The sequence below is a fragment of the Musca autumnalis genome, unplaced genomic scaffold (assembly GCF_047663935.1).
Source record: "Musca autumnalis isolate F117 unplaced genomic scaffold, ASM4766393v1 scaffold_2, whole genome shotgun sequence".
Lineage (NCBI taxonomy): Eukaryota > Metazoa > Arthropoda > Insecta > Diptera > Muscidae > Musca > Musca autumnalis.
In genome coordinates this window covers 44,641,416-44,785,594 of record NW_027411755.1, presented here as the reverse complement: position 1 = coordinate 44,785,594, position 144,179 = coordinate 44,641,416, and the positions used below count along the sequence as shown (strand labels likewise).

At 36.9% G+C, this 144,179-nt stretch overlaps 1 protein-coding gene across 1 annotated transcript; it reads right to left on the bottom strand.

Moving 5' to 3' along the window:
• Positions 1-101,585: 101,585 nt before the first annotated feature.
• Positions 101,586-103,289, bottom strand: LOC141392234 (uncharacterized). The gene has a single exon (XM_073965186.1). The coding sequence runs from the start codon at positions 103,287-103,289 to the stop codon at positions 101,586-101,588; it is 1,704 nt and encodes a 567-aa protein (XP_073821287.1).
• Between the last annotated feature and the right edge of the window lie 40,890 nt (positions 103,290-144,179).

Sequence of the window (144,179 nt, the reverse complement as noted above, 5' to 3'; positions counted from 1 at the left end):
AACATGGGAAAGCTAATTGGCCTAGCTTCAGTGAGTTCACTAATCACCGCTTCAGAGATCTGGCCAACCCTTCTGATGTTTGGATAGCAGAGAAAACGTTCCGAGACATTATCACTGCTGCATTCGCTCAATATATACCTGCCGATCGAATACCCGGATTGAGACCAAATTTCCCATAAGAGACGGCGGAATTAGCAAACGAAGCCGATGAGCTTTTTCGAGCCAACCCCAATGACCCCAGAGTATGAAATTTACAGGTAACTCGGTAAGCATAAGCGGAAGAAAAAAAACATGACCTTAGCCACGTGTGGCGGCGTTACACTGACTGGACCGAAGAAGCGTACAAGTTATTTTAATCGCCAGGATTGACTGGGCGAGGAAAAGGTTTCTACGTCGAATTATATATCATCCTGCAGAGGACGAACCACCATAATTTACAAATGATGATGCTGAAAATATCATAAGGTTTTACTTCTCCCCAGCTATCCATTTGCCGATTATCAGCATGGGTTCCGTAAGCATAGCCTTAATTTATATGTTTAATATTCCCTTGTGATAAAGTGGAGGAGGAGCACTTGCTTTTCCCTTGGCGCAGAACATCTCCCGATCATCGTCAACGTAAACATACCACCCCATTTTATAATGTGACTGCTCCTGTACATAGATCCGGCCGTTTAAGGAATTCTGAACTGGGAGTTGTAGGCAAAGCCAAATCAATGAAATCAAGACTTACCCATACACATATAGAATCTGTTACAAGAACTTTATAACTGATAAAAAATTTCCAGGACATCGTCACTGCCCCAGTCGCTCACTTCATACCTATGGTCGAATACCTGAAATCAGAATAATTTCCCAGTCAGAGATTGAATACATAAGACTCAGAGAACTCACATTTGAAGTCGAAAGGCCACTAGCCGAACATAAGCGGAAAAGTCACTAGACCACTTAGAGCAATGTAACATTGATACATAATTAAATAAACTGTGGGCAAATTACTCTCGAATCCGAGGAAGAAGGGTCATAGAACGCATGCTACTTTCAACGGCATGACAGTGGCAAAACCGAAGAGGTGCGTAAAGCACCATGAAAGTGATAGGTTGACGAGGAGCGTGCTACGCCGTATAAGAGCCCGCCGAAATCATCCAAATGAAGCCAAACCAAATCATCCAAATCGCTGTGCCCACACTGCATCTCAGTTGCTTGAGCAACTGCATGAACCCGGGTATGAATATTTACCAAGTACCTTCAATCTATCATTAGCTATCCTGTCTGGTTTCCAGGCTTCAGGTACAGCCTGGAAAGTTAGCGAGTGGTCCCGCTACTGAAATGGTGAATTGTACAGGCCGATCTTCTTCAAAGCTTTTAGATGCACTACTCCTCCCCATAATGAGAATCAGATTTCCAGTTTCGCAACATCAGCAAGGATTCCGAAAATATACAGCCCCACAAGAGTTACACGCCATATCCATTCATATCAGTCAATGATTGAACCAAAGCAGGTCGGGCGAAGGAACAGTTATGATGGCTCTTGAACTATCGTAGGCTAAACAGTTCGAGGATATAGAAAAGACGTCCCTCCAGCAATGCTTTTTGTAACCTTGTGTAATCAAATATATGTGTAGATGCCAGTCGTTTGTAGAATTCAGAAAAAGGAAGAACCGTAGAGTGATACAGGGAGGGGTGATGTCTTCGGAACCGTTTGAAATTGTACACCATCCAAATGCTATAAAGATTGTAGTGTATGCCGATGATTCTACGATCTTGGCGTCGGGTCCTATCGTTGATGCCATACGTTACATAGTTTATTTAGTGCAGCTCTTCCATCTGGGGAATATGAAAATATCCGTAGCTAAGTCCACTACCCCATTGTTCACCACATGGAAGGCTACAATGAGGCTACCCCTGAACAAACTGGTGGACGCTGTACTTATTCCGACAACTAACACCCAAAATATTGGGTGTAACGTTCGATAGCATATTTAAGTAATCCACTTTTTTTGCGTCAAGATCAGAAGAAGGAAGTAGGCAGAAGTAGGTTCTCAAGTCGCTGGCCGTTCCATATGAAATTTGTCGGTATAGGTCCACGCCTTCTTACAGCCCCCATAGAACGACGCCATCCCTTTTTCGGTATTTTGAAGGCTAAATTTGATACTTAGTCTTCTTTTGGGGTATAAAACTTTCCCCAAGAAACTTGTCGGTACAGGTCCACGCCTTAGGATAGCCCCCATAGAACGGTACCTCGCGGTTTTCGGTGTTTTGAAGGTTGTGGCCTCAATATTCAACCGAAGTGGCTGAAGTTTGATATTTGGTCCTCATTTGGGGTATTAACTTTCCATCTGAAATTTGTTGGTATAGCTTCACGCCTTAGTATAGCCCTCATAAAACCGTACCTCCTATTTCCGGTATTTTGAAGGTTGTGGCCTCAATATTCTACCGAAGTGGCTTAAATTTGTACTTAGTCTTCGTTGGGGGTATAAAACGTTCACCCAGAAGTTTGTCGGTATACGTCCACGCCTTCATATAGCTCCCATAGAACGGTAACTCCCGATTTTCGGTATTTTGAAGGTTGTGGCCACAGCATCCCACCGAAATGGCTGAAATTTGGTGTTTATTCTTTGTTGCAGGTAAAAGCCTTTCTGACAGAAATTCGTCGGTATAGATCCACTTTTCGATATAGCCCACATAGAACGGTACCTCCCAATTTTCGTAATTCTGAAGGTTGTGACGTCAATATTCCACCGTAATGACTGAAATTTGTTATTTAGTCTTCTATGGGGTTTTAAAATATTCCAGAATAGAATTATCAGTATATGTCCGCGGGTTCGTATATCCCCGTAGAAGCGTACCTCTTGATTTTCGGTATTTTGAAGGCTTTACCGAAATATCGCAAATTTGGTACTTAGTCTTCTTTGAGTCTAAAAACTTTCCGTCAGAAATTTATAGGTATAGATCGACGTTTTGATTTAGCCCCCATAGAATGCTGCTTCCCGAATTTCGGTATTTTGAAGGTTAGCCACATTGTTTTACCCAACTTGCTGGAATTTGTTATTTAGTCTTCCTCATAAACGAAAGGAAACTAATTGTTCTTTCGAAAGGTTATTTTTTCTAAATTATTAATCAGATTTTAAATCTCACAATTCTCCATACGTTCCATATGATTATTTTTACCTTTACCCCTTAGTAAAAGAAACGAAATGAACAAATCTTAACAGCCGATACGTTTCAAACAGAAAGTTGCCTCCATTCGTGTAATGAGGGTAATAAATCATAACAAGCGCCCTATACCTGTAACATGTCATTAAACAAGCACGGAAACAACAACAAAAAAAGCACCACATATTACAAATGATGTGGGTGTTTTTCTTTTTTTCCCCGTTTGTGGCGTTTGTGTGTGCCTTATTGCTGGTATGGTATCTGGTTGTTGGTCGTAACTTCTTGTAAAGGCAAATAAATAAAGAAGAAAATTAAACAGCAGAAATGTAAATTATGGCATTTCCAATAAATTAACAAAAGCCGCCAGTTAGTACACAAAAAACACGCATACACACAATGAATGCACGGAACCGTTCCCCCAAAATGTGGTTCAATTTGCACTCACACAGTGAAAGAGAAGAAACGCCAACAATTACGACAGCAACAATTTACAATCGCCTGCAGATTGCAGTTTGCTTTGATGAAATGCCGACAACGTCAGTCGAGATATTCAACGCCAGTACCGAAAACTGAAATATTGAAGAGAGAATAATATATTACCTACTCATAAAACTAGAAAAGCAGAGTTCTATCAGGTATGTACAGAGGGCTGGCAACGAAGGAAGAAAGGATTTATGTGAGTTATTACATGTGAGGCACAGTGTTTCGAATTGGATCAACGGGACCATACAACTTAACTTCAGAAACGCTTTATAGCTCTCCTTTGGTGAAAAGCCCTATGCAATTTGTATTGGGTTTCCCACAATAATATGACTCGGCGAAGTGGGAAATATTCTTAATTGATAATATCCGACCTTGCAATCAACATTTTTGAAAAATAAAATATTCTCTTTTGAGTTCCTTATATTAATCACGATTAATGGTGTTGGAATTTCTGAATTTTACAATTCAAAAATTCTAATCACTGAACACTGTTACCAAAATAAATAGTGTATTCGCCACAAAAAAAGTAAAATCATTTCCAGTGTCAGAAGTAGTTTAATATTTGAATTTATATGAATTTATTTGTCTGTTCCTTCTCACATATATGAGGATGTCTTGCTTGATTATCTCTCCCACAACGCTATTGTATGGTCGATTGTATGGTCGATTTTACTTCTGTTGCCCGTCCAAATCGTTCACATGTTCTTATTTTTTTAAACAGTGCAACTATTTTGTCGGTATTTTTCTTTAGGTCTAAACTAATTATCACATTATTTCAAGCGTCATAAAACTAAAAACAAACATAAACAAATAAAAACATCACACAGACACTCACTCTATCATCACTAGACTACAAACGAAAGCGTATAAGGGCAACAAATTTCCTCCTTCACCAGCTTGTTTGCTTACATTCATCCCATCCTCGTCGTCCATGTGCCTGTCAAGCCATAAAAGTCTCTATTAAAATGTGTTAAAATATGGTGAATACATCCATTCGTACATAAATTCATCATATTTCAATGACTGCCATAAACTTTGTGCACATTATTATTCGAAAAAGAATAGATATGTTAATTGTCCTACAAGGACAGTAAAACGAAATTTTAATCATCATGGAAATTCTAAAATAGGGGACTCAATTGTAATATAATTTGATTTGAAGACCACATTTCACATTATAGCGGTAAACAACCTCTACGAGATTTTCTTTAACCAAATTTCTAAGCAAAATCCTGAAAACCAAAAATAAACCTAACAAGGAACAAGTAAGAACAGCGTTAAGTTCGGCCGGGTCGAACTTGTTATACCCTGCACCACGAGCTGAATTGAAGTAAAATGGAATAATTAGTTTCCTTTCGTGCATGAAGAAAACTTAATACTAAATTTCAGCAATCTCGGTAAAGCACCGTTCTGTGGGGGCTATTTCATAACGTCGATCAATACCGACACATTTATGTCGGAAAGTTTTTAGACTCAAAAAAGACTAATTACCAAATTTCCTATATTTCAGTAAGCGAATGTATCTAAAACTTAAAAATACCGTAAATCAAGAAGTACGCTTCTATAAGGAAGACTAAATAACCAATTTCAGTCATTTTGGTGGGATATTGACGTCACAACCTTCAGTATTACGAAAATAGGGAGGTACCGTTCCAAGGGGACTATATCGAAACATGGACATATACTAACGAATATTAGTCAGAAATGGGGGCAATATGAAGACGAAGACTAAATACCAAATTGCTGCCATTTTGGTGGAATATTGAAGCCACAACCTTCAAAATACCGAAAATCGGGAGGTACCTTTCCATGGGGGCTACATGAAGGCATGGACCTATACCGAAGAGTTTAAAGGGGAAGTTTGAGTACCCCCATCGAAGTCTACATACCAAATTTCAGCTATTTCGGAGGAATTTTGAGGCCACAACCTTCAAAATACCGAAAATCGGAGGTACCGTTGAATAAGGGCTATATGAAGGCGCGGACCTACACCGAAAAATTTAAAGAGGAAAGTTGAGTACCCCCAACGAAGTCTAAATACCAAATTTCAGCTATTTCGGAATAATATTTAGGCCACAACCTTCAAAATACCGAAAATCGGGAGGTACCGTTTTAAGGGGGCTACATGAAGGCGTGGGCCTATGCCGACAAATTTAAAGGTGGAGATTTTATAACCCCAACAAAGATTATATACCATATTTCTGCCATTTTGGTGAAATATTGAGGCTACAACCTTTAAAATACCGAAAATAAGGAGGTACCGTTCTACGGGGGCTATATGAAGTCGTGGACCTATGCTGACAAAATTCTGGGAGAAAGTTTTATACCCCCAACGTCTTCGTTCCAGTTCCAAATTTCAGTCATTTCGGTGTGATAATAAAGCTAAAGCCTTCAAAATACGGGTGGTACAGTTCTTTGGGGGCTATATCAAAACGTGGACCGATATAGCCCATTTGCAATACAAAACATCCTAGGTTTAACATAATTTTTTTACCAAATTACAAAGCTCTATCTTAAAAATTGCAAGCTGTATCTTTATATCAGCAGACGGATGGACGGACGGACAGGCGGACATAGTTATATCGACTTAGAATTTTACCCTGACTAAGAATATACATACTTTATAGGGTCTCCGATGAATATTTCGACAAATTTAATTAAACCCTCCATACTATATATGGTGGAGGGTATAAAAATGATCGTCACCCTGATAGGCAAAATTTTTAAATAAAACCCGCTTACACCTGAGAACTGTTTGCAGAGTTTGAGACTACAATGTTCATAGATGAGAATAATCCAAAAACAAGGAACAACCGTGGTCAAAATTTACATTTTTAGGTTTATTTTAGATTTCTATTGGAAACGACAAGTCATATCGAAATGGGATTGAAGAAAATATTATAGCGGCGAAAATCCTCTACAACATTTCCTTCAGTCCCATTTCGATAGGACTTGCCGTTTCCAAAATAAATCCTGCAAACCTAAAATAAACCTAAAAATGTAAACTTTGACCACGATTTACTTTAAAATCCCTCCAGCGATTTTTTATTGTTTTTGGATTTTTGTTGAAGGCCGTACCCATCTGTGCATTCTAATATTCCTTGCACAATTATTAAGTGCTATAATTATTGAATACTTCTTAAGATAATGAGCTCTCAAAAGATCTTTAAAACCACCTAGAAGTACTAATACGCAATCTTATTTTATCCCATACAAAGTCATCCGAATCAATTGCCACTTCCTTGAAGCGAGAGGTAAACCTAGTCATCGACAATATTATCCACTTCTCGTCACACCTATATAAAGCAAAAAAGTAAGAAAGGCGTTAAGTTCGGCCGGGCCGAACTTGTTATACCCTCCACCACGAGTTGTACTGAAGTAAAATGGTACAATTAGTTTCCCTTCGTTTATGACAATGTCGCTAACCTTCAACATACCGAAGTTCGGAGGTATATAAAAACGTCGATCTATACTGACAAATTTCCGGCGGAAAGTTTTAAGACTCAAAGAAGACTAAATACCAAATTTCCGGTAAGATAATGTGGCTGAAATCTAAAAATACAGAAAATGGGGGATATGGACAAACGCAGACTTATTTCTCTTCTGAAATATTTTATAACCCCATGGAAGACTAAATATTGACACCACAACCTTCAGAATTAAGAAAATCCGCAGGTACCGTTCTATGAGGGCTGTTTCGAAGCGTGCACCTCTACCGACGAATTTCAGTCGGAAAGGTTTTTACCTCCAACGTCGACTAAACACCAAATTTTAGTCATTTCGGTGGGTTCTTGTGGACACAACCTTAAAAATACCGAAAATCGGGAGGTTCCGTTATATGGGGGCTTCATTTAGCGTCGACCTGTAAGGACAAATTTCAGGTGGAAAGTTTTATACACCAACGAAGACTAAATATCAAATGTCAATAATTTCGGTGAAATATTGAACCCACAACCCTCAAAAATCGGGAGGTACGATTCTACAGGTGGAACGTTTTGTACCCCCAACGAAAACTAAATACCAAATTTCAGCCATTTCGGTGGAATATTGAGGCTACAAAATATCGAAAATTGGGATGTACCGTTATATGTGGGCTATTGAAGGCGAGGATTTATAACGACAAATTTGGAGGGGAAAGTTGAGCACCCCCAAGGAAGACTAAATATCAAATGTTAGCCATTTCGATGGATTACAGTGGCCATAACCTTCAAAATACCGAAAATCGGAAGGTACCGTTCTGTGGGGGCTATATTAAGGAGTGGACCTGTACTGACAAATTTCCGGGGAAAAGTTTTGTACCCCTTTCGAAGACTTAATACCAAATTTCAGCCATTTCGGAGCAATATTGAGGCCATAACCCTACAAATACCGAAAATCGGGAGGTACCGCTCTTTGGGGGCTACATGAAGGCTTGGACCTATATCCACAAATTTCATATGGTGGAAACTTTCAGCCATTTTGGCGGAATATTGAGGCCACTGCCTTCAAAGTACTGAAAATCGGAAGGTACCGTGGACTTAAATATTTCGATGTGTTACAAACGGAATGACAAATTTAATTATACCCTCCATATAATGGTGGAGGGTATAATAGAAGCCAGGAATAAATTCCTTAAAGATCTAGCTGGCACCTCCTGGTGTTGTGATAAGGAAACATTGGTAGCGCCGTACAAAGCAATACAAAAAGCAAAGCCCACCATCACCGGTAGCTTGAAACGTTGCGATGACTAAAAAAAACAGTTTGTCTATTACAGACCTATCTCGCCTGAGCTTGACCCTTATGGCCCATATATGGAATGGTAGCAGTATTTTGATAATTTCGTTTGGCCCAGACCACCTTGCTATCATCTTGTCCGCTAATAGACTACATAACCTCTGACAGCCGTACTTTTTTGAACTATGGGAAATTTGCAAGGATGCCAGCAAATGTCAGCAAGGATGCCAGCAAATGTGAATGGAACACTCTGATGTCCTTTCTGTAGCCATTAGCAAAGTTTCCTCCCCATTATGAAATGTCCCAGTTCCCCAAAACAGCATTACACGCCATATAGGTCGAGGACTCTTGTCCTTTCCAAAAACCTTCGATGACGACAACCATGTCAAGTTGTCGACAAAAAAGAAAAGGGATCCCTCCAGCCCTCATCCATTGGATGATCAAATATATGTATAGAAGCCAGTCGTTTGTGTAATTCCGAAATATGAAGTCGAAATCCATTGAATAAAACTGGGGGTTACCCTAGGTGGGGTAATAAATCGGAAACCGTTTAACAACTTCATGACTGACTTAGTACAGTTCTTCCTTCTGAAAAACGTGAAAATGTGCACCGCAAAATCTATTGCCACACTGTTCACCACTTGGAAGGCTAAAATGAGGCCCACTCTTAACGTATTGGTCGATGAATTTCTGACTGCGACCACTTACTACCCCAAGCTATTGACTGTAAATTTCGGTAGCATGTTTAATAAATTGTTTATGTCGCGCCCAAGCCATTGCTATTTACTTTAAGATCAGACGTAGGAACAAAGTCCTCAAGGACAAGGAAACCTTGTTAACCTCTCATAAAGCAAAAGATCGGTCTGTGTTAAGTTATGCGGCTTCAGTGAGGTATACAAATGTTAGTATTACAAATTGTAAAATTATTCAAACTTGCAAAAATGCCGGACCTCTTCCCTGCACCAGTGGACCATGAGGAGGCGAAAATTTTACCTTTGCATCAGCACAAGATGCTATCGATACAGTACGTACTTGGATGTTATCGTCATGAGCATTCCTGTCACAATCTCGTAGACTAACTTCCCCTGCCCAGACATGTCTGGAGAAATCTTCAATAGTATGAATGATCTAATACATAGTATAAATGGGACATTTGTCCCATAAGTTGGTTATTCCATCGTAGCATTTGTATTCCCGCTACTTTTTGTATACCGTGTTTCTAGCGGGATGATGAAAAAATCACACGAAATATCATTCCTCTAAACATCTTTTGGCGTTTTCTTCTCAATAAGGACCAGGTATCAGTTAGGCTTTGCGAGAATATTAATTTAGACATAGCTTGAAATACTTTTGAGAGAATACACCTGTGGAAGGCAGCTTCACAGGTAAATGTAGATATGCATCTCGTGAGTCTTCTTGAGGTGATCATGGTGGTGAATGTCAGGCGTAAAGTCGAATAAACTTTGACCGGTTTATTGCTGTTACCCTTATCGTGAGGTATAATTCATATTCGTCGTCGCTACTGGTTACCAATAGACACACACTATCGGTATATTTTACTATATTACATTTGGTCGAATTTTTCTTTCCTCCCGATACCAATCCCGTGGCCAGAATAGTCGTATATGCCGCATTGTTCTCTTCGGTAGCAGCACGACACTCCTTGTCATACCGTGGATGCCTTGGTGGAGGCCACTGATATGACAGTATGAATTTTGGGGCTATTTATATGTAGTGGACAATACTATGCCACTGGAACCTGAGTAAGTGGAGCGAAATCTTACTGAAATTGCGTTCAGGCTAATGCTGCATCTGCCTCCGTCCTATTAAAACCTAGGAAGTCTTTAAAAAACACTCTCAGTTCTGTCGCCACCAAATTGGATCCGAAGGTCCAGGCTTGTCCCGGTTTATACGGGTGTGGCTCTGAACGCAGTTTGCGTCAACCCTCGCATAGCCTACCTGCTTGCATAGATAACCATGGGACCGCAAAACGTAACCTCACAAAAACAAAACAACAAGCGAGACAAAAACAGAGAAGACGACGATCAACTTATTGCTCGTCTAAAACTAGAAGAAGAAGCTGCTTTCGTTTAACTCGGAAACAAGCTAAGCGCGATGAACTCGATAGTGAGTGACGCGAAAAATATCTTAAAACCCTCAGAGATAATCTCATGCAGGCGGTGGCCATATTCCAGCAGCTGAGGGAAAACAGGGAAGCAATTGCACTGAGCGAAATTGTGGGAGCAACGCACTAAAGCGTATAAGAGTACGTGATAACGCCAAAAAGCACTCAAAAAAGAACGCCATCAATTTCACCGGAGAAGGCAAAAGTGAACAAAAAGGTTCGCACATCTGAGCCTGAAATGAATAAAACGCCTGTAGAAAATAATGCTCAATGGACCACAGTAAAAGAAAGAAAAAAGATTAAAAAGTGCAATTAAAAATCTTTATTCGAAGTGCGTAAGCCTTAGTAGAAATGCCTGGAAACATTGCTGAGAAAATCCTAAAGAGTAGGTTTTTTGTTGTGAGCCTTATAGATTGTAGGATAAGGACCTAAATATTCGCCAAGCGGTCCTACAGATGCCAATCACATTGCACAAAACTGCCAAGGAAAAGATCGCAGTAAAATGTGCAGAAGATGTGGAATTGACGGACACAAAGCAAGTACTTGCCAAAAACAGCCGCGATGTGTCATTTGCCTAGAGGCCGGAGAGAAAAACATTACCAATTACATTTGAAGGGACACTTTGTACAAAAGGTTTTAAGATTATTTAAATAAATCTTGGCAGGGTTTGCCAAGCTCAAGACTTGATGATAAAGCAAGACGAAGAAAAAAATGTAGATATAGTATTAATAAGCGAGTAATACAGAGCTTGTGAATCAAATAAGCTGCACCAAGATAAGAAGGGCAATGCTGCTGTGTATATAAGGAATCCTCACCTGAATATACGCAAAGTAGAGGAAAATCATGACAACTTCGTCGTAGGTATACGAATTTACAGTTGCTATTTTTCTCCTAACATTGAGATGTCGGAATTCTTATCAGGCATAAATAAACTTATATTCCACATAAAAAGCCATGATACACAAGGGTACGGGGTTGAGGCGGCTTCAATAGCAAATTACACGAATGGTTCGGTAGAACAACGGACAGAAGATGATTAGTAGTCAGCGAAATTATAACATCTCTTGTGCTATATATTCTCAATAGAGAAAATACACCTATATTTGTGCGCGGTGAAGCAAACTCGATCATTGATATCACATTTGCCTCACTATAGATTGCAACCAAAACACGGCAGTGGTGTGTTTCGATCAGTTCCACATTCTTGCCGGTACATAACACAGTTGAATCAGATCGGTTTTCTGGAAAGCTTTTTTAAGTTGGATACATCTTGTGTTTTTAGATTTGGACTCAGCAGAGTGTTGGTTTGATGTGCCTTTGTCTATGCGCTCTCATCCAAAGTGGACATTAAGAGAGAGATTCCATGAATACTGCGGGATTTCTTGGCTAATTGATAATGGTTTCTTTTGAACTTTTCAACTACTTCAATTCAAGTATTTGGTATTTAGTGTTCGCTGGGAGTGCTGAACTTTCCCCCAGTTGCTATATTTGCACATTTGTATATAGCCCACATAGAACTATACCTCCCGTTTTCGGTATTTTGAAGGTTTTAGCCACATTATACATATAGAAAATCAACAGATAGAATAACACTATGCAACACTGAAAATGCAAACAATTTGGATTTTTTGAAAGTACATATTTAGACAACCAAAATCCTGGTTGGGTTTTGTCCTGTCAGATCCAGTTCAGATTTTATGGCCTCATCTAAACCAGGCTAAAACTACACTTTTTTGCATTTATCAGGCCTTTATCTCAGAAACAATTAGGAATTTGGCCTTGCTGTCTTTAGCAATATTGTAGCCCTAAGCTCGTAGAACTTATCTTTTGAAAACACCACATAGGAAAAACTCCATCTAGGGCATCAAAATCTATAAAATATAGAAAATTTTACATAATTGCTGAAATTCTGGTCAGTACTGGCTAAACTATTGGGAGTTGAACAAAGTAACCTTTTGCAAAAATCTTCCAAATAAAGTTCTCAACAATTCTTTAGAACATTCTGAAACTCTAAAATGCTTCATGTTGTTTCAGCGGTATTTTGCATAACATCTTTTACAACACGTATTTCAAACGCAGTTCACACCAACAGTTTATTCTCGCATTTCGGATTTCACTACATTATTGACATTTTTATTAAATCATCGTTGAAAAATGTACTGAAAACAACGGCATAGAGCATTTTACAACAATGTCATGTTCCAAAGAGTTGTATATCACATTCCGGGGAATATTTTTCCAAAAGAAAAAATTCAGAAAAAATTAACGGTTTTGGAGATACGGTGCGAAATGTATAAAAATTGTGAAATTTTTGCATATTTTTTGAAATTTGAGGCAATAAATATAGTCTTCCGAGCTCGTTATTTCTCCAAATATTTTATTCTTGTCCTTATCTACAAATTTGGTTCAGAGGTCAGAAGAAGATTCGCATTGGTTTCAGAGATATAGCCCCGAATTTCTTTAAAAACCCTATACTTAACCATATTTAAATGGGGTCATAAAATCCGAGCTGGATCTGACACAACAAAACCCAACTAGGGGTTTTTGTCCTTTGGGTCTGTACTTTAAAAAAATCCTCAGTTCGAATTGTTTGCACAAGATCACCTTAAAAATGTTGCACAGTGTAAGTATCGGCCATTTGCTACGTAGGTAGCGTAATGTCAGAAGATGGAGGTATTGATGGTGATATTAATTACCGACTTAGTAAAAGCGCACGACTGAATAAAATATGGCGAGGCACACAAATCTCACTGAAGACGAAACTTTATGGTAGCGAAACTTGAAAAACTACGACAAATGTGATCCATAAACAACAGACATACGTGAACAGATGCCTCCGTATAATATGTCGTATATTTTGGCCAAACCGAATCACAAATTCTGATCTGCGGATAATGGCAAGTGCGGAACCCATAATCCGCCAAATAACAAGAAGGAAGTGGAAATGGATAGACCATACTCTACGGAAGCCGCGGCATAGTATTGCTAGAATGGCCCTAGAATGGAACGGCCAAGGTAGCAGACGTCCTGGATGACCAAGAAATACTTGGCGAAGAACATTCTTGCAATAAATGGAAAAGCAAAATGGAAACTTTGAAAATTTAAAAAATATTTGTTACGATAAAGTAAGATGGAATTCTCTTGTAGAAGCCCTATTTTCTCAAGCGGAATAAATAAAGGAATAAAAAAGCCACATTATCGCATCGAAATTGTATACAACTTTTCAGAAATTTTGTTCGGTATATGTTACGTCTTCATACAGCCCCACAAGAAGGGTTGCACCGATTTTCGGTATTTTGAAGGTTGTGGCCTCAATATCCAACCGGAGTGAGTAACATTAGTTCGTACGTTAGTGTTAGGTGCGCTGAATTTTTCGCCAGAAATGTGTTACTATATTACCTATTTTTGATATAGCCCCCATAGAACGGTGCATTCAAATTTTCGGTATTTTCAAAGGTTTTTGACAAATTATCACACCGAAATGGCTTACATTTTATATTTAGTCGTCTTAATTGGGAGCATTAAACTTTCCATCAGAAATTTGTTGCTATAGGTCCACATTTTGATTTTCAGTATATAAAAGTCTTACACTCCTTATCACATCGAAATGGTTAAAATTTCGTATTTAGTCTTAATTGGGAATATTAAACGCAGTATTGATTGCTTCAATGCAATTCGTGCTGGAGGGTATAAAAATTCCGGCCCGGTCGACCTTAAAACGTGCTTTGCTTGCTTTATAGGCTGAATGTTCTTTTCTCATAGACTGAAAGAAGTTCACCAATGATTTCAAAACAATACAGGATAATACGCTGTGCCAGAGCAGTAAACAGAAGTCACTACATTTAAGTATTTACCAGGCTGCCAGAAAAAAATGAAATGAAAAATGTTTTGCAGTGAATGCGATTTTAGTGGTTGTTATTGTTAAAGAAAGTAAAAAAGAAAAGAATAAATTACTAATTCGGACATATTCTAGCGGATGTTTTCATTCTTATTACTTTTTTACATAAACAAACGGGTATTCTTAAATCAATAAATTTCAATAAGATATTATTTTATATCTCTTTTTCTGCTTTAAAGTCTTTGTATTAACTAAACACATTCATCATTAACACCCCGAGATGGTGATTGTGTATAGGAAATGCAGGCATTAAGACTTGTGAATTGATTGGATCACCACAAATTGTATATCGCCACTGCACAACAGCATTAAGTCATTCATGTGCAATGAATATTTTGATTGGTGTCTATCAGTCAATCAATCGACGATATTTTAACTCCCTCCTCCACCATTTACATCGTAAATGTAAAACTCACTGTAATTAATCACGCCAACACTTGAAACAAACGAACTGTCAATGAGCCTAATGAAACAAAATAAGATATAAAATTTAAGATTTAGTGATTCGTGATATACGAAGGCATTCAGTGCTCTCTCTCTCTCTCTCTGTGTAAACACAAAATGTTATAAATTCCAAGAGTTATTCAAGTGTAGTACCAAGAAACAGCTGTTAGGTTGATGTAAATTTTTTTCCTCAGAATTAATGCAAATGACAGAGTTCTCCTCCGCTCCACTTGCAATAATAAATGAACTGTTAATGGGTAACATGATGAGAGCCATTGCAGTATAAAGTTTTGCCCGATACAATCACAATATTTGGATGCATAAAGTTAACTGGAATTGTAGTACATTGCATTGCAATTGAAGTGTTGACTGATTCGACATACAAATGCAATTGTTTTTCATGGCTCAAGTGGCGATTTAAAATTAATGACATTTCAATGGTGATTACTGTCGGCTTATAAAGAGTTTCATTTTATGTGATTTTTGTCTTAAATGTTGTGAACAAATTTTCTCAAGTGTCTTTTTATGTAAAATTTATGAGATTATTCACTCTTTCGGTTTGGGAATAAACAAGAATGAAATAAACCTAACAATTGAAGGCCACCACTATAGGGAGGAATGGTTTTTTTGTTGCCAACACCATGCTTTTATAAATCTTTGACCATACGAAACGATGCAGAATTTAAATTGATATCAGAAAGCCGACCTTATTTGCATTTTCTTCATTTATTCGTTCAAATACTCTGATCATACCTTCAATTAGCTTCTGTGAAATCAATATTTCCTTTGCAATATTCCACATACATTTTACATTATAAACTTCAACTATTTCATTATCCAAAACAAATAGCGGAAAATTGCCCATTCATAAATCACAACATTGGCTTGAATATGATATTTACCTTGTAATACCACCGTTTCACAGAGATAATATAAATGTTTTTAAAAATATTAAAATGTAAACATAATTTCATATTTTCCATAAAAGATAAACATGTTCACATCCATTTTAAAAATGCCACTCACAGATATACGGTTGCTTGGCTAGCGGAATGGGACTGACCATGGCAGCATTTTCAATCGGACACAGATACTTGAATATGTTTTTAAATAACAACAAAATACCAATAGCTGCAAAGCACAACACATATCCTGTTGTGAGTAGAAACACGATTAGTGGTACTGATAATGGTAATAATGCTAATAATACTAGAATTAGTTCTCAACTGTTGTGATTTTGGTTTTGAATGGAAACATATTTTTGGTATAAACAGTCAGGAGTTTGTAACTAATAAACTTAATGGTTCATATAAGAAACATATTCGTGGCTTTTCCAGTAATAACTCATTTTATAATGCGTAGAGCTGATGGTGCAAAAATATTAAAAATCCTACTATCGAAAGGAATGATTTCCAAAATTAGAGGGTATAGTTGGTCCACTTCTTTTGGTACAGAGCTTAAAATATGGCAGCATGCATAAAATCGATTCTGCTACACGGTTGTGAAACCTGGTTCGTGTCTAACAGCATCACGCAGAACTACAGGTTATTCTGGCCCAACACCATAAGTAACATAGACTTAACACTTACCTGGAACCCATACAAAATCAGATTAAACTTAGGAAATTGATATGGATTGGAAACGTCTTAAGAAAAAATGTTCATAGCATATATAGAATCGCGTTTGAATGGAATGGCAATAAATCGAGAAAGTGGCTGCTTTGTGAAAGCCCTATGCTCCTATGAGGAGTAACAGAAAATATACATTGTGATCATGATTACAACGTTATAATTCTTTTTTGTCAATACTTCCTGAGATATGGGCCATGTAATATCCAAGTATTTAGTCCCACTCCTTCATTTAGGCCCTCTCCTTCATTCAATTAGGTTATAGGATGAGCAGCTGGCGTGCTATAGGCAGCCACTCTACTAAGTTACCAGCGCTTCTTTGTGCTCATCCTGAAGCGAGAGATAGGGGGAACACAGGAAACAGTATGAGGAGAGTGATAGAATAGACGAGGAAAGATGAAAAAAGAATAAGTTTACTTTGATAAATCCAGGATAACCCGCCCCATGTTCATGCCCATGCCCCATATCCAAGATAAATAAGAGAGAGATACAACCACATAAGTACAAGGCAGACTGGGTCTTTTGTTTGTCAGACTACAAAACTGGTAGATATTGTTTCAATATCTTCTACATCTTCACATAGCCTTAACTTGGTTGAACCCCACAAACTTGGCATAGATCTTAGGCAGTAATGACCAATTCTGATCTCTGACTTGCCACCCAAACCCGAAATACAGCCCTCCCTCCAGTCCTTAATTTAATTTTGTTGGAAATTTCCACTATTCGGATCAGCTTCAACACCCCTGCCTCATCCGAGTTGGGAGGTGGCTCCCATGTCACGATGCGCCTTAACTAACTTTAAATGGGGAGTTTTTACGGATTCTGAAACTACAATGTTCATAGATGAGAAAAATCGAAAAACAAAAACATCGCCCGGGGGATTTTCAAATAAATCACATTTTTAGGGCTTTTTAAGTTTTCACGATTTTGCTTCTAAACCGCAAGCCGTATCGAAATGGGATTGGAGAAAATGTTGTAGCAGTGAAATTTCTCTACAAGATTGACCTTAATGGTGTTTTCATAGGTATCACAATTTTTGCGATATAGAAGCTCAAATTGGGGCAATGTACTGACTGTATCGCCTCCTTGTAAAGGAATGTCATGTAGGGTGCACCTTAACTAACTTTAAGTGAAAACCGCTTGCACCTTGAAAGTTTTTGCGGATTCTGAAACAGCAATGTTCGTAGATGAAAAAATCCAAAAACAAGAAAAAATCGCAGGAGGGATTTTAAATAAATCGCGGGTCAATGGTCAGATTTTTAGTTTTATTTTATGTGTTCAGGATATTGCTTGGAAACGGCAAGCCCTATCGAAATGGAACTAATGAAAATGTTGTAGATAAATTTTACCGCTACAACATTTTCTTTAGTCGAAACGACTTCCAAGCAAAATCCTGAAAATCTAAAATAAACCTAAAAATGTAAACTTTGATCGTGATTCATTTAAAAATCCCTTCAGCGATTTTTTCTTGTTTTTGGATTTTTCTCATCTATGAACATTGCTGTTTCAGAATCCACAAAAACTTTCCAGGTTTAAGGAATTTTCACTTAAAGTTAGTTAAGGTGCATCCTACATGGCATTGCTTTTTAAGGAGTCGATACAGACAGTGCATTGTCCCAATTTGAACTTTTATATCTCAAAAATAGTAAAACCTACGAAAATACCATTAGTGCCAATCTTGTAGGGAAATTTCACTGCTACAAAACTTTATCTATCGGTTTTCAAGCAAAATCGTGAAAAACTAAAAAAGCCCTAAAAATGTGAACTTTGACCGCGATTTATTTGAAAATCCCTTCGGCGATTTTTTTGTTTTTTCGATTTTGTTTATCTATGAACATTGTAGCTTCAGAATCTGCAAAAACTTCCCATGTTTAAGCACCTTTCATTTAAAATTTGTTAAGGCGCACCGCGATGTTTTAGCTGCAAATCTGCTTGGGATCTCAGAAAACCGAGTGATTGTCCACCATCATCTTGGTACCTGGCTTTGTATCCTCGGAAGATCTGACACTCTTAACGTATCCCCGCTGCGAAGTGGTTGATGGTCCGTCAGTCAATCCGGGATCTGTCGACGTGGAAGCGATCCACGAACGAGTCCTCTGCAAATTGGAAGAACCTGAACATTTCCGCTCTTCGTTCCCCTACAGCTTTTGAAGCAACCGCAGATGAAGCAATTACACTGGATAAGGCCAGACCACGAAGCTGAGTTATGGTGTCCGCAAGGTACCCCAGATGCTTGAAACCCTCGTATCGTAGTCTTTAGGCGGGAGTCTACATCCATTCAGGGATCGAATTCCAAACAAGTAGTCTTGAAATCTGAAATCTTAAAGTTGAAATACAATCTTCTTTCGATCGAACGGAATTGCGCTTGCATGACGTTGCTTGGGTACCTGCCAAACAATTTTTGCAGTTCCACACTGCCCTCTTGTAGGCGTAGTTGCCTTTCCTCTGACTGGCCTTACTAGTCTTAGTTTACTTTTTTCCTACTCCACAACCAGAGCGTCCTGCCTGGTAGAGATGGGCCTATCGAGTTCTCGCTGACCAGCTTGATACTACCTAGACACTTGAGGAAGGCAACCCTCTGTTCGTTTAACAGGAAGACTATGGTATCCATCTCATAATCTGTGTTTCCTGTTGCTCAGGCGAAAACTTTCCTGACTTAGGCTATTTTATCTCCCTCATAAGAACAGATTTCTTCCTTATGAAAGCGAACAATTCCCTGATCTGGGTGCGAATTACGTGACTGACAGCGTCTATTGTTGGCGTAGATTTGTCGCCAAAGCCCGAACTTTTATCTTTTATTGCACAAAGTGCAGCCTTGTCCATGGCCATAGTAGTGGTCATCAACGAGGGTAATTATACCGTTCACCAAAATATCGAGTGTATAATTAAATTCGTCATTCATTGACAACTTATCTATATTGTTGAGACCCTTACAGGGTCTCCAGCAGAAACTTAATCATGCCATAACTCGGAAGTTCGATTCACGGCGCATCTGTCCTTCGGGATTCATAAAAACTCACCAAGGGCTTTCATCCCCAAAAGGAATTATCTCTGCCCCAGATTTTCTTCTCCATTTTGTGTCACAGTGTTATAAGTCGATATACATTGTATGTTACTCTGTCTGTTGAAATCAAGATGAAGCGCCAAATATTTAAGATATAGCTTTATAGTTTGGTACAGCAGTTTCTATTACTCCTAGGATGTTTGTGTATTGAAAATGAACTATATCGGCCCACGTTTTGATATAGCCCCCTCTAGATTTTCGATATTTAAAAGGTTGTTGCCTCAATGTCTCATCGAATTGACTGAAATTTGGTATTTAGTCTATGATCAGAGATTTGTAGGTACAGGTCCACGATTTCATGTAGGTCCCTCCCTATTTTTGAAAATGCCTGATTTTTCGAAATGACTGATATTTGGTATTTAGTATTCGATGGGGCCGTAAACCATTTATACAGAGAATTATATGCATAGGTCCACGTTATGGTATAGCCACCATAAAAGGTTACCTCCAGATTTTCGGACTTTGGACGTTTTTGCCACATTATTCAACAAAACTGAAAAATAAAATCATATATACTCTCCGTTGAAGATATTTAACATTCCTGCAGAGAATTGTCTGTATATGTATACGTTTTCATATACCCCGTTCTATTGCACATCCTGATTTTCGATATTTTAAAGGTTGTAGCTACATTATACAACATAAATAGCATAAATATGAGATTTTTTCCCGCAGAGAAATTTCAGTAAAGTCCACGTTGTGGTACGCATAAATGTAAAGGCATTTTAAAGATTTTTGCAAATATTATCCAACCAAAATAGCTGAAATTGGGTATGTAGTATTCGTTGGGGCTACAAAACTGGGTACAGGTCTAAGTTTTGATAGAAGGAATCGCCCTATTTAAGGTATTTTGAAGGTTTTAGCCTAATTATCACACCGAAATGACAGAATGGTATATAGAATTAGCTAGGGGTACAAAATATCCCTTGTAAATACAGAGTGTATAGATCCACGGTGATGTATAGTCCACCATATGGGTGTTCCTCCCGATTTAAGCTTTTTGAAGCTTTTGGTGACATTTTTCTACACAATTGGTTGCTAATTGTAATTTTATGTTCCCAGAACATAGAAACCCAACCCGCAAATAACGATGCACATTAGGGTTATGACTTTTTACAACCTCGTATCCCTGATGAATTTCTACACAATATTACACAAAATCTTAATTAAAAGGTGATTCGGTGAAAAATCCTCAAATCCTGATTTTAAAATTTGAATTTCTCAAAGTTGTGGGCAATTATTTGAACATGAACTTTCTAGAGTTTGGCAATCTTGTTCAATTGAACGATCCGGATCACTATCTCGCTCAATGGACACCGGTAATATCTTTCTTCGACATAACTCCATATACTGAATTTTACACGTTGGTTTTTATGATGTTACTCATTCGCCTTTCAATGAGGACAGTGATCTGGATCGTTCAATTGAACGAGATTGCCCAACTCTAGAGATTTAATTTCATATTTTAAAAAAATGTTTTTTATACCCTACGCCACACTGTGGTAAGAGGTGTTATGTCTTTGTTCATTTGTATGTAACATGAGTCGATTTATGCATGTCTGTCTGTCCATGTATTTTTCTGATCAAAGTACAGGTCGCATTTATTATCCGATTCAAATATAAAATGGGGAAGCAAGAAATACCCATAGTTCCATTTGGGGATATACATATAATCACTTTCTGAGTCGATTTATGCATGTCCGTCTGTCCGGCTGTCCGTCTGTCCATGCATTTTTCTGATTAAAGTTCAGGTCGCATTTACTCGTATTATCCGATTCAAATATAAAATGGGGAAGATAATTTTTTTTGGCCAAAGGACGAATGCTATTTATTTTGGAAAAAAATCGGTTCAGATTTGGATATAGTTCACCCGATTTGGGGTGTTTGTGGCATCAAACACGCAAATTCTGTCCGATTTCGATGAAATTTGAAACGTGTGACGGAATTTGGTCTAATTTGGATATAGCCCCTATATATATTTTCGCCCGATTGAGGTATTTGGTGCACCAAACACCCAAATTCTGTCCGATTTTAATGAAACGTGTTACGGAATTTGGTCTGGAAATAAGTTTGCCGAATTATATTGAAATCGGGTTATATTTGGATATAGCTCACATACATATTTTCGTCTGATTTGGGCTATGAAATTTGAAACGTGCTACGGAATTTGGTATAGAAATAAGTTTGCTAAATTATATTGAAATCGGTTCAGATTTGGATATCGCTCCCATATATATTTTCGACCGGACCGCTACGCATGTCCGATTTTGATGAATTTTGAATGAAGAATTTGGTTTAGAAATAAAATTGCAAAATTATACTGAAATCTGTTCAAATTTGGATAAAGCTCCCATATATTTTTTTCACCCGATTTGAATTATTTGGTGTACCAAACACGCAAATTCTGTCCGATTTTGATGAAATTTGGAACGCGTGAACGAATACGGTCTTGAAATAAGTTTGCGAACTTATATTGAAATCGGTTCTGATTTATATATAGCTCCATTATATTTTCGCCCGTTTTAATATATTTAATGCAACGATCACGCAATATGGGTATCTCCAATTTTAATTAATGGGACGTGTAATGTGGAATAAAGATAATGTAACAAAATTTAATTTAAATTGGTTATTAGTATGTTGAAATACTATTATGAAATACGGCAGATAGCGAGCGGTCTATACAAATACAAAAATGTTGCCTTATAGACTCGATCTTCCTGAAAATGTCAGAGTATATTACAACATCGACTGAAATTAAACTAGGATATATTAATTTGTGAAATTCCGCCGTGATCTGGAGATATAGCATCAGAATCAGAGATACCTCCAAAACAAAATAAGAGGGTGGTGTCAGCTGTCCTCTTTGAGCTGCTAATACCAAATATCATATATTTCAACCACTACAAAATATTGTCGTTTTGATGGAGGAAAGAGGTGAGACCTATGGTAACCCTTTGCCTCTCAACACCCTTTCTCACCGACAAACTGACAATTGCCGCAAGGATAATTGCCTAATATAAATATGGACTTACAACAATTATATGACAATAATTATGCAAACAAAAACACCAATGAATTAAAATCACTACAAAGGCTTCAAAATAAAGCGTTAAAAATTGTAGCAAATTTGCCAATTGTCTTTCTAACTGTTTTCATTGTACAACAACATTTTTCCATCAATTTTACCTATTCACGGAATCTACAAATTGCAGCTTCTAATACATATATAAAAGTATACATCACATGGGTTTCCACACGATTGAATTCAAAGTCAACCAAGTTCCTTTCAACACGCGCAATAATCAGCAGTTGAGAGTTCACGGAGACGACAAAGCAGAGAGTAGAATAATGTGGCAGTCATGAGTTTAATAACCTACCTAATGATATTAAATGTAGTCGAATGTCAATTAAAAAAAAAAAAATTATTAAAAGATTACATTGAATCCCAAATAGAAACTCTGTCTTCAACAATACTTCTGATATGTTTTTGCATATGAATAACGATATTTAATCAAAAAATTATAGTATTTTTGCCAACAAGCCTCTCTAATGCCTAATGGCGCTGAGGCGTTTATATAACTATGTTGTACGTTTTATAACGAAATTAATAATAATAATAATAAAAAATAAAAAAAAAAACAATTTACGGAACCACAATAGGTTGAAGTATCCACTTGGAAAACGAAAACGACGTAATCTCTTTGCATTCCCGAATAACTGATGACTAGACATCGGATTTTTGCATGTTTTTTATTTCTCATCCGATTGGACTCAAATTTTGGATCTAGGCGTTTTAAGGGTCAATTTTTCGATATTTGGGGTCATATCAAAAACATGCAAAAAATATGCAAAAAATATGCAAAATATATGCAAAAAATATGCAAAAAATATGCCAAAAAATATGCAAAATATGCAAAAAATATGCAAAATATGCAAAAAATATGCAAAATATGCAAAAAATATGCAAAATATGCAAAAAATATGCAAAATATGCAAAAAATATGCAGAATATGCAAAAAATATGCAAAATATGCAAACAGATTTTGGCCGAAAATCGTCATAAAAGTCGTAAAATTGCCATTTAAAGTTGGAAAAACATCAAAAAATTCATAACAGTGTTCCAAACTAAAACTGTTGACCGTTTAACGTCGATTTTTTTCAGCAGATTATTATGTTATTGACACCATTTACGACAGTGTGGTGTAGGGTATAAAAATATGGTATCGTAATACCATTTTTTTATTATTAAACTATGTAGAAATAGAATATTTGATAAAATATCAAACGTTCTATGTAAAATTCAATATTTTCTTTGTCATAATTTGTAGCATTGGGCTGGTTATTGTTCAAAGGGAACAAATCGATATCGAATTTTTTATGGCGGCACCCGCATAAAGTTTTTAGTTTGGTCAGATTTTAAGACTGTTAAAGTTTGAGCACAATTCGAATATGTTAACACGTGCCACTGGGGCCTCAAAGTTATGAAAATCTCAATTTTTTGGCTATTTAGCGACTTCGACGACCCATTTCTCTGGAATTAAAGTCCATTCTGTTCATAACATTTCTTGCTGAACAAAAACTACGTAAGTATTACTGAATTCGAGATAATAAAGCCAATGTCCCGAAACACGTGACTATGTACGCCTTTGTGCGAAAATGGAGTCTATAAAAACAAATAATTTTCTTCCTTTTTATCAATTTTTGGAATGAAAACAAATGTTTTTTACATTTTGTTCTAATTTAAATTTATTCAAGAGTCAGACATCATATGGTTTTTGAGCTATCTGGGTACAGCTGACTACTTAAAGAACGCTTTGCTATGTAGTTCGCAACTTTCAAGTTGTTTACCATCCTTTGCGCCTTCTGGAAATTCGGAGTTAATGTTTAATCTCTTGAACAACAAGAAGTCTCACATTTAATTACGACAAACTTTTTCTAGGAATTTCGGCTGTTGCTATTTTAGAAGTTTGAAACAATTAAGTATCACTTGCAATTATGCCTGGTAAACCTTTTTCTAGGAATTTTGGCAGTTGATTTGTTGTAAGTTTGGATCGAATATTTCTGAAGAAATGTTCATCTTTGCTTTGTTAAGATTTTTTGTCGCCTTTTGGCTCTTTACGGTGTCTTGCACCGTTGGATCAAACAATGTCAGGTCAACAAGTTCAGGACTAAGATTAATCATTTTGTTATTTTCTTCTCTGATATTTGTGTGTAAATGTTTTCATATTTCAATAGATTTTCAATGATTTCTACGTCTTGTTTTAATCTAAACGTATCGTAGAATCTGAAGAACCATTTGTCCAGAAAAGAATCAAGCGTGGCTTCAAGAAAATCGTAACTATGAAATTGTCATTGGTGCTGGACACCTATAAGGTGTCCTATAGGAACATTACTAGTATATTTTTGGCTACTGTAGAAACTATCGGAGAGGATCCCTACAAATATATGATCTCTAGAAGCTTTATCCGTGAGGAACGAGGCTATTTGCGTGCACTGGCATGAAAAACTATTACCAGGTATTCTCAAAATAGAGCAGAAAGATCGGGTTGGTGTTCTGGTATCATCTGGTATGGGGGTAAAGAACAACTCCTAGGCGTTCCTGAAACTGACAATAGCTCAGGGGAGAAACAAGACCTAGCAGTGTACAAATACCTTGAATAATGGGGTCTCACCATCTCGAGCAGATATTACGTCGAGAGCTTCTGTACCACCGTACAGATTTATTAGAAAAATTGTTGAGAGGGATTTTTGACTGCAAGCTTGGAAGCATATCCGGACATCAACCAAACATATTCAAGTGATTTCTATAAGAATAGTCTGCGATTGACAAATCCAAGCTCGAAGTAGGCGAGAATATTTTAAAACTGAATCACCTTGCGTTTAAATCGTTCGAGACTGGTTTAACGCCCCAGAATTTGATTTCTATTTTATTTATTTGGTATCCCACCCGACAACAACTGAGTATATTGGGTAAACATTATCAAGAGGTTGAAAAGAAGTAGAGACAATAGATTGAGTTTCATACAAAATATAGGGAAAACGATATCCAGAAATATTTTTTAGGTCCAAAACAAGACCTAAACAGCATTGAAGATATACTTAATACGAAAGGCATTCACAAACAAATATCAGATAATGGAAATAACAAAATGATAAATCATACATATGTGGTACCTAAGTCCTGAAGTTGGTGGCCTGGCATTTTGTTTGATCTGTTAGTGCAAAGCACCGTAAAGAACCAAAAGACGACAAAGATCTTAACAAAGCAAAGATAGAAATTTCTCCGGAAATATTCGATCCAAACTTACAAACTTACTTACCAAGCATAATTACATGTGAGACTTAATTGTTGTTCAAGAGATTAAACATTATCTCTGAATTTCTTGAAAAGATCTTGCAACTTGATCACAGAACATCAATTACCAGGAAGGGTAAAGGATGGTAAACAACTTGAAAATTGTGAGCGACATAGCAAGAAGTCGAGTTCATCACCAAGTTGTCATCTGTACCCAGATGGCTCCAAAACCACATTACGTCAGTCCTTTATGTAAATTTAAATATGTATGAACAAAATATAAGCGTTTGCCATTGAAGCCATAAATGAATGTACAATTGTCCGTCTTTGTAAAAACAAAATTGCATTTGAGAAAGGAAATTTGTGATGGATAGCGAAGCCATTCCACGGCCGATATTTCTGATGAGTCTCTACAAAAGGCGAAACATATCACATAATGGTGGTTGTGTGGGTTCGAATCTTCGGTTTTCCTTTTTCACTTGCAAACATCATCGGTCATTAAGTTCGACTCCAACGAGAAATTAATTAAAATTAAAATAGATCTTCGCCCTAATAGGCAACATTTTCAAATAAAGTAAAATATATTCGTTTTCATTCCCAAAAATTGATAATATAGGAAGAAAAAAGTTTTTTTTAATAGACTCCATTTTTGCCCTAAGGTCTTTTTCGGGACATTGGCTTCATTATCTCGAATTCAGTAATACTTACGTACATTGTTGTTCATCAGGAAATGTTAAGAACAGAATGGCCTTTAATTAAATGCATAATACGTGCAAATAGCTTTAACCGTTCCACATATACGGGTCGTCGAATTCGCCAAATAGCAAAAAAATCTAGATTTTCATAATTTCGAGGCCCCAGTAGCACGTGTTAACATATTCCAATTGTTCTCAAACTTTGGCAATCTTAATATCTAACAATACTAAAAGGTTAAGGCGGCTCCCCTGCTAAAAAAATCCGAGATCGATGTGGTCCTTTGAGTTAAAACCAGCCCAATGCTACAAATCAAGACAAAGAAAATATTGAATTTTACGTTTTATGGTTTTGATATTTTATCAAATTTTATATTTTTACATAGTTTAATAATAAAAAATGGTATTACGATACCATATTTTTATACCCTACTCCACACTGTCGTAAATGATCTCAATAACATAATAATCTGCTGAAAAAATCGACGTTAAATGCTCAACAGTCTTAGTTTTTGATGGTTTTTTCAACTTTAAATGATAATTTTACGACTTTTATGACGATTTTCGGTCAAAATCTGTTTGCATATTCTGCATATTTTTTGCATATTCTGCATATTTTTTGCATATTTTGCATATTTTTTGCATATTTTGCATATTTTTTGCATATTTTGCATATTTTTTGCATATTTTGTGCATATGCAAAATATGCAAATATGCAAAATAAATACAAAATATGACCCTGCCATTGAATTTAGTTTTCTTTGAAACGAATTTTGGTCCAATCAGAATCTTCGTATCTTTAATATTAAAAAATATGCAAATATGCAAAATCCGATGTCTACTGATGACATTAAAGAATATTATAATTAAAGTTCATCATATATGTTCATGTGTATGTATAATTAGTCTAAGTCGGGGTTGCGAAGCGCACCGGGTTCAACTAGTATTAAGATGTAAATCGTTCCGATTACATGTGCATCTTCTTTCACATTTAACTAGCTCATGCGCCGTTATATGTACCGGAAGCATAAAAGGTGTGCAATAAATCCATTGTTTTTCTCCTCCGAATAATAAGCCATGACTGAAGAGAACCTATGTAATTATTCCATTTTGTATAAATATTCCCTGTGGTGTATATATTCGTCGGAGACCCTATAAAGTATATGGGGATTTCTGAGTGAAATCGGACACTTTTTCAAGATGAGGTTGTTGATTTCCTTTATTTTTTGCTGCGGTGATGCTGCTCATTAGCAAAACATTTTAGTATATTTTCAGATTTTTTTGGACTAACCGCTCCAGAGATATCGCGCCTTGAAAAAGTCAAATTCTGTAAAAACTACATGCAAATAAATACTCATAACTTCTTCTTAAAAAATTCAGAAAAAATACTAATGGTCCGAATCCCATTACCACATAGGACTTAAAATTTTTGTAATTGAACGTAGTTTAATGCAAAAAAATTAAAGAAAATCGAAGGGGTCGAACATCTTAAAAAATTGATTTTAAATATTAAATCGCGGAAATAGCATCCAAGCCCACTGTGCAAATTTTTTTGCTATTTTTTATTTAACAGCTGATAAAACAGCAAAACATACAAAAAAAGATTTTTTCAAATTGGACCAATATTAAAGATGTTATGAGTATTTCTTTGCATGTAGTTTTTACAGAATTTGACTTTTTCAAGGCGCGATATCTCTGGAGCGGTTAGTCCAAAAAAATCTGAAAATATACTAAAATGTTTTGCTAATGAGCAGCATCACCGCAGCAAAAAATAAAGGAAATCAAAAACCTCATCTTGAAAAAGTGTCCGATTTCACTCAGAAATCCCCATATACATATATTATATGTATTGAAATCAAGATACAGCTCGCAATTTTAAAGATAGAGAGTCAAAATTTGGAACAGAAGATTTTATTACTTGCAGAATGGTTGGTATTGAAAATGGGATATATCGGTCCACGTTTTGATATAGACCCCATAGAACGGTACCTCCCGATTTTCGGTATTTTTAAGGTTTTAGCTTCATTATCCAACCAAAATGGCTGAAATTTGGTACGTAGTCTTCTTTAGGGGTACAAAACATTCCCCCAGAATTTTGTCGGTATCGGTCAACACCTTCATATAGCCCCCATAGAACGGTACCTCCCGATTTTCGGTATTATTAAGGTTTTAGCTTCATTATCCAACCAAAATGGCTGAAATTTGGTACTTAGTCTACGTTGGTGATATAAAACTTTCCCCCAGAACTTTGTCGGTATCGGTCCATGCCTTCATATAGCTCCCATAGAACGGTACCTCCCGATTTTCGGTATTTTGAACGTTGTGGCCTCAAAGGTACCTCCCGATTTTTCGTATTTTTGAAGGTTGTTTCTTCAATATTCCACCAAAATGGCTGAAATTTGGTATTTAGTCTTCAATGTGATATAAAACTGTTCGGCAGAAATATGTCTGCACAGGTCCACGCTTTCATATTGCCCCATTTCTGACTAAAATTCGTCGGTATAGGTCCACGTTTCGATATAGCCCCCATAGAACGGTACCTCCCGATTTTCGTAATACTGAAGATTGTGACGTCAATATCCCACCGAAATGGCTGAAATTCGTTATTTCGTCTTCCAAGAGTTAAAAAATATTCCAGAAGAGTATTATCAGTATAGGTTGGTGGAGGGTATAACAAGTTCGACCCGGCCGAACGCCGTTCTTACTTGTTAAAGAATATTTTTGCAAAGAACACCTGCTATTATTCGTGTAGTTTTTAAAGAATACTTCTCAAGGAACATCTGTCCATTATTCGTGTATTTTTAAGGACACTTTTCAAGGAACATCTGATTGGATTTTAGGATTTTTTTAAGAATATTTTTCAAGGAATATTTTACCGCGGCTGATGTTAATGCTGTACTTATTTTTTATTGCAATTGTTACCTCTTCTGGAACATCTTCTGGGATTGGATTTGTGGAAAACTGTTCACTGTATATGTATCTATTTCCAAATTACCTTCATCGTTTCTATAGGAGGATGTTCCTTTGGTAGAATTTTCACACTTATTTCTGGGATATGTGAATTAACCTTTATCTTACTATTCCCAATCATACTGTAGACGCCGCACATAGCATTACTTGCATCCTGCTTAACCTAAAAATTGATATTCGTAAAATTTCCTTCACTTCAATGGCGACCTCGAAAGTTCCCCAAATTGTAGTATCAATGTCATTAGTAGCTAATATTGAGTTCTAAATATAAATGATAATATTTGTAGTATTGATAAAATTAAGCCGGTTTACTTATTCAATTGGAATAGTATGTTCAATTTCAACGAAACAAAAACGATTGACTGATGTTCCTGAGCCACCTTAATATTATTTCAGAAAATATTGATTGCATAAAAATTATATTGTGTACTTTTATTTTAGACCATGCCACAAATCTCAACAGGATGCTCAAAATGCTATGGTATTTTTCACTAATGTGGGTAATATCTAAACATATTTTGTTTTTGTTTCCTAAATCTGAGTATGGCGCTTAGTGGCAGGTTATAATGCACAAATGAAGTCTATCGTTATATAATCATTGTTATTTTTATCTGACAATGTTTAAATACAATATTATGAATATTGAAAATGATAGTCATTGCATTGTTGTGTTTTGTTGTTCGGTTTATTTATGTTCTTAACTAATTTATGTACATGTACAACATACTGCATCCGGCAGTTATGCTAGTGAATTATGACAGCAGGAAGAATGTGTTAAAATTGCAAAACGGAAATTTAAATAACATGAAAATGGATAGGTTGGAAAAGGGAAGAGGAAATGGGAGAGAATAGTGATAATGGTTATACATACATTTTCTATATATTATATAGGAAAAGGAGAAATAGTATCAATATAGATAATCAATGGATTTCGTAGTAGAAAAGTTCATCCAGTAAAATATCAATAGGGTTTCCTCGAGTATACCAAAAGGTCCTGTCTTGCATATATATAAAACTCAGCATTATATAATTTCCTATAAAAAAGGATTCAGCTGACCAATTTAATTCGGTAAGAAGACATTTTAGAAATCTTGGCTTTCTAGAGGTAAACATAATATTTTACTCAGCTATTCGCTATAAAATGATATTGTATTCATTATTTATTCATAACGTCTTAACTACAACACCCATTAATTCTTACTACGTACATTGCAACATTAGCAAGTATCCGTTTACCATTTTTTGTTGTTGTTATTTGACAATCTACATGTATATATTTTTAATGGAAAAGAGAGAAAAAAACATAAATTTATGTTCATGTACGTATGTTTGTTGGTATTTGCCCCATATGCGATAAAGTAATTTGTTAAATGGAGTTTTAAATAATTGTTCACATTTATAATTTACACATATATTTGGGATCAAAATTTATGGCACTAACAAACCGAAAAACTGACTTGAACACAGTCTCCATTCTTGGAGTGTGGCATGACAAAGTTTTCGGCGATTTTTTGCTGGCTTCCTTCCCTGTGTTGAACAATGAACACTTTTTCCCCCGTTCGTTTTGAGGAGGGTTGATTGTCTGCTCATATTTCTTCGTTCCACCGTTTTGGTTGTGCGGAATACCGCGAGCGGTAGTATATTTTACTTTTTAACACTTTGTGCTGTTCCCTTTTATTTCTTTGCAGTTGGTTGTTTTTTTGTCAAGTCGAAAAATTTATGGCTTAAATAAAAGTGCGAATGGGTTCAATGCAGCTAAAATAAGTAAGTGCCTTCTATGTTTTTTGAAATGTCTGACAGTGTGTGTGTGGCAACATTTGTCTGGGCCATGACTTGCACACGATTAACTTGTTTTTTATGGTTTTTTGTCAGCAAAAATACTTTTTAAGGAAATTTATGTGTTCATATGTCTTAGTTTTCTTTTATTTTTTGGCCTGACATCCATTGAAAGAAGGAATGAGGTCATAGTTATAGTCGAAAATTGGCAAAAGAAGACATGTTGGAGAAAAAGTAATTCAAAAGAATACCGGCTAGATTTTCAAACCAATTTAAGTAACTTTATTGAGTCTCATAAAAGGATTTGGAAAACTATTGTATAAATACCCAGTAAAATCTTCGATGAAAAATCATGAGTTGAATCATGGGTGCAAGTGATCTGGCATGTCATCTTTTTGTCATTTTCTCTCATGAATTTTATATGAGCGTGACCCCCAAAAGATGACCTTCTTTTTTGGATCCTAAGTGTGTAATTTTAACCAATGCATTGACATGTCATTTTCACCAATGCTTTGGCATGTCATTTTAACCAATGCATTGACACATCATTTTCACCCATTCTTTGACATGTCATTTTAACCAATGCTTTGACATGTCATTTTCACCAACCCCTTGGCATGACATTTTCATGTCTTGTTTGGAAAATGTATATGCTCTATTGAAATATGGACAAACAAAACTCTTTATTAATTCAAACGAATTCACGAAGTAACTACAATTTATTGATCAGCAAAATGTTTACATCCAAAATTGCAATGTAATCACCACCGCTGCAACGCAAAATATTACTTCCTTCGTTCTCCGCAACTGATATTCTTTCATCTTACAAAAGGTTTTTCTATTATCTTCCCACCACCAGTTCAGATTTCGACGTGGACTCCAAATGCACTCCTTAAGTATTTTTATACCCTCCACCATATGGAGGGTATAATTATATTTGTCATTCCGTTTGTAACACATTCCGTTTGTAACACATCAGCATAAAATTCTATGTCTGTTTGACCTTGTCCGTCTGTCTGTTGAAATCAAGATACAGCTCGCAATTTTTAAGATAGAGAGTCAAAATTTGGTACAGAAGTTTTTATTACTTGCAGGATAGTTGGTATTGAAAATGGGATATATCGGTCCACGTTTTAATATAGCCCCCATAGAACGGTACCTCCCGATTTTCGGTATTTTTAAGGTTTTAGCTTCATTATCCTACCGAAATGGCTGAAATTTGGTACGTAGTCTTCTTTAGGGGTACAAAACTTTCCCCCAGAATTTTGTCGGTATCGGTCCACACCTTCATATAGCCCCCATAGAACGGTACCTCCCCATTTTCGGCATTTTTAAGGTACGTAGTCTTCTTTAGGGGTACAAAACTTTCCCCAGAATTTTGTCGGTATCGGTCCACACCTTCATATAGCCCACATATAACGGTACCTCCCGATTTTCTGTATTTTGAAGGTTTTAGCTTCATTATCCTACCAAAATGGCTGGAATTTGGTGGTATTCTTCTTTAGGGGTATAAAACTTTCCCCCATAAATTTGTCGATATCGGTCCACACCTTCATATAGCCCCCATAGAACGGTACCTCCCGATGTTCGGTATTTTTAGGGTTTTAGCTTCATTATCCTACCAAAATGGCTGAAATTTGGTACGTAGTCTTCTTTAGGGGTATAAAACTTTCCCCCATAATTTTGGCGGTATCGGTCCACGCCTTCATATAGCCCCATAGAACGGTGCCTCCTGATTTTCGGTATTTTGAAGGTTTTAGCTTAATTATCACACCTAAATGGCTGAAAATTGGTACTTAGTCTACGTTGGTGGTATAAAACTTTCCCCCAGAACTTTGTCGGTATCGGTCCATGCCCCCATAGAACGGTACCTCCCGATTTTCGGTATTTTGAACGTTGTTGCCTCAATATTCCACCGAAATGGCTGAAATTTGGTATTTAGACTTCGTTTTGGGTACTCAAACTTATCCTTTAAATTTGTCGGTATAGGTCCACGCCTTCATATAGCCCCCATGGAAAGGTACCTCCCGATTTTTCGTATTTTGAAGGTTGTGTCTTCAATATTCCACCAAAATGGCTGAAATTTGGTATTTAGTCTTCAATGTGATATAAAACTGTTCGCCAGAAATATGCCTGTACACGTCCACGCTTTCATATTTCCCCATTTCAGACTAAAATTCGTCGGTATAGGTCCACGTTTCGATATAGCCCCCATAGAACGGTACCTCCCGATTTTCGTAATACTGAGGATTGTCAAAATCCAACCGAAATGGCTGAAATTCGTTATTTCGTCTTCCAAGAGTTATAAAATATTCCAGAAGAGTATTATCAGTATAGGTCCACGTCTTCCTATATCCCCATAGAAGCGTACTTCTTGATTTTCGGTATTTTTGAAGTTTTAGCCACATTCTCTTACCGAAATATAGGAAATTTGGTATTTAGTCTTCTTTGAGCCTAAAAACTTTCCGTCAGAAATTTGTCGGTATAGATCGACGTTTTGACATCACATTGTTTTACCGAAATTGCTGAAATTTAGTATTAAGTCTTCTTCATACACGAAAGGAAACTAATTATTCCATTTTACTTCAGTACAACTTGTGGCGGAGGGTATAACAAGTTCGGCCCGGCCGAACTTAACGCCGTTCTTACTTGTTATTTCGTAAATTACTTTTATTTTATAATTTTGTTATTTTATAACAATATTTTGGAAATGTATACTCTTTTGTATAGTGACGAAAATATGTAGGGATCTACAACCCGGCTTGCTTTACGGATTACTAAGAACAAAATGTAACGAACGGGGAGGAGAGACTTTTTCTGGAATATACCATCTATGCTTAATTAATTTATTTTTAATTGTTTCTTTCCAAAAGTTGTTTCTTCTTTATTTTCAGATTCTTGTTCCTTTTCGTTTCGGATTTTTTTTTTTCAAATTCCAAGAAGCGGGATTTGATTAATTTCGTTCTATGTCAGATTTAGAACAGACAAGGGAACTTTTAAAATAGCAATGTGTGCAGTCCGATTCTATTTTTAGCTCGATGATTGGGTCTTCATTTTTATTGCAGACATTTCGAGCTTCATACAATACCAATTGTTTAGAAGTTTTAGTTGTCTGGTATGCAGGAAATGTAGGACATCACGACGACAGTTCTAACAACTTTGGTCTGTTCCAGATTCTTAAAGGTATCTGCTAATTTTTACTACGATGACAATTTTTCCTTTATGTTATCGGAAAAAATAGTAAAAATTAGTAGATTTTTGCTGTACTGGAACATACCAAAATGAAAATAAACAGGTGTGTAAATAAAAACACAAACATCATCTATATTGGATCGATGGAATGGGTACAAATGCTGATGAAAAGATCGGATCTTTCACGGCTTCCTTTGCATTGGTTCAAATCCTAATGAAAAGATCGGATGTTTCACGGCTTCCTTTGAACGAATGCAAAAGATGACATGAAATCACGTCATCGCAAAGAACCCCTTCCTTCAAATTTTGCTGGGTACTTTTTGAGCATCATTTTACCAATATTCGTTGATTTGTTAAAGAAAACATTACCAGGAACATCGGATCTGTTATCGCCGATTTTTTAAAAACTATTTTTCAAGGAATATCTGAAAAATTTTTTACCATTATTCTTAAATATTTTAAAGAACATTTTAAGAGGAAAATCTGACCATTATTATTCGCTTTTGTTTTAAATATTTTTCAATAAACATCTGACCATTGTTCCTTGATTTGTTAACGAATATTTTTGCAAAGAACACCTGCTATTAATCGTGTAGTTTATAAAGAATACTTCTCAAGGAACATCTGGCCATTATTCGTGCATTTTTAAGGAAAAATTTTCAAGGAACATCTGATAGGATTTTTGGATTTTTTTAAAGAATATTTTTCAAGTAAATTATGGTCAAATGTTAATTTACAGTTTTTTAAAGAATATTTCTCAAGGAACATCTGACCATTATTCGTGGATTTTTATAGAATAATTTTCACGGAACATCTTACCATTATTTGTGCATTATTTAAAAATTTTTTTCAAGGAACATCTGACACTTTTTTTTTTTATTTTTAAAAGAATATTTTCAAGGAACATTTGACCATTATTCGTGGATTTTTTTAAGAATATTTTTTAAGGAACATTTAATCATAATTTGCAGTTTTTGAAAGAATATTTCTCAAGGAACATGTGGTCATTATTCGTGGATTTTTTTAAGAATATTTTTTAAGGAACATTTAATCATAATTTGCAGTTTTTGAAAGAATATTTCTCAAGGAACATGTGGTCATTATTCGTGGATTTCTTAAAGAATATTTTTCAAGAAACTTTTGACCATTATTCGTGGATTTTTTTAAGGAGTATCTGACCATTATTTGTAGAGTTTTTAAAGAATAATTTTCAAGGAACTTCAGACCATTATTCGTGGATTTTTTTTAAAAAATATTTTTCAAGGACCATTATTCATAGATTTTTTAAAAAATATTTTTCAAGGAACTTCTGACAATTATTCGGGGATTTTTTAAAAAATATTTTTCAAGGAACTTCTGACAATTATTCGTGGATTTTTTAAAAAATATTTTTCATGGAACTTCTGACCATTATTCGTGAATTTTTCAAGGAGTATCTGACCATTATTCGTGGATTTCTTAAAGAATATTTTTCAAGGAACTTTTGGTCATTATTCGTGGATTTTTTAAGGAGTATCTGACCATTATTTGTGGTGTTTTTAAAGAATATTTTTCAAGGAACTACAGACCATTATTCGTGGATTTTTTAAAAAATATTTTTCAAGGAACTTCTGACCATTATTCGTTGATTTTTTAAAAAATATTTTTCAAGGAACTTCTGACCATTATTCGTGGATTTTTTAAAAAATATTTTTCATGGAACTTCTGACCATTATTCGTGAATTTTTCAAGGAGTATCTGACCATTATTCGTGGATTTCTTAAAGAATATTTTTCGAGGAAAATTTGACCATAATTTGCAGTTTTTTAAAGAATATTTCTCAAGGAACTTTTGACCATTATTCGTGAATTTTTAAGGGGTATTTGACCATTATTCTTGGAGTTTTTAAAAAATAATTTTCAAGGAACTACAGACCATTATTCGTCGATTTTTTAAAAAATATTTTTCAAGGAATTTCTGACCATTATACGTGGATTTTTTAAAAAATATTTTTCAAGGAATTTCTGACCATTATTCTTGGATTTTTTAAAAAATATTTGTCAAGGAGTATCTCGCCATTATTTGTGGATTTTTTAAAGAATATTTTTCAAGGAGTATCTTTTTGAAGAAACCTCTGACCATTATTCGTGGTTAAGGGGTATCTGACCATTATTCGTGGACTTTTTTAAATAATATTTTTCAATAAACTTCTGACCATTATTCGTGGATATATAGAATATTTTTATAGAATATCTTTATAGAATATTTTTCAAGGAACATTTCACAAGGATCATGTGACAATTATTCGTGCATTTTTAAAGATTATTTTTCAAGGAGCATCTGAACGTTCGTGGATTTTTTAAGAATATTTTTATGGAGTATCTGACCATTATTTGTGGATTTATTAAAGAACAGTTTTCAAGGAACATCTGACCATTATTTGTGAATTTTGTAAAGAATATTTTTTACGGAACTTCTGACCATTATTCGTGTATTTTTTAAAGAAAATTTTTTCACCGAGAATCTGACCATTATTCTTGAATTTTTTAAGAATATTTTTCAAGGAGTATCTGACCATTATTCGTGGATTTTTTATAGAATATGTTTTATGGAGTATCTGACCATTATTCGTGGATTTTTAAAGAATATTTTTCAAGAAACATCTGACCATTATTTTTTTTAACGAATATTTTTCAAGGAGTATCTGACCATTATTCGTGGATTTTTTATAGAATATTTTTCAAGAAACATCTGATCATTATTCTTTTAAACGAATATTTTTCAAGGAGTGTCCGATATTTATACCCTCAGCATTTATGCTAACGAGGGTATATAAACTTTCATACGGGCAAAATGTGCCTCATCGAAATAATGGCTTTAGACCCCAAGTATGTTTGGACGAAATGTGTTTCAGACAACTTGGAGTTCGACTGTCTGTCTGGCTGGTGCGCACGATAACTCTCGAATGGATCAACCGATTCAGTCCAAAATTTGGCTTTCGTAAGATGGGTTATATCGGTCCACTCCTTCCGGTACCTCTGCCACAAAAGTTCGAAAATGTTAGGAAAATTTGTGCGCACAATAACTCTTGAAGGGAGTAACCAATTTCGCCCATACTTTGTACATCGTGAAATTTCTACCAATGAGGTTCCAATATGGACTCAATCGGTCCACTCCTTCGGGTACCTCCCACACAAAATTTCGGAAAAGTTCAATTTAGGATCTGCTCTCGAATCGCTTTGTTTTTTGTTGTAACAACTTGTATTCACTGTCCGCCATACGACGGTACAATTTTCATCAAGGGCAAGTCCATACTTCCTCAGAAAATAGCCTGAAAGGTGCAAAAACACCTCTTACACCGTGTGTAGTGGTTGGAACGCAAGACAAATCACGAACGGATCTGCCAATTCGGTCCAAAATTTGGTAATATTCTGTCCAAAGATATTTTAAGTTCAAAGATAAACCATATCGGTCCACTCCTTCAGGTACACTCCCTCTTGAAGGGAGTGACCGATGTAATCCATACTCTGCACATCCTATTATATCTACCAGACATAGATCAGGTTCAAATATGGACTATATGTGTCTTCTCCTTCTGTTACCTCCCACACAAAATTTCGAATAAGTTCACTTTAAGACTATTTGCATTTGCTACCTCCATTACGACGGTACAGGTTATTTCAGGGGCAAGTCCATATTTCTTAGGAAAACAGCCTGAAAGGAGTAAAAAAACCCTATGCCACGATAACTCTCGAACTGTTCAACCGATTTGGTCCAACAGTTGGTCTTCGTCATATTATATCCAAACTTAGTTTCATGGGGCAATACCGGACCACAACCTCCGGTACTTCTCCCCCAATAAAATGTCACTAAATTACGATATCACTTGAATTGGTCTATCAATTTGGTCCAAACTGGTTCTCCTAATATTTCGTCAAAATTTAGTTTAACTTCTAAAATTGCCCATATCGGTCCTCCCTAAGGGTACCTCCCCCACAAAAGTTCAACATTTGTGTCTAAGTGCAGTTAATTCCTAATCCACATTTTTGTCGCCAAGTTCAAATGTCCAAAAAAGGGCCAACAAATTCTGAAGATACCCTAAATATATTCGATCTGCCCGTAGATGAAAGTTTCACTTCACATTGGCTGAGGTTATCTATCTGTCGGCAAAGCCGACTGACACTTTTTTACTTGTTTTAGAGAATATTTCAATGAACATCTGAAAATAATTCATGGAATACTTTTAGATCAATACTAGTGGATTTGAAAAAATACTTTTTTGAGGATTGAAAGGACTTAAACATGTCTATTTGTCATGCCGATGTTTATGACCCTTTCATACCATTTTCAACACCGCAAACAAAAAATTTTTTTTGTTCATCACTTGTGTCAATTTACGATAAACATGTTATGGCAAATTGTGATGTTCCAAAGAGATTTTACAACACTCAACTCATCAACACAATCAACTTCAACAACAATATATGCCCACTTGGCCAACCACTAGTGCAATTTCATCCACTCAATCTTTGGTGAACCGACTGACAACAAAGTAAATGGATAAACTGACTGAAAGACAAGCGGACAAGCAGATACTTAAAACAGAAAGAAAACCATCATCAGCCATCCCGCTGACTTCAAATTAATTAAATGCGCTTAGAAAGCAAGAAAATAATCTTTACTAACGATTTTTTATCATTAGCAAGTAAACAAGACAGTGAAACTCACACACTTGCACGCATGCACTCAAAGAAGGAAATTCTTAAGACCAACCGCCGCCGCCACCACTGCTGCATCACACAGCCAAAGTGAGTCAAAAGTCACTTTATACTTGTTTACAAATTAATTTAATTGATCAATCAAAGAGAGATCAAAAACGACTGCCAGTGGAGATCAAAGCGTTTCATCTATGCGCAATATTGTGTTGTGATGATGTTACATGCTGCTTTGCGCAGCTTCATGCTGCACAATACCCTCCTCCTGCATCATCATTCTCAAATGAAAAACCACTTGACTACAGAATGATGTAGTTGTTAATTTTTCTTTTTTGTGGCTGCTCCTCTATGTCTTGTCTTTGTGTTGGCAAACACCGGGTGATGGCCAAACATAAACAAATGAATGATGACTTCAAAAAGGGGGAATTGGATGAAGCATCACAGCACCCATGTTGAGTTAGTTTCAAATGAGCAACATTTATAACAAATGCAACAAATTAGATAGAAATAAGTTTCTTTTTATGCATATAAAAGGGGATCTAGAGGAGAGGGAGGCAATTAGCAAGGCAAGAGAAGGGATTATATATGGGCAATTCTAAATAAGACGGACCAAGAAGTGTCGGATTTGAATCTAAATTTTAAAAAGATTATCGGAATCGTTATATTGATTCATATAATATTTAAAAAGTTCCTTGGTCCTACAGACGTTTATATGTGACAGTTTCTAAAACGTGCACATTTACTTTTTCTCTCATAGTTTTGGATATAGTTATGTAATTAATATTACCCCAATTAGTATGAAATCGTTTAAAAATAAATATTAACTGTCAATATCTTTCGAAACATTGAAACTTTAAAACAAAAAACTCCATATTAGATTTCAATTCACACGCATTTCATGTCAAATCCTAAATCACACACAGCTACCTTGAATGTCAGTCACTCAACGCCACACACACATATGCATAAAAAAGAGCGACAGTAGTTTAAGCCGACAAATGATTGTTATAATAATTCACATTATTTCAAAGCAACAAAGGTTTGACAGACATCGGCAGACATACAAACGACATCACAACAACAACAAAAAAGTTAAATCTGTTGATTTGTGTGCTTTATCTCCTGGCATTTCAATTCCATTTAAAGCTCTTAAAGTTTTTTTCTTTCGTTTTTGTTTGGGAAGTGCTGTAAGGAACTTAAAAAAAAACACTGCCTATCTTAAAAGATACCAACCAAAAAGTACGAACAAAAACCAAATACAACAGCAAAACAACTGACATGACATGCCATCAAAATAACAACAGCCTCAATTTAAAACTGTCAGTTTATATGTCAGTATTAACTGTCAAAGTAAGCGTCATCTATTTAAGCTTGATAAACACGCACAACACAGCCGTAACACACACACACACGAAAATATTAAGGAGAATAAGAAACTGGAAAAAAGTATTGAATACAGTCGTCCGTAAAGAGGGACGGACAGACAACATTGCGAGAATTATGGACACTTAGGACAGGGTTTACGAGGAAAAGATTTTTTTGTTGAACAAATATTTATTTTTGAGATAGTTTTGCGGATAATAGGGCCAAAAGGATGATCATAATTAACTCTATCATTGTAAATTTTTTGGCTTGCCTTAACCAGTCTTGATTTGCTTATAACATATTATGGTAACTTATTTCTGGATGCTAAACTTGGTCCCATAGTTGAAATTTCACGAAGTTGTAATATAAACCAACGGCTTTTAAAGTTATGGTGGCAATTCCACCATAATTTCAGCATGAGTACTAAGGACTTAGTACTGCGAAACTTTGCATAAACTGCTCGAATATCTAGTTGAAGCCAATGTTTACCGCTTCATAACTCACGAATTGTGGTAATATATTATACAAATTAAATGCTTTTGGATAAAATGAAATTTTTTTAGACTTGGCAAAAACTATGGGCCTTAAAAGTTAATTTGCATAGAAGCTGTGGCTATATTTATGTTAAAAAATGGTTAAAGACCGGCTGAAGTCAACGTGTCTGATTTTTGTTTTCCCTCGATTTGTAATTAATCTACACATTTCACAATATTCCAGTCAAAGTAAATATAGAAGCCAGCGAAGGATCATCTCACCAATAAGGATCAACTCACCAATGTATAACTTTTCAAAATTTTATCTGCGTCTACCATTAAATGATGCTGACATTTTGAAGTCAGATTTCGATGATGGGCTATATCGGTCCACGTTTTGGTATAGCCCCCATATAACGGTACCCCCCGATTTACGGTATTTTGACGTTTTTAGCTACATTTTCAGACCGATTTGGCTATAATTTGACATTTAGGGTTCTTAAGTGTCAGCAAACATATATAACAAAACTTGTGGACATAGATAGGTCCACGTTTTGGTATAGCCACCATATAACGGTACCCCCCGATTTGCGGTATTTTGACGTTTTTAGCTACATTTTTTGACCGATTTAGCTATAATTTGAAATTTAGGGTTCTTAAGTATCAATAAACTTATATAACAAAAGTTGTGGACATAGGTCCACGTTTTGGTATAGCCCCCATATAACGGTACCCCCCGATATACGGTATTTTGACGTTTTTAGCTACATTATCAGACCGATGTAGCTATAATTTGACATTTAGGGTTCTTAAGTGTTAGTAAACTTATAAATTAGAAGTTGTGGACATAGGTCCACGTTTTGGTATAGCCCCCATATAACGGTACCCCCGATTTGCTGTATTTTGACGTTTTTAGCTACATTTTCAGACCGATGTAGCTATAATTTGACATTTGGGGTTCTTAAAAGTCAATAAACTTATATAACAAAAGTTGTGGACATAGGTCCACGTATTGGTATAGCCCCCATATAACGGTACCCCCCCGATTTACGGTATTTTGACGGGTTTAGCTACATTTTCAGACCGATTTAGCTATAATTTGACATTTGAAGTTCTTAAATGTCAATAAACTTATGTGAAAAAACTTGTGGACATAGGTCCACGTTTTGGTATAGCCCCCATATAACGGTACCCCCCGATTTACGGTATTTTGACGTTTTTAGCTACATTTTCAGACCGATATAGCTATAATTTGACATTTAGGGTTCTTAAGTGTAACTAAACTTATATAACAAAAGTTGTGGACCTAGGTCCAAGTTTTGGTATAGCCCCCATATAACGGTACCCCCGATTTACGCCATTTTCACGTTTTTATCTACATTTTCAGACCGATTTAGCTATCAATTGACATTTAGGGTTCTTAAATGCCAATAAACTTATATATGTAACTAGTGGACATAGGTCCATGTTTTGGAATAACCCCCATATAACGTTACCGCCCGATTTCAGGTATTTTGAGAATTTTACCAACAAGTTTTAACCGTATTATCTGTAATTTGAACATTTGACATTTGAAATTCTTAGTGATCACCACACCTCTTCACCAAAAATTGTCAAGAAAGCCCCCATATAACGGTACCTCCCGATTTTCAGTAATTTGATGATTTTAGCTACAATATTAAACCGAACAAGCAGTAATTTGACATTTGAAGTTCTTAGTGGTCACAACACCTCTCCATCAGAAATTGTCAACATAGGTCCATGTTCGGATATAGCTCCCATGTAACGGTACCTCCCAATTTTCAGTAATTTGGCAATTTTAGCTACAATTTTTAACAGAACTAACTGTAATTTGACATTTGAAGGTTGTAGTGGTCACCGCACATCTGCATCAACAGTTTTCAACATAGCCCCAATATAACGATACTTCCCTATTTTCGGTACTTTGAGGATTTTACTTAAAATGTTTAACCGAACGTAGGTCCATGTTTTGTATAGCCCCAAAACAAACCTCCCGATTCCTTACCTTAGCTTTATTTTTTGGACGAACTTTCTGTAATTTGAAATTTAAAAGTCAACAAAAATTCTGCAACAAAAATTGTTCATTTAAGTTCATATTTTTGTATAGCCCAGATACCTCCGAACTAGCTGTTAATGTCATTTGAAGTTCCCACGTTATGTACCGATTTTCGATATTTTGAGGATTCTAGCTAAATTTTTTAACCGAATTAGGAGTTATTTGACATTAAAGGCTCTAGCCCACCAAAACTTGTCAACAGTTAGATATAGGCACCATAAAAAAGGGCCTCCCGAATGAAGCATTTTATGTACATTATCTGACATTTTACATACTCACTTAAAGTTGGGGACAGGAATGAATATTTTATGGTGGAGGGTATGAAAAGTTCGGTCCGGCCGAACTTAATGCTTTTTTACTTGTTTTTTTTTAATTTTCTTCTAATTTCATTCCGCAAACAGGTTTTTCAAAAAAATCGTATATAGGATTATAGAACAGCTTCACAGAAACCTATATCCAAATACGAAAATTTTGTGCGAACAATTTTCTAAAAATCATATTTTTTTACAATTTTCACTCGATTAGTCGTACTTGATTGCAAGTTTTAGATTTTTACGTTCCGAATCAACATCGGAGACATTCCAAGGTATGCAATTCACCAAAAATTATTTTCGAAAATATCGCGCATTTTATTGCGTATTTTGCGGGCCGTTTCCACTGCAATGAAAAAAAACTAGGGCAGCATCTTCGTGTTTGCGGAAACAGAGATTTAAAACTTCACTGATAAGAGAGCTATATTAGCAATGTTTATTTACTTACTTACTTAGCTGGCTCATTACAAAACATATGTTCCATAAGCCGAACTAAGAAAAAATCTCCAATTCTCTGTTTGTTGCTTCGATTTTTGGAATACCGCGTCTTTCCATCTTTTTATCTACTTGTTCGCTCCATCGAAGCCTTGGCCTGCCAGTTCTGCGTGTACCACCATGTGGCCCCTATTTAAACACCTTTTTAGCGGGTTCATCATTGCTCATTCTTATGATATGGCCTAGTCAACGCAATCGTTGCATCTCGATACGTTTATCTATACTGTGGCCTAATTACGACATTCGATTCGATCGAGAATTTGCTTGAGAATGAAAAAATCAAACTATGAAAACCTATTCGCGCCACCAATTTTACATTTACTAAGGTATATGCATTAGCAATTTGTTACAACAAAGTCAAAAAGTTTTACAAAAATAAATCATTTTGTACAGTTTTCTAGCACAACTGCATTCCGAAATTATTACCCACCCAAAGTATTATTCAACGATTTCAACAAATATTTAAATTTTTTTCGTTAATAATATTGTTACTTAGTTTTTGCTTTAAAATAAACAAATTTTTTACTATCTACCTCCTTAATGTTCTTTGGAGAACACATAGGTTTTCATAGTTCTATTTTTTCACGAGCAAATTCTCGATCGAATCGAATATGGTGATTAGGCCCCTGATGTCGTTGTATAGCAGATACAGCTCGTGGGTCATACGACGTCGATATTCACCGTCAACGTAATTGGCCCATAGATCTATCGAAGAATTTTTCTCTCGAGCACCCCAAGCACTGCACCCCAAGCAAATGCCCAGGCTTTGGAACCATACGTTAAATAGCACAGGTAGTATCAGCGTTTTGTAAAGCGCTGTTTTTGTTTGACGAGATGTGGCCTTGTTTTTAAACTGCTTACTTAAGCCAAAGTAGCATTTGTTGGCCCACACAATTCTCCTCTTTATTTCATGTTGATGTTGTTTGTTGTGTTTATGGCGTTGCCGAGTTAGACGAAGTCTCTTACTACCTCAAAATTATAGAAACCAACTTCCACTGTTGGTCCTAGCTCTATGGACGCATTGCGCATCGACACCATCAACATTGTCTTTTCACCGTTTAGTGCCAGGCCCACTTTTGCTGATTCTCCTTCGACCTTCTTAAAGGTATCAGTTATTTCCTTTACTGATCGTCCCATGATGTCAATGTCATCAGCATAAGCAAGTAACATGTGGCTGTGCAATTTCTTTTGACATTTACATCTCGTATAACCATTTCCAGCAGAATGTTGAACAGGTCACACGAAAGTCCGTCTCCTTGTCTGAAACCTCTTTTAGTACTGAATTGTTCGGAGAGGTTCTCTCCTACTTTAACTGAGGACCTAATATCAGTTAAAGTCATCTTACAAAGCCGAAAGAACTTTGCGGTGATTACAAATCCAGACATGGCTTGGAATAAATTTGGGCGGTGGGGGCTGTCGAAGGTTGCCTTATAATCGACAAAAAGGTTATAGGTTTCTATCTGCATCTCTTGGGTCTTCTCCAGGATTTGCCGCAGGATAAATATCTGGTCATTGGTGGACTTGCCAGGTCTAAAGCCTCATTAGTATGGTCCAATTATTTCATAGGCTTTAGTCGTTCGATTAATATCCCTGACACTATCTTGTAGGCAATGGGGAGAAGACTTATGCCTCTATAGTTAGAGCATACAGTCTTGTCTCCTCTCTTGTGGACGGGACACATGATACTCTGGTTCCAATCGTCGGGTACGCGTTCTTCCTGCCAGATGGTGCTAACTAGCTGATGGTGCTAACTAGATGATGCTTAATCAGGCTCATTCCGTTGTCAGTTGTTTCACTGTGGAGACTGAATTTTCCGACTGTTGGGCCAAGAATATTCTCCTTTCCAATTTTGGCATTAAAATTGCCTAGAATAATTTTAATGTCACGGGCAGGACAACGGTCGAATTTTTCTTCTAAGTGCTCATAGAATATACATTGTTATATATTAGAATATATATTTGGAGCATGAGCGCAGATAAAGCTAATGTAAAAGAATTTTGCTTTTATTCGTATTGAAGAAAGTCTTTTATTCACTGGAGTGAAACTGGATACCAGATGTTTTAACTTCCGACTAACTACAAATCCGCAGCCACACTCATGTTTTGTTTCATGGCAGCTATAATACAGTGCGTCACCTTTAGGTGTTGTTGTGACGTTTTTCCCAATCCATCGTATTTCCTGTATAGCAGCCCCCATAGAGCGATAGCTCCCGATTTTCGGTATTTTAAAAAGTGATGCTCGTGTTTATTCTTAAAAGTACACTCCACGTCATTAGAATAGAACACCTAAATTTTTGTTAATGATAGCTTATTTAACCCGAAGCGTATGAATCTACGTTTTTAATCTTGTAGAGATTTAAAGTCGATAATGTTCAATATCAAACAGAAAAAACAAGTAAAAAAGTATCAGTCGGCTTTGCCGACAGAGATATACCCTCAGCCCATGTGAATTGAAACCCCTTATGGACATTTCAGTTGGTCATCGTAAAACTCTGGGATCAGTATGCCAGGAAGCATGGACTTGTCCACGGAAAACATAATATCGTTGTAAACAGGACACATCGAACAGCATCGGTATACATTTCCAAAGCATTTTCGAAGTGACCCTTAACTGCACTTAGACACAAATGTTGAACTTTTGTGGGGGAGGTATACTAGGGAGAGTACCGATATGGGTCATTTTATTAGTTTAACTAAATTTTGACAAAACTTTAGGAGATCCAAAGTTTGGACCAAATTGGTTGACCCGTTCAAGAGACATTTTAGTAACATGTTTTATATCGACACCTCCAAATAATAGTATGCTAAGTCTAAAAAGTGAGTTTTGCAGGAGAAGCTCTCAAAGTGTGGAAATTTTTTTGAACTTCAGTACTATGCTAAGTCAATATTTGTTTATAACTTCTGTTCGGATTGACCGATCATTACCAAAATTTGACAGAATTTAAGTTAAAGAACGTTCGACACCTCCAAATAATAGTTAGCTAATTCTGAACAGTGAGTTTTGCAGGACAAGCTCTAAAAGTTTGGAAATTTATTTGACCTTCAGTACTATGCTAAGTAAATATTTGTTTATAACTTCTGTTCGGATTGTCCGATTATTACCAAAATTTGACAGAAGTTAAGTTAAAGGACGTTAAATATAAAAATGTAAAGAACTTGAAAACATGCTAAGTCGGCTTAGCATACTATTGTTTGGAGGCGTCGATATGTTGAGGGGAATTATCGGAAGTTGTGGACTGGTACTGCCCATCTTCGAACTTAAACTGAAGTTTGCCCAAAATATGATGAGGCCAAATTTTGCACCAAATCGGTTGATCTATTCGAGAGTTATCGTGCTCTACACCCAATACATATGCCGCCATAGGGGTTTTTGCCTTTCGGGCAGTTTTCTTAAAAAAATATGGATTGCCCCTAAAAAAACTTTTACCGTCCTAATTGAGGCAGCGGATGAAAGTTGCTTCTACAAAAATCAAAGTGATTCGGAAGCAGGGCTTAAAGTGAACTTATCCGAAATTTTGTGTGGGAGGTACCCGAAGGAGTAAACAAATATACTCCATATTCGAACTTGATCTATATCTGGCAGATGTATTAGGATGTTCAAAGTATGGACCAAATCGGTCAATCCCTTCAAGAGTCATCGTGCGCACAAATTTTTCGAACATTTTTGAACTTTTGTGGGAGAGGTACCTGAAGGAGTGAACCGATATAGCTTTTCTTCGAACTTAAACTAAGTTTGAATAAAATATTACGAAGCCCAAACTTTGGACCGAGTCGGCAAATCCGTTCGAGAGTTATCTTGCGCTCCCACTACTACACACGGTGTCATAGGAGTTGTTTTTGCAACTTTCAGGCTATTTCCTCAGGTAGTGTGGACTTGCCCCTGATGAAACTTGTACCGTCGTATGGGGGGGGGCAGTGACTACAAATTGCTACAACAAAAATCGAAGCGATTCAAAACCAGCCCCTAAACTGAACTTTTCCGAACTTTTGTGTGGGATGTACCCGAAAGAGAGGACCGATTGAGTCCATATTGGAACCTCGTCTAAGCCTGGTAAAAAGTTCACGATGTGCAAAGTGTGGACAAGATCGGTTACTCTCTTCAAGAGTTATCGTGCGCACAAATTTTCCGAACATTTCCGAACTTTTGTGGGGGAGGTACCGGAAGGAGTGGACCGATAAAACCCATCTTCGAACTTAAACTAAGTTTGAACAAAATATTACGAAAACCAAATGGTGGACGGAATCGGTTGATCCGTTCGAGAGTATTCGAGCGCTCCAACCAACCAGCCAGACAGACGGACGGACGGAGGTTGTTTGTGTCATATTCTATCTTATTGTGAAGAAATATGACATAACTGCGCGACTCCTATTGATATTCCGTGATGTTTCAATTATCTGTCAAATTAAAACCTTTTACGCTGTTATTTCGATGTCCGCGGAGTTATTTATATTTTTTCTTGAAAAATGATTAGAAAGACCTGCTTTATCGACTGAAAGAAAATTCGGCGTTAATATCTCAAAAAAAAACAAAATGACTGTTCTATCCTGATGACCAAAAATAAATGCCTATTTTTCAGGGTACTATCGGAAAAATGAAAAGAAAATCATTTCGCGAAGAGCTAGAAACATAATTTTTTCTGTGTTTGATATGGAACATTATCGACTTTAAATCCCTACAAGATTAAAAAAGTAGATTCATTCGCTTCGTGATAAATAAGCTAACATTAAAAAAAATTAGGTGGTGTATTCTACTGACGTGTAGTGTATAAGCAAACCACACGTATTCTCTTTATTTTTGATTTGACATTGTTTAGCCATGGAAAGAGTACCCTTACCACTACTAATACACCAACAACTGGGTACCAATGTCTTAAAATTTTTAGCGACATTATCTTGGTAGAAATTGTATATAGCCACAAAAACGTTACATCCCGATTTGTTGGTATTTCAAAGGTTTAGCCTCTTTAGTCCCGGTGCACACTAGAGTGATTTAATTGAAAAATGTATATATAACATATATAAATACAATTTGTAGATCAGCATTCATACATCGAAGTACTTCCTCATTTGAGATGCGTTCAGTCCAACAAATTTTTAGCATGCGACGATAGTTCCACATTTCAAACGAATTAAGTCTTTTGATCTGATACCTTTATCGTCCAGGTTTCCGCTGAGTATTTGGTTGGGAGGCTTATGTCGTGGCTGGTAAGCCTTTTTTTGTTTAAGAAAAGAATTTCGTACTATTTCAATTCTGCATTTTATTTCTTTCGACATATCCCACTGACCATTAATCTAGATTCCTAGGTGTTTAAAAGTGTTTACTCTCTCTATTTCGGTATTATTTATTAATATGTGTACATTTGTTTCCTGCTCACAATCACAAAGGTAATCTTGAGCAAACAATTTGAGCTGAGATTTTTTTAGAAAGTACAGGCCCAAACGACAAAAAAGCCCAGTAGGGTTTGGTTGTGTCAGATCCAGCTTGGATTTTATGGCCCAATCTAAACATGGTTAAATATTGACTTTTTAAAGCAATTCTGGGCTATATCTCTGAAACCTATGTAAATCCTCATCTGACTTCTAAAGTAGATTTGTAAATAAGGGCAAGAATAAAATATTTGGGGAAATAATGAACTCAAAAAGCTACATTTATTGCCTCAAATTTTATAAAATATCGACAATTTCCATAATTTGTATATACTTCGCACCATATCTCCAAAACCGTTAATCTTTTCTTAATGTTTTCGCTGGAATGTAATACACAACTCGTCAGAGCATGTCATTGTTGTAAAATGCCTCTATCACATTGTTTTCTGTATATTTTTCAACGACGATTTAATAAATATGCCAATAATGGGGTGAAATCCGAGCATAAACTGTTAATGTGAACTGTGCTTGAAATACGTGTTGTAAAAGATATGATGCAAAATATCGCTGAACAGCATGAAGTAGGCATTTCAGAATGTTCTGAAGAATTTGCGAGAACTTTATTTGGACGATTTTTGCAAAAGGTTACTTGGTTCAAATCCCAATATTTTAGCTGATACAGACCAGAATTTCAGCAATTATGTAAAATGCTCTATATTTTTATCGATTTTGATGCCCTAGATGGAGTTTTTCTCATGTGGTCTGTTCAAAAGATAAATTCCACTAGTTTAGGGCTACAATCTTGCTAAAGACAGCAAGGCGAAATTTCTAATCATTTCTGGGATAAAGACCCGATAAATGCAAAAAACTATAGTTTTAGTCCGGTTTATATGATATTTATTTTTAAAATTAGGCATCTGTTCCTAGCACACTTAGGTCCACCACTCCTGCCACTGGCTGAGGATATATCCTCTTTAGTAAAGCAGACTGATAATTTTTTCTACTTGATCGAATAAAAAACAATTCTTAATCACTGTGCTCCGTTAAAAGAATCCTCAGTGTATTTTGTTATTTCACATGACGAAATCGCGCTTGTCAAAGAATCTTAATATAAATAAAGGCCGAAATCCTTCTAAAAGCCACTTTTTTCTTTTGTGTTTCTTTCATTTATGCTTTCGTCAGTGTGGAGTTGGGGATTTAAAGCTTAATTCGTGCTAAAGTAAAATTAAACCAGACAAACCCTTCAATGATGGAACTTGAAGGTGTTTGGCTGAACAAAACACTTAAATCTTTTTGTTATAGGAATGTGTAATTATCACATCATTATTATCTTGAAATATTTGATATGCATTAAAACGAAACACTTGAGGTCATAAAACAGGGTATGTCAATTTTATGTCATACTAATAACAGTGTGTGTCGACATGGATTTGGGCTTTCGACAGTTTTGATAACTTAATAATTAGAACAATGGATTGATAAATGTTGCCAATACATAGTTTAAAAGGGAGGTCTGAATGCTAAAAATGCTGAATGCTCTGAACAAACCCCATTTGGTATTTTCAACATCGTCCACTTCTAGATTCCTCTTTTATATCATTTTGGGAGGGGACATGAATCTCCCTATATTCTTCTTGCATTTCTTCCCAGGAAACCTCCTTGAATAACCAATAACATCCTTTTCAAATCTCAAATGGATTTTCTTAATTAAAACTAAGACATAAAATACATACATAACATAATATACAATACATACATAAATATAAACTCAATCATTTGGTTTCATCTCTCCTCGGTTATAAAAAATAAAACATAAATTATTCGAATATATTTCCTTAGTAAATCATTTTTATCAAACAAACGAAAAAGAAGAAAAATTACCTCAATACCCAACAGTGCACAGTTATCATGTTTAAGTCGAAATCATTTTTCAGATTTCTCTTTTTTTCTCTCATTTGTGGAGATTATAATTTATGGCCAGCAGTGGTAGTACAATTTCATTACAAATGCAATGTTTCATACAATCAACAGAACAACGAACCAACCGAACTTACTCTGACTATGGAAAAATATGCATTCAATATCCATAATATCCAAAGAGAAACAAACCAAATGAGCTTTGTATGTGTACAAACATACATACCTACATCCATACATATGCCTGATAACTAACCGGACATGACGAACAAAAGAAAACCATCAATTTTTCATTTTTCCTCCATCACTTCTGGCTTCCCCCCCCCCCCCCACACACACACACAAATCTAGTGCTTGATGATAGATGGGCTGGCACGGTGATTTTTCATCATTTCAAATGAGAAAAATATATAAAAACGGACATAAACTTGATGTATGAACAACAGATTTAAAGATTGTAATGATGTTGTTTTTGTTAAAGATTTATTAGAGAGCTAGAGAAAAAAACGAATAAGATGAAGGTAACAATATACGAAAATACAATTTTTATGAGAAACAAGAAAATTGATTTGTGTGTAAACAAAAAGGTGCATTGATGGGGTCATTATATGCTAGGGAGGGGGCCAGCATGTGCCACATGCCCCATGTTGGCACAAATAATCGTCTATAATTTGTTGAACAAACATTCAAGGCGTGATATTCAATTGTGTGAAATTTAACAAATATTGATTGAAATTTATTAGAGCGTATTCATTTTACCTTTCATAAGCTAAGATTGATATGTTCTATGGCTTTCAATTTGTATGTTATTGATGAATTGATGTAAAAGTCATATTTTGAAAATAACAACACGGGAATCTACCTTCGACTTTATGTTAGAACAAGCACTGCTCAGGTTTTGAGGCAAGGTGTGAGTTATGAAGGATAAGAGAAGCTATCCGGCTTGTAATGAAAGAAGCTAAATGAACTGCATTCTGCATTCATCAACAGTAGTGGTGGTCAGAACGGACGAGACTAAAAGTTTTGAAATAACAAGTATGTGAAGCGAAACTTTCACCAATGTGAAGCGAAACTTTCACCTACGGACGGACCGAATGTATTTAAGGTCCCTTCAGAATTTTGTGGCCCTTTTTGGACATTTGAACTTGCCGACAAAAATGTGGATTAGGAATTAACTGCACTAAGACACAAATGTTGAACCTTTGTGGGGAGGCACCCTTAGGAAGGACCGATATGGGCCATTTTAAAAGTTAAACTAAATTTTGACAAAATATTTGGAGATCCAAAGTTTGTCCAAATTGGTTGGCCTATTCAAGTGATATCGTCCTAACATTTTAGTGACATTTTTTTAAATATTGGGGAGAAGTACCGGAAGTTGTGGACCGGTATTGCCCAATGAAACTAAGTTTGGATATAATATGACGAAGACCAAATGAACGGAGTTATCGTGCTCACTGACAGCCACATATGGTGACATAGGGATTTTTTACACCTTTCGGTCTGTTTTCCTAAGAAATATGGACTTGCCCCTGAAAAAACTTTTTCCATTACGACGGAGGTAGCGAATGCAAATCGCTTCAACAAAAATCAAAGTGATTCGAGAGCAGGTCTTAAAGTGAACTTATCCGAAATATTTTGTGAGAGGTAACAGAAGGAGTAGACAAATATGGTCCATATTCGAACCTGTTCTATATCTGGTAGATATATTAGGATGTGCAAAGTATGGATTACATCGGTCACTCCGTTCAATAGTTATCGTGCGCACAAATTTTCCGAACATTTTCGAACTTTTGTGGGGGAGGTACCGGGAGGAGTGGACCGATATAACCCATCTTCGAACTTAAACTGAGTTTGGACAAAATATTGCGATAGCCAACTTTTGGACCAAATCGGTTCATCCGTTCGAGAGTTATCGTGCGCACCAGCCGGCCAGACAGAAAGACAGACGGACGGACATTGCTAAATCGACTCCAAATTGTCTGAAACACATTTCGTCCAAACATACTTGGGGTCTAAAACCATTATTTCGATGAGGCACATTTTGCCCGTATGAAAGTGTATATGAGGAAAAGTCAGAATTGTTTAATATTCCATTTAAAAAAAATTAAAATTTGTTTTTGACGCTACATGAACGAATTTTGGTGTATGATGCTATTCAAGATGCTATTCATTTTTGGATCCAAAGCATGTCATTTACACCAATGCTTTGACATGCTTTGTCATGTCATTTTCACCAACCCTTTGCAATGAGATTATCATTACGACGAGAGTTTTAACAACGTTAGTTGTGATTTCTAGTCTCCGACAACATCAAGCCTATTGTAAATAATTAATCTCATATATTTAAAAAATGTGTATAAATAAAAACACAAAATTCATCTCTATTGGATCGATGGAATGGGTTTAAATGCTGTTGAACAGATCGGATCTTTCACGACTTCCTTTGCATGGGTTCAAAAACTGATGATAAAATCGAATCTTTACGACTTCCTTTGCATTGGTTCAAATGCTAATGAAAAGATCGGAACTTTCACGACTTTGTTTGAACCAACACAAAAGATGCCATGCAAAGACCCTAGTTGTGGTTTGCTGTGTGAGATCCAACTTGGATTTTATATCCCCAACTAAACATGGTTAAATACTGATTTTTAAAGCAATTCGGGCCTGTATTTCTGAAATTAATGCAAATATTCTTTTGACCTCTGAAGCATAGTTGTAGATAAGGGCAGGAATATTTGGAGACATATTGAACTCGAAAAACTTAATGTATAGCCTTTAATTTTAGAATATACATATCTAAAATTTTCATAATATGTATGTATACATTCCGCACCATATTTCCAAACTGTCAATTTTTCTTGATATTTTCTTTTGGAAAAATATTCGCAGGAATGTAATACACAAAATCCTGAAGACCTGAGAAACATGAACTTCTATATCTCAAAAACGGTAAAACCTACGAAAATATTATGCAGATCACTCTTGTACAAAATTTTCACTGCAACAAAATTTTCTTTAGTCCCATTTTGATAGGACTTGAGGTGTCCAAGCAAAATCGTGAAAACCTAAAAAACCCAAAAATGTGAACTTTTGGATTTTTCTCACCTATGAACATAGCTGTTTCAAAATCCGCAAAAAACTTCCCAGGAGTAAGCGGTATTGTTTTATAAGGTAGCGATGCAGTCAATGCATTGTGCCAATTTGAACTTCTATATCTCAATAACGGTAGTACCTACGAAATTATCATGAAGGTCGATCTTGTAGAGAATTTTCATAGATACAACATTTTTGTTAGTTCCATTTCGATAGGACTTGCGGTTTCTACGAAAAATCGTGAACACATAAAAAACATCTAAAAATGCCAATCGCGATTTATTTAAAAAGCGCTCCGGCGATTTTTTGTTGTTGGATTTTTCTCATTTATGAACATTGTAGTTTTAGAATCCACAAAAACTTCCCAGGTGTAAGCACCTTTCATTTAAAGTTAATTAAGGCGCTGCGTGGTTATGACGTATAACATCGAAATTGGATCTGAAGAAGAAGACACAACTAGGGTCACTTTTAGTCTGTACTTTCATAAAATCCTCAGAATAAGTTGCTTGCACTATGGAATATTTTTCTTCTATCTACAGAACAATTGTCCCAATAACGTGGCTGACACTTTCTACCTACGTACTTAGATATTTTTCATACGCCACATGGTACAAATAGGAATTTCATATTATACGCCACCATAAACCGCAGTTGAGATACAAGCATATACTATTTATAGTCCAGTCAAAATAGACATGCGTATAAGGGGAAAATAGAAATATTACCACAAAGCTGAATTTTGGTGGAAAGCTAGGGTATAAATTAAACACCTGCACGGATACAACTGAATATATCAGTTCCGACATTTTTCAACATTGAGTGAGTATGGATATGTAGAATGTAGTTTCAGTTACAAGTTGATACTGATACTTTTTCAAACAGGTATGATATGAGTTGGTATAGACAGAAAAAAAGGAACATATTTGTTTATATCTGGTTTGTACAAACTGATATAAATGGATATTGGTGTGATACAATAAGTATTTATTGTATGTAGCCCAAACAAAATAGGAATTGAAATAGAAAAATTCCCACAGAGCTGAATTTTGGTGGAAATGTAGGATTTGTCATTACAAATGAGGTCCTAAAAATCTCTGTTGGTCCCATGCGTGCAAAGAAACTTATTCATGGCCATAGGTCATATTTTTGGGTTTTTTATATATCTCAAAAACTGTGAGCCTTACCAAAAAGTGACTAAAGCAAAAGACAACGAACGTAAAATTCTCTATAAGATATTTCGTTCCTAAAAGTCACATAATAGTGATATGCACATATAAAGCACCTATAACTTATTTGACCCGAAAGTCAGGATACAAAATCTGTTTAGACATGGTGCTACTGGACCGAGTACTACAAACCAAATCAAAAATGTGAATTTCGAATTTCTTCAGAATCATTCCATGGGCGAATAACAAATTCTGCATTATGAAAACCATTAGGAATAACAAAATCGTTTAATTTGTTATGGAGGGTATATTATGTTTGTCATTCTGTTTGTAACTCCTCGAAATAATAATTTAAGATCATATAAAGTGTATATGTTCTTTATCAGCCTGCTTCTACACCGATATAGCCCCATGACTGTACTTCTGTAGAAATTACTTTAATGTCCGAAGTATGTAGGTGGATAATACTTCTGTAAATGTTTTGTAGGTCCATTCAGCTTGGAACAACCCCTACCTCACGAAGTGACGCGTCGTTTTAAGGGCTTTTGAAGGTATTACTCTCTTAAGGTCAATCCCCGACCTGAACAACAACATTTTCGGCGGTGGTGGCCTGAGTATTTCAGCCATGAAAACTTATTTACAAGTTGTGTCGTAAGATACTCTGTTCGGGCTCGGACTTGATATGGAAGAAGTATCCCCTTTCCCTTCCATGAAAACTTATTTACAAGTTGTGTCGTTAGATACTCCGTTCGGACTCGGCGATAAAAGTAGGTCCCATATCATTGTGCCAATATGAATCGCTGTGCACTCATTGATATGGAAGAAGTATGCCTTCTCCCTTCCGGGATGTTGTAGGCACATATAATATGTAAGTATTTGTTTAAACTAACCATAGGAAAGCAAATATGTTACTCTCTCTATCTCGCTCTCTTTTTAATCAGTACCACACCAAATTAACACATTCGCGGACGTGAATGCTATAGCATTCATTTTCATGGTGACGTAGAATGACGTGAATGCTATAGCATTCACTTCCAAAGTCAATTTTTAGTCATTTACTTGTATACAATCGAATGTTTTTGTGATAAATGTACATAATAAGACTAATCTCATAAATATCCATAGTACAATAAATAAAAAAATTATAATAACATTAATAGTTAATTAATAAATAAAAAAACTAATTCCGAAATAAATTGGGTATCATGTTTGCACCTCTCTGAACGTGTTAAAAATGTAACAAGCTAACACTTCTCTGCGGGAAATAAATTGGTTTGAAGGTATATTAAACCTAGTTTTGAAATAACCACAAAAACGCTCCAATATAACAAAACTGTTTGCAATAAATATTTGGAATATAATAAAACTATTTTTGATAAATATTCGCGTTTTCATTATTAGGTCGGAAACTTTTCTGTAGCCCTCGTACATTCCACTCACTGAACCCAGAAAAACATTCGAATTGATGCGTTCAGTTATAACAGTTCATGGCTTTAATATTTATTTATCCCCTAAATAATAAAAATGTTTAAAAATGTTATTTTTTATGAAATTTTCCTTAGAAGTTATTCACATAAGCCTGTTACACCTATAGTATCTGTTGTACAACAGATACTTGAGAACGAAAAAACAAATAAAGTTCTCACTCGTTCATATACAACACAGAACTGTTTCTAACAGTTATGTTATTGTGAGTATACACAACCCAAACAATATCATAACTGTTACACTCATTCCCACATTTATATCATATTATATCTGTTATGTATATGATATATCTGTTTTGTTGATATAAACAGTTATACCATTGCACGTGTTTAGTATAAATCGACTAAGAAAGTAATTATATCCCCAAAAGGAACTATGAGTCTATTTTGATTCCTTATGCATGTTACATACAAATGCACAAAGACATAATACCCTTTACCACAGTGTGGTGTAGGGTATAATGATTGTTCTAGATAATAGTTTATTTTACTAAAGCTGGGTACACATTGTCAGTTTTGAATGACAGCTTTGTTCTTGCTTGCTAGTGTGGCCGTTCAGTTTTGTCATTCATCATGCAACCACAAAATGTTTTGTGGTTGCTGGACGGTTTGACAGTTATCGATAATTGCGAAATATCGACATTCAAAACTGACAATGTGTACCCAGCTTAAAGATTAAAAACGATTGGCAATTTTAGGGGTGAACAACTATGCTCTTGTTGTGCGATTTGGCAATGATCGGAAACGAATAATTTTGGAAATGATGTTTGGGAACAACGATTTTTTTAAGAACGGTGATCGCGAATTTAACTGGTGATCGGCAATGACGATAATTTATGGATTAATGATTAGTACATCATTCACGGGTTATATTCTAATACAAACTGATCTTGTCCATCAACCGAACCCCTGAACACGATGTATCTTGCCCAATACGCTTGTCCGTTTACTAATTTCGCATTAAATGATTTTTAATCTCGTCTTCCACTTGTACCTAGGTAATTAAAGTCTTTGAAAATAGCACGACACTACTGATCATACCATGGGTTCCTTGGTGAAGGCCTCTGGTATCAAAATATGGATTTTGCGGCTGTTTACATGGAGTGGACGATACTTTACCACTGAGTTGATATGTTGTTGGAACACGGAGTGTTTTGTTTAACCAATTGGACAAGGTGAGTGGATTATGATGTGCAATCTGTTGTGATCGCAGCTTTTCGCTGAGCAACTTCGTGTGCCTATGTACTTTATTTGCTACGTTTAATCGGATACGTACCTTTTCTGTCTCGGAAAAGAGCGTACATCAAGCACGCTCGTTGAATGTCTACCATCTATCACAACGTGATCAATTTAGTTTCTTCTTTTTTTATCTGGTGGCAGCCACATGCCCTTATTAATGTCGAGGTCCTGGTGCTACTACCTACCATGTTTTTTTCTGCTGAGAGCTCTATCAGACTCATTCCAACTAAATATATTTTTCTTTCCAACTTTGGCATTAAATAATTGTAATGACATGGGCAGGGCATATGTCATGTTTTATAAGCGCTCTTAATTTATATCTGGCCTGTTCGTCCTTGTCTTCGGTGGAAGCATGGGTATATATAAGGCTGATGTTAGATAACTAAGCTTTTATACCAATTGTAGCAAGCCATTCATCCAACGCGATGAAACTGTAATGTAAATTAATGTTTTAATTTCCGACTAACTACAAGTGCACAAAAAACTCGTGTTTTATATCATTTTGCCGGAAGTTAAAATGGAGGTGGAGAAGGGGTAGCGAAGGGAGAGTTTAAACTGGACCCAACCATCCGAGACTGGTAGCGAACCTGACACCGAATCCGATAGCAGACAAAAACAACACCAACTTTGTGGAGAAGCCCTTCAATGATGAGGTCCACAAGATGGTAGATGAGGTAAGCGAGAGCATATCTAAACACACGACAGAGAAAAAAGCATGGTGGACTGGAGCTCAGATACGGAAGTTTAAGAAGATCCAGGCGCTGCTAAATAAAGAACAGTGTGCCGCAAAAAAAAGATCAACACTCCCTCCACTTCCTCGGAAGCGGCGAAGAGGATCAGATCTCCAGAGGAACAAAATACCGCCTAGCCAACTAAGAAGAAAAAGAGCTTTCCACCCTGAAATGCCCCGAGCAAGCCTAATCAAAACCCACGCGAAGGAGACTGCCTAAAGAACCCTTCGACGCAGGGCGGAAGGAGTGCCCGGACATGAAGAAAGTGAGCGCGACCGAATAGCCAGGATCTTCTAGAAGAGGAAGTTGGCCACAGAAACTGGTACGGAGCCGCCAATACTTACGCCAAGGTAGCCAGGAAAAAATACAGGGATCGATGCGGTGATACCAGTAGAGGGTCCGGCAGAGTACCCAAATAACACCAGCAGGCCATCGAAAAATTGGTCGGCGCGAAAATTTTGGACCACATTTTAAAAAGTGGCCCAGTAAAGATTGTCAGCAGCGAGCTTAAGGGGGACCTCCTAGTATACCACTTAAGCCCGCACGAAAATCCGGCCGCCCTCGAGGAAGTAATCAACAGCGTGACAACTTCTTGGGAATGCGGCAAATTGAAGCTAGTGAGGAAGGACCAAATAACTCACCACACTAAAGCGACGGTATACACATGCTCGTGGTTTTTGATAAGCAGAATAAGACCTTGGATGTGAAGAGGTGGACAGTCTTCCTCTGGGAGGAGAAGGAGGATGACACTCTCCTTGTGGTATGAATTGACGACATCTCACTAGCCAGTCTATCGAAGACAAAGGGCAAGGCGTACTACATCTGTAATGCAGTCACCTTTAAGGTCGGAAGGGCACGAGTCGGGGAAGAAAAAGATTCCCAACAATATAGCCAGGAGGTTAATCCACCGAGCAACACTGTAGAGGGGCTCGAAGCCATCAGCGACTCCCAAGAAGCCTGCTTACTGGATGACTTATGATTGAGGTCATTCAGATAACCCTCCATCGGAGGGAAACGGCAACTCAATCCTTGATGGATAAAATAAACAAAGGTAACATACATATAGGTTTAATCCAGGAACCTTGAAGCGTAAAGAACAAGGTTTCCAGACTAAAACACATTAATAACCAACTTTTTTACGCTAACATAGGAAACCGACCGAGGACCTCCATAATGTGTCATTAATAGTTATGCTTTCTTTTCTCTCCAAAGTTGTTAACTTCGGACGCCACAATGTTGAAGCAAGGGAATGGTAATATAAACCTAGCGCTAATATACCTGCCTTTCGACTCGCCGACACTACCACCTTCGTCAGAGCTGCAGGAGCTGCTGAGAAAAATCAAGGAAACCGGTAACGAAGTACTATCAGGTAGTGATGCTAACGCACACCACATTTCGTGGGGTAGTACTAATACTAACTAGAGGGGTCAAGCCTTCCTAGAATATTTGAATACTAACGACCTGATAACCCTCAACATAGGAAATACACCAAACTTTGTTAACAGAATTAGGGAGGAAGTATTAGACATAACAATATGTTCAGAAAATCTAATAAACGAGGTACAGGAGTGGACGGTCTCAAAAGAACTCAGCCTTCGCGATGCTAAGAAATCAATTTCTGGGAAATAATATAATACAAGACATCAGGCAAATTTGGGCAAGCGAGTTCAGAATTTCTACAGAATTTCTAAACTGACAAATATATCTTCTAATAAATTAAACAAAATTTATCCTCCTTTAGGCCGCTATCAGACAATCTGCTTTTTCACATGTATGACATCAGCTGTTCTGTATATTAGTATACCCAAGGTGACAACATACTTGTGAAAAAGCAGATGGTCTGATGGCCGCCTTAGGCTTCCGAAATTAGAGCGCACAACAGACCTACTATGGCTTGTCTATACGAGCATGTGGCGAGTCCCAAAACGCCCCTCTTTTCAACCTATCCATATCATGCCAATTATAATACAGTAAGTACATCAAGCTAATGGAACTTCACATTGTTCTGATATGAATCATCTTTTCAAATAATTTGTTACCAGTCTTGTACAGTCATGTACATACTTTTCTTACTTTGCCAAATGTTTAGGTTAGTATAACAAACCTAGCTTAATTAACACCAAAAAATAATTCCGTTTCCTTTACAGTGCTAGCATAAATATTAAAAGTAATTTATTTCTTGGCAATAAACAAGTGAAGGGTACCAAGACGAATGATTACTTCTCTGACTGAGTAACTTCTTGTGGCGTACAATTAGAAAATAGAGGATGTTAGTAATGGAAACCGTTTTGAACATGCAATGTTATAAATTTTATTGATGTTTCTATTTTTCCAAAAAATCGAAATAACCGCAAAGTAGTTATTTTATTTTACGACTATATACCGAACTCACTCACTTAGCCTCACTTCAAGCACTTTCACCCGACAAAGCAATTTGAGGCAACTTTTGCCACAAAGGCAAAAGGATAAAACAGTATTTGTATAGAAGCTCGCTTGTTTATTTTTATGGTGTAAAGTACTGCAATTTTTTGCCTCCTCTCTCTCTCTCTCCACATCTTCTAAACAACAAATGGCACGGAACTAGAACATAAAAACTTAAAAACCGGAAGTAATTTGTAGCCCAACTGTAAATTCACTTCTGCTGCTTAAGTCAATACCAACATTTAGACTAAATACAATTTCTTTTAGTTTCGGTTTCTTCTATGTGTGAGGCACCATAAATGTCCGTTAGTCCGTTAGTGTTGCGAGTGTTTCAATTCCTTTTGAAATAACATTCGTCTTTGGCCACATTTCCGCAGAGCATTTAATAACCAACTGAAGTCAAGTTAAAACAAATTGAAGTTGTTATTTGAACTGTGTTTGTTCAACAACACATTTTAACTCTTTTCAAGACCTTGATTGTCGAATAACGAGGAACAACAACAACACAAAGCATGGCACAAAATATTTATTTGACATGACCGGAAATGAAGTGGAAAAATTGTGTAAATATCCTGTAATTGGTCTGCAAATGAAAAGGATATTCTTTCTTTAAAGGAACTGAAAATAAAAAAACAAATTCTGTACTAATGTGGGAAATGGGTAAAGGAATTATGACTCAAGAATAATAATACACCAAAGATTAAGATAAAAAGAGTAAAATTTTTCAAAACTATTTTGTAGGCAAATACAATTCCGAAGATTTTACCGGTGTATCTGCAGATGCTGCGATACATACGCTTAAGCCATCTTAAGCAAATTTGTGTTCGACGCAATTCTAAGTTTGTCCGAATTGACAGCACATGGATGTTTTAGGAACCTTTTTCAAGGCTCTGAAGGAGGCGTGGATGTTTTAAGAATCTTTTTCAAGGCTCTGAAGGAGGCGCGGATGTTTTAAGAATCTTTTTCAAGGCTCTGAAGGAGGCGTGGATGTTTTAAGAATCTTTTTCAAGGCTCTGCAGGAGGCGTGGATGTTTTAAGAATCTTTTTCAAGGCTCTGAAGGAGGCGTGGATGTTTTAAGAATCTTTTTCAAGGCTCTGAAGGAGGCGTGGGTGTTTTAAGAATCTTTTCCAAGGCTCTGAAGGAGGCGTGGATGTTTTAAGAATCTTTTTCAAGGCTCTGAAGGAGGCGTGGATGTTTTAAGAATCTTTTTCAAGGCTCTGAAGGAGGCGTGGATGTTTTAAGAATCTTTTTCAAGGCTCTGAAGGAGGCGTGGATGTTTTAAGAATCTTTTTCAAGGCTCTGAAGGAGGCGTGGATGTTTTAAGAATCTTTTTCAAGGCTCTGAAGGAGGCGTGGATGTTTTAAGAATCTTTTTCAAGGCTCTGAAGGAGGCGTGGATGTTTTAAGAATCTTTTTCAAGGCTCTGAAGGAGGCGTGGATGTTTTAAGAATCTTTTTCAAGGCTCTGAAGGAGGCGTGGATGTTTTAAGAATCTTTTTCAAGGCTCTGAAGGAGGCGTGGATGTTTTAAGAATCTTTTTCAAGGCTCTGAAGGAGGCGTGGATGTTTTAAGAATCTTTTTCAAGGCTCTGAAGGAGGCGTGGATGTTTTAAGAATCTTTTTCAAGGCTCTGAAGGAGGCGTGGATGTTTTAAGAATCTTTTTCAAGGCTCTGAAGGAGGCGTGGATGTTTTAAGAATCTTTTTCAAGGCTCTGAAGGAGGCGTGGATGTTTTAAGAATCTTTTTCAAGGCTCTGAAGGAGGCGTGGATGTTTTAAGAATCTTTTTCAAGGCTCTGAAGGAGGCGTGGATGTTTTAAGAATCTTTTTCAAGGCTCTGAAGGAGGCGTGGATGTTTTAAGAATCTTTTTCAAGGCTCTGAAGGAGGCGTGGATGTTTTAAGAATCTTTTTCAAGGCTCTGAAGGAGGCGTGGATGTTTTAAGAATCTTTTTCAAGGCTCTGAAGGAGGCGTGGATGTTTTAATAATCTTTTTCAAGGCTCTGAAGGAGGCGTGGATGTTTTAAGAATCTTTTTCAAGGCTCTGAAGGAGGCGTGGATGTTTTAAGAATCTTTTTCAAGGCTCTGAAGGAGGCGTGGATGTTTTACGAATCTTTTTCAAGGCTCTGAAGGAGGCGTGGATGTTTTAAGAATCTTTTTCAAGGCTCTGAAGGAGGCGTGGATGTTTTACGAATCTTTTTCAAGGCTCTGAAGGAGGCGTGGATGTTTTAAGAATCTTTTTCAAGGCTCTGAAGGAGGCGTGGATGTTTTACGAATCTTTTTCAAGGCTCTGAAGGAGGCGTGGATGTTTTAAGAATCTTTTTCAAGGCTCTGAAGGAGGCGTGGATGTTTTACGAATCTTTTTCAAGGCTCTGAAGGAGGCGTGGATGTTTTAAGAATCTTTTTCAAGGCTCTGAAGGAGGCGTGGATGTTTTACGAATCTTTTTCAAGGCTCTGAAGGAGGCGTGGATGTTTTAAGAATCTTTTTCAAGGCTCTGAAGGAGGCGTGGATGTTTTACGAATCTTTTTCAAGGCTCTGAAGGAGGCGTGGATGTTTTAAGAATCTTTTTCAAGGCTCTGATGTTTTAAGAATCTTTTTCAAGGCTCTGAAGGAGGCGTAAATGTTTTAAGAATCTTTTTCAAGGCTCTGAAGGAGGCGTGGATGTTTTAAGAATCTTTTTCAAGGCTCTGATGTTTTAAGAATCTTTTTCAAGGCTCTGAAGGAGGCGTAAATGTTTTAAGAATCTTTTTCAAGGCTCTGAAGGAGGCGTGGATGTTTTAAGAATCTTTTTCAAGGCTCTGATGTTTTAAGAATCTTTTTCAAGGCTCTGAAGGAGGCGTGGAGGATTTAAGAATCTTTTTCAAGGCTCTGAAGGAGGCGTGGATGTTTTAAGAATCTTTTTCAAGGATCTGAAGGAGGCGTGGATGTTTTAAGAATCTTTTTCAAGGCTCTGAAGGAGGCGTGGATGTTTTAAGAATCTTTTTCAAGGCTCTGAAGGAGGCGTGGATGTTTTAAGAACCTTTTTCAAGGCTCAGAAAGAGGCGTGGATGTTTTAAGAATCCTTTTCAAGGCTCTGAAGGAGGCGTGGATGTTTTAAGAATCTTTTTCAAGGCTCTGAAGGAGGCGTGGATGTTTTAAGAATCTTTTTTAAGGCTCTGAAGGAGGCGTGGATGTTTTAAGAGTCTTTTTCAAGGCTCTGAAGGAGGCGTGGATGTTTTAAGAATTTTTACAAGGCACTGAAGGAGCCTTCGATGTTTTAAGATTTTTTTTCAAGGCTCTGAAGGAGACGTGGATGTTTTAAGAATCTTTTTCAAGGCTTTGAAGGAGGCGTGGATGTTTAAAGAATTTTTACAAGGCACTGAAGGAGCCTTCGATGTTTTAAGATTTTTTTCAAGGCTTTGAAGGAGACGTGGATGTTTTAAGAATCTTTTTTAAGGCTCTGAAGAAGGCGTGGATGTTTTAAGAATCTTTTTTCAAGGCTCTGAAGGAGGCGTGGATGTTTTAAGAATCTTTTTTCAAGGCTCTGAAGGAGGCGTGGATGTTTTAAGAATCTTTTTTCAAGGCTCAGAAGGAGGCGTGGATGTTTTAAGAATCTTTTTTCAAGGCTCTGAAGGAGGCGTGGATGTTTTAAGAATCTTTTTTCAAGGCTCTGAAGGAGGCGTGGATGTTATAAGAATCTTTTTTCAAGGCTCTGAAGGAGGCGTGGATGTTTTAAGAATCTTTTTTCAAGGCTCTGAAGGAGGCGTGGATGTTTTAAGAATCTTTTTTCAAGGCTCTGAAGGAGGCGTGGATGTTTTAAGAATCTTTTTTCAAGGCTCTGAAGGAGGCGTGGATGTTTTAAGAATCTTTTTTCAAGGCTCTGAAGGAGGCGTGGATGTTTTAAGAATCTTTTTTCAAGGCTCTGAAGGAGGCGTGGATGTTTTAAGAATCTTTTTTCAAGGCTCTGAAGGAGGCGTGGATGTTTTAAGAATCTTTTTTCAAGGCTCTGAAGGAGGCGTGGATGTTTTAAGAATCTTTTTTCAAGGCTCTGAAGGAGGCGTGGATGTTTTAAGAATCTTTTTTCAAGGCTCTGAAGGAGGCGTGGATGTTTTAAGAATCTTTTTTCAAGGCTCTGAAGGAGGCGTGGATGTTTTAAGAATCTTTTTTCAAGGCTCTGAAGGAGGCGTGGATGTTTTAAGAATCTTTTTTCAAGGCTCTGAAGGAGGCGTGGATGTTTTAAGAATCTTTTTTCAAGGCTCTGAAGGAGGCGTGGATGTTTTAAGAATCTTTTTTCAAGGCTCTGAAGGAGGCGTGGATGTTTTAAGAATCTTTTTTCAAGGCTCTGAAGGAGGCGTGGATGTTTTAAGAATCTTTTTTCAAGGCTCTGAAGGAGGCGTGGATGTTTTAAGAATCTTTTTTCAAGGCTCTGAAGGAGGCGTGGATGTTTTAAGAATCTTTTTTCAAGGCTCTGAAGGAGGCGTGGATGTTTTAAGAATCTTTTTTCAAGGCTCTGAAGGAGGCGTGGATGTTTTAAGAATCTTTTTTCAAGGCTCTGAAGGAGGCGTGGATGTTTTAAGAATCTTTTTTCAAGGCTCTGAAGGAGGCGTGGATGTTTTAAGAATCTTTTTTCAAGGCTCTGAAGGAGGCGTGGATGTTTTAAGAATCTTTTTTCAAGGCTCTGAAGGAGGCGTGGATGATTTAAGAATCTTTTTTCAAGGCTCTGAAGGAGGCGTGGATGTTTTAAGAATCTTTTTTCAAGGCTCTGAAGGAGGCGTGGATGTTTTAAGAATCTTTTTTCAAGGCTCTGAAGGAGGCGTGGATGTTTTAAGAATCTTTTTTCAAGGCTCTGAAGGAGGCGTGGATGTTTTAAGAATCTTTTTTCAAGGCTCTGAAGGAGGCGTGGATGTTTTAAGAATCTTTTTTCAAGGCTCTGAAGGAGGCGTGGATGTTTTAAGAATCTTTTTTCAAGGCTCTGAAGGAGGCGTGGATGTTTTAAGAATCTTTTTTCAAGGCTCTGAAGGAGGCGTGGATGTTTTAAGAATCTTTTTTCAAGGCTCTGAAGGAGGCGTGGATGTTTTAAGAATCTTTTTTCAAGGCTCTGAAGGAGGCGTGGATGTTTTAAGAATCTTTTTTCAAGGCTCTGAAGGAGGCGTGGATGTTTTAAGAATCTTTTTTCAAGGCTCTGAAGGAGGCGTGGATGTTTTAAGAATCTTTTTTCAAGGCTCTGAAGGAGGCGTGGATGTTTTAAGAATCTTTTTTCAAGGCTCTGAAGGAGGCGTGGATGTTTTAAGAATCTTTTTTCAAGGCTCTGAAGGAGGCGTGGATGTTTTAAGAATCTTTTTTCAAGGCTCTGAAGGAGGCGTGGATGTTTTAAGAATCTTTTTTCAAGGCTCTGAAGGAGGCGTGGATGTTTTAAGAATCTTTTTTCAAGGCTCTGAAGGAGGCGTGGATGTTTTAAGAATCTTTTTTCAAGGCTCTGAAGGAGGCGTGGATGTTTTAAGAATCTTTTTTCAAGGCTCTGAAGGAGGCGTGGATGTTTTAAGAATCTTTTTTCAAGGCTCTGAAGGAGGCGTGGATGTTTTAAGAATCTTTTTTCAAGGCTCTGAAGGAGGCGTGGATGTTTTAAGAATCTTTTTTCAAGGCTCTGAAGGAGGCGTGGATGTTTTAAGAATCTTTTTTCAAGGCTCTGAAGGAGGCGTGGATGTTTTAAGAATCTTTTTTCAAGGCTCTGAAGGAGGCGTGGATGTTTTAAGAATCTTTTTTCAAGGCTCTGAAGGAGGCGTGGATGTTTTAAGAATCTTTTTTCAAGGCTCTGAAGGAGGCGTGGATGTTTTAAGAATCTTTTTTCAAGGCTCTGAAGGAGGCGTGGATGTTTTAAGAATCTTTTTTCAAGGCTCTGAAGGAGGCGTGGATGTTTTAAGAATCTTTTTTCAAGGCTCTGAAGGAGGCGTGGATGTTTTAAGAATCTTTTTTCAAGGCTCTGAAGGAGGCGTGGATGTTTTAAGAATCTTTTTTCAAGGCTCTGAAGGAGGCGTGGATGTTTTAAGAATCTTTTTTCAAGGCTCTGAAGGAGGCGTGGATGTTTTAAGAATCTTTTTTCAAGGCTCTGAAGGAGGCGTGGATGTTTTAAGAATCTTTTTTCAAGGCTCTGAAGGAGGCGTGGATGTTTTAAGAATCTTTTTTCAAGGCTCTGAAGGAGGCGTGGATGTTTTAAGAATCTTTTTTCAAGGCTCTGAAGGAGGAGTGGATGTTTTAAGAATCTTTTTTCAAGGCTCTGAAGGAGGCGTGGATGTTTTAAGAATCTTTTTTCAAGGCTCTGAAGGAGGCGTGGATGTTTTAAGAATCTTTTTTCAAGGCTCTGAAGGAGGCGTGGATGTTTTAAGAATCTTTTTTCAAGGCTCTGAAGGAGGCGTGGATGTTTTAAGAATCTTTTTTCAAGGCTCTGAAGGAGGCGTGGATGTTTTAAGAATCTTTTTTCAAGGCTCTGAAGGAGGCGTGGATGTTTTAAGAATCTTTTTTCAAGGCTCTGAAGGAGGCGTGGATGTTTTAAGAATCTTTTTTCAAGGCTCTGAAGGAGGCGTGGATGTTTTAAGAATCTTTTTTCAAGGCTCTGAAGGAGGCGTGGATGTTTTAAGAATCTTTTTTCAAGGCTCTGAAGGAGGCGTGGATGTTTTAAGAATCTTTTTTCAAGGCTCTGAAGGAGGCGTGGATGTTTTAAGAATCTTTTTTCAAGGCTCTGAAGGAGGCGTGGATGTTTTAAGAATCTTTTTTCAAGGCTCTGAAGGAGGCGTGGATGTTTTAAGAATCTTTTTTCAAGGCTCTGAAGGAGGCGTGGATGTTTTAAGAATCTTTTTTCAAGGCTCTGAAGGAGGCGTGGATGTTTTAAGAATCTTTTTTCAAGGCTCTGAAGGAGGCGTGGATGTTTTAAGAATCTTTTTTCAAGGCTCTGAAGGAGGCGTGGATGTTTTAAGAATCTTTTTTCAAGGCTCTGAAGGAGGCGTGGATGTTTTAAGAATCTTTTTTCAAGGCTCTGAAGGAGGCGTGGATGTTTTAAGAATCTTTTTTCAAGGCTCTGAAGGAGGCGTGGATGTTTAAAGAATCTTTTTTCAAGGCTCTGAAGGAGGCGTGGATGTTTTAAGAATCTTTTTTCAAGGCTCTGAAGGAGGCGTGGATGTTTTAAGAATCTTTTTTCAAGGCTCTGAAGGAGGCGTGGATGTTTTAAGAATCTTTTTTCAAGGCTCTGAAGGAGGCGTGGATGTTTTAAGAATCTTTTTTCAAGGCTCTGAAGGAGGCGTGGATGTTTTAAGAATCTTTTTTCAAGGCTCTGAAGGAGGCGTGGATGTTTTAAGAATCTTTTTTCGAGGCTCTGAAGGAGGCGTGGATGTTTTAAGAATCTTTTTTCAAGGCTCTGAAGGAGGCGTGGATGTTTTAAGAATCTTTTTTCAAGGCTCTGAAGGAGGCGTGGATGTTTTAAGAATCTTTTTTCAAGGCTCTGAAGGAGGCGTGGATGTTTTAAGAATCTTTTTTCAAGGCTCTGAAGGAGGCGTGGATGTTTTAAGAATCTTTTTTCAAGGCTCTGAAGGAGGCGTGGATGTTTTAAGAATCTTTTTTCAAGGCTCTGAAGGAGGCGTGGATGTTTTAAGAATCTTTTTTCAAGGCTCTGAAGGAGGCGTGGATGTTTTAAGAATCTTTTTTCAAGGCTCTGAAGGAGGCGTGGATGTTTTAAGAATCTTTTTTCAAGGCTCTGAAGGAGGCGTGGATGTTTTAAGAATCTTTTTTCAAGGCTCTGAAGGAGGCGTGGATGTTTTAAGAATCTTTTTTCAAGGCTCTGAAGGAGGAGTGGATGTTTTAAGAATCTTTTTTCAAGGCTCTGAAGGAGGCGTGGATGTTTTAAGAATCTTTTTTTAAGGCTCTGAAGGAGGCGTGGATGTTTTAAGAATCTTTTTTCAAGGCTCTGAAGGAGGCGTGGATGTTTTAAGAATCTTTTTTCAAGGCTCTGAAGGAGGCGTGGATGTTTTAAGAATCTTTTTTCAAGGCTCTGAAGGAGGCGTGGATGTTTTAAGAATCTTTTTTCAAGGCTCTGAAGGAGGCGTGGATGTTTTAAGAATCTTTTTTCGAGGCTCTGAAGGAGGCGTGGATGTTTTAAGAATCTTTTTTCAAGGCTCTGAAGGAGGCGTGGATGTTTTAAGAATCTTTTTTCAAGGCTCTGAAGGAGGCGTGGATGTTTTAAGAATCTTTTTTCAAGGCTCTGAAGGAGGCGTGGATGTTTTAAGAATCTTTTTTCAAGGCTCTGAAGGAGGCGTGGATGTTTTAAGAATCTTTTTTCAAGGCTCTGAAGGAGGCGTGGATGTTTTAAGAATCTTTTTTCAAGGCTCTGAAGGAGGCGTGGATGTTTTAAGAATCTTTTTTCAAGGCTCTGAAGGAGGCGTGGATGTTTTAAGAATCTTTTTTCAAGGCTCTGAAGGAGGCGTGGATGTTTTAAGAATCTTTTTTCAAGGCTCTGAAGGAGGCGTGGATGTTTTAAGAATCTTTTTTCAAGGCTCTGAAGGAGGCGTGGATGTTTTAAGAATCTTTTTTCAAGGCTCTGAAGGAGGCGTGGATGTTTTAAGAATCTTTTTTCGAGGCTCTGAAGGAGGCGTGGATGTTTTAAGAATCTTTTTTCAAGGCTCTGAAGGAGGCGTGGATGTTTTAAGAATCTTTTTTCAAGGCTCTGAAGGAGGCGTGGATGTTTTAAGAATCTTTTTTCAAGGCTCTGAAGGAGGCGTGGATGTTTTAAGAATCTTTTTTCAAGGCTCTGAAGGAGGCGTGGATGTTTTAAGAATCTTTTTTCAAGGCTCTGAAGGAGGCGTGGATGTTTTAAGAATCTTTTTTCAAGGCTCTGAAGGAGGCGTGGATGTTTTAAGAATCTTTTTTCAAGGCTCTGAAGGAGGCGTGGATGTTTTAAGAATCTTTTTTCAAGGCTCTGAAGGAGGCGTGGATGTTTTAAGAATCTTTTTTCAAGGCTCTGAAGGAGGCGTGGATGTTTTAAGAATCTTTTTTCAAGGCTCTGAAGGAGGCGTGGATGTTTTAAGAATCTTTTTTCAAGGCTCTGAAGGAGGCGTGGATGTTTTAAGAATCTTTTTTCAAGGCTCTGAAGGAGGAGTGGATGTTTTAAGAATCTTTTTTCAAGGCTCTGAAGGAGGCGTGCATGTTTTAAGAATCTTTTTTCAAGGCTCTGAAGGAGGCGTGGATGTTTTAAGAATCTTTTTTCAAGGCTCTGAAGGAGGCGTGGATGTTTTAAGAATCTTTTTTCAAGGCTCTGAAGGAGGCGTGGATGTTTTAAGAATCTTTTTTCAAGGCTCTGAAGGAGGCGTGGATGTTTTAAGAATCTTTTTTCAAGGCTCTGAAGGAGGCGTGGATGTTTTAAGAATCTTTTTTCAAGGCTCTGAAGGAGGCGTGGATGTTTTAAGAATCTTTTTTCAAGGCTCTGAAGGAGGCGTGGATGTTTTAAGAATCTTTTTTCAAGGCTCTGAAGGAGGCGTGGATGTTTTAAGAATCTTTTTTCAAGGCTCTGAAGGAGGCGTGGATGTTTTAAGAATCTTTTTTCAAGGCTCTGAAGGAGGCGTGGATGTTTTAAGAATCTTTTTTCGAGGCTCTGAAGGAGGCGTGGATGTTTTAAGAATCTTTTTTCAAGGCTCTGAAGGAGGCGTGGATGTTTTAAGAATCTTTTTTCAAGGCTCTGAAGGAGGCGTGGATGTTTTAAGAATCTTTTTTCAAGGCTCTGAAGGAGGCGTGGATGTTTTAAGAATCTTTTTTCAAGGCTCTGAAGGAGGCGTGGATGTTTTAAGAATCTTTTTTCAAGGCTCTGAAGGAGGCGTGGATGTTTTAAGAATCTTTTTTCAAGGCTCTGAAGGAGGCGTGGATGTTTTAAGAATCTTTTTTCAAGGCTCTGAAGGAGGCGTGGATGTTTTAAGAATCTTTTTTCGAGGCTCTGAAGGAGGCGTGGATGTTTTAAGAATCTTTTTTCAAGGCTCTGAAGGAGGCGTGGATGTTTTAAGAATCTTTTTTCAAGGCTCTGAAGGAGGCGTGGATGTTTTAAGAATCTTTTTTCAAGGCTCTGAAGGAGGCGTGGATGTTTTAAGAATCTTTTTTCAAGGCTCTGAAGGAGGCGTGGATGTTTTAAGAATCTTTTTTCAAGGCTCTGAAGGAGGCGTGGATGTTTTAAGAATCTTTTTTCAAGGCTCTGAAGGAGGCGTGGATGTTTTAAGAATCTTTTTTCAAGGCTCTGAAGGAGGCGTGGATGTTTTAAGAATCTTTTTTCAAGGCTCTGAAGGAGGCGTGGATGTTTTAAGAATCTTTTTTCAAGGCTCTGAAGGAGGCGTGGATGTTTTAAGAATCTTTTTTCAAGGCTCTGAAGGAGGCGTGGATGTTTTAAGAATCTTTTTTCAAGGCTCTGAAGGAGGCGTGGATGTTTTAAGAATCTTTTTTCGAGGCTCTGAAGGAGGCGTGGATGTTTTAAGAATCTTTTTTCAAGGCTCTGAAGGAGGCGTGGATGTTTTAAGAATCTTTTTTCAAGGCTCTGAAGGAGGCGTGGATGTTTTAAGAATCTTTTTTCAAGGCTCTGAAGGAGGCGTGGATGTTTTAAGAATCTTTTTTCAAGGCTCTGAAGGAGGCGTGGATGTTTTAAGAATCTTTTTTCAAGGCTCTGAAGGAGGCGTGGATGTTTTAAGAATCTTTTTTCAAGGCTCTGAAGGAGGCGTGGATGTTTTAAGAATCTTTTTTCAAGGCTCTGAAGGAGGCGTGGATGTTTTAAGAATCTTTTTTCAAGGCTCTGAAGGAGGCGTGGATGTTTTAAGAATCTTTTTTCAAGGCTCTGAAGGAGGCGTGGATGTTTTAAGAATCTTTTTTCAAGGCTCTGAAGGAGGCGTGGATGTTTTAAGAATCTTTTTTCAAGGCTCTGAAGGAGGCGTGGATGTTTTAAGAATCTTTTTTCAAGGCTCTGAAGGAGGCGTGGATGTTTTAAGAATCTTTTTTCAAGGCTCTGAAGGAGGCGTGGATGTTTTAAGAATCTTTTTTCAAGGCTCTGAAGGAGGCGTGGATGTTTTAAGAATCTTTTTTCAAGGCTCTGAAGGAGGCGTGGATGTTTTAAGAATCTTTTTTCAAGGCTCTGAAGGAGGCGTGGATGTTTTAAGAATCTTTTTTCAAGGCTCTGAAGGAGGCGTGGATGTTTTAAGAATCTTTTTTCAAGGCTCTGAAGGAGGCGTGGATGTTTTAAGAATCTTTTTTCAAGGCTCTGAAGGAGGCGTGGATGTTTTAAGAATCTTTTTTCAAGGCTCTGAAGGAGGCGTGGATGTTTTAAGAATCTTTTTTCAAGGCTCTGAAGGAGGCGTGGATGTTTTAAGAATCTTTTTTCGAGGCTCTGAAGGAGGCGTGGATGTTTTAAGAATCTTTTTTCAAGGCTCTGAAGGAGGCGTGGATGTTTTAAGAATCTTTTTTCAAGGCTCTGAAGGAGGCGTGGATGTTTTAAGAATCTTTTTTCAAGGCTCTGAAGGAGGCGTGGATGTTTTAAGAATCTTTTTTCAAGGCTCTGAAGGAGGCGTGGATGTTTTAAGAATCTTTTTTCAAGGCTCTGAAGGAGGCGTGGATGTTTTAAGAATCTTTTTTCAAGGCTCTGAAGGAGGCGTGGATGTTTTAAGAATCTTTTTTCAAGGCTCTGAAGGAGGCGTGGATGTTTTAAGAATCTTTTTTCAAGGCTCTGAAGGAGGCGTGGATGTTTTAAGAATCTTTTTTCAAGGCTCTGAAGGAGGCGTGGATGTTTTAAGAATCTTTTTTCAAGGCTCTGAAGGAGGCGTGGATGTTTTAAGAATCTTTTTTCAAGGCTCTGAAGGAGGCGTGAATGTTTTAAGAATCTTTTTTCAAGGCTCTGAAGGAGGCGTGGATGTTTTAAGAATCTTTTTTCAAGGCTCTGAAGGAGGCGTGGATGTTTTAAGAATCTTTTTTCAAGGCTCTGAAGGAGGCGTGGATGTTTTAAGAATCTTTTTTCAAGGCTCTGAAGGAGGCGTGGATGTTTTAAGAATCTTTTTTCAAGGCTCTGAAGGAGGCGTGGATGTTTTAAGAATCTTTTTTCAAGGCTCTGAAGGAGGCGTGGATGTTTTAAGAATCTTTTTTCAAGGCTCTGAAGGAGGCGTGGATGTTTTAAGAATCTTTTTTCAAGGCTCTGAAGGAGGCGTGGATGTTTTAAGAATCTTTTTTCAAGGCTCTGAAGGAGGCGTGGATGTTTTAAGAATCTTTTTTCAAGGCTCTGAAGGAGGCGTGGATGTTTTAAGAATCTTTTTTCAAGGCTCTGAAGGAGGCGTGGATGTTTTAAGAATCTTTTTTCAAGGCTCTGAAGGAGGCGTGGATGTTTTAAGAATCTTTTTTCAAGGCTCTGAAGGAGGCGTGGATGTTTTAAGAATCTTTTTTCGAGGCTCTGAAGGAGGCGTGGATGTTTTAAGAATCTTTTTTCAAGGCTCTGAAGGAGGCGTGGATGTTTTAAGAATCTTTTTTCAAGGCTCTGAAGGAGGCGTGGATGTTTTAAGAATCTTTTTTCAAGGCTCTGAAGGAGGCGTGGATGTTTTAAGAATCTTTTTTCAAGGCTCTGAAGGAGGCGTGGATGTTTTAAGAATCTTTTTTCAAGGCTCTGAAGGAGGCGTGGATGTTTTAAGAATCTTTTTTCAAGGCTCTGAAGGAGGCGTGGATGTTTTAAGAATCTTTTTTCAAGGCTCTGAAGGAGGCGTGAATGTTTTAAGAATCTTTTTTCAAGGCTCTGAAGGAGGCGTGGATGTTTTAAGAATCTTTTTTCAAGGCTCTGAAGGAGGCGTGGATGTTTTAAGAATCTTTTTTCAAGGCTCTGAAGGAGGCGTGGATGTTTTAAGAATCTTTTTTCAAGGCTCTGAAGGAGGCGTGGATGTTTTAAGAATCTTTTTTCAAGGCTCTGAAGGAGGCGTGGATGTTTTAAGAATCTTTTTTCAAGGCTCTGAAGGAGGCGTGGATGTTTTAAGAATCTTTTTTCAAGGCTCTGAAGGAGGCGTGGATGTTTTAAGAATCTTTTTTCAAGGCTCTGAAGGAGGCGTGGATGTTTTAAGAATCTTTTTTCAAGGCTCTGAAGGAGGCGTGGATGTTTTAAGAATCTTTTTTCAAGGCTCTGAAGGAGGCGTGGATGTTTTAAGAATCTTTTTTCAAGGCTCTGAAGGAGGCGTGGATGTTTTAAGAATCTTTTTTCAAGGCTCTGAAGGAGGCGTGGATGTTTTAAGAATCTTTTTTCAAGGCTCTGAAGGAGGCGTGGATGTTTTAAGAATCTTTTTTCGAGGCTCTGAAGGAGGCGTGGATGTTTTAAGAATCTTTTTTCAAGGCTCTGAAGGAGGCGTGGATGTTTTAAGAATCTTTTTTCAAGGCTCTGAAGGAGGCGTGGATGTTTTAAGAATCTTTTTTCAAGGCTCTGAAGGAGGCGTGGATGTTTTAAGAATCTTTTTTCAAGGCTCTGAAGGAGGCGTGGATGTTTTAAGAATCTTTTTTCAAGGCTCTGAAGGAGGCGTGGATGTTTTAAGAATCTTTTTTCAAGGCTCTGAAGGAGGCGTGGATGTTTTAAGAATCTTTTTTCAAGGCTCTGAAGGAGGCGTGGATGTTTTAAGAATCTTTTTTCAAGGCTCTGAAGGAGGCGTGGATGTTTTAAGAATCTTTTTTCAAGGCTCTGAAGGAGGCGTGGATGTTTTAAGAATCTTTTTTCAAGGCTCTGAAGGAGGCGTGGATGTTTTAAGAATCTTTTTTCAAGGCTCTGAAGGAGGCGTGGATGTTTTAAGAATCTTTTTTCAAGGCTCTGAAGGAGGCGTGGATGTTTTAAGAATCTTTTTTCAAGGCTCTGAAGGAGGCGTGGATGTTTTAAGAATCTTTTTTCAAGGCTCTGAAGGAGGCGTGGATGTTTTAAGAATCTTTTTTCAAGGCTCTGAAGGAGGCTTGGATGTTTTAAGAATCTTTTTTCAAGGCTCTGAAGGAGGCGTGGATGTTTTAAGAATCTTTTTTCAAGGCTCTGAAGGAGGCGTGGATGTTTTAAGAATCTTTTTTCAAGGCTCTGAAGGAGGCGTGGATGTTTTAAGAATCTTTTTTCAAGGCTCTGAAGGAGGCGTGGATGTTTTAAGAATCTTTTTTCAAGGCTCTGAAGGAGGCGTGGATGTTTTAAGAATCTTTTTTCAAGGCTCTGAAGGAGGCGTGGATGTTTTAAGAATCTTTTTTCAAGGCTCTGAAGGAGGCGTGGATGTTTTAAGAATCTTTTTTCAAGGCTCTGAAGGAGGCGTGGATGTTTTAAGAATCTTTTTTCAAGGCTCTGAAGGAGGCGTGGATGTTTTAAGAATCTTTTTTCAAGGCTCTGAAGGAGGCGTGGATGTTTTAAGAATCTTTTTTCAAGGCTCTGAAGGAGGCGTGGATGTTTTAAGAATCTTTTTTCAAGGCTCTGAAGGAGGCGTGGATGTTTTAAGAATCTTTTTTCAAGGCTCTGAAGGAGGCGTGGATGTTTTAAGAATCTTTTTTCAAGGCTCTGAAGGAGGCGTGGATGTTTTAAGAATCTTTTTTCAAGGCTCTGAAGGAGGCGTGGATGTTTTAAGAATCTTTTTTCAAGGCTCTGAAGGAGGCTTGGATGTTTTAAGAATCTTTTTTCAAGGCTCTGAAGGAGGCGTGGATGTTTTAAGAATCTTTTTTCAAGGCTCTGAAGGAGGCTTGGATGTTTTAAGAATCTTTTTTCAAGACTCTGAAGGAGGCGTGGATGTTTTAAGAATCTTTTTTCAAGGCTCTGAAGGAGGCGTGGATGTTTTAAGAATCTTTTTTCGAGGCTCTGAAGGAAGCGTGGATGTTTTAAGAATCTTTTTTCAAGGCTCTGAAGGAGGCGTGGAAGTTTTAAGAATCTTTTTTCAAGGCTCTGAAGGAGGCGTGGATGTTTTAAGAATCTTTTTTCAAGGCTCTGAAGGAGGCGTGGATGTTTTAAGAATCTTTTTTCAAGGCTCTGAAGGAGGCGTGGATGTTTTAAGAATCTTTTTTCAAGGCTCTGAAGGAGGCGTGGATGTTTTAAGAATCTTTTTTCAAGGCTCTGAAGGAGGCGTGGATGTTTTAAGAATCTTTTTTCAAGGCTCTGAAGGAGGCGTGGATGTTTTAAGAATCTTTTTTCAAGGCTCTGAAGGAGGCGTGGATGTTTTAAGAATCTTTTTTCAAGGCTCTGAAGGAGGCGTGGATGTTTTAAGAATCTTTTTTCAAGGCTCTGAAGGAGGCGTGGATGTTTTAAGAATCTTTTTTCAAGGCTCTGAAGGAGGCGTGGATGTTTTAAGAATCTTTTTTCAAGGCTCTGAAGGAGGCGTGGATGTTTTAAGAATCTTTTTTCAAGGCTCTGAAGGAGGCGTGGATGTTTTAAGAATCTTTTTTCAAGGCTCTGAAGGAGGCGTGGATGTTTTAAGAATCTTTTTTCAAGGCTCTGAAGGAGGCGTGGATGTTTTAAGAATCTTTTTTCAAGGCTCTGAAGGAGGCGTGGATGTTTTAAGAATCTTTTTTCAAGGCTCTGAAGGAGGCGTGGATGTTTTAAGAATCTTTTTTCAAGGCTCTGAAGGAGGCGTGGATGTTTTAAGAATCTTTTTTCAAGGCTCTGAAGGAGGCGTGGATGTTTTAAGAATCTTTTTTCAAGGCTCTGAAGGAGGCGTGGATGTTTTAAGAATCTTTTTTCAAGGCTCTGAAGGAGGCGTGGATGTTTTAAGAATCTTTTTTCAAGGCTCTGAAGGAGGCGTGGATGTTTTAAGAATCTTTTTTCAAGGCTCTGAAGGAGGCGTGGATGTTTTAAGAATCTTTTTTCAAGGCTCTGAAGGAGGCGTGGATGTTTTAAGAATCTTTTTTCAAGGCTCTGAAGGAGGCGTGGATGTTTTAAGAATCTTTTTTCAAGGCTCTGAAGGAGGCGTGGATGTTTTAAGAATCTTTTTTCAAGGCTCTGAAGGAGGCGTGGATGTTTTAAGAATCTTTTTTCAAGGCTCTGAAGGAGGCGTGGATGTTTTAAGAATCTTTTTTCAAGGCTCTGAAGGAGGCGTGGATGTTTTAAGAATCTTTTTTCAAGGCTCTGAAGGAGGCGTGGATGTTTTAAGAATCTTTTTTCAAGGCTCTGAAGGAGGCGTGGATGTTTTAAGAATCTTTTTTCAAGGCTCTGAAGGAGGCGTGGATGTTTTAAGAATCTTTTTTCAAGGCTCTGAAGGAGGCGTGGATGTTTTAAGAATCTTTTTTCAAGGCTCTGAAGGAGGCGTGGATGTTTTAAGAATCTTTTTTCAAGGCTCTGAAGGAGGCGTGGATGTTTTAAGAATCTTTTTTCAAGGCTCTGAAGGAGGCGTGGATGTTTTAAGAATCTTTTTTCAAGGCTCTGAAGGAGGCGTGGATGTTTTAAGAATCTTTTTTCAAGGCTCTGAAGGAGGCGTGGATGTTTTAAGAATCTTTTTTCAAGGCTCTGAAGGAGGCGTGGATGTTTTAAGAATCTTTTTTCAAGGCTCTGAAGGAGGCGTGGATGTTTTAAGAATCTTTTTTCAAGGCTCTGAAGGAGGCGTGGATGTTTTAAGAATCTTTTTTCAAGGCTCTGAAGGAGGCGTGGATGTTTTAAGAATCTTTTTTCAAGGCTCTGAAGGAGGCGTGGATGTTTTAAGAATCTTTTTTCAAGGCTCTGAAGGAGGCGTGGATGTTTTAAGAATCTTTTTTCAAGGCTCTGAAGGAGGCGTGGATGTTTTAAGAATCTTTTTTCAAGGCTCTGAAGGAGGCGTGGATGTTTTAAGAATCTTTTTTCAAGGCTCTGAAGGAGGCGTGGATGTTTTAAGAATCTTTTTTCAAGGCTCTGAAGGAGGCGTGGATGTTTTAAGAATCTTTTTTCAAGGCTCTGAAGGAGGCGTGGATGTTTTAAGAATCTTTTTTCAAGGCTCTGAAGGAGGCGTGGATGTTTTAAGAATCTTTTTTCAAGGCTCTGAAGGAGGCGTGGATGTTTTAAGAATCTTTTTTCAAGGCTCTGAAGGAGGCGTGGATGTTTTAAGAATCTTTTTTCAAGGCTCTGAAGGAGGCGTGGATGTTTTAAGAATCTTTTTTCAAGGCTCTGAAGGAGGCGTGGATGTTTTAAGAATCTTTTTTCAAGGCTCTGAAGGAGGCGTGGATGTTTTAAGAATCTTTTTTCAAGGCTCTGAAAGAGGCGTGGATGTTTTAAGAATCTTTTTTCAAGGCTCTGAAGGAGGAGTGGATGTTTTAAGAATCTTTTTTCAAGGCTCTGAAGGAGGCGTGGATGTTTTAAGAATCTTTTTTCAAGGCTCTGAAGGAGGCGTGGATGTTTTAAGAATCTTTTTTCAAGGCTCTGAAGGAGGCGTGGATGTTTTAAGAATCTTGTTTCAAGGCTCTGAAGGAGGCGTGGATGTTTTAAGAATCTTTTTTCAAGGCTCTGAAGGAGGCGTGGATGTTTTAAGAATCTTTTTTCAAGGCTCTGAAGGAGGCGTGGATGTTTTAAGAATCTTTTTTCAAGGCTCTGAAGGAGGCGTGGATGTTTTAAGAATCTTTTTTCAAGGCTCTGAAGGAGGCGTGGATGTTTTAAGAATCTTTTTTCAAGGCTCTGAAGGAGGCGTGGATGTTTTAAGAATCTTTTTTCAAGGCTCTGAAGGAGGCGTGGATGTTTTAAGAATCTTTTTTCAAGGCTCTGAAGGAGGCGTGGATGTTTTAAGAATTTTTTTTCAAGGCTCTGAAGGAGGCGTGGATGTTTTAAGAATCTTTTTTCAAGGCTCTGAAGGAGGCGTGGATGTTTTAAGAATCTTTTTTCAAGGCTCTGAAGGAGGCGTGGATGTTTTAAGAATCTTTTTTCAAGGCTCTGAAGGAGGCGTGGATGTTTTAAGAATCTTTTTTCAAGGCTCTGAAGGAGGCGTGGATGTTTTAAGAATCTTTTTTCAAGGCTCTGAAGGAGGCGTGGATGTTTTAAGAATCTTTTTTCAAGGCTCTGAAGGAGGCGTGGATGTTTTAAGAATCTTTTTTCAAGGCTCTGAAGGAGGCGTGGATGTTTTAAGAATCTTTTTTCAAGGCTCTGAAGGAGGCGTGGATGTTTTAAGAATCTTTTTTCAAGGCTCTGAAGGAGGCGTGGATGTTTTAAGAATCTTTTTTCAAGGCTCTGAAGGAGGCGTGGATGTTTTAAGAATCTTTTTTCAAGGCTCTGAAGGAGGCGTGGATGTTTTAAGAATCTTTTTTCAAGGCTCTGAAGGAGGCGTGGATGTTTTAAGAATCTTTTTTCAAGGCTCTGAAGGAGGCGTGGATGTTTTAAGAATCTTTTTTCAAGGCTCTGAAGGAGGCGTGGATGTTTTAAGAATCTTTTTTCAAGGCTCTGAAGGAGGCGTGGATGTTTTAAGAATCTTTTTTCAAGGCTCTGAAGGAGGCGTGGATGTTTTAAGAATCTTTTTTCAAGGCTCTGAAGGAGGCGTGGATGTTTTAAGAATCTTTTTTCAAGGCTCTGAAGGAGGCGTGGATGTTTTAAGAATCTTTTTTCAAGGCTCTGAAGGAGGCGTGGATGTTTTAAGAATCTTTTTTCAAGGCTCTGAAGGAGGCGTGGATGTTTTAAGAATCTTTTTTCAAGGCTCTGAAGGAGGCGTGGATGTTTTAAGAATCTTTTTTCAAGGCTCTGAAGGAGGCGTGGATGTTTTAAGAATCTTTTTTCAAGGCTCTGAAGGAGGCGTGGATGTTTTAAGAATCTTTTTTCAAGGCTCTGAAGGAGGCGTGGATGTTTTAAGAATCTTTTTTCAAGGCTCTGAAGGAGGCGTGGATGTTTTAAGAATCTTTTTTCAAGGCTCTGAAGGAGGCGTGGATGTTTTAAGAATCTTTTTTCAAGGCTCTGAAGGAGGCGTGGATGTTTTAAGAATCTTTTTTCAAGGCTCTGAAGGAGGCGTGGATGTTTTAAGAATCTTTTTTCAAGGCTCTGAAGGAGGCGTGGATGTTTTAAGAATCTTTTTTCAAGGCTCTGAAGGAGGCGTGGATGTTTTAAGAATCTTTTTTCAAGGCTCTGAAGGAGGCGTGGATGTTTTAAGAATCTTTTTTCAAGGCTCTGAAGGAGGCGTGGATGTTTTAAGAATCTTTTTTCAAGGCTCTGAAGGAGGCGTGGATGTTTTAAGAATCTTTTTTCAAGGCTCTGAAGGAGGCGTGGATGTTTTAAGAATCTTTTTTCAAGGCTCTGAAGGAGGCGTGGATGTTTTAAGAATCTTTTTTCAAGGCTCTGAAGGAGGCGTGGATGTTTTAAGAATCTTTTTTCAAGGCTCTGAAGGAGGCGTGGATGTTTTAAGAATCTTTTTTCAAGGCTCTGAAGGAGGCGTGGATGTTTTAAGAATCTTTTTTCAAGGCTCTGAAGGAGGCGTGGATGTTTTAAGAATCTTTTTTCAAGGCTCTGAAGGAGGCGTGGATGTTTTAAGAATCTTTTTTCAAGGCTCTGAAGGAGGCGTGGATGTTTTAAGAATCTTTTTTCAAGGCTCTGAAGGAGGCGTGGATGTTTTAAGAATCTTTTTTCAAGGCTCTGAAGGAGGCGTGGATGTTTTAAGAATCTTTTTTCAAGGCTCTGAAGGAGGCGTGGATGTTTTAAGAATCTTTTTTCAAGGCTCTGAAGGAGGCGTGGATGTTTTAAGAATCTTTTTTCAAGGCTCTGAAGGAGGCGTGGATGTTTTAAGAATCTTTTTTCAAGGCTCTGAAGGAGGCGTGGATGTTTTAAGAATCTTTTTTCAAGGCTCTGAAGGAGACGTGGATGTTTTAAGAATCTTTTTCAAGGCTCTGAAGGAGGCGTGGATGTTTTAAGAATCTTTTTTCAAGGCTCTGAAGGAGGCGTGGATGTTTTAAGAATCTTTTTTCAAGGCTCTGAAGGAGGCGTGGATGTTTTAAGAATCTTTTTTCAAGGCTCTGAAGGAGGCGTGGATGTTTTAAGAATCTTTTTTCAAGGCTCTGAAGGAGGCGTGGATGTTTTAAGAATCTTTTTTCAAGGCTCTGAAGGAGGCGTGGATGTTTTAAGAATCTTTTTTCAAGGCTCTGAAGGAGGCGTGGATGTTTTAAGAATCTTTTTTCAAGGCTCTGAAGGAGGCGTGGATGTTTTAAGAATCTTTTTTCAAGGCTCTGAAGGAGGCGTGGATGTTTTAAGAATCTTTTTTCAAGGCTCTGAAGGAGGCGTGGATGTTTTAAGAATCTTTTTTCGAGGCTCTGAAGGAAGCGTGGATGTTTTAAGAATCTTTTTTCAAGGCTCTGAAGGAGGCGTGGATATTTTAAGAATCTTTTTCAAGGCTCTGAAGGAGGCGTGGATATTTTAAGAATCTTTTTCAAGGGTCTGAAGGATATTTTAAGAATCTTTTTTCAAGGCTCTGAAGTAGGCGTGGATATTTTAAGAATTTTTTTCAAGGCTCTGAAGGACGCGTGGATGTTTTAAGAATCTTTTTTCGAGGCTCTGAAGGAGGCGTGGATGTTTTAAGAATCTTTTTTCAAGGCTCTGAAGGAGGCGTGGATGTTTTAAGAATCTTTTTTCAAGGCTCTGAAGGAGGCGTGGATGTTTTAAGAATCTTTTTTCAAGGCTCTGAAGGAGGCGTGGATATTTTAAGAATCTTTTTTCAAGGCTCTGAAGTAGGCGTGGATATTTTAAGAATCTTTTTTCAAGGCTCTGAAGGAGGCGTGGATATTTTAAGAATTTTTTTCAAGGCTCTGAAGGACGCGTGGATGTTTTAAGAATCTTTTTTCGAGGCTCTGAAGGAGGCGTGGATGTTCTAAGAATCTTTTTTCAAGGCTCTGAAGGAGGCGTGGATGTTTTAAGAATCTTTTTTCAAGGCTCTGAAGGAGGCGTGGATGTTTTAAGAATCTTTTTTCAAGGCTCTGAAGGAGGCGTGGATGTTTTAAGAATCTTTTTTCAAGGCTCTGAAGGAGAGTGGATGTTTTAAGAATCTTTTTTCAAGGCTCTGAAGGAGGCGTGGATGTTTTAAGAATCTTTTTTCAAGGCTCTGAAGGAGGCGTGGATGTTTTAAGAATCTTTTTCAAGGCCCTGAAGGAGGCGTGGATGTTTTAAGAATTTTTTTACAAGGCAATGAAGGAGGCTTGGACGTTTTAAGAATTTTTTTACAAGGCACTGAAGGAGGCGTGGATGTTTTAAGAATTTTTTAACAAGGCACTGAAGGAGGCGTGGATGTTTTAAGAATTTTTTTACAAGGCACTGAAGGAGGCGTGGATGTTTTAAGAATTTTTTTCCAAGGCACTGAAGGAGGCGTGGATGTTTTAAGAATTTTTTTTACAATGCACTGAAGGAGGCGTGGCTGTTTTAAGAATTTTTTACAAGGCTCTGAAGGAGGCGTGGATGTTTTAAGAATCTTTTTTCAAGGCTCTGAAGGAGGCGTGGATGTTTTAAGAATCTTTTTTCGAGGCTCTGAAGGAAGCGTGGATGTTTTAAGAATCTTTTTTCAAGGCTCTGAAGGAGGCGTGGATGTTTTAAGAATCATTTTCAAGGCTCTGAAGGAGGTGTGGATATTTTAAGAATCTTTTTCAAGGCTCTGAAGGAGGCGTGGATGTTTTAAGAATCTTTTTCAAGGCTCTGAAGGAGGCGTGGATGTTTTAAGAATCTTTTTCAAGGCTCTGAAGGAGGCGTGGATGTTTTAAGAATCTTTTTCAAGGCTCTGAAGGAGGCGTGGATATTAAAAATCCTTTTTTCAACGCTCTGAAGGAGGCATGGATGTTTTAAGATAATTTTTCAAGGCTCTAAAGGAGGCATGCATTTTTAAGAGCATTTTTCAAGGCTTTAAATTTTTTAAGATTTTATTCTTGGCTCTGAAGAAGGCGTGGATGATTTAAGAATTTTTTTCTTGGCTCTTAAGAAGGCGTGGATGTTTTAGGATTTTTTTCTTAGATCCGAAGAAGATGTGAAATTTTTAAAAAAAAATTTTCTTTGCTCTGGAAAAGGCGTTGATGTTTTAAGAAGGGTGAATGTTTTAAGATTTTTTTCTGGGCTCTGAAGAAGCCATGGTTGTTCTAAGAATTTTTTTCTTGACTTTGAATGAGGCATGGGTCTTGAAACAATTATAAAGGAGGCGTGAATGTTTTTAGCATTTTTTTCGTGGTTCTGAAGAAGGCGTGGATGTTTTAATATTTTTTCGTGGCTCTGAAGAAGGCTTGGATGTTTTAAGATTTTTTTTCTTGGATCCGAAGAAGATGTGACATTTTTAAAAAAATTTTCTTGGCTCTGAAAAAGGCGTGTATGTTTTAAGAATTTTTTCTTGGAATTTTAAGAAATTCTTTCTTGGCTATGATGAGGGCGTGGGTGTTTTAAGTGAACCGTTAGTGGGTTTAACACCATTATGACTTGAGCACATTCTGTCATTTTCACACGGTTAATGGTTGTTGTTTGGTGATGTTTAGCTCAGTAAAAACGTCGTCAATATTGTCCGAAAAATCAGGTATTACATGCTCTGATGGCCCATATAACAACACAGGTGAGAGGTTTTTTCCTTTTAAACACATAACTCTTTATTCTCTTTGCTTCAATCCTGGTCTAATTTGGTTTTGTTAATAAAAGTTCCGAGGTAGGTAAGATCAAAGTTGTGGTTTCTATCTTCCGCTGTCTGTTCGCGTTACATGAATGTTTTATGCTTTGATATCATAAAATCACCATTTTTTTAATTGTTAATTCTAAGACACCTTTCATGGACCCGAAACAAGAAAATCAAAAATGTAGCTTTTTATATATCGCACTATTAAACCCTTCCATACTTCATGAGAAATGTCACTCCAAAAATATGTTATACACATATCTCATAGAAATGAATATAGATATTGCTATGTATGTATTTATTCATATTATTACCATAAATCTAAATATCTACACTAGGCAAACACATGTATGCATTGTATATTTGATATTTATCTATGCATACAAATGGAAGCATTACAACAATCGGAGCAATGAGAACTACACAGCATCAACTGGCAAAACAACAACAGCAACAGAAACCTCGATACCGTTGGTAGATGACATAAATTTCAATATGTCGCAAAACTGTCATGACGATAAATTAAGAAATAAATTTCAATTTTCAGTTTGACCATTTGTTAAAAATTTAATTCTCTGTCCGTTGTCCACCATTCCAACAAACAGGGAAGGCATACACACACAATGGCACACACACTCACACAATGACAAATGGTTGATAAAATGTTGCTATTGCTGGCTGTTTGCTATTACATTAACTTGAATATATTTTATGTTGCTGATGCTGCCCGGTCTCTGTTGTTGCTGTTGCGGCAGCGTCTGCTGCTGTTGTTGCCTCAGCAATAGCTCTAGTCATATTTGCTGTTGTTGTTTTTGCTACACAATAACATTTGATTGTCGAGTCATAAATTTTATTTAACTTGAATTATATTTATGTCCCTCGAAATGAATGGCGGAATGCCGGAATAAAATTGGAATTGAGGAGAGTTTTGTAGAGAAAAAAAAAACTCTATTCCGATTGTTGGTCGGCTGGCTGTCTTATGGTGTGGCACATAAGAGGGACAGGCATTGAAAGCTGCATATACAGAGGCTCAATGAATGTTATACGTTTCGTGTCATTTTCTTAGTTTTATTTTCCAACTGCTAAAAAGGAGATGTAAATTGCCCTCAAACTTTATAAATAGGAAGTGAGTTTAAGTTGTTGGCCGGCAGCAATGATAGCAGCAAATGATGATAGTTGTAATTGTGCAAAGATTGCATTATAAAGACATCAAGAGATATATGGAACTTTGTCAGGTCATATGTATCTCACAGTAACACTTGTGATCTGACAACAATTATTGTGCGAAGATTGTGTAATAAAAATGTCAGCATATTCACATGCAAAGTTTAGGAAGCTAATAAATATCTCACAGAAACTGCATGACTTCCTTTGAGACCTATTTGAAAAAGTCAAACAAATTAATAGGGTTTCTGTAATTTGATATTAGCTGAATGGGATATGGCTTAATGGCTTAAATACTCAGAAAATATCGCCTGAGGTGCGCCTTTTCCACCGTTAAAATGTGATGTTATCTGAACAGTGATGCAATGCAATCGAAATTTACTCAATCCCACTACGGCCAGTTTTATGCACCGGCCCGATTCGGAGGCATCATGGACCAGGCGTCGTCACCTCAATAATTATGTGTTTGTATTTCTGTATTTGTTCACCATTAAAGCGGTGGAGCTGCCTGCTCCCAGCCCTTTCGGTCCGTTGCGGGCTGGATATAACCCCAGTGGCAGTAAGGACCTGTTCCGTTTGGGAAATCCGCATCCACCATACGTAAACAATGGTGAGATGTAATGGATTTAGGGCATGTGTGACCTTCCGAGTATGCTGTGACCTTAGTCGCACCCAGCAGTACTGCTACAGGTATGTTGCAGCGCCATAAAATCTCACGTGTGTCTCCAACTTTGTTGTCCTCGGAATATAAGATGTCCCCGCAGTCTCCCCAACAACAACAAGTGCAGCATCTAACACCACAATTTGTTATTCAGCGGGCTGGAAATTCATCATTCCTGAAATTCAATTGCAACGGTCTCCGCAAAAAGGTCAGCGAAATTGTTGACTTTATAAGTCGAAAAGGCATCATAGTCGCCGCGATCCAGGAAACAAAACACCGCCAGATTTAGCTTGCAACGTTGCGATGGTTACAGCGTTATGCGAAATGATCGCACAAGAAGCGGAGGAGGACATACCTTCTTAATACACCAGTCTGTTCAGTACAGATCTATCTCGTTTGAGCTTAACTTTAGTGACCAATACATGGAATGAATGGGGGGTAGAAGGAAAGTGTGGTACTGCCGAGGTAGAGCTGCTTATTTGGTACATACCGCCGCACAATGGTTCAAGAAACGATTTTCCTGGCCAAAAATCAACATTTTGTTTTGTCACAGATATTTAATTTCTATATGGGATTCGTTAGTAAACATATTGAAACTAAGGAAACCAAAAAATTAGGTCAAAATATTGGAAGGTGCGGGCGTGGGGTGCCCCTAAAGACGAACATTTTTCCCATGTTTGAGAAATGCGTAATTTTTGAAAACTTCTGGAGAAAGAAATAGCTATTTCTCGGAAACTATAACATATATTGCGTTCGCTGTTTTTTGTTAGGTAGATAGTATTGTGGTCTTTAAAAATCGGTTTAATAAATTACCGTAGCGTTTACACAACATGAGCAATTTTAATTTTCCTGAGGTTGTAACGAACCACCTCACGCGGGCCCTACTTCTTCCGGAAGTGGCCGTGCTCAGTCTTGGGGCAGTTCTTTTCCATCAGAAGTAGGCTCGGTTTCGTTATCATAAAAGTAAAATAAGGTAGCTCTTATAGAAGAAGGAATAGATATGGAAATGATAGTGGAAACTGGGAAAAGTTAAGTGGGAATAAAAGAAAACGATGATGATGCTACTTTAGATGCAGTGACAGATGTTATTCCACCGCTTCAGCATACCCACCCTACCGTGCTGAAATATATGTTCTCAGCCCTAAAACACCTCTTTACATAAACACCTTTACCTTTCGCAAATGAAAAATTACCACTTAACAGTTTATAGTGTTTATATTTAAAACTCGAGTAATAGCGAATATTAAAAGTAGATTTCATATAAAATTGAGAAATTATGTGATAAAAGTACAAAAGTGTATCCTGGCAAAGGATCAATGTATTGGTTATTATCTCTATATATATGAAATATGTGATTGATGTATGATTATTAATGTCAAGAGAAAATTGTATTATTTAAGTTTAAGTGATGAGAGCTAAGTCAAACATAAAGTAAAATAGGTAAAACTCACCAATTAAATCTCGCGTTGTCATCAGGCCTGTTGACTTAGGTGATTCATGCTGAATCTGCGGCTGTTTTTCTTATACAAAAGATTTACGTTTGCTTAGCTCACAATTAAATGGAAACTGAAATGTGTGAAAACTAATTTAAGTACTAAATTCACAACAGGAATTCCAAGGTCGTGCGGATCAATTTGATAGGATATTGAGCTTTGGAGCCTTTGATTTCATAATAAAGCTTGGTAATGGTTAGTTATATGGGGAGAACATTCGAATTTCAAAAAATGTTCTTCCTCTTGAGTCACTATTTGGGAAAGTTTGGTTCCCGCTTCAGCGGGAATCGTCTTAATAGATTAATTCCTCTTGTTGCCTCTGGTTCTATTCACTAATTATAAATCTTGATTCACTAATTATATCGTTAAATCCGTATTTTATATTTGATATTTGATGTTATATCTTCCAAATTTTTTTAGACTTAAAATTGGCGTAAATCAGGGCGTCAAGAATACTTTCGTAGCAGAACAGAACTTGGAGGATTTGATATATTTGTTGGTCCTTTGATACGCCGATTCCCCCAAGAATCGGCAGTCTAATAATAACAAATATTTATGTATATGAAATGCGCGAATATATTTCATACCAGCAAAAGTCCTTACCCAAACTGTGAATATAAGTCCTTATTCCACGAAATAATTGAATGTCCTTGGATATCCTTCGTATTCAAAAGGAAAGTATATAACAGTTTTTTTTAAATCCCTTTTTCAAATATTCTGGCACGTCTTGACTGTGTAACTTTTTATATAAGTTTTATGAAACCCAAGAAGCATTTTATTTTAATTTTTGAAAAAAATTTAATTGTTTGTATTTTTTTTGTGAAAAATTTGTGAAAAAAATTTTTAAAATTTTTTTTTTTCGAAATTTTTTTTATTTTTTTGGTATTTGTATAGTTTATTTATTGGCGCTTAACCATCATTAATATATAAGAAGATATAAAAAACACAAAAACACTGATATTTTGATGAAAAATAGTAAAAAAATTCAAAAGTTTAACTTTGACCTTGAATTCGTCTGCAACTAACAGACCGAATTTGGCCGCTTATCTAATGTCTAACAAAAAAATAATTGTGAAAATATCTCTATCCGTTCAAAAGTTACAGAATTTTGACCAGGAAAAAACGATTCTGAACCACTGTGCGCCGATGAATAGCTGTGACCTGCGTTATACGCCCGATATTAGTTCACTTTTAGAGGATAATAACTGTCTGGTGTAAGGGGACTTCAATACCCATCATCATGAGTTTTGGCATTCCGTTGTAGGTAATGACCAGAGGGGTACAGCGCTTGCCGTGCAAATTGATAGCTCTATGTTCTGCACGGTGAATGAAGACGCTCAAATGAGGATAAGATGAGATCCCCACAATCACAATTATAAATAAATGACGTGTCCTGGAAACCCGTCTTTTCCATTGGTTCAGAACAACTTCCTATCATCGTCTACGTAAATAGACCACCCGACTTCATAAGAAAATTTACCAATAATCGCTTCAGAGAGCTGTCAATTCCCTCAGATCTACGGGTACTGAGAGAAGTTTGCGGGACATCATCGCTACAGCAGCCGCTCTCTACAAACCTGTTGGTCGAATACCCGAAATCAGACAAAATTTTCCAGAATAGGCGAGGGGGCTAACAAATGAGTTTGATGAGGTTCGTTGTTCGAACCCTGAAGACTCAAGAGTTGGAGAACTTACTCTTTAAGTCACTCTCGAATACGGGAAAGAAGGATGATAGAATGGCTGTTACTTTCAACGACGTAACATAACGAGGTGGGCGAAATTATCCAAAGCGTTGGGCCCACACGAAATATCAATGGCAATGCATAAGCAACTGGATGAACTCGGAGTTGAGTGTTTAACAAGTGTCCTCAAGCCATCGTTAGCCACCCATATTGGAAAGTTGGAAGGGTGGTGAGCAGAGGTGAATTGAACAAGTCCATTTCCCCCTTGTCGCCAGTAGCAAAGATGTTAGAGGCACTACTCCTATGCCCACGATGAGAGCAGTTTTTCAGTTCCCCAATATTAACATGGATTCCGTAAAATGCATAGTACTACAACAGCATTACACACCATATCCACACATCAGTAGAGCCCTGAACCAGAACAGCACGGCCTGACTGAACAGTAATGAAGGCACTTGCCCTATCGAAGGCCTTCGATACCGTCAACCATACCAAGCCGAGTTTGAAATGTTTGATAATCAACTAAATGTGCGTAATCTTGGCGACAGGTCCTATCGTCGATGACATAGTGATAGGTTTTATGTTTATATAGGTGACCTCGTGCAGTTCTTCCATCTGAGGAATATGAAAATGAGATTCCCAATGAACATAGTGGTCGATTGTGTGACCACTAAAGTTCGATAGCATGTTTAAGTCGTTTGCCCAAGCCACAGCTATTTGCGATAAGATCAGAAGTAGGAACAAGGTACTCAAGTCGCTTGCAGGCAAGTATTGCAAATCAATTGTCCGGTCTGTGGTAAGCTTGCAGCATGGTAGGCAAATATTACCACTAGGCAGTGGAAGAATATTCAAACCTGTCAGAATGCCGCCCTGGGGACTGCAACAGGTGCCTTTTCATGACACCAGGGAACAATATTCATGAAGAAACGAAGATTTTACCGGATGTTGTCGATGTAGGGCACCGAGAATTCCCGGAAATTCTGGGTTTTACAGGATGTTCCAGGGAAACAAACTCATATTTCCCTGGAAGTCGGGAAATATCTTTTTAGAATTTGAAAAAGTAAACTATGTATGTAATAAGTTAAGTCGATTAGATTTTACAGAATCAGGAAATGACAAAAGATTTGAAAATAACTTTACTCTACAGAATTTTTTTTCAGGGAAAGTGTTTTTAAAGCTGCACTGGAAACGGGGACTATACCGACTCATTTGTGTCCTGCTTCATATAAGTGCGAAAGAATATTTTCTTTTTTAAAGTCCCATTTTTTAAGTAATCTTATCTTGCAAAACATTTTTCAAAACATAAGATTTTCGAGGTCATTGTTGGTTACAAATCTCTTTCTATCGAGCGATTTCCTTAGCTTTGATTAATGGAAATGGTTGCTGAAGCGCAAATCAGTAGTCCAATCTAATTCATGCATTTTTCCATATTTTTTTGTTTTTACTAACAAATGGAACCGGTATTATATTTCATATACGAGTATGTAACCCAAAACCCTATGTCGATGCAGTACTTGCTTTGGTGTTATCGCAGTGGGTATTAGGGTTATGACATTTTACATTACAACCTCATATCCCTGGATCTTAGCGTGATGAGTTTCTACATAAGATTACATAAAACCTTAATAATAAGGTGATTCGGTGAAAAAAAATGCAGGCACAAACTTGTTTTCGGTCAACCGAAAATGACGATTTTGGTGAAAACCGGTTTCGGTTTTGTAACTCAAAATCGGTTAACCGGTTTCGGTTTTGGACACCCTGCCTATCAGGCAGGCTTGAATATCATTCACACGGGTGCAGTCACGCAGGCATTACAGAGATAAAATGGACTTAGGAACCACCCCATCCATCGCAGCAGAAGAACGTTAGCTGGCAAACACGAGTGGTTTTAGCCCGGTTATGATTTGGACGATGCTGCCGCTCCAATTCGTATTGTGCACGTTTGATGCTTAGTGGTGTAGGGTATCACATATTCGGCCCAGTCCCGACTATAGCCTTTGTTCACTTGTTAACCATAATTCAGAGGAACCAGAACCTGCTAACTGAAACACAACAAGTGAGCCAAGGCTATAGTCGGGTCGGGGCCGACTACGTGATACCCTACACCACTACCCCTGTGCATAAGCTTTTCCTTGGTAAAATTCAAAATATTAAAATTGGGATCGCCTTTGCTCTGAATGTCTTCATTAATACAGGTAAATTTTGTTGAAACGCATTTTAGTACATCGTCAGTACAACTTAAATAAAAAATGGGAAAGTGGGATGTACGCCAACCATCAATAGGCTTCTTTCTCTGTGAAACCCCCATCAATTCAAAAATTTCGTGAGGATCCGATTAAAATTCCGTACTGTATTGTGATTGCACAAAAAAATGGAAAAAAATGGTGCATTACCGACTATTGCGAAATCTCTCTTGTTTGACCACCTATGACAACTTACTTCACATCGTTGCACAGTGGATCCACTTGTATGGAGAAAGTGGCCAAAAATATTTTCCATGTAAATATCAAGCTAATGCGCTGGTAACAGCTTTGTGCTGCTGCGAAGAGCGTTTTAAGAAACCACGAGCGTAACATTCACCCCCCTTTCCCCTCTGGAGGGGGTATACGGTAAGAATTGTTTTATGCTGTTAATACAAAAAAAACATGAACAAAGGTCCCGATTATCCTATGATGCAAAAATAGGCTTGGGGAAACAAAACAATCTCCAAAGCAACATAAAATCCAACCAATTCAGTGGATTAAAAATATCAAAATTTTTGTCTGAAAATTGGTAAAATTTTTAATATAGATCTTATAGCGTCCTTCCTGGAAGGCACGTACCGCCAACGTAAGACAAATTTGGAAGAAGATTTCTTCATCTTGCCACTGATGCCAAATATGTTAATATACGTGGTCAGATAACGGAGTTATACGCTAATATATCCATAGAAACCCTATTCTAGTGTAGCTTTAGTCAGCGGCCCACCATTTATAGTCTGGCACTAGATGGCAGCTGATTTTAATACTGAATAATCTTAAACCCATGAACTACTTTGGACAATTATTCCTGAGGTGGGCACTGGTGGGCATCATGACTAAAACCTTAGGTCAAATTTAAGTATATGATCGAATTGGCATTACAAGATACACTAAGAAAATATACAGCTAACTAGAATTACACAACACGCTAAAACACTATTTTTTTAATGAAAATGAAGCTATTACTTCCCCCTTCAAAATCCACTATAACACTTTGCTATACGTATTAGTTTCGCGATGTTTTGAATATATTTACTTACACTTAAAATATATTTTTTACTCACAACAAAAAATATTAGTCAAATGTTGCGACTTTTGAAGCTATTCTTAAGGGGATCGCGTTCGAATAAAACAAAAATTAATATATTTTTAAAAAGGTCCATGTCATAGCTGTCAGTGTTGCCAGATGTTGTACCAAAATTTTGACATTCATTTTTTTATTTTTGGCCAATGGGTGGATCCACTGTGCGTTGTAAAGGTTATATTTTCTACTCTCCTTGCCAGGTTTTCCTTTCGATATACCTCTTACAGAAGAGAGATATTCGCTTTGAAATAAAATGTTTTTTTTTTCAAATTCCGACCCCTTAATAATATCCGACCATTACCAAAATCAATAGGCTTCTTCCTCTCCGAGACCTTAATCAACACCCAAAATTTGGTTACGATCTGATTAAAATTGCGACCTGTAGCGTGACTTTAAAGTTTAGATGGACAGACGGACGAACGGAACAGACGGGCGTTATGTTCGCTTTGCTTTGCGGACAGTTGAAGATTTTTTACCAGAATATGGTATTCGACGAAGACATTTCGTATACATATATTATTTTTTTTAATATAGACTAAATATAGTTTTTCTTAATTTGTAGTGATAAGAAAAACTCGAACTTTTTAATTGAGCAATTTTTTAGTATTTGCATATTTTTACAAAAAGTGTTATTTTCTTAAATTGTGAAAATATTTTTTACTTAAAATCTTGCGGTTTTTTAAAAAATATTTTTGCTTTAGTTGATTTTATGTAGAATGAAATATGACCATAGTTCGATCAAACAATGTGTTTTTAATCAAAGCTCAAAAAAGTGGCTAAAAAAGTTAATTTGCGCGGAAGCTGTCACCGCGTAAATGAATAAAAATAGGTAAAAACACGTTGAAGCAAACGAGTTTTTCCCGTTGTTATTCTATTGACGGTTAAACCGTTTAAATTACGGATATCTGTCCAATGTAAAAGTAGAAGAATACAAAATGAAGATTACACTTCTAATGTATCACATTTCAAAATCTCCACTGTATCTACCTTTTATGGATGGTGACATTTTGAAGCCAGATTTTAGGTGTTTTTTGTATTTTTGATCTAAATGCAACGCGCATTAGGGTATTTCAGGAGACATATACTAGTATTAAAGTACTCGCGATTGCGCATAATTTGATATGTATACTGACCATGTAGCCCAGACAGCATCAAAGTAATCCACTGCCAAAGGCCAAAATTTAGTCCGATATTTTTTCGAAAAACCCTATTTTTTGGGTACAGTATTTACGATATCCTTTTGATTGTGCTGGGACCCCAAGATACTCGTATTTTAGTTTTTTGACGGTCCGGATCATAAAAATCATAGATCGTGAAAATGCATCCACTAGAACGGCGAAAACAGCAACTGCAAAAACCGAAAAAGGTGCTTGAAATGCTTTTGAAAATATCGCGGATTAAATCGCGTTTTCTGTGGATCGTTTCTTTTCAATGAAGAAACTAACACATCACTCGCGTTTTTGCGAAAACAGTGGTTTAGAAAATTTAGTGGCATGGGAGCTTTATCCGATTAATCCCAAAAATAGTGTGTGATGCTACATCCACGGTTCTTGATGGATTTTATCAACATTGGTTTAGATCGATGTATTTTTTCATGGATGATAATGAAATCGGATGCGCATAAAAAGTGTATGCACTTTGTGCAAATTATTAGCGTTATACAGTTTGTTGCACACTAATCTGCAGCCGATGCTACATCTTAGCGGCCAAAGTAAATCCTAGCAAATGTGTACAAATTAAAAGAGAAGAGTTCACTGTATTGTTAAACCGCATGCGCATCAAGTGATTTTGAGGATTTCGCGATTTACACGCATTTCAAAATGAACATTACCCGATACAGTTTTATTTCAAGAGTATACCCCATTTAAAGGAATCCAACATTTATTTGAACGATACCCATATCTTACGCTTGTATTCGAGAAGTGATTAGAATAAAAAATTTGGTTTTTTGCGTGAAATTTAACTAAAATAAAACCAGTAAGGAAAGGATCAAAGTCGGGCGGGGCCGACTATATAATACCCTACACCACTGTGAATATGTAAAATATAAATCGGAGCTATATCCAGATCTTAACCGATTTTGATATAATTTGGCACATTTATTTCCAGACCGAATTCAGTCACACATTCCAAATATATCGTGTTTGGAGCTGAAAATACACGAAATCGGCGAAAATATATATGGGTGCTATATCCAAATCTGAACCGATTTCGATATAATTTGGCACATTTATTTCTAGACTGAATTCGGTCACACATTCCAAATTTCAACGAAATCGGAAATATATAGCGTGTTTGGTACAGAAAATACGTGAAATCGGCCGAAAATATATATGGGAGCTATATCCAAATCGGAACCGATTTCGATATAATTTGGCACACTTATTTCTAGACCGAATTCAGTCAAACATTCCAAATTTCATCAAAATCGGACGTATATAGCGTGTTTGGTGCAGCAAATACGTGAAATCGGGCGAACATATATATGGGAGCTATATCCAAATCTGAACCGATTTCGATATAATTTGGCTCAATTTAAGTGGCGAAATTTCGTGGCCAGTGGGAACCACATATGTAAAATTTCAGCTAGTTCAAGCAAAAAATGTGGCTAATATCCCTAAAATACCTTAAATCGGGAGGTATCGTTATATGGGGACTATACCGAACCGTGGACCTATCTTGACAATTTTTAGTGGAGCAATTTCGCGGCCATTGAGAACCTCAAATGTAAAATTTCAGCTAGTTTGGGCAAAAAATGTGGCTAAGATCCATAAAATACCTTAAATCGGGAGGTATCGTTATATGGGGACTATACCGAACCGTGGACCTATCTTGAGAATATTTAGTGGAGCAATTTCGCGGCCATTGGGAACTTCAAATGTAAAATTTCAGCTGGTTTGGGCAACAAATGCGGCTAAGATCCTTAAAATACCTTAAATCGGGAGGTACCGTTATATGGGGGCTATACCAAAACTTGGACCGATATAGCCCATCTTCGAACTTGATCTTCCGACGGCTAAAAAAATGGTATTCCCCAATTTTCAGCGAAATCGGTCAACAAATGCGACCTGTATGTTGCGAACGGACGGACGGACGTGCATAAATCGACTCAGAAAGTGATTTTATGTATATCCCTAGAAGGAACTATGGGTCTATCTCGCTTCCTTTTGTATGTTACATACAAATGCACTAACACATAATACCCCTTACCACATAGTGGTGTAGGGTATAAAAATTACTCCGACCTATTTTTCCTCAAATTTTTTCAACTAACAAAATAAATTTTAATAAATATTTTCTCTTACAAAAATTTTATAAATGTTCTCAATATACTTTTTTGTTTTTGCTATAATATGCAAACCACTAAACGGATTTGTATAGTTTTGGTTTCATTTGAATCTTTGCGATGTTTAAATTACGTACATATTTTTTATATATTTTTCAGATGCATAAACAGGTTGAATTTTATTAAAACATGTTGCAAACTACCAATTGTTCGGAATTCTTTCCTAATTTCCACGAAAATGTACAACTTTTTCACTAAAGTTAAGGGACCTCAATAAACATATAGTATGTAGGAAGCCATAAATTCACAATGTTTCTCGATATAATGAATAGCGTTTTTATAAGATAAGTTTTAATAATCGTGAATTGAAACCGCCATAACTTTTGCGCGCAATATTCAAAATTAGTATCACGAACAGATTTGAGAATGGGAATTTTTTCTCAATCCATGTACCAAAAGTCGTTCATGTAGCGTCAAAACAGTTTTTTTAATTTTTTTTTTCAAATGGAATATTAAAAACATTCTGACTTTTCCTCATATACACTTTCATACGGGCAAAATGTGCCTCATCGAAATAATGGTTTTAGACCCCAAGTATGTTTGGAAGAAATGTGTTTCAGACAATTTAGAGTCGATGAAGCAATGTCCGTCCGTCCGTCTGGCTGGCTGGTGCGCACGATAACTCTCGAACGGATGAACAGATTTGGTCCAAAATTTGGCTTTCGCAATATTTTGTCCAAACTTAGTTTAAGTTCGAAGATGGGTTATATCGGTCCACTCCTTCCGGTACCTCCCCCACAAAAGTTCGAAAATGTTCAGAAAATTTGTGCGCACGATAACTAATGAAGGGAGTAACCGACAACTTGTATTCACTGCCCCCCATACGACGGTACAAGTTTCATCAGGGGCAAGTCCATACTTCCTGAGAAAATAGCCTGAAAGATGCAAAAAGCCCCTATGACACCATGTGTAGTGGTTAGAGCGAAAGATAACACTCGAAGGGATCTGCCGATTCGGTCCAAAATTTGGCCTCGTAATATTTTGTCTAAACATAGTTTAAATTCCAAGATAAGCCATATCAGGTACCTCCCCCAAAAAAGTTGAAAAAAAGTTCGGAAAAATTGTGCGCACGATGACTCTTGAAGGGAGTGACCCATGTAATCCATAATTTGCACATCCTAATATATCTACCAGATATAGATCAGGTTTGAACATGGACTATATATGTCTGCTCCTTCTGGTACCTCTCACACAAAATTTTGGATAAGTTCACTTTAACATATATTCGTCATATTAGTTTCATGGGACAAAACCGGTCCACAACTTCCGGTACTTCTCCCCAATATTAAAAAAAATGTCACTAAAATGCTAGGACGATATCACTTGGGGGAACCAATTTGATCCAAACTTTGGATCTCCTAATATTTTGTCAAAATTTATATTAACTTGTAAAATGTCCCATATCGGTCCTCCCTAAGGGTACCTCCCCCACAAAAATTCAACATTTGTGTCTTAGTGCAGTTAATTCCTAATCCACATTTTTGTTGGCAAGTTCAAATGTCCAAAAAGGGCCACAAAATTCTGAAGGTACCTTAACTACATTCGATCTGTCCGTAGGTGAAAGTTTCACTTCACATTGGCTGAGGATATATATCTGTTGGCAAATCCGACTGACATTTTGACTTATTTTTCAAAACGTATTTGTATATTTTTACAAAAACTTTTCATTTTCTTAAATATTGAAAATATTTTTTCCAAAAATATTTTGGCCTCTGACGCTTTTGTTTTTCAGAAGGTATATCAGCAAAAATGTCTAAAATCGTCTTTTCCATTTCAAAAAAATCAAAAAAAAATGTTGATACTACATCTATGATTTTTGGTACATAGATTAAGAAAAAAATCGTCATTCCAAATCTGTTTTCGTTACCAACTTTGATTGTTGCGCGCAATAGATATGACCGTTTTAATTATGCTAATTAGAAAAAATTCTAAAAAAATCGCGGCTTAATATAGTAAGCTGTTATATCCAATTGTCGTTAACTGAATTCGCACCCTTTGAGAATATGCAAAAAAAAATTCAAAAAGTTTCAATGGATTCGCGAAAAATTTAATTTGTTAAATAATTTCAAGTATTTACAAACATATTTTTGAAACAATAACGCTTATACTTACAAAAAAAAATATAAAAAATTATAGCAGCATCCAGACATTGTGAGGAATAAAATGAAACCTAAGTCGTGAAGTTTGGACCTATAGTATTCGTGTTATTTGCAAAAATACAATGAAAATGTGACGAAAAAAATAAAAATTATGTTATTCTAATTTTATTTTTTTATGGTTTTATAGGAAATGTTGAATAAAAAATGATTGAGTTCTTCGTCATTTTCGTCCAAATTTCACGCAATAATGAAGATATTCCGTTCCCACAACTTTTTCACTTATAGTTTTCCTATTGACGAATATTTTTAGAACATTATATTAAATCACAAGGAATTCCAATTGTGGCATAACATTAAAATAATGTTATATTGAATATTACAACATTTGAAACGCATAGAAACCGCGTAATAGTGGAAATCACAAGATGCGCATCCGATTTTCCAAAACAGCGAATCAATCCCTCTTATTTGATATACACTTTGTGAAATTCCATTTGACGACCACGATGTAGCATCAGTTGCATGTTAGGGTGCAAAAAACAGTAAAATGCCCATAATTTCCACGAAGTACATTTGCATTTTATGCGCATCCGATTTCAATGATCACCATTAAAAAATACATCATCCTATGTCATTTCAATGCGATCCATCAATAACCGTGGATGTAGCATCGCACTCAGTTTTTAGAAAAAATCTATTATATCTCCGGATTCGCGAACGTTTTTCAATATCTGTTTTCGCACATTTTAAATATGCGTTTCGCTCTATTTATCTAAGTAGGAATAACACATCTAAAACGCGTCTAAATACGCGATATTTTCAAAAATATTTTTTGCATATTTTCGAAATTTGAGGGGTATCATATCCGCCGATCTAGTGGATGGATTTAGACGCGCAAAGGCTTGTTAGATTCAGAACGTAAAAAAACTAAATTCACGCGGGTTTCCACTGAAATCGAAAGGCATTTGTAAATATTGAATCCAAAAAACTGGTTTTTTAAAAAAAATTACGCACAAAAATTTCGACTTTAAGCTGAGATTGTTGTGAACCTTTGAAGGCTACATACCCGAGTTATACATCGCGAGTACTACAATCTCATAATCAGTTTTTAAACGAGTACAGTTGCGCGTTCCGATTAGAGCAAAAATTCAAAAAACTCAATTTTTCAGTCTTCAAAATGTCAGCATCCGTTTGAGATTGATGCGGTGGTTATATTAAAAAATCATACATTAGAAACTTCATCTCTGAAGTGTATTCTTAAACTTTTTCTTTGAACATTATACTCTACATTGTATTGTAAAGCCACTAATTGAAAATTGACTTAAAAAAACTCGTTTCCTTCAACGATTTTTTTCTATTTTTTTACATTAATATGACCACAGCTTCCGCTCAAATTATAATTTCAAAAAATCCATCGGTGAATCGTGCTAAAACAGTTTATTTTACCTAAATGCGTTCAAAAGTTATGGTATATTACAACAATTCGCGAGATACAATACCCCATACCTCAGTTTCAACAGAAGTAAATTTTCTACAAAAAGGCCGATATGCATATTTTTACAAAACCTTTTATTTTCTTTCTATACAAAAATATTTTCCCCGCCGCTTTTTCTAAGAAATGGTAATTAAATAAATATTTTTTAAGTAACTTGACATTAGCTTAAACGAGCAACTATTTTTGTATCGCGCAATTATCTTCATAAGCTTAATTTCCATTAATCGTAATTGCTAATTTCCATTAATCCGGCAGGCAATATTTTGTTGAAACGTTGAATATATTTCGGTTTGTACTACTTATTTTTCTTAAAAATTTTAAATCAATTAGAAATTGTTTTATGAAAGTTATTTTTAATTTTTATACCCTATACCACAATGTGGAAAAGGGTATTATAAGTTTGTTTTGGTAAAAATTCATGTAACACCGCGAAATATTCGTTGGAGACCCCCAATGTGGTATACCAATTTTCATATCTCGACGAAATAAAGCGATTTTGAGATGTGTGTCCGTCCGTCCATTATAAATTGTAAACACGCTCCGTTATTTGTTTGTAGTGTAATAATAAACTCGCTGGAAGTCGCAATTATACATCAATAGTCACGAAATTTTGCACCGGGTAAGAGTATAGGTCGAAGAAGATGCCTACAATTTTGAATGATGATCTGATATTCTTTAGCGGGTGAAATGGACCATTACCTTTGTATGAAAAATATAAAAATTTTATTTTTGTTCGATATTTTAATTCCTTGAGGACATATATATTTCGCAAAGTAGCCTACATATGGAAAAAAAACTACTGACCTTTCCTCTGATGTAAATTGCAATAAAGTGTTTGCTAGATAACGGGCCTACTGCCTAATATATAATGGGTTCTGTGTAGAGAACCACATTTTTATCCCATGACACATATTGTCTCTCCAAAAGTTTATGTAACACCACAAAATATTCGTCCTAGACCCCTTATTTGGTATGCCAAAATTCATATCTCGACGAGATAAAGCGATTTAGCGATGGGTGTCCGTCCATTAAAAATTGTAAACAAGCTTAAGGCCGCAATTATGGACCGATTGTAACGAATTTTTTAAGGAGGTTGAGTTCGGGCCAGAATATAAATGATTAGTTTTTGGTGATGATCGTGAAATGTTCAGGGGATGAAATGGACCAAAAACAAAATTTTAACCAATTTTGTAGCGGCTCTGTAGGTCAAAATAAAAACACGCAAAATTTTAAACAAAGTTTGTGTTTATGATGAAGAAGAAGCGTACAAACCAACGTGAAGATCAGATAATACTTAGCGGGTTAAATGGACTGATACTTTTGTGTGAAATTGGTAAAAAAAAATTTCAATAACGTAGCGGTTAAACAACGGAAGTAGTAGTACTACAACGTGAAGATCAGATAATACTTAGCGGGTTAAATGGACTGAAACTTTTGTGTGAAATTGGTAAAAAAATTTCAATAACGTAGCGGTTAAACAACGGAAGTAGTAGTACTACATAATTGGGTTTCATTACATTTTAGTTTGTGTGAACTAAATTTTCCTTGATATTTTCTCCTGCTACGAAAATGTCTTTGTCATGCTAGATAACTTTTTGGTTTTGGTCATAAGTATTATACATTATACCTCTGATAGTTGATAATTAAAGTGTCACAACCATTGAAAAGAAGATCCGTGGAGAGCGATTGTCCAGGGATAGTGGTATAGGGTGTCCCATGGTCGGCTCCGTCCGACTATAGACTTTTCTTACTTGTTGTATTATACATTTGAAATAAAAATTGTATTTAGAAATATTTTTGCATTTTTTAAATATTAATATTCGAGTTTTACGTTAATTTTTGCAACCATTTTTTGTGGCGTTTAAACTACCAGTGACTTTATGTGGTTTAAGAAAATAAAACGTTTTTGTAAAAATTAGCAAATACTTTCTGAAAAGCGAATAGCGCCGCAGACGAAAATATTTTTAAAAACAATGGCGCGATTTCTTAACAAATAGTCATACATGTATGTATACACAATGTCTTCGTCGAATAACGTAGTATGGTAACAATTCTCCGAACTGCTACTGACATAATTTCGTTTTTAAATAATTTTATGAAATTAGGAGGATTTTGTAGATACTTCGGCATTGGTTGGCACTTAGGACTTCTCAAATGTATAATTCCGCTTACATTCTAACTTCTACTCTATAAGTTTCAAAATTAAGCGAAGAAATAATTTTGAAATAAAGAAAAACATCGTTAAGTCCGCTTTGCTTCAGAAACATAAGTCCCAACGAATTTTGGGAGTTATGTCCGGGCACTGACTTCCTGCTAGGTTGTGCTCGGCCTTAATTGAATGGGAGAAACAATTTAAAGGGAACTTGCACGAATATCTTAAAAATAGCAAACTTCAACATTATTGCATATTCCGGATCACAGTTTCTGTGTGTATTCCCCAACACAATTACTTTGCAAAACTTTGCAAGTTTCTAAAGAAAAACATTTTAAAAGTAACAATAATTTTGAAATTCTTCCGTGTTCTTAATAGAACATTTATTTCCTTCCTCGATATTTATAAACAATATTTTCAATTATGAAACATAAAAATGAAAATAAATAACCACCCAGCAAAAGTAAACCGCAAAGTTGGAAATACTCCAAAGACAACGGTTCCACAGATAAATCTTTATTGGGTACAAAGGCTATGAGGCCCTGGCGTATTCCTTCCTCACGGGATTCGACATCAAGATACGCTTTAATGCCGCTACTAAATACATTCTCCATATGCGACTTAAGTAGATGCTGTAATGGCCAATAATCGCGCATTGGTATTTCTCCAATATCCGTGGTTACGGGTTCATCGGACAACTTTTTCAAAATAGGTCGAGATAAAAATTTCTGCTGATACAAATAGAAATCTATGTGGGAATTCAAGTTGAAATAAACATATTTCGTGTTTAGTTTTTGCAAATTATTTACAACATCTTCCTCCGGCAGGACAATGGTTTGGCGTTTTATTTCATCTGGTGCTTTTGTTACTTTCAGGACATATTGTTGATATTCTGTTGTGGCAATAGTTAGGTTGTGGCTCAAGACATCTGCTATTGTTTCGATTTCTTTTTCATAGATTTTGGTGAGCAGAAGTGCGGATAAAACTGCCAAATAATAATTGGAAATCATGAAACCACTAAATATTAAAATTGTCTCCAGACCATAGTGATAGATGGGTGAGAAATGCTCAACGCTGTATGAAGCACAGAGAATACTTGAAAACGTGATAAAAATACTATTGATGAGGCGTGGACTCCCATACTCTTTGTATTCAATTACCGCAAGTAAAAGCACCGTTGCTAAGAAAGTGAACGCAATGCACAGCCAAACTTCCACGGTAAATGGCTTACGGAAATAATTATAATTCTCCAGGGGCTTATCGAACGGTACTACCAAATGGCTTGTAACAATCTTAAGGGGACGGGTAGTTTCAATGCCATTGCCAAATAAAATGGCATCAGAGCAAATGTCGGATCTTTGTTCCCTAATTGCTTCCATGCAAGTTAACACCGAGTATGCCGTCATATCCGGCAAGGTAATATAGTCAACCGAGGCATTGAAGTGCGAAATAAACATTTTAATAATGTGTCCATAAAATCCGCCCACTTGCAACACGCCATCATCATCGTAAATGGCAGAGACGCGTGGTGGATGGTGACCCACTGCAACCCTCACGGGATATCCTTGTAGATTAACAACACGATGACGTCTAATTGCATAGTATTCGTCCAGAGTAACACTTTTAATTTCCATTTCGGGTATGCAATCCATGGTGAGATATTGGTCGACATTATTCATTAATATGACCCGCCAAAATCCTTGGGTCCAACACCACTCAAACAACCATTGCCATTCATCTTCACGGGACCAAGTGGAATTCGTGTAAAAAAGTATTTCTGCCAAATGTAGATTTATCAGTGAAGGTTTTATAACATCCTCCAAGTCGCCAAGATGAATAACATCCAAATGGATAAAACTCAAAATCCTTTCACCTTGGGATCTCCTTATGGTCGTAGCTGTTTCATTGCCTATTACCAATTGTGGCACTACATTGGGATTAACCAAAAAATCGCGGGTTTCGTTGTTTACAAATTGCAATAAAGTGTAAATATCGAATTCTTTTTGAAAACTTTCTGCAACTTTATTTATTGTTTCACTGCAGATATTATTTGTGAATATTAAAATCACGAGTAGTGTATAGTTCATCATTTCACTTACAACTATTTTGAAAATGCTAGTTTAAAAGTGCCTTTGACATTATGACTGTGGGCTATTTAACCACTAAACGGTATTTAATCCTCTAAAGAATTTAAATTGCACTGAATATTGAATGGACAATTTAATTTTTATTGCATTTTTAATAACTTGTGGTTTTGTCTAAAGCTGAGGTCGCACCTCACAAACCTTAAGTTTAAACACGAGCGACAACAATTCAATTCTTGCTTCTTGTTTTTATATGATTAACTTGATGTTATATTGGTTTCATTCTTAATGTGGGCTCGAAGGGCAATTATAGTCGGCTTGTAGTAGTCGGGTGGATGATACATACCATGGTGTAGTCGGGTTACTCGGCTAAAGCAGTCATGTCGTTGGCGTCCTTTAGTATATTCCGCCTGTAACGAGAAGTGACGGATGCGAATGAGTTGCGGAAGCGAATGAATTGCAAAACCAAGACCTTATTTTCGTACAAGCTACTTCGTCTGCGGACAACCTCGGTATAACTCCATTACTCCACCTTGACAACTGAAATATTTATTCGGAGAGCAACATGAAGTCATTCAGAATTACTTCCTCACACCTACTAAATCATTTTGTCGTTGGCTGGGGTAAGACCAGTTGTGTCCAGGGTCGGACTAAGGACCTTCTTTCCTGGGGGGGTTAAATAGGATATTTATTGTGGTAAAACTAGTTTATAACCTACTGATGGTTAAATGCGATAAGATATGTTACTGTATCATATGATAGGATTGGCTGTTAGATGAGGACTCCAATGTCGGTGACCAGAGGCTTGGATATAAGCGATTATTTGTAGACGACCGGAATGTTTGGATGCGGCCGATTTTCAGATGATCGGGATTCTATGCTTCCTTGTTCGGATACATGTATAATTAAATATGATTGGAACCCGATGATTCGTCGTGGGGTTTGTAAATGATCGGGAACTCTATGCTTAGTTGCTATCCGGATGGAGACGTTTCGAAGATGATAGGGAACCCGATGATTCATTATTCGTGTTGCTGTTGTTCGAGTATCCAATGTTAGGTTCAAATCAAAGGTTAGGTTCAGTCAAATACCACTGGGTAGGAGGAAAGTTTTTGCAAGAGGCCCTGTTACTCATCATGAATTAGCATTATATCTTTGTTTGTTGTTTTTGTAGAGCACTTAAGCAACAGTGAACAAAGATATAACGCTAATTCCTGATGGCCCACAGGGTCTCTAACAAAAATTGCATCACGCCATAACGCGGAAGTTCGACTCACGGCGGATCTGTCCTTCGGGGTTCATAATATACTCACCAAGGCCTTTCATCCCCAAGTCGAATTTTCCGTGCCCCAGACTTTCACCTCCATTTTGTTGCACAGTGTTATCTAATCTAATCTAAAAAAATGTGTTCAGCTAGGTGAAAGGTACCACCTACGGGGCTATATCAAAGAGTCAACCTATCTTTAAATTTTTGGCGGAAAAGTTTTATAGCTGCAGTGAACTTCAACAGTCAAATTGAGGGTAGTTTCATCAAAACAATGTAGACCCTCAAAAATGGACCCATGTTGACGAATTTTAGTGAAGAAATTTCGTGACCACTGAAAATTTCCGAAAATCGGGAGGTACAGTTATATGGGTGGATATACCAAAGCATGGACATATGGTAATATTCAAAAAAGTTTTGCAATCGTTGAAGTTGAGGTTCACCATTTAATAAGTCGCGAATTGTTAATATATTTTATAAAATATGAATATATTTATATTAATTGAAGTGTTTTAGCCACGATCTCATAATATGGACCATAACAAATAATTTTCGTGGAAGCTGCGTTGGTGGTAATATTAAAAAATGGGTAAAAATGTGTTGAAGTTTACAGGTTTTTTTGTGTTCTTTCTTGATTTCTGGTCAAACCACGGAAAATTCAGACATAAGCTCAAAGAAAGAATTGAAGAATACCCCTTGGGCAACATGGTTCTAATGTATGACTTTTCGATATATACACTGCATCCCCCTAAAATCGATGCTGACATTTTGAAGTTTTGAAAACTGGGTTTTTCGAATTTTTCTTATAATTATAGGGTGCAACTATATAATAATCCAAACTAGTTTATAGGATTGTAGAACTCGCGATTCCACGTCCTTCGATGTATATCTCATGAGTGTGCTCCGTACAGCTTCCTAGTAATAGAAGTCCAAAGGCGAAAATTTGGTGCGTAAATTTTCTGAAAAAAACTATTTTTTGGCTTTAAAATTTACAACTGTCGTACAGGTACCCCTGAACCCCGCGTAATTTTAGTTTTTTTACGTGCCGGATCTAATGAGCTCTTCCGCGGTCGAATCCATCCACTAAAACGCCGGATATAGATACCTTGAAAGTAGGAAAATCTGCAAAAATATATTTTGACAATTCCGCGAATTAAACCGCGATTTTCTTTGATAATTTTTGCATAAATGTAATCCTTTATACGCGATTATAATACTTGCCAAAAAGGTGTGTCACAAATTGCAAAGATTCTGGAGTAATATCCCTATTTATCCCAAAATAGAAAGCGGTGGCACATCCGCAGTTCTTGACGAATCTGTCTAAAATAATTTATATTGACGTATTTTTAATAGGGGGACATTGAAATCGGATGCACCTTATAATCATATGCATATCGCGTAATTTTTGCCCACTTGAAGGTTTTTTGAATAGTAAGATGCAACTGATGGCACACTTTGGCCGCTGAATGAAACATGGGAAAATCCATGCATATTGATAGACATGGACCCCCTGTATCCAAAAAGCACATGCACCTCAACTGATTTAAACGCATTCGCGAATTATACGGTTTTTAACTTCTATATTTTTTCTTTAATTGTAATTTCAATATTACTCTCTACTTCTTATTTCTATTGCTTATCACAGAAAGCAAATATACTTTCACGATGACTAATTACTTTTCTCGTAGAAGTTTAAGCAAAATACTTCAGGATTTGGATCGAAATTTAGCGAAATAATAGAATAACTTCCAACATTTATTTTTCAAATTTTTCGTATTTAACCAAAAATATATTTTTGAAATAATTTCCAACAATAAGTTTCCGTTCTTTGTTGTTGCTGTAATATGCAAGTTATAAACGCGATCTTTATAATTTTGGTCTCACATTTTTCTACGCGTTGTCTAGATTCTGTACGTATTTTTTAATTATTTTTTTAGAGATTTTTTGGACTCTGATGTAGAATAAATAAAATTTATTCTAAGATTTCTTCAATATTTTTTGATTTTCCGCGAAAATAAAAATAAATTTAGCAACTATTTTAGCATCTACGGATAGATATCAAATGCTGCTAACGATTCATATATACATGTTCTTATTACAACACAATAGGAATTTTTAAATATTTTTTCTTTACAAGAGAGTAAAACCGCATATAACTTTTGAGTGCAGCATCCAATTTTGTGAACGCGAACAGATTTGAAACCACGATTTTTTCGTAACCCATGTACCAAAAATGGCGGATGTGCTCGCCAAAAAAGTTTTTAATTTTTTTTATATGTAATTGTAAAGGAAATTTTAAATTTACCATATGTATATTGACGATTATTTTTGAATAGACAAAATTGTAGATAAAATTCTCTAAATACCGATCATTACAGCTAGTTAGGTTACAAATTGCAGCTAAAATTCTCAAAATACCGAAAATCGGAAGATTCCGTTATATGGCGGCTATACTAAAACATGGACCTATGTTGACGATGTTTGGTGGAGATGTTTCACGACCACTGAGAACATCAAATGTCAAATTGCAGATAGTTCGGTTACAAATTGTGGCTAAAATTCTAAAAACACCGAAAATCGGGAGGTACGGTTATAAGGGGGCCATACCAAAACATGGACCTATGTTGACGATGTTTGGTGGAGATGTTTCATGACCACTGAGAACCTCAAATGTCATATTGCAGATAATTCGGTTAAAAATTGTGGCTAAAATTCTCAAAATACCGAAAATCGGGAGGTACCGTTATATGGGGACTATACCAAAACATGGACCTATGCCCATATCCTTTGGGATATAAGTTTATTGATCACTAGGAACCCTAAGTGCCAAATTATAGCTAATTCGGTCTGCAAATGTGGCGAAGAACGTCAAAATACCTCAAATCTGGAGGTACCGTTATATGGGGACTATACCAAAGAGTGGACCGATATAGCCCATCTTCGAACTTGACCTGCCTATGGAAAAAAGACCCTCGGGTGCAAAATTTCAGCACTCTATCTCAATTATTGCGGACGCTAGAGTGATTACAACAGACGGACAGACGGACATGGCTAGATCGTCTTAGAATTTCATCCTGATCAAGAATATATATACTTTATAGGGTCGCAAATGATTAGTTCGATGTGTTACAAACGAAATGACAAACTTAATATACCCTCCATACTATGGTGGAGGGTATAAAAATGGACAGTGGGTAAATACCCGGTAAATTGGGTAAATACCGGGTTAATACCCATTTGTGGGTATTTATTATATTGAATCGCCAATGCAACATCTTACGCCGTATATCTGGGTTTACTATATTGTATTGGCGATTGAATTCATTGGATGGTCCTTTATCGAAATACCAAGATTTAGTTTAATCGATGCACTCTTGTCTTGAATATCGACGTCGAAATTTGTGAAAAATTATGGGATGAAAATGTTCACAAGTTAATTCCATTTATTCGCAAAGTAATTTTTTCTAGTCACTGTCAACAACCCAACACATGGTCATATGTCAAACTGACCTGAGTACGCCTAGGCTAAAAACTGTCAAACTTTCCAAAACAAATGTCAAATGACACCTGGCGACACTGCGAGCTACCTAGGCCAGAAGGTTTTTTAGTACCACTCGTATAAGACTTTCTCTAGCCCCATTTCGATGTACTCGTTCCTTTATGTAGAATGTTCCAGAATGATCACGCAACATTTAAGTCGATTCGCAAATACATTCGCCATTACAATAAACAACTGCATTTTAGGAACAGTGTTCATAAAGTCTTGCGAAGATTCGAATTTCATTTCCATTTCATGAACTCCTTTCATAAAGCAAAAAACACTGGTTTCTTCTGAGAGATTAAAAAAAAAATGTTGGCGAGTTGTTTTGTTTTTATTGACTAGAAACCACCATACACCACCAACCAAACCACAGACAAATCTTGCTGCATTGTATAATGCTTTTATTTAGTATTATTGTTATAATTTACCGTTTCTTCTAATGATTTTCATTGTACTTGTTATCGTCTTGTGAGCATAGCAGAACAATACGAGTCTACCAGCCCTAGGTTGAGATGTTAGATGTTGCCTTTATATTAAAGAAATTAAAAAAATTGTAGATTCGAACTATATTGTACAGCCAATCACTTTGTTTTTTCGACAAACGCACTGTAGTCGTTTGGTTTGTTAGTTGTTACGACGGTGGTAGTTTAGCGTAAAGCGTTTAGTTGTATTTCAGTCAGGTTGTGTGTTGTTGTGGTTTGTTGATACAGTGTTAATGTGATGGTGAGGCGATGAGACCATTCAATACAAAAAGAAAACAAAGTTGAGAGTATTTACCAAACAAGAGAGAAAATAATGGGAATGTAGGGAAAAATAGGAAAGCGATTTTGCAGCTCATGAAAATCTTACATATTTTCGAATGGATATAACCCTGCAAAAATTCGGATCCGTTAGTCACTATGTAACCCATTACAAAGTAATGTATACAAAAATAACTATGTACTTGTATTACTCCTTATTAAGTAATGAGTACGGTGGCACAGAGCTTGTGTGTCCGACTACAAATCCAAGGGTTGGTTGTTCAACGCTCACCGACGGCCGAGAACTTTTTTGTTTTTTTTTTTTTTAAATCAAAGACCTTTTTCTGGTGCATATGTACACGTTGAAACAACCCTTAATGTTCGTAAGTGTGGCCGAGTGTGTTAGGTTACAAAGCAGAAGTTCGTGTCTTCAAATCCAGCAGATGGCGAAATAAAAAAAAAATAAATAAAAAAGTGCGTTGCCATTGAAAACAAATTCCACCTCAACTGTTCCAAAAGTAGAAAATGTATTTTTTAGCTTAGAGCTTATTTTTCAACTTCCAGTGGCCATAAAATAACCCGTTATTCTAGTGGTTATATTGGTCATAGAATAACTAGAAATTCAGTGCGACATGACTTTTTAAAATAATGGGTTAGTAGGGGGTTTTGTAAGTAGTTACGACTACCAAAAAGTACTATAAAAACCTCTTATTTTGGGAGGACTTTTTTTGCTTGGAAGAAACTGCACATATATCTTATGTATGTAAAAATTCTTGAAATAGTTTTTTCTGTGTATACTCACAAACAAACAGACGGGTGAATGTAAACCTCAAATAGACAGAGGTAGTAAATAAGGGAGAGTGGAAGGAGTTACAATGAATGGCGTCACATTGTACAAGCATAACTGAATAGTCCAAAAAAATTAGAGAGAAAGGGTACAACAAAAACAATAGTTAAGTAGAGAGCGTCAGCTATAATTTCATGATTGCAGTTAACTCCATACAGTAGTTGTTGTTGCAAAACTGGTACAAAAAAAACTAAATACTTAATAAACATTTACGTTATAATTTAATTTCTTAAACTAACGGAAGTTCATCTAATTCAACTTAAATCTATCAGTTACACTCGTAACAATATTTATTCGCTTTAATATTTATAACGCAATTTTATGTATCATTTACTTATTTAAGGAGGTCCCCCACAGAACTTTTTCCTAAACCTAACTATTAATAGATTTACACTCTTCAATGTTGCTTGAATTCCTTTCGTCATTTTGAATGCCAATTCAGGACTTTAACATTAATCCCTGATAGAAGTGAGTGAACGCAGGCATACCACTTTCTCATTGCCTATCTATCTTCACTGATGGATCGCAGATGGAAGAAGGTAGGAGAGCTGGTGTGTATTGTGAAGAACTGAACATCAGGCACTTGTACAAAATGAATGATGAAGCCCTGCTGCGTCATCAACAAACAAATACAAAATGTTATCACGATGTGTTGGGGTTCTAAGCCAAACTCATAACCTCCAAACGCTGTGTAAAAAGCGAAGCCATACAGATTAAAGTGACAAATATCAGTCCCTGTAAAAATACGTTGTATTTGAGAAATCAAATGTCGATGACAGAGAAGCCACTCCCACAGCCGATATGTCTGATGAACTGCAAAACCAACAGCGAAGCCAGGACACATAATTTGAGGGTTGTGTGTGTTTCGGCTTTTCGTTTGCACTTGCAAAAAATCTTCGATTATCAAGCTCTAACGAGAAAATTAATAAAAATTGAGAAGTTTTTGCAGTGTTGAAAGCCTTAGAACTATTCAAGGGAATAACATACTTTGCGTGGATACCTTCAGTATTAACAACGTGTAATAAGCCGTTAATTTTGGCTATTTTTATACCCTCCACCATAGTATGGAGGGTATATTAAGTTTGTCATTTCGTTTGTAACACATCGAACTAATCATTTGCGACCCTATAAAGTATATAAGTTAACAATAAAAGACTTCTTCGTCTTTTGGTGAGCTTAAATAAACTGTTTCTTTATTGAAATCCAAAAACTTATTCTACTTAAACTACTTAAGTTATAAAAGACAAAAAGTGCTGACACCATGATCACGCCACTAGACGTAACACGACTCCATCAATGTAGCCTAGCAAGAACACAACACAGCCAAGCAAGCAACAATGTTGTTTGTTAGTTCGGCAGGGATGTGCTAACTACCCCCTCACTTAAGTGGAGGCCGTCCTCGGTCTTCTTTATAGCCATTGCTACGGCAGATTTAAATCTTTGTTGTTCTCTTATCTTTGTCCTACGTTTGACGAGGCACAATATGAAATGGAGTATTCCGATACTCATAAAAGCAACACCGCCAACTAAAATTGGTCGCATTCTTGCATCTTTTTCAAGGTCGCCAATATATTGTAAGTTTTGCAAGTTCATCTGATGGATAGATGACAAACTTAAAATTTCACTGTGGTTGTTTATAATAATTGAGGGGAATGATGGTGTTCCTGGTTTCCGCATATCAATGTTGTTTCTATTTACGAATAGTGTACCATTGACAGTCACATTTTTTTCAAAGGTTATGAGGAATGTGCCGTTTATGTTTCTTACATTTTCGGTTGCTTCTTTCACTTCTGCAATAGCGTCATTGACAATGATAATTCCATCGTCGATTTCTGCCACTTTATCAAGATTATTGCTTTGCGTATTACAGTGTGCTGATTCACCCGATATGAGTTGTTGAGCGCAGGTTTCGCTTGGCATAAGTTGACAATAGGTTGAAGATATTGTTTGCTTGCAATTTGTTGCTGAATACGTCTTGCCTTCGCAGTCTACTACAGTGTTGGTGTCAGCGAATTGGATAATTTTATTATCGTGAGGTACTGGGAATAAAGAAATTTTCTGACATGTTCTTATTGGAATAGGATATTTAATGATAAAATACAAACAATATTCATTTGATATTACTTTTACTTTAGACAAAGACATTAGTTCTGATATGGTGAAATCTGTGTGTTGCTCATTGCTCTGATTTTTTATAAATATTTTTAAATCGTCCTGGTCCAAAACTGTTGGATTTACAATATTTATTTTAGCTAAAGTTACGGATAAAATTATATTTTGTAGTTCCATAACTATCATCCGATTTCTGGCCATTAAAATTTCAAATAGATTTACGGTATCAATTTGTTCCTTTCTACGAGTCCTTAGAATCGTGTTTACAGCGTTTGTTAATTTCTCGATTTCAATTTGTATTTTTGTATTTATTTCTATCTGTCTATTGTTGGAGTCTACAAGTTGTTTTTCGATTAATTTTGCTTCTTCCCAATCATCTGCATCTGGTGTACCCGCAATGACCTTAAGTGCTTTGCCTATCAAATTAATGCTTCTTGCATGCCGATGATGTATGGTGAGGGTTGTTAAAAGAGTATCAATATGCAATAAATCGGATTCTAATATCTTTTTTACATGAGTCTGAGGAAATATGCTAATTGCATTTTTAGTTTCACGTTGTATCTCAAAGTACGTTGTTAAGTTAGTTGTATGCCTTAGATACCCATAGTCATTCCAAACGATGGCTTTCCCATCCAAAATTGGGACATAATCGGATTGTGAATAGTCAATAATCTTTGCACGAGTCAACGTTAGTATGAAAAGAAATTGTAGTAACAGCCTAGGTAAAAAACAAAAGCAGAAAAAAACATTTTATCAATATAAACTAAAATTTATCTGAGGTTGTCCTTATGGACCACCCTCCCCTTTATTAGGACAGTTGTCCCCAAATCTGCTTCGACAGTAGCTTCTTCATAAAGTGGTGTCATTTTATTTCCAAGTCTACGATTATTCCTAACGAAGACTTTATCCCCCACATTGTAAACTTTGTCATGACGACTTTTATTAAAGTAATGTAACTGCCTGTTTTGCGCGTTAGAGATTCGCTCTTTAATCTTTTGTTTTACCTCAGAGGGTGCAGAATGTATCGTATCAATAGGTCTTTCATTCGTGACAGAATGAATTGTTCGGTTGTATTCTATAGTTGATTGTAAGATGAGTTCGACGGTATCCTCGATCTTCCTTTCTATTTTCAAGCATCTTGCGATTTCGGCAAGAGTGCTATGAAATCTCTCTACCTGCCCATTTGAGGTGCTGTGTAGAGGAGGTGAATTGACAATATCTACATTAAACCTGTTTTTCAGAATTGATCTGATAGTCTCAGAGTTAAAGGACCTCTCATTATCACAGTAGACAACTTTGGTATTTGGAAAAATATTCATTAATTGGAGAATTGGTTCTTTTACGTCTAGAATCGTTCTGGACGCTATTGGCTGTACCACAGCGAATTTTGAGAATTTATCCACACAAGTTAAGAAATGGTTTTTATCAGTTGAATAAATATCAATATGTAGAATTTCACCGGAATAAGAAGGAACCTTTGTTTCTCCTATAACGTGTTTTTCTGGATGCCGATTGTATTTTGCTTTTGAACATGTCTTGCAGTTGGCAACAACCTCATTCGCTATTTTCACCATTTTGGGGAAATAGTAGTCTGAAAGGATTTGCTTAACATTCTCTTGGGCTGCCCGATGAGCTCTATTGTGTTCACTTACGACAATTTCTCTCTGGTCGCATTGGTTGAAAATGTCAGAGACAAATTTACTACAAAATCGGAACTTCGTTGAAGGGAACATTCTAATCAAATCGTGTTGAATGTGGGCCAACACAGGTAGGCCGCAATGAATAGCATTGACAACTTCAGTGTTGACTGCATCAACAATTTTGGCCAATATTTCGTTTTTATCTTTATATTGTACAATATGTCTCGTTTTGTTTCCGAAAAGTATAAAATTTCGAGTGGTGGGAAATTCCGACTCTTCCAGAATGATTTGGTTGCGAAAACAATTGACCGGTTTGTCTGAGCTTTCCATAGTGTAAGTGAATGACTCTTCACTATGGACTGTTGCCATGTCTGACGAATTATCGTTCTCCAACGCATGGACAAGTTGCCTTGATAGCGCATCTGCAACTTGATTTTCTTTTCCTGACTTATAATACAAGTTTGCATTATGTTCATCGATGAAAGCTTTCCAGCGCTTAATTTTTGCATTCGGATTACGATCCGAAACTGCATATGTCAAAGGTTGATGGTCAGTGAAGATGTTAAGAGTCTTCACACCATAGAGGTAATGTCTTAATGTTTTAAGAGCCCAGACTATTCCTAAAAGCTCCCTTTCGTTTGTTGCGAAATGCAACTCTTTATCCGACAATGCTCTAGAAATCATAGTGATTGGTCTTCCCTCTTGGGATAGGACAGCACCTAAACCATGTGCTGATGCATCAGTGGTACGGTCGAACGGTTTTTTATAGTCAGGGTACATCAACATGACGTCCTCCGAAGATAGAATATTTTTCAGTTTGTGAAATGCATCCAGTTGGAAGGCGTTAAGATTGACTACAACCTTTTTGGATTTGGTTGCAGGAATTTTACCGTTTTCTCCTTTTAAAATATCAGTTAAAGGTTTTGCAATTTTGGCAAAGTCCTTGATAAAACATCTGTAATAATTTGCTAACCCAAGAAACGATCTTAGTGCGAACAACGTCGTTGGTTCTGGGAAATTTTGTATTGCACTTATCTTTGATGGTGCGGTTTTTATACCTTCTTTGGATACGACAAAGCCAAGGTATTCAACTTCAGATTTAAAAAAATTTGATTTTTCGACAGAGACTCTCATGTTTGCATCGAGCAGTTTCCTAAGAACACAGTCGATATGTTTTACATGATCCTCTTTGGTTTCTGAAAAAACAATAACGTCATCAACATAAACGTAACATGTTTTGCCTATTTCATCTCTTAGTATGTCATCTATCGCTCTTTGAAACATACTAGGAGCATTCTTTAGTCCAAATGGGAGACGGCAAAACTCGTACTTTCCGTTATTTACAGAAAATGCCGTTTTTTCCCTATCTCTTTCCGCGAGTTCAATTTGATGAAACCCGGATTTCAGATCTAAAGTGGTAAAGTACTTTGCTTTACCTAAATTTGATAATATCATTGTTACGTTCGGAACGGGATACTTATCACTAATTGTTTTGGCATTAAGCTTCCGAAAATCTATAACGAGACGTTTGTTTCGGTTGCCTAGATTATCGACACCTTTTTTGTCGACTACCCATACTGGGCTATTAAATGGTGACCTTGAAGGTCGAATTATACCATCTGCCAACAATTTTTTTATTTCTGAATTTACGAATTCAGATACACCCATTGGGTATGGATATAGTTAAGAATAAATAGGTTCTTCGTTCTCCATGTTAATGGTAGCAACGATATTTGTATTATAAGGTAGTGCTTCTTTAGGATCAGCAAAAACCTTTATTCGTTTTTTTAACATTTTCTGAAAATCCGCCTTAATTGCGAAAGGCACATCAATTTTATCGACGTCTATAAAATTAACATCTTTACATTCAAAAAATTCAATTAGTTCAGAGCCAGAATTATGTAGGATAAATCCTTTTTTTAAATCAATGTTTGCATTGATTTTCTTTAATAGGTCTAAGCCCACAATTCCATCAAATGTTGTTAGAGTTGGCAAAATGAAGAATGTAGAGTTCATGCCGAATAAATTTACAAAACATTTTTGTTTAATAGGAGTTTGTCCGTTGACAGAGTGAACTGAAAAAGGAGTACTTACGGGAATTATATGCTTCAGTTCATTGAGAGGTTTTATATAATTTTTTGAAGCACCAGTGTCAATTAAAAGGCGTATTGGTTTCCCTGCTATCGTCCGCCTTATGAACGGTAGTAGGGACCTGCCTCTAAAAAATTTACATAGTCACGGTCTTCATTTATTTCATCGTTTATGTCTCCACATTCGGATTGAGCTATGTCACAATAGTGTCCCGCCTGCTCTTCTCCTGAATGGGATTCTGGAATCATATTATTCACTTTTTGAAATTTTGGGCCCGTACTTCGGCCAGACCCAGCTTGACGCTTAAATGGTTGTCTGTGAGAAGTTTTACCGTTACCATAATTGGTCGGTTGTCTGAATTTAGACGAAGTTGGGTCCAAGTCCATGTCCTCTATTTGATCTCTAGCCTGTAAATTAGCATCACCACCATTTTCGTAATGTGGATTTTTCTGTTTATGATAGTTTTGTTGTTTATAGTTCCAACCACTATCAGACGGTTTTCTTGGCTGAATTTTTTTTGAGGTTTCAGACCTTAACTTTTTTTCATCATTCCTATTCGCAAACGATGTGGCAAAGACGTATCTTTCGTGATTCGCCTCTACCTCCTGCGCTAAGGCTAGAGCTGACGGAAGATCAGCAGCGCGGGCTGAGAAAAGCACATCGCAGAGAGGTTTCCTCAATCCGGAAACAAATACTCTGAGTGCATCCTGTCTATATTTGTTATTCATGGCCAAAGCGAGAGTTTTGTCGTAACTCATAATTGTTTTATTGGTTAATAACGACAGTTTCTTCTCTACTTCGTCATAAAATTGAATCACTGACTGTTCGCCTTGTCTGAGGGTACTTAGTTCTTGTTCGATTAGATGAATTGGTTTTTTATCTGAATATGTAAAATCTAATCTAGCTATGATCGCTTTAAAATTTAGCACAGTGTTGAATGACGCTAATACAGCATCTGCTGACCCCCTAATTTTGTTCCTAATAATGCAGACCGCTTGGTAGTGTTTTGAACTACCATCGTATTTTTCGAAGACTTTATACGCGTTATGTGCCGCTTGTCTCCACGAAACATAGTTTTCGATTTTCCCGTCAAATTCGGGCAAAGATTTGATAATATCAAGTGATTCATCACACGTTATTGATGAATAAATTTTTACGTCTTCGTATGGTTTCACATCTGTTTGCCCTACTGAAATGGACGAGAATTTTTTTGTTAACTCGTCGACTTTTTTGTCGACTTCTGTTTTATATGCCAGAATCGCTGTACGTACAGCGGATTCTATTAATGCAGTCATTTCTTCACTGTTCATATTGTCTTTTCAAACAAAAAATTGTTACGACTATAACAAGATCTAAATCACTGTGTTTGTTTTTTTTTTTTTGGCACAAAGATAAAAATTTTTTAAACACGCACTACACTTTGTTTTTTCTTAAATATTAAGTTCTTAATTCACCAGTTTTGGACACAATTTTGAAATTCAATGAGTGACACACTTACATGACTTTATGTTGTTTAAAAAGAGTAAATCCTTATATTTTTCAGCAAGTTTTAAGCGGGGTCTCTTAATCCAGCAAGTTTTAAGTAAGGCTTCCTTCCAGTAAATATTACTTTCAGTAAGTATTACGTTATTTAAAAAGAGTAGATCCTTAGATTTTTCAGCAAATTTTAAGCGAGGCCTCTTAATCCAGCAAGTTTTAAGTAAAGCTTCCTTTTTCAGCAAAATTTAAATTTAAGATGATAGATCTCTTTTTTTTAGATCTTTATATTCGTAGGACTGATTTAAACTGATAGATCTCTTTTTTTAGATCTTTATATTTGTAGGGTTGAACCCGGTTGGGCGCCAGTTAACAATAAAAGACTTCTTCGTCTTTTGGTGAGCTTAAATAAACTGTTTCTTTATTGAAATCCAAAAACTTATTCTACTTAAACTACTTAAGTTATAAAAGACAAAAAGTGCTGACACCATGATCACGCCACTAGACGTAACACGACTCCATCAATGTAGCCTAGCAAGAACACAACACAGCCAAGCAAGCAACAATGTTGTTTGTTAGTTCGGCAGGGATGTGCTAACTTATATATTCTTGATCAGGATGAAATTCTAAGACGATCTAGCCATGTCCGTCTGTCCGTCTGTTGTAATCACTCTAGCGTCCGCAATAATTGAGATAGAGTGCTGAAATTTTGCACCCGAGGGTCTTTTTTCCATAGGCAGGTCAAGTTCGAAGATGGGCTATATCGGTCCACTCTTTGGTATAGTCCCCATATAACGGTACCTCCAGATTTGAGGTATTTTGACGTTCTTCGCCACATTTGCAGACCGAATTAGCTATAATTTGGCACTTAGGGTTCCTAGTGATCAATAAACTTATATCCCAAAGGATATGGGCATAGGTCCATGTTTTGGTATAGTCCCCATATAACGGTACCTCCCGATTTTCGGTATTTTGAGAATTTTAGCCACAATTTTTAACCGAATTATCTGCAATATGACATTTGAGGTTCTCAGTGGTCATGAAACATCTCCACCAAACATCGTCAACATAGGTCCATGTTTTGGTATGGCCCCCTTATAACCGTACCTCCCGATTTTCGGTGTTTTTAGAATTTTAGCCACAATTTGTAACCGAACTATCTGCAATTTGACATTTGATGTTCTCAGTGGTCGTGAAACATCTCCACCAAACATCGTCAACATAGGTCCATGTTTTAGTATAGCCGCCATATAACGGAATCTTCCGATTTTCGGTATTTTGAGAATTTTAGCTGCAATTTGTAACCTAACTAGCTGTAATGATCGGTATTTAGAGAATTTTATCTACAATTTTGTCTATTCAAAAATAATCGTCAATATACATATGGTAAATTTAAAATTTCCTTTACAATTACATATAAAAAAAATTAAAAACTTTTTTGGCGAGCACATCCGCCATTTTTGGTACATGGGTTACGAAAAAATCGTGGTTTCAAATCTGTTCGCGTTCACAAAATTGGATGCTGCACTCAAAAGTTATATGCGGTTTTACTCTCTTGTAAAGAAAAAATATTTAAAAATTCCTATTGTGTTGTAATAAGAACATGTATATATGAATCGTTAGCAGCATTTGATATCTATCCGTAGATGCTAAAATAGTTGCTAAATTTATTTTTATTTTCGCGGAAAATCAAAAAATATTGAAGAAATCTTAGAATAAATTTTATTTATTCTAAATCAAAGTCCAAAAAATCTCTAAAAAAATAATTAAAAAATACGTACAGAATCTAGACAACGCGTAGAAAAATGTGAGACCAAAATTATAAAGATCGCGTTTATAACTTGCATATTACAGCAACAACAAAGAACGGAAACTTATTGTTGGAAATTATTTCAAAAATATATTTTTGGTTAAATACGAAAAATTTGAAAAATAAATGTTGGAAGTTATTCTATTATTTCGCTAAATTTCGATCCAAATCCTGAAGTATTTTGCTTAAACTTCTACGAGAAAAGTAATTAGTCATCGTGAAAGTATATTTGCTTTCTGTGATAAGCAATAGAAATAAGAAGTAGAGAGTAATATTGAAATTACAATTAAAGAAAAAATATAGAAGTTAAAAACCGTATAATTCGCGAATGCGTTTAAATCAGTTGAGGTGCATGTGCTTTTTGGATACAGGGGGTCCATGTCTATCAATATGCATGGATTTTCCCATGTTTCATTCAGCGGCCAAAGTGTGCCATCAGTTGCATCTTACTATTCAAAAAACCTTCAAGTGGGCAAAAATTACGCGATATGCATATGATTATAAGGTGCATCCGATTTCAATGTCCCCCTATTAAAAATACGTCAATATAAATTATTTTAGACAGATTCGTCAAGAACTGCGGATGTGCCACCGCTTTCTATTTTGGGATAAATAGGGATATTACTCCAGAATCTTTGCAATTTGTGACACACCTTTTTGGCAAGTATTATAATCGCGTATAAAGGATTACATTTATGCAAAAATTATCAAAGAAAATCGCGGATTAATTCGCGGAATTGTCAAAATATATTTTTGCAGATTTTCCTACTTTCAAGGTATCTATATCCGGCGTTTTAGTGGATGGATTCGACCGCGGAAGAGCTCATTAGATCCGGCACGTAAAAAAACTAAAATCACGCGGGGTTCAGGGGTACCTGTACGACAGTTGTAAATTTTAAAGCCAAAAAATAGTTTTTTTCAGAAAATTTACGCACCAAATTTTCGCCTTTGGACTTCTATTACTAGGAAGCTGTACGGAGCACACTCATGAGATATACATCGAAGGACGTGGAATCGCGAGTTCTACAATCCTATAAACTAGTTTGGATTATTATATAGTTGCACCCTATAATTATAAGAAAAATTCGAAAAACCCAGTTTTCAAAACTTCAAAATGTCAGCATCGATTTTAGGGGGATGCAGTGTATATATCGAAAAGTCATACATTAGAACCATGTTGCCCAAGGGATATTCTTCAATTCTTTCTTTGAGCTTATGTCTGAATTTTCCGTGGTTTGACCAGAAATCAAGAAAGAACACAAAAAAACCTGTAAACTTCAACACATTTTTACCCATTTTTTAATATTACCACCAACGCAGCTTCCACGAAAATTATTTGTTATGGTCCATATTATGAGATCGTGGCTAAAACACTTCAATTAATATAAATATATTCATATTTTATAAAATATATTAACAGTTCGCGACTTATTAAATGGTGAACCTCAACTTCAACGATTGCAAAACTTTTTTGAATATTACCATATGTCCATGTTTTGGTATATCCACCCATATAACTGTACCTCCCGATTTTCGGAAATTTTCAGTGGTCACGAAATTTCTTCACTAAAATTCGTCAACATGGGTCCATTTTTGAGGGTCTACATTGTTTTGATGAAACTACCCTCAATTTGACTGTTGAAGTTCACTGCAGCTATAAAACTTTTCCGCCAAAAATTTAAAGATAGGTTGACTCTTTGATATAGCCCCGTAGGTGGTACCTTTCACCTAGCTGAACACATTTTTTTAGATTAGATTAGATAACACTGTGCAACAAAATGGAGGTGAAAGTCTGGGGCACGGAAAATTCGACTTGGGGATGAAAGGCCTTGGTGAGTATATTATGAACCCCGAAGGACAGATCCGCCGTGAGTCGAACTTCCGCGTTATGGCGTGATGCAATTTTTGTTAGAGACCCTGTGGGCCATCAGGAATTAGCGTTGTATCTTTGTTCACTGTTGCTTAAGTGCTCTACAAAAACAACAAACAAAGATATAATGCTAATTCATGATGAGTAACAGGGCCTCTTGCAAAAACTTCATCACGCCATAACGCGGAAGTTCGACTCACGGCCCATCTGTCCTTCGGGGTTTTTAATATACACACACCAAGGGCTTTCATCTCCAAAAGGAATAATCTCTGTCCCAACATTTGTGTTCACAGTGTAATTTAAGCAATAGTGGGAGGCAGTAGGAGTCTATCCATTGTCGAAAAGTTGTTACACCTTAAATTCTGAAAGGACCCTAATTATTCCATTTTAATTAAGACTATTTTATGGTGGAGGGTATAAAAAGTTCGGCCCGGCCGAACTTAACAACTTTTTACTTGTTATGTATAGGATATAAAATCCACTTTTCATTAGATTGAGGGGCAGTAAATTCATTGAATATGTAAAGTTTCCATGGCCTTTTACTCCACTGGAAATGTATTAATTTTCCAAAAATTATGTTTATCGAACTTATCTAAATGACTTAATATCAGAAATTGTCTACCTCTCCTACTGGAAAGAGACATTTTTTATTACCCCCTGCTGCGTGATTATCCAGCAACATTTCCAAAAGCCTAATGAGGCATTATTAATTTAGGAAAATTAGCAGCCAAAGCGTTGGTGATGTTGATCATTAATAAAAAACTGCCCACCTAAGCGCTGTATGGGGCAAACAAAGAAAAAACATTTCTCTTCCCTTAATGATTTACGATTGTTTTGATGTCCAGTGATGACAATGAACTATGGTTTGTTGTACAACAACACAAAAATATTTATTTGTCTCTTTCTTTTAAAAATGGGATATTCTTGGCAAGTTGGTCAAGTTCTAGCAACAAATGAACTTTGCCACAACAAATGACAATGGTCGGGTCATAAATTATATCCATGCAGCACCTTTTTTGATAAATGTAATAATTTACACTAAAATGTCATCTAATTAGCTGTGTGTCGAAAAGCTGTTCTTTATGCTGTCAGCAGGGATGTGGCTGGCGGTGGTGGTGTTGGTTAGTGTCATAGTAGTCGTGGTGTGACAATGGGGAGTTTCGTTTGTAACACAAGAGGGAGCAAAGGTCAGTCCAACGGCCTAGGGAAAAACAGTTGCGAAAGGCATTTGTTTTATGTCCAAGCGTTTAAAAAGGTATTCTTTGGTTGTGCAAAGGTTCTTTTGGTGGTATTAACGTTTATGCTTATTCCGCTTGTCTGGGTGGATAAAGTAGATTTAAAAGAGTCTTTTGTAAATTATGTTTATTATAATAATTTATTCAAATTAAATGGCGGGAAACTAATATAAGTTTTTTTCCATAAAGTCATGGAATGTGATTGTTATTAATGTCCATGTATTTTCTATAACAATTGGGGTATATGGAAATAGCATCATGGAAAGAGCAAACTGTCCAAATTGAACTTGTTCTATTATTGATTTACTCAAATTAATTATTCGAAATGTTTTTTCTTAATTTCTTTTAAATTTGCTCTTATCTATGAAATCACCTACAACAAGCAACTAATGATTTCCAATTTGTAAAGCGACCCAAATGAAAATTCATTAATGGCTTAACATTAATTGGTTCATCAATGGCTTGATATTTATCTATCTATCGAAGAAGTATGCAGCATTCACCTTAATGATGATACTAATCTTCTTCCCCTAACACATTTCCCCCTTAAAAATTACAAGACACCTATCCCACTTTCTTTTAAAATGCCATTAGTCCATGTCACTAAAAGAGAAAATACTAAACATTCCCATAATCTATTTTACAAAATTAAAAAAACATTCATTTTTATCAAAATGTAAATGTAATTTGTGGGGCGAGGAAGGGTACCCAACCAAACAACCACTTGATACCTCGTCCTCCCCAGCCTGTCACATTGCGTTGAGTTATTTATTAGCATTTAATTTTGTTGTTAGCATTAATTTTGAACATAACTGACAAAACATAAATTAGCTTCCGTTTTTAGCTAATTACAGGCACACATTCTCGTGTGACAAATGAACAGACAGACCCGGCCGACAGTTTTACTCGTTGCTCTGTAATATAAAAACGAACATTATGGCAATCAGTCAACCATAAATTTTATATTTTAAGTGTTTGGCATTGTTGGAAGATTGTGGATGCTGAAAGCCTGTCGAAAATAAATTGTAAAAACTTTTGAATGCTCGAAGCAAAGGGGGACAGATTATATGCAGTAGCCTCATTTTACACAGACACCACAGCAACAACCACTATTTCACAATAATATATTTGAAATTAGTTGGCATTTATAGTGAGTTTAGCTGCCATCATTTCAAGATTCCAACAACATCACTAGCTGTCAAACATACTTAGCTAAATATGTGAATTTACATATAAAATTTAAATATTTTATGTAAATAAAAATTCTTTTTGAAGTGAAAAGCGAGGAAAGGGGTTATATTAACAAAATAAAATGAAAAATACCAAAACTATAATGGAGCTTTACGATAAGAGCACATCTTATATGGTGACTATGGTATTTTTATACCCTACACCACATTGTGGTAAGAGGTATTATTTAGGGTTTCGACTGTTATATAAGTGCACAAATTACCTCTCCAATGATAGGACTGCACATACAGGACTCGTCTTAGGAAGTAGATCCTCGAATATCCTTTTCTTTTTTCACCACAATATCCTTTTCTTAATTCAATCTTTCCTAGAAAAATAGAATTTCTTCGCTTTCATACTTCATAAACATGAATCTGTACATATATAATGCATGGGCCAGTTTTGCTCTCATGTTTAACGAAATAATTCATATTTGTGGATATTTTTCTGTTTCTGCTGCATAGAAGGGGAGATTAACAGGGTTATAATTGAACTTCCCTACAACGCTCGTATCTTTAATTAATAATTCGTTATATCGAATCTTTTCATAAAACAAAGATATGAATTTTCACAAAAATAGTCTATTTATAAAGACCAATCCCACGGCAGCGGTTTCTTTCGTACCGGATTGACCCGGAGCCACACAACATCAGCGTTCCGGTCAGCGGCTGCCACCTCAGTGTACATATGTTTGTATTTTTTTGTTTTTCTGTGTTGGGAGCAGCATATCCCGAATACTCCGAATACTTTTCGTCCGTGCCGGGACGTTGGAAAAACCAGGAAAAATATATATGCTGGGTTTGTCACATCCGCATCTTCACCCATATCCAAACTTCGGTGAGATACAATAGTTGTCAGGAGTGGGTGCTTCTAGGGGGTTGCTCTGGACTTGTCCACGTGAGGGACTACGACAGGGACTATGTTGCTGCATGCTGCCTGAATACAGTCCCTAGTGAGTCGTCATCATATTACGAAAATCCCCCGCAGTCCCCTCGACACCAACCGAACACGTCATTGTTGTGCCAATCCCAGAAAATACATCTTTTTTTCAATTTAATTGCAATGTACTCCGAATTAAGATCGAGGAAATAGTGGATATCATGAGTCGGAAGAACATCAAGGTCGCTGCGGTGCAAGAAACCAATGTCAACAACAACTGTAGCTTACAACGTTGTGATGGTTACAACATGCTAAGGAAGGATTGCACCAGAAGTGGAGGTGGGGGATTAGCTTACCTATTGCAGCTTACAACGTTGTGATGATTACAACATGCTAAGGAAGGAGTGCACCAGAAGCGGAGGTTGGGGATTAGCTTGCCTATTGCACCAGTCTGTCCAATACAGATCTATCTACATGAAATGTATGGGGGTCAGGTGTGGAACTGCCGAGATAGAGTTGCTCAGTGTATACATGGTGCCGAGAAATAGTTGTATCTCAAATAACGAACCTAGCATTAAGCCGGTTTTTGAAGTTCATAATCGCCTGGTCCTGGGGGACTTTAATGCACATCATGAGATGTGGCATTCGGCCCACAGAAACGACCCGAGGGGTACAGCGCTGGCTGAGCAGATTGACAGCTCTACGTTTTGCACGGTCAATGAGGACGTCTCTACCAGAATTAGAGGAGAGTATCACAGTTCGCAGGACATAACCATAGTGTCACCGGGTCTGACAAATGACGTTCCCTGGCAACCTGTTATTTCCCTGGGATCAGACCATCTCCCAATAATTTTCATCATTAGTAGACCACCCGATTTCATCACCTCTGAACGCCGCACATTCGTCAATCATAGGAAAGCTGATTGGCCGAGTTTAAGAGAGTTCACCTATCACCGATTTAGAGAACTGCCCGATCCTTTTGATGTTCGGGTAGCGGAAAGGACGTTTCGAGACATCATCACTGCTGCAGCCGCTCAAGTACCCGAAGTAAGACAAAACTTCCCAGCAGAGGCGACGGAAGTAGCAAATAAGCGTTATGAGCTTCGTCGAGCCAACCCCATTGACCGCAGGGTCTGGGAGCTGACACTGCAAGTTAACTGGCTGGTCGGCAAGCATAAGCGAAACAAGTGGTTAAATAATCTGAAGAGTTGCAACATTGGAGCCGGTATAAGTGATGTGCAACGGTTAAGTCACTCTCGAACCCTGGAAGGAGGGAAGATAGGACCTCAGTCACGTTTAGCGACGTTACGTTGACTGACCCGAAGAGGTGCGCAAGTTATTTCAATTGGCAGTTTGTCGAACATCCCGAAGAGTAGAGAAGAGTATTACGTCGCATCAGATCTCTTCCTGTCGAGAATGAACCACCACAGTTTACAATAGATGAAGTTGCTAATGCCCTTAGAAACGCTAAATCATCCAAAGCGTTGGGCCCTGATGAAACAACTGGATGAGCCGGGAGTGGAGTATCTCATTAAAGATCTCAACTTGTAGCTAGCCACCCTCATTGTTCCCGAAGTCTAGAAAATGGGCAGTGGTCCCGCTACTGAAGCCAGACAAGGATGCCAGCCAAAGTGAATCGTACAGGCCGATTTCGCTTTTGTCGCCCGTAGCAAAAACCCTTGAGACCTTAGTCTCCCCAGTATCAGAAATAGCTATCAAGTTGCCGATCATCTGCATGGTTTCCGTAAGCAGTGCCAGAGAAATTGCCACAATAACAAATACACGACATGTTTCATGAGTTATTCAACATTAAATTTCGTAGAACTTTGATCATGGAATCACAATTTTTGGAATGAGGCGGACCATCGGCAAGAAATTGAGACTTTCATCCAAGGGCATATCAAATATCGAAAACACAACAGATATCTTCCTTTTTGGAATGTTGTGCTTTTCTCTTGATAAATGTGGACGTTCCATAGGTGGTAACTTGACAATAAATTTGATAGGGAACAGAGAACTCGAAATTCCGAATTACAGCTGGTTCGTTTGGAAATTTTATTAATGGAAAACATGCCAAACCTTAAATATATGTACGTGAAATCGACAGATGCCCTTATATGGGACTATTCAAAAAAATTGACTCGAAATGTAAAATTACAGCTAATTCCAATATCATTATGTGGAAGCTATACCAAAACGTGGACCGATATGATTCATCTTCGAACTTTAATTCAATTCAGAAGAAATATTAGGTTGTTCAATATTCTGTCCTACTTAGTTACTCGTCCACGACAGAGAGAATCTTACAAAAAAATTGAAAATCGGCTCGGATTTTAATATAAGCTGTATTATAGGGTCCAAACTACCCATAATTAGCCAAATATGCATATTGGAGCTATACCAAAATCCGATCCGATTTTCACAAATTTTTGTAGGATTCGGATTTTAGCCATAACAATGAACTGGTAGAATTCTTTCATCGATTGGAAAATAATTGTGTCCTGTTGAGCGATAGTACTATGGAGATAAAGATCGGTCAGGGGCAAATGTTATTGTTAACCAACCATTATAAATTTTTGTTGAAAACGTTTTTTGGTAACAATGAACTGATAATGTTTTTTCATCGATCGCCATAAAATTTAATAAGGTTTTTGGATCAGGAAATGCAAGCCCACATTACACTGAGGAGATTTGCCACCGCCTACAATTTTGATGTTCGCGTCAGGTATTGAACAGCAGACCCTCTGAGTGACAGGCGGACGTGCTTACCACTGCACCCCGATGGCTCCTGGTGACTCATATCTAAATATTCCATTGTTTTATATATTCCGCACGATATATCCAAAACCTTTAAATTGTTCGTTGATTTTTCTGTGAAAAAATATACGCTGTAATGTAACTCACACCTAATCCTTCAGCATTTGCTAAATGTGCTTCCGTTTCAGAAAATTTGGAGTTGATTAGTCATGTCCGTCCGTCTGTCTGACTGGTTGGAGCGGTCCAAAATTTGACTTAAATTAAGTCCGAATATTGGTTATATAGGTCCCCTCCTTCCGGTACCAACCCCAACAAAAGTTCGAAAATTTTCGGAAAATGTGTGCGCACGATAACTCTTGAATTGAGTAACCGATTTGGTCCATACTTTACACATCGTGAAATTCCTACCAGACTTAGATGAGGTTCCAACATGGACTCAATCGGTCCATTCCTTCCGATACCTCCCACACAAAATTTCGGAAAAGTTCAGTTTAAGACCTGCTCTTGAATCGCTTTGATTTTTGTTGTAACAACTTTGTATTCGCTGCCCCCATTCGACGACCGTGGCCAAAAATGGTCAAAACCAAGTAGTTCGGAATACAAACTTATTGATGAGAATTGATAGCACATATTTCAATTTGAAGCAATTTGAATTATGGTATTGATTTGTGAAGAAATTTTGTTCATGTGAAGGTTCAAACCCGATAATTGTTGGAAATATGCATTTTTGTCTTGTTTTACTAAAATAATTAACTTTTATTATGCTCCAATATTTTCATATTTAAAGTAATTTATCGTTGATTTGGATGTAATAAAGTGTAATAGTGATCATATAGTGTTTACAGGTACCCAAGTCTGTAGTACTTAGTACATCGATTTTGTGAAACAAATTTGAAAATTAATGGAGTGGGAAAAAATTTGTATAAAAGTGTATATCGATATTGTTTGCTATTTGAGTTATGAAAAGTGAGTACTTCAAATGTATGAAGGTACCAGCTGCAGAGGTTTGCGGACGAACATGTTATTTCTCTTTTTCAGCGACCACCTCATTAGGGTGTTACCCCCTTTTTATATAAATGTTTTGCGGTGTCCACTAAAGCTCGAAAGCAAATGGACCGATCATCATATATTTTTGTGAGCTTATTAAGAACCTAATAATCTTGCTTTTGGACGAGAGACTTTTAAAAATAAACCCCCTGGTTTTGTATGTCGACCGAAAGGTTTCTTGTGCTTCCGAAGTGAAAAAAAAAATCATTTTGCTGTTCATGTAAACACCTTCGAAACGAAAATCTATGCGACCGACAAGTTATACGAACTAACACGTAAACGTATACTTTTCCATGTAAATTTGGGTTTATGCATTTCGAAAGAAATGTCTATTCTAGAAAGAGAATGTCGAAATCACTCACTTTCTTTGTAGCTGTCGAGTGGAACCTAAACTCGCAGATAACACCGAACATCTTAAAACAAATTTATGCAACACATTCTTGATACAAAATAAAAATTTTATAGACACGTTTTAAAGGCGGTTGGATTCATTCATTATTTTGAAGAAATCAATTAAATACAATAATACAAAATACCGACACATTTTATTTTCTCAAACAAAACAAAACGCACATGTTCCAATGTGGAACATGGTTGAAGATTTTAGCCTCATTTCTGGAACATGGTTGCACAAATGTACATTCAAATTAGTAGTATGTCGCATAAAATACGTAACGGCAGTCGCACGATAGTTTGCGAAATACATGAACGCATTTTTAGACGGAAGTGAGTGACTGCTTTCCTTGCTTACGTGTTTTCGTGCGACATACATAAATAGGCGGATAATTTTTTTAAAAAAATGGTGAACAGCCAAATTCAACTTTAGATTTTTTACAAAAAAGACGTTTTTAAAAAAAATCTCATTTTTGAAGAGAAGAGTTCAATGTATTCAATAAGCCCACAAAAAATATGAAGACTGAACACCAAATTTCAGACATTTCGGGTGGACATTGAGAGCACAACCTTTAAAATACCGAAAATCGGTAGGAACGGTTCCATGATTCCACGGTCCCATCGAAGACTAAATACCAATTTTCAGCCATTTCGTTGTGATATTGAGGCTAAAACCTTCAAAATACCGAAAATAGGGAGGTACCGTCCTTTGGGGGCTATATGAAGGCGTGTACATATACCGACAAATTTCAAGGGAAAAGTTGTATTCCCCCAACGAAGAATAAATACCAAATTTCAGCAATTTCGGTGTGATAATGAGGCTAAAATCTTCAAAATACCGAAAATCGGGTGGTACCGTTATATCAAAACGTGGACTTACACCCACAATTCTCTGCTGGAATGTTTCATACCTCTGCCAAAGATGAAACACCAAATTTCAGTCATTTTGGTTGGTTATTGACACTAAAACTTCCAAAATACCGAAACTCGGGAGGTACGGTTCTATAGGGGCTATATCAAAACGTTGACCGAACATCCCGCTTTTTTGTCCACGAGATTGTATGTCAACAATAAGTACGTGTACCAAAATTGATGCACCTATGATAGCTCCTTCTATTGTTGGCCACAGTTAACATGAACTCGCGACATAGTGCGACGGTACAAGTTTCATCAGGGACAAGTCCATACTTAATGAGAAAATAGTTCAAAATGTTCGGTTAAATGGTGCGCACGACAACTCTCAAAGGCAGTAATCGATTTGGTCCTTACTACTCATATAGTAATATCTCTACGAGACATAGATCAGGTTCGAATATGGACTATATATGTATGTTCACTACTTCAAGTACCTCCCACACACAATTTGGGGAAAGTCTAGTTTAAGGCCTGCTCTCGAATCGTTTTGCTTCTTTTTGTAGGAGCTTGTATTTGCTGCCCCCATTACGACAGTACACGTTTTTTCAGGGACAAGTCCATACTTCCTAAAAAAATGGTCCGAAAGCTGTAAAAAAACACCTATGGCACCATGTGTAACGGCTGGAGCGCACGATAACTCTCACACTAATCAGCCGAATGGGTCCTAACAAATCCCCTTGATTTTTGTTGTAACAAATTGTTTTCGCTTCCCCATTACGACGGTACATGTTTTTTTGGCGACCAGTCCTTACTTCTTGATATAGTGGTCGAAAAGCTCCAAAAATTATATAGACGGTAGAAGTATTGTGAGTTATTTTTTTTCTTTAGGTCTGAGGCTGAGGGAATATCTCAGTCGGCCAAACCGACTGATACTTTTTTACCTGTTTATCGTTTTTTTATATTTTCAAAGGTGTAAGAGGTTATACTTTTAGCAATTCTTAGGGAAATAAGACACTTTTTTCTTGAAACAAGCTTATAATACCCTCTGCACATTGTGGTGTAGTGTATAAATATTTAAATATTTTGAAACTTTTTGGAGTAGTAGTGAATCACACATAAATTGGCATAATAGCCCATATTTATATTAGGCAATTTTCCTTTGGCATAAGTCTGCTCCCTATTGCCTACAAGGTCAACGAGATAATTGGACCATACCAATGCGGCTTTAGACCTGGCAAGTCCACCATTGACCAGATATTTACCCTGCGGCAAATCCTGGAGAAGACCCAAAAGATGCAGATCGACACCTACCACCTTTTTGTCGATTTTAAAGCAGCCTTCGACAGCCCGCTGCGTTCAAAGGTATTCAAAGCCATGTCTGAATTTGGTATCCCCGCAAAGCTCATCCGGCTTTTTAAAATGACTTTAACTGACACGAGGTCCTCAGTTAAAATAGGAAGGAACCACTCCGAAGAGTTTGGTACCAAAAGAGGTTTCAGACAAGGAGACAGCCTTTCGTGTGATCTCTTCAACATCCTGCTGGAAAAGATTATACGAGAGGCAAACGTCAAAAGAAGTGGTACAATCTACACCAATAGACACATGTTACTTGCTTATGCTGATGATATAGACATCATGGGCCGACCAGTAAAAGAAGTAACTGATACCTTTATGAAGGTCGAAGGAGAATCTGCGAAAGTGGGTCTGGCGGTAAACGGTGAGAAGACCAAGTTGATGGTGTCGACGCGAAATGCGTCCATTGAGCTCGGACCGACTGTGGAAGTTGGTTCCTATAATATTGAGGTAGTAAAAGACTTCGTCTACCTCGGCACCTCCGTAAACACAGCAAACAACATCAGTTGTGAAATAAAAAGAAGAATTGTATTGGCCAACAGATGCTACTTTGGTTTAAGTAAGCAGTTTAAAAACAAAGCCACATCTCGTCAAACAAAAATAACGCTCTAGAAAACACTGATACTACCCGTGCTGATGTATGGCTCCGAAGTCTGGGTGCTTGCGCAAGCAGACATGACAGTGCTTGGTGTGTTTAAGAGAAAAATTCTTCGAAAGATCTACGGACCAATCTGCGTTGACGGTGAATATCGACGTCGCATGAACCACGAGCTGTATATGCTATACAACGACATCAATATTGTTAAATGTATCGAGATGCAGCGATTGCGTTGGCTAGGCCATATCATAAGAATGAGCGATGATGAACCCGCTAAAAAGGCGTATAAATACGGACCGCTTGGCGGTGCACGCAGAATTGGCAGGCCAAGGAATAGATGGCGCAAACAAGTGGGTGATGAGATGAAAAGGCGCGGTATTCCAGAGTGCAAAGCAACAAATAGAGAGAATTGGAGATCTTTTCTTAGTTCGGTCTATGGAACAAATGTTCTGTAATGGGCCAGCTAAGTAAGTAAGTAATTTTCCTTACGGCAATTGTCAGTTTGAGGGAGAGAGAGGTGAGGCATATGGTAACCCTTTGCTTCTCAACACCCTCTCTCACCTACAAACTGACAATTGTCGCAAATATGGACATATTCACAATTGCTTTTCCAAATTCTACTTGCCTACAATTTACAGGACGTTCGCTCAAAAAATGTATTACCATTGTACAATGCGAATTTTGAGTCAGTTTATGTTAAGGTTGCTAACCTTTGCTAATCTGAGTAGAGCATACGCTAGATCAAATTTCAAGGTTCAATATTCGTTCTGGGGTATATAATAGACAAGAAAAATGTCTAATGGGACAGTGGCTCAAAGCGATTTCATTTACTTAAACGTCTCTTCGATTTCATACGAATGAATATTGACCTAAATGCATATTAAGTTTATAAGTTAAAAAATAATTTGTAGCATTATAGGCATTTTCGATAGAAGATCTAAATCAGATTCTTACAAGACGCTTGAAAATTTATCCACAACTCGACTGCAGGACAAGTTTTCTAAGTCAGTAGGACCATTTTTCACCGTCCTGCTTTGTAGTATTAGATAGTGAAAATATTCCTAATATAGTTGTGAGGGGTTTTAATACATTCATTAGATTGACCACTACTATGGGATTATAAAAACTAAATTCTTGTCATAACAATTTGTTGCATTTACACTCAACGCTCATTTCGGACACACGCATTCGAATTACCGCATGGCTGACCTTTCAATATTAAATTTGTTGTTGTTGCTTATGTTCACCCTAATTGAGCTCACAAATGGATTTCGTTTTATATGGTGGACCTCCTGTTGAACATTTTAATGGCTTAATTTACAAAATTTACAAATACCAAATGTATATGTTGTGGTTCTACATGTCGTCTTTCTTTTGGTTGTAAACGGTTGAACCAGCCATCCAAGCACTTAGACGTTATCACTAAATTTTAATCAAACCAGCTGCCAGTTTCCTACCCTTGTTACAAAAAATGAAAAATTATCATAGGCGTATACTTTTGTCACACGGTGGGGACATCTTTTAAGAATAATTACAACACATTTGTAATAATTAGAATTTTATGAATATTCTTTTAATGGGAACACTGAGAGAAAAAGAGGTATGAGAGAACCTAACTTAGAGATGTGGTGATTAAAAGGAGAATCTGAGAAGAAGCAATATTTATTCAACAAAAACGTTTTACAAAAAGTGAGTTGTTATGTGAAATAATAATGATAAATAAATATTGTAGAGGACCACATGGACAGATGCCGTAGGAATATTTGCTACATTCAGCAACATGCAATCCTCCTTTCCTATTTATTTATTTGGAACTTTTATTATAATAAAAATTTACAATAAAATTATATGAAAAAAGCACTATCATCTAAGTTCCTCCATTCCTTCCGCAATGGTTTCAAAGGTAGCAGTTTCTCCTATATTCACTTATTTTTCTCTCTGTGCATATATTCGTCACTTCTAACTTCCACATTTTGATAACCAAGCGAATGACCAAGAAAAGTAAAACTTACATGTCTCTCAAAAAACAACAAAACAAAGCGATTATTAAGAGGGGATTAGTTTGAATGAATGAATGTCTTTTGTCTGTGTGTCTTTCGGTTTGACAAATTGTCAAGTAGCCATGGCGCGACACAATTTGGACAGTTGTTAAGGCGCCTTTTGTTTTAACTAATTAGCTGATATTTATCATTTATTAAGGCGCCTTTTCATATCAAATTAAATAAAATAATCATCAGACAAAAAAAAAAAACAACTCAAACGAAAGACAACAAATTGTCTAATTTTGAAGAGACAACAACAACAGCAGCACCATCACACAAATAACTGGACAAAAGGCCAACAAACAAAGGTTTTAGGTTACTGGTAGCTGGACAGACAGACAGTCAGCCAATAATGCTGAAAAATAAAACAATAGCACCACCATCACGATGACCGCGACAACAAAATGCTCTTATAGAAAGTTGAAATTGATGTTTTGAAATTTATACAGTAATCATTTAATCATTTTATTAATACCCTGTGATTGAAGCTATCACAGCCATCAACATAAATAAATTACATAAAATATCAATGGTTAAAAATGTTACTGGAAAAATAAAATGTAAAAAAAATCCAAAAGATTTGCCGACACACTTCGGGTCTCCACACATTGGTTTTCTTCTGTTGGACATTATAGTTTTAGTACTTTGCTCATCCCAACAATATTAAGTAATAAAACAAATGAAAGCGGCTTTAAATTTGGCTGGTCCGAACCTTTTATACCCTGCACCACGAACTGTATTGAAGTAAATATTAACCATAAGTTTCCTTTCGTTTATGAATGTACTAAGCTCTTCCTCCACGTTAAGGCTAATTCCTTGAAGAAGTAGAAAATTGTTACTGATGAAAATCACTTTACTCGTATATTGATATTTTTCTATGCGGAGGATTTCTACCCATTGAGATGCCAAAATACCACTTTAACAAGTAAAAAAGTGTCAGTCGGCTTTGCCGACAGATATATACCCTCAGCCAATGTGAAGTGAAACTTTCACCTACGGACAGATCGAATGTATTTAAGCTTTCTTCAGAATTTTGTGGCCCTTTTTGGACATTTGAACTTGCCGACAATTATGGATTAGAAATTAACGCACTAAGACACAAATGTTGAACCTTTGTGGGGGGAGGTACCCTTAGGGAGGATCGATATGGACCATTTTAAAAGTTAAACTAAATTTTTGACAAAAGATTAGGAGATACAAAGTTGGGACCAAATTGGTTGCCCCATTCAAGTGATATCGTCCTAGCATTTTAGTGACATTTTTTAAATATTGGGGAGAAGTACCGGGAGTTGTGGACCGGTATTGCCCCATGAAACTAAGTTTGGGTATAATATGACGAAGACCAAATGTTGGACCAAATCGGTTGAACAGTTCGAGAGTTATCGTGCTCTCCGACAGCCACATATGGTGAAATAGGGATTTTTTACACCTTTCGGACTGTTTTCCTAAGAAATATGGACTTGCGCCTGAAAAAACGTTTACCGTCGTAATGGAGGTAGTGATTCAAGAGCAGGTCTTAAAGTGAATTTATCCAAAATGTTGTGTGTGAGGTTCCCGAAGGAGTGGACAAATATAATCCATATTGGAACCGGATCTATATCTGGTAGTTATATTAGGATGTGCAAAGTATGGATGACATCGGTCACTCCCTTCAGGAGTTATCGTTCGCACAATTTGTCCGAACATTTTTGAACTTTTATGGGGGAGGTACCTGAAGGAGGGGACCGATATGGCTTATCTTCGAATTTAAACTATGTTTGGACAAAATATTACAAAGGCCAAATTTTGGATTGGATCGGCAGATCCGTTCGAGAGTTATCTTGCGCTCCATCCACTACACACGGTGTTATAGGGGGTTTTTTCATCTTTCAGGCTATTTTTTCAGGAAGTAGGGACTTGCCCCTGCTGAAACTTGTACCGTCGTATGGGGAGCAATAAATACAAGTTGCTGCAACAAAAACCGAAGCGATTCGAGAGCAGGTTCAATCTGAACTTATCCGAAATTTTGTGTGGAAGGTAACCGAAGGAGTGGACCGATATAGCCCATCTTCGAGTCCGTATGAAAGTGTATATACCCTCGTTAGCATAAATGCTGAGGGTATAAAAAGGGAACTAGAAAATTTTCTGACCTAGGCATCACGTAGTGCTGCCAGGCCCCATTTGACATTTTTTTTGGAAAATTTGACATTTTTAGCCTAAATTTACTCAGGACACTTTGACATATTTGAGTATTTTTGTCATCAGAAATTTCTCTACAACTGGTATATGGTAATATTCAAAAATGTTTTACAATCGTTGAAGTTGAGGTTCACCATTTAATAAGTCGCGAACTGTCAATATATTTTATATAATATGAATATATTTATATTAATTGAAGTGTTTTAGCCGGGGTCTCATAATATAGACCATAATAAATAAATTACGTGGAAGCTGTGTTGATGGTAATATAAAAAAATGGGTAAAAATGTGTTGAAGTTAGCAGATTTTTTTGTGTTTTTTCTTGATTTCTGGTCAAACAAGGGAAAATTCAGACCTGAGCTCAAAGAAAGAATTGAAGAATACCCCTTGGGCAAGATGGTTCTAATGTATGACTTCTCGATATATACAGTGCATCCCCCTTAAATCGATGCTGACATTTTGAAGTTTTGAAATCGGGGTTTTTTGAATTTTTCTTATAATTGGAGGGCGCAACCAGATAATGGCCTAAACTATTTATTGGATTGTAGAACACGTGATTCCACGTCGTTTGATGTATATCTCATGAGTGTGCTTCGTACAGCTCCCTAGTAATAGGAGTCCAAAGTCGAATATTTCATGCGTAAATTTTCTCTAAAAACCTATTTTTTGGCTTCAAAATTTACAACTGTAACTCAAGTACCCTTGAACCCCGCGTGATTTTAGTTTTTTTCCGCGCCCGATTTAATGAGCCCTACCGCGATCGAATCCATCCACTAAAACCGCTGATATAGATACCCTGAAAATAGGAAAATAAGCAACATTTTATTTTGACTAATCCTCATACTAAACCGCGATTGCCCTTAAAAAATTTTACATAAATAGAATCCTTTATACGCGATTATAATATTTGTCAAAAAGGTGTGTCATAAATTACAGAGATTCGGGAGTAGTATTCGTATTTAACCAAAAATAGAATCAGGTAGCACATCCGCGGTTCTTGACGAATCTGTATAAAATTTGTCTTATTGACGTATTTTTTACAGGGGGTCACTGAAATCGGATGCGCCTTATAATCATATGAACATCGCGTCATTTTTACCCACATGAAGCATTTTGGTGTATTAAGATGCAACTAATGGCACACTTTTGTCGCTGAATGAAACATGAAAAAATGCAAACATATTGACAGAGATGCACTCGTTCTATGCGAAAATCACATGCGCCTCAACTGATTTTAACTATTTCGCGCGTTATACGGATTTTAACTTTTATGTTTCTTCTTTGATTGTAATATCAATATCACTCTTTATTTCCTAATTCTATTGCTTATCACACTAAGCAAATATGCTTTCACGATGATAAACTATTTTCCTTGAAGAGGTTGTAGCAAAATAATTCAGATTTTGTTTGGAAATTAAGCGAAATAGTAGAATAACTCCCAAAAAATGTTCTCAAATTTTTCATGTTAAACCAAAAAATATATTCTTGGAATAATGTTCCATCAATAAACTTTTGGCTTTTGTTGTACTGCAATATGCAATTTAAAATCCTAATCTATAAAATTTTGGTCTCACATTTTTCTGGACATTGTCTAGATTCTGTACGTATTTTCAAATTATTTTTTTAGAGATTTTTATGGACTCTGAGTTAGAATAAATAAAATTTACTCCAAGATTCCTTCATTGTTTTTTGATTTTCCGCGAAAATGAAAATAAATTTAGCAAATATTTAGGCGTCTACGGATAGATATTAAATGTTGTTACCGATTTATATGTACATTTTGGTATTACAACACAAAGGGAATTTTTAAATATTTTTTCTTTATAAGGGAATAAAACCCCCCATAACTTTTGGGTGCAGCATCCAATTTTGTGAACGCGAACAGATTTGAAACCACGATTTTTTTCTTAACCCATGTACTAAAAATCGTGAATGTGCTTGTAAAAATTTTTTTTAATTTTTTTACAATGGAATTGTAAAGGAAATGTGAAATTTACCATATGTATATTTGTCATAGTTTTTAAGGATAGAAACTTCGTAGCCCACGTACATATATTGATTTGCCTTGTCCATGGGACATGAGCCTCTCATGACTCATCTTATGCACTCATCTCATTATTGTGAATATTTAGCCATTTCCATGAACGTCATCAAATCACTTCATCTCATCCACGAAACCAAAAATATATTTTGTTTTATATAAATGTTATACATACATACATATGTTCTCACAACATCCGCGAAGGGACAAGGGAGACTTCTCTCATATCAATGAGTGCACGCTGATTCATATTGGCTCAATGATATGGGACCTACTGTTTATCGCCAAGTCCGAACGGCGTGTCTTACGACACCACTTGTAGAGAAGTTTTTCATAAATGTTATAGCTTACGAATAAAACAAAATTAAATTTAAATCTATTGGTTGCGTAATTATGATAATGCTATACAACAGAAAAAAAAATAATACTTTTTTTAATTTATTGAAATTACTATATGAGGAATCTTCTCGTTACCTCGTTTAGCTATAAATCCCAATAAAAACTAAGCTATTAATCCCAGCGCTTTAACTGATTTAAACGTTTCTTAGTAAAATTTCCTTGGGAATATATTACACGCCCCCAAGTGATTATCTCAAACATCGTAGGTCTAATGATATAATTCTTTTACAGGAAAAGAACACGCAACATCGATTTTGCAGGGAACTAGGCTACCCAACACTAGGTTTTAAATGTTGTTGCGTATTAGAGCCATTTTTACTGACTTGGATTTGGACCGACAACTTTGAAAAGCTTAATTTTTCTTATTTATACACCAATTGCTATAGTTAAGAACGAAAACGTCAATGAAATAAATAAAAATCTAATGCTCAACATAGGAAAAATACTGATGTCCGGATTATGGAGGTAAGAAAAATATGTCGTGTCCGGATTAAGAGTATACAGTGTAAAAAATTCTGGTGTCCGGATCACCGCGTTGTACGGATTTGCGAGTGTCCGGATTATCGAGACTATACTGTACCGTTACTTACTACTTAGCTAGCTGGCCCATTACAGAACATTTGTTCCATAGACCGAACTAAGAAAAGATCTCCAATTCTCTCTGTTTCGTGCTTCGCTTTTTGGAATACCGCGCCTTGTCATCTCTCCATCCACTTGTTTGCGCCATCTATTCTTTGGCCTGCCAATTCTGCGTGCACCGCCATGTGGCTCGAATTTATACGCCTTTTTACCGGGATCATCATCGCTCATTCTTATTATATGGCCTAGCCAACGCAATCGCTGCATCTCGATACGTTCAACTATATTGATGTCGATATTCACCGTCAACGCAGTTCGGTTCGTAAATCTTTCGAAGAATTTTTCTCTCAAACACGCCAAGCACTGCCTTATCTGCTTGCGCAAGTACGCAGGCTTAGGAACCATACATCAGCACGGGTAGTATTAGTGTTTTGTAAAGCGTTATTTTTGTTTGACGAGATGTGGCTTTGTTTTTAAAGTGCTTACTTAAGCTAAAGTAGCATCTGTTGGCCAAAATAATTCTTCTTTTTATTTCACAACTGATGTCTTTTGTTGTGTTTACGGCGGTGCCGAGGTATATGAAGTATTTTACTAGCTCAATATTATAGGAACCAACGTCCACAGCTGGTCCGAGCCCAATGGACGCATATCGCGTCGACACCATCAGCTTTGTCTTCTCGCCGTTTACCGCCAGACCCACTTTAGCAGATTCTCCTTCGACTTTCATAAATGTATCGGTTACTTCTTTTACTGATCGTCCCATGATGTCTATATCATCAGCATAAGCAAGTAACATGTGGCTATTGGTGTAAATTGTGCCATTTCTTTTGACATTTGCATTTCCAGAAATATGTTGAATACGTCACACGAAAGGCTGTCTCCTTGTTTGAAACCTCTTTTGGTACAGAACTGTTCGAAGAGGTTCTTTCCAATTTTAACTGAGGACCTAGTATCAGTTAAAGTCATTTTACAAAGCCGGATGAGCTTTGCGGGGATACCAAATTCAGACATTGCATGGAATCGGAGGGGACTGTCGAATGCTGCTTTATAATCGATAAAAAGGTGATATGTGTCGATCTGCATCTCTTGGGTCTTCTCCAGGATTTGCAGCAGGGTAAATATCTGGTCAATGGTGGACTTGTCAGGTCTAAAGCCACATTCGTATGGTCCAATTATTTCGTTGACCATTGGCTTTAGTCGTTCGCACAATATGCCAGATACTATCTTATATGCAATAGGGAGTAGACTTATGCCCATATAATTACAGTCTTATCTCCCTTCTTGTGGACTGGGCACAGGATACTCAGGTTGCAATCGTCGGGTACTCGTTCTTTCTGCAAGATGGTGCTAACTAGTTGATGAATACACCTTATGAGCGTGTCGCCTTCGGTTTTGAACAGCTCGGCTGGTAAGCCATCGGCTCCTGCTGCCTTATTATTCTTCAGCCGATTTATTGCTGTCTTTACCTCATCTTGGCTGGGCGGTATACATTCAATACCATCTTTTGGGATTGGGTCTGTGGTATATTCGTCGTTTTCGCTGCTATTGGATACCAACAGTTTTGAAAAATGTTCTTTCCATATCCAGAGCACACTATCTGTATCAGTTACTAAATTACCGTGCTGGTCTCTACAGGAGAATGTGCCTGTACCAAAGCCATCAGTTTGATGCTTGACTCTTTGGTAGAATTTTCGGACATCATTCTGGCTCCTGTACATCTCGATTTTTTCACACTCCCGCTTTTCCATTTCTCTCTTTTTCTTGCGGAAAAGACGTTTCTCTTCTCTCCTTTTCTCCCCAAATCTCTCTCGTGCGCTACGCGTTGCTACTGATTGTAAAGTAGCCACGGTGCTCTTGAAACAATTTTAAATGGAAGGTGCTTACACCTCGGAATGTTTTACGGATTCTGAAACTACAATGTTTATAGATGAGAAAAATCAAAAAACAAAAAAAATCGCCGGAGCGCTTTTTAAATAAATCGCGATTTAAGTTGATACTTTCGTAGGTTTTCCCATTTTTGACATATAGAAGTTCTAATTGGGACAATGCATGGACTGTATCGCCCCCTTATAAAACAATGTCATGAAGGGTGCGCCTTAACTAACTTTTGATGAAAACCGCTTACACATGGGAAGTTTTTGTGAATTCTGAAACAGCAATGTTCATTGGTGAGAAAAATCCAAAAACAAGAAAAAATCGCTGTAGGGATTTTTAAATAAATCGCGGTCAAAATTCACATTTTTAAGTGCTGTGTCTATATGTTGTGATTGCAGCTTACCGATGTCAACTTCCGTGTTGTGTCCGTTCGCAATTTATTTGCTACGTTTAATCTGGTACGTACCTTTGCTGCAACAAGGTAGTGATCCGAGTCTATGTTTGCACCTCGGAACGATCGTACATGCAACGCGCTCGACGCATGTCTTCCATCTATCACAATGCGATCAATTTGGTTTCTTGTTCTTTGATCTGGCGACAGCCAGGTGGCCTTATGAATATCGAGATGCTTAAATCTGGTACTGCTAACTACTATGTTTCTTGCAGCTGCAAAGTCTATCAACCTCATACCATTGTCAGATGTTTCACTGTGGAGACTGAATTTCCCGACTATTGGGCCAAAGATTTTCTCCTTTCCAATTTTGGCATTAAAATCGCCTAGTATAATTTTAATGTCATGGGCAGGGCAACGGTCATAAATACAGTAAAGTTAATATATGATCAAATATGTAGACAACAAAACAACTACTACCAAGAATCCCCTTACAGTCACTATACATTACCTGAACCATACTACCTGATACTAGTAGTATAACAGGCCACACAACGGTGAACTTCACTCCAGTGTGTTTTTGAGATCATCTTCATTTGAAATCATACTTCAGATTCCTCAAGTAAGTCAGGAATAGACGCTGAGGGCGGGCTGACTACTGCAGCAAGTTAGCTACACGGATTGGGACTAACGACTGTTCCAAATCCGCCAACATACACCTCGGTGCTACGGAGTTGAAAATACCTTTTGAAGGCTACCCATTAATTGTGATGGCTAATACATTCGGCACTGGAACTTCGGTTTTACAGTTCTACAGGACCTTCGGGTCAGCTGTTCAATGCGGTATTGAACCTTCGGCTTTACAGTTCTACAGGACCTTCGGGAATGTTGTTCAACTCGCAAAAGGAACTCTCGACCCCAACATTACAATTGGCTGTACACCAAAAAAGGTGTATGCTCGATTTTGTTGCACGTTATAGCCTATGCCAAATTTAAATTCAAATTCATAGGTGAATGCGGTGAGTATTGAAAGTTTAAGGCATTTCAAGGGTTCGCTTCGTCAATCTGGGGATTATTGGCACTCCACTATCTAAGCCGAGACTCTTTCCACAGATTACCACCACCACCCAACATATTTTCAAGGCAACCTGAGGACGCGTTCGGTCCAAAAGGCTTGAAGGATTAGCTTTGTTAAGAAAAAAATCATTGTTGAAGAACCTCGTCAAAGTTCGATTCTTCTTTAGCAGGTCATTACGAAATGTAACAAATCATACGACAAACTTTGCATGCATTCCACAATAAACATTAACCCTCCGCAAACAAGGAAAAATCACTTCTTTCAAATATCACAACAGCCCAATCTTTTGATACTTAAATAAATGAAATAAGAAGAGTCAGAACGCAACAATAACAACAAATTGATGCGTTTTTGCTGTTGGAAATTTCTTTCGCCTTTCATCATTGTAAATTGAACTCAATTATAAATGACAGCAGACAAATAGAAGTGGAAATTGAGATCTTCTTTCAGAGAGTTTTACAGATTTTTTTCTTTGCTACGCTCGACGTTCGTTCATTTGTTACAAAAACCAAGTTGTAGCAGCGGTGGGGCAGCATTTTGGCAAAGTGTGGGGAAAGGCTGTCATCAGGCATAAGACTGCCAAACTGACAGACAGCCGTGGCAAGGAAAGGGTACTTGAAAAATCACTCACTTTTACAAATATATTTTGCCTCTCTGTGTTTAAGAATCGAAATCGAATGTAAAGCAAAAAAATAAAGGGGTGAGAGAGAAACGGGTGTATTTTAGGGGAGAGGAAGTTTATCAAATAAAATGGCAATGTGTCAGTTTTTATGTTTTGGGGAAAGTGGGTGTAACAGCTGTGGCATTTCTCATGGCTGTCAATATCCTTAATTTGTTTTAATTATGACAAATAAGAAGCTTATGGAAAGAGAAACTTCTCTCAACACTTTGAATTTTAAATTTATAGTATTTTAAAGGGAAACAAATTATTATTAATATTTCCATGGTTTTCATTAAAAAGATATCCTTTTTATACCCTGACGTCAGACTATTGTTCCAAAGTTAGAAAGTTAGTTATGTGTACAATATACTAAGATTCCAGATTCCACCTTTATGTTTTTACTATATCTGGTTCATTGAAGCCAAATATACAAGTAAAGTTTTAAAAATTCAACCCCCCTTTATTATATTCCGAATTTCATTATTCTAGGAAAACCTCAAACAATAAATGGGTGAAGGGTTCATATACCCTTCTTCTTTTCCTTGGTGACATAAACAAATTAAAAGTTTATGCTTTATTTCAAGACGTTTCAACAGTGATATTTGCAAAGGATGAACAAAAAACACCAACAAAATTTTTATGCTGCTGCTGTTGTTCTGAACAGCTGGTACGGGTGGATTATTTATTATTTTTTTGCTTCTCTTATGTCTTTGTTCATACAGTTTGACACTTTTTATTTAGTCTGTCAGAGATTTTGATATGTTATTTGTCAAATGCATTTTTCACTTTTGTATTGCGTTTTGGTATGATGGAATCAGTGAGAACACATGTATTTACAATCCCTTCGGAATACGAGGTAAGAGTGAAAGATCTTAGGTGATGAGTTCGATTTTTTATGAAAGACTATATGAACTACAAAGAAGGTTTTGGAAAAAATACATATTGGAATTTCTGAGTGAAATCGGAAAATTTTTCAAAATGAGGTTTTGGATTTCTTTTAATATTTGCTATGGTGATGCTGTTCATCAGTAAAATATTTCAGTATATTTTCAGATTTTTTGTGACTAAAGGTTCCAGAGATATCGCGCCATGAAAATGTCGAATTCTGTAAAAACTGTATGCAAAGAAGTAATCATAACTTGTTTAATATTGGTCCAATTTGAAAAAATCTTTTTTGTATGTTTTGTTGTTTTATGAGCTATTTAATAAAAAATAGAAAAAAATTGCACTGTGGGCTTGGATGCAATTTTAGCGATTTACTATTTAAAATCAATTTTTAACAATGATTGTACTCTTCGATTTTCTTTTATTTTTTTGTATTAAACTGGGATCAATTACAAAAATTTTATAAAAAACAAGTAAACATACAATCTTTTCCAAATTGGACCAATATTGATGAAGTTATGAGTATTTCATTGCATATATGCAGTCCTGCAGGACTGAGGTTGAGGGTGTATCTGTGTTGGCAAAGCCGAATACTTTTTTAATAGAAAAAAAAAACAATCAAATGATATTGAAACTTCAACAAAAACAAAACAAACAAAAAGCAGCGGATGACATGCGCAGGGGAATTTGAAATAAATTGCAACAACACTCACCCATAGACAACTGTGGTAATTTTTTTTCAACATACAGAACTCGATGAGTTCTTAGTTGATACGTGCGAATATTTATACCCTATACCACAATGTGGAAAAGGGTATTATAAGTTTGTTTTGGTAAAAATTCATGTAACACCGCGAAATATTCGTCGGAGACCCCCAATGTGGTATACCAATCTTCATATCTCGACGAGATAAAGCGATTTTGAGATGTGTGTCCTTCCGTCCGTCCGTCCGTCTGTCCATTATAAATTGTAAACACGCTCCAGGCCGCAATTATGGACCGATCGTCACGAAATTTTGTATGGAA

Bases quoted from the DNA above. Each gene is read 5' to 3' on its own strand.
- LOC141392234 (XM_073965186.1), bottom strand. From the start codon at position 103,289: ATGAACTATACACTACTCGTGATTTTAATATTCACAAATAATATCTGC.